Raw genomic sequence first — 144,179 nt, forward strand, 5'->3', positions numbered from 1 at the left:
GGCTCCTGTGTCTCTAAGAGCTTCCACCCTATGGCCATTTATGGTCACCCACTGCCTGTACTTCTTAGTGTTCTCAGGCAGCTGGGTTGGAGGGACCACCTCACGGTCTCCTAGCGAGACCAGGGACATCTCTGCGGGACCCCACCCACCTTGGACATCCCTCTCCTCCCCCAAGGCTACACTAGTCACCTGCCGGGGTGGAGCACCAGTGGGTGCTGGTTTACCATACATCGGACACTTCACATCAGAGGCAAAATGCCCCAAATTGTTACACCTGTAACATCTTACGGGCCCCTTCTGAACAGGAGGACCTGTCGGGGCCCCGGTCGGTTTCGGGGGTGGGGGAGGCTGAGAACCCTTCCCTTGGTTCCCTTGGGGATTATTTTGGGGCCCTTTCTGGAACTGCTTCTGTTTACCCCTGTCCCCCCCACTCTTCTGCTGGGGACCCTGCCCACCTTTGGCGGAATCTCCCACGGTACCCTTGTGGACCCTGGTACTGACCCAGCGGTCCGCCTCCTCAGCAAGCTTCCTCGGGTTAGTCAGCTTACTATCGATCAGGTGCTGGCGCAGCTCAGGAAAACAATTACTGGACAAGTGCTCCCATGCCATTAGATCAAGAAGCCCTTGATAATCATTCACCTTACTACCCTTCACCCAACCATCCAGCGCTCTGCAAAAGAACGTCACATACTCCACATACGTACTATTGGGAATCTTAGTGCAACCCCTGAACCTCTGTCTATATAACTCAGGGGTCAACCCATACCTAGTCATCAATGCTTCCTTCATATGGGGATAAGAATTACGAACATCAACAGGTAAGTCTAGCAGTGTGTCCCGCCCCTCACTCAGGAACCTTCCCCACAACCCCGCTCCCCAATCTTTCTCAGGGACCCGGTGGGAAGACATGGCTACCTCGTAGGCTCTGAACCACTGCCCGATGTCGTCATTCCTGAAGAACTCCTTCACTACATCCTTAGGAATATAAACTCTTGGTTCCGCCGATCCTGGCGGTGTGCTGCCACCAGAGGGATTAAGCTCCAAACTTTTGGCTTTCAGCTCCAGCTCCCTCAGCTTCATGTCATGCTCTAATTGTAGTTTCTTTTCTTCCATGGCTAATCTTTGTTTTTCCATATCCATCTGCCCATGAAGTTTCGCCATTTCCACCTCGTGTGCCCGGGTTGCTGCCCTGTCCGCCAACTCCTCTGGCGACAGGCATCTGCCGAACTCATGGACACTTTCTGGTGGAACCACTTCCACCTGATTCTCTGGTGCCTTTGACTCATACCAGGCCCTCAGCGCCTTTACGAGTTGCTCCTTCTTTTTCAATCCAGTTTGGGCAATCCTGAACTTGGAGCAAAGACCTTTCAAGTCTTCATTGGTACGATCATGAAGTGCGCCTTCCTCCCAATCTATGTCTTCAAATCCAGAGATTACGGAAGCCGCCCTTCCGGCGGAAAGTGAACCAGGCATGGCTCTAACAACGGAGATTCTTGTCAAAACAAAAACAATGCTAGCCTTGTGGCTGTGTTACTGGTCTGCTCTCACTACGTGGCGATCAGTGATTCACTATACGCAAACCACAAATGCAAATCCGTAAATCCTCACCGCTGCCACCAATGTTAGAAATGAGGGGGCTCTGGTTGACGCAGGTGTGAACCCACAACAAGCAGGGACCCTTTACTTCTTGTCAGGGCGAAGGATGACTCCTCAGAATAACCCCTGCTCACCCTCTAGGTGCGTGGCGCGAGCAGTCTAGGCTAAGTCTCAGGCGTACACGGTTAAGCAAATGCAGTTACACATACAGTAAACCCCTTGCATGCACCACAAATGGACACCAATCCGGTAGTATATAAAAATAAGCTTTTATGTAGTTTCAGCAGAGTTAAATACAAGGCCCAGTAACGTTGACCTGATGGGGCCACAATTCGTAGGAATACGGTATAGTTCTCTTTGTACGAAAAGTTCTTTAGGCGGGCACAAGGTGACTGTAGGCCTCAGCACCCTTCGGCTGAAGCGGCGACCGGGAAGCACACGGCAGATGACAGGGAAATCAGAACGTTGCGGACCCTGGATCCGATGTGAGTTCGTGGTCGGAGTTGTAAGTACAGTACCTTGTCTCTTGACGCAAAGGTGGGGGCGGGATTTCAGCGGCTCTTCGGCAGAAGAGCGAGGCGGCGTCCGGGGCTCCCACACTTTACGATGGGGGTCTGATCTTCAGGCTCACGACCAGAGCGGGTGTTGCAGGTGGCGGGTGAACAAAGCGGGGCAGCCGGGCACGCCGATGCGTCCGGGCCGTCCGAGGCTGGGAGATGCTCACAAACGCCGATTCCGGCGGGAGGGTGAAGGTGCACAGCGAGCCTCCAGCGAGCGAGGTGACAGGGCAGCCCAACACAGCGTAGGGGGAGCGGCTCCGATCGAGCGAGGCTCTTCCCAAGGCGGGGGCGGCTAAGCAGTCCTGGTCACGGCTCAGGGAGGGACTGCGGCACGAGGGTCACAGCTCCGGCGAGGGAAAGGACACCACGGTCTAGCAGCAGGCGAGTGAAGATCAGGTAGAGCCCAATGGTCCTGGGGCTCTGTTCAGGGGGCAAGCTCAGTTCCAAGCCCTTGGAGATCGTTTTGGAAAAGCACAAGTCTTGAAAATAAAAATAAAGCAAAGTCTTCAGCAACAGTTTCTCTTCTCCCCTTTGGCAGCAAGGTCACCACTGCAGGCCAATCCCCCAGGATAGGGACAGTCTTCCTCCTACAGCTTCCCCGGTGCCTTCTCCTCAGGCAGAGATTCTTCTTGGTCAAAAGCGGATCTAGTTTCTTAGGAGCAGGGCTCCTCCATTTATACCACAAATCTTTTGTTCTCCCAGGCCAGGGGGGCCCTTGCCTAGTTCAGTCCGGTTTCTGAGCACTTTGTTTACGTGATGCAGGCTTCTTCTTTCAGAGTGCAGGGCAGAGTCATCAGACGCTCCACAGGGGGTGGAGCCGGCATCGAGGTAGCGGAGCACTGTCCTATTCAGAGCCTAGGAGCACTCCTCCCACCCATCTACCTGTCGATCGTCCTATTCATACCAGGCTACCTAGCCCTGCCCATCTGGGTTCCCCCAGCCCTGTCACTCACACCAGCCAGACATCAGATACACATCACGCAGAGGCGGCTGAGATGGTTAGGCAAGCAAAGGCCAACTTTCTAAAAAGTGACATTTGCAAACCCGGAATATTAAAATAAACCTTGCGAAAAGATGTACCTTATCATTCCGAGTTCAGGCATACTAAACTCGATCTCCTACCATGTTCCCTGGGTCGGTTAGGATCATAGGGTGTAATAATCCAGGCCGCCCATACTGGCCTATGGGAACAGGGTAGCCTTACAGTAGTGAACAGCAAAATGGCGGCCGTTCACTACCAGGACAGGCCACGCATCTAGGCTTGTCCTACCTCAGGCTCACAATGCACCCTGCCCGTGGGCCTACCAGAGGGGTGACTAATATGCAGCCAAGGGAAGGTTTCGGGGACCGGCAAGTGTGGGCACTTGTCGGTCGGCGTGTCAGTACCAGACTGCACGCAGGTTCTGCGGTGGCAGACCTTAGACATCTTTTACCGGCCGCTTCTGTGGGTGGCACAACCCGTGCTGCAAGCCCACCAGCGGTGTTTGCATTTACATGCCCTGGCGCTCCTGGCGCACTTTACTGGGGTCTGATAGTAAATCAAACAATCCAATCATGGAATCCAACCAACACATACAATTTACAAAGGGAGCACTCGCACCGCGACACTGGTTGGCAGTGGCACAGCGCGCTGAGCGGCCAACACCATAAAATCACATGAGGCACAGCGACAAAAAGAGGGAGGGAGACTCACGCCAAGGTGCCAGGTCTAACACATGTATACATCTTCTGTCTCAAAAGAGACTCCTAAAAACACTATCATATTTTTCATGTAGAGATAAAATCAAGGATTGTGGGAACTTATGTTGTACATCTGAAGTGCATTCATTTACTGACCCCAGAAGCATGAAAGGCTGCGCTCAAGCAGATGGAATTTAATCCCTGGAGATCAGTCTACAGTGAGTACGTTAACCCACCGAGCTCTTTTAGCAGATTCTGAAACAAATCTTTATACGAACTTTTGGACATGGCCTTCTTAGGGGTAATTTACCCCTCAACTTTTCACTTTTTTCTCCTGGTCATTGCCGACTCTCTTCGCATGACCTTCAGAATCTCAGCACCTTCTCACTGTTCTGCAGATGGAAGGTGCGTGCCCACGCCTCACCCATATTAGCAGGGGGTGCATGCTCAATGGGTTTTGGTGCTGTTCCTCTGTGCGCTTTGTAAATAGGTACCCCACTTACCCAGGCTGGGTACGTCACTGGCTACTAGTGGACGTAGCACTGAGTGTGCCACCCACCGGATAGCCTGTCAACTCTGTACCAGGCATGTCATAGCAGGCCTGTAGGGCTCCATGGCACCCCTGCCTAAATTTGACAACAATTACGCCTCAGCCAACCTTGTGTGGGTTGTCCCATACCGAGAGGGCACCCCTCCTCAGGCAAGCCCTGACAGGTGCATGGGGGTGGTAAGCTGAAGGCCAGGTAGGGCTTCCCTACTTTGAAGTTCAGCTCTTCCCATGGGATACCCCTGGGGTGTTGCCGCTTCTCTTGTGTGGCCTCCACTGCCAAGGCAGGAGGAAAGTGCATGTGCGTTCCTACCCAGAGGAAACATCTATTACAACGCAGTCATTACAACGCACTACCTTTACAATGCAACTGTTACAACGCAACTGCCTTTACATCGCATGCCATTACAATGCATGTCACTAGAACACATGCCATTACAATACATGCCATTACAATGCATACCATTACAACGCATGCCATTACAACGCATTATAAGGTAAATAGTGCAGATTTTTTTTTGTTTTGGGGTGGGTATGGGTTTTGGGGTACATGGGAATAGTAATTTTTACCCTTAAACTATCCAACACTTTCCCCACTGTTGCCCTAAAAGTATTATGCGTTATAATGGTATGCATTGTAATGGAGTGTGTTGTAATGGTAGTTTCAAAAAAGGCATTGTAATGGCATGCGTTGTAAAATCATGCAATGTAATGGTAGTTGTGATGTAAAAAAAACTGTGTTTTAAAAGCATGCATTGTAATTGTTTGCATTAAACGTCATATATTCCTACCCAGGCTAGGAAGACGTGCTGACTCAGAAACATGGTCCGGTCTGCCAACTCCAAACAGGGAGTGCGCTCTTCTACCTGAGAGGTGTTAACTTCGCACCTGGGTGCACCCTGACCCGTATGCTGTTTAGAATACATGTCCAGTTTGTCGTGGCAGTCTAGAGGATTTGCCCTGACACCAATGGCATTGTGGATGGGTGCTCAATCTGCCAACATGGGCCATTGAGTGCATTCCTGCAACCCCAGTGCCCTAACACCTGGCTTAGATCTGTTGATGCAGGTCTGTGTCCGAACGCTTGATCGTATGGTATTAGGGGCAAGGTGCACCGAGCGACTGGCATGGGCAGGGTGGTGAGTGTGCTAGGGCCCGAGTAAGCCCATGTGTAAGCACTGGCATCTATTGTGAGTAAACTCATGAGCAGCTTGCCATTGTAGGCTGCTATATGTGCGTACACACACCCATGGTGCCTGTGAATGTGTGTGCCGCCTGCCATCGCAGTTCTTTGCATGCATACAGACACACATACAAGTGAAACCTGTGTCCAGTCTGCAGTGCAGACTCAGGCAGGCGCACTTGCACCCCTGGTACTGGGGAACTAAGTGTCCAATCTGCCACCGTAGTTCAGTGTGCGCAATAGTGCACGTGCACCCAGGTAGTGAGGCATACCTATGTGTGTTTTCACTACCTCTGAGGCCTGTGTTTTTTCCTTAGGTGAACAAGCGGAAGTGGCTAACGTTACTTCTAGCTGCAATAGTTGATTGCAGTGCAGCCTCATGATGTTTCATATGGATTTGCTGTGCCAAACCCTTTGCAGTGGTGAAGGTGGGGTTGGCATAACTCACTTAGGAATGCCATTTACAGAATATGGACATTTCTGTGCTGTAAGAGTCTCTTGTGCTGTGGTGCCTGGCTCTACCAGGAAGGGGGAGCACATCTGTGCATTTCACAAGTAGCAGCCATACATCATTGCCATCCTATGAGAATGCAAGACCTCTGCCATTTGAGGGCCGAATGCGATAGATTGGAGAGATGGAGACGTTGAACACTTAAACCTTATGGGCTGTATCACGGCCCCACTAAAGATTATGATCTGCGTACCATGGCTGCATGGCAGACAAGCCTACAATTTAGGGGAGACATCTGTTTTTCAAAGGAAAATCCCTAAAACCATCCCTAACTTCTAAGACTCACAATAGTATAATTGGGGGTGCCATCCATCAGCAAAGGGTGAGATATGCTTGTGGGAACCGGAGAATCCACACAGCATGGTGCACACTGCCAGGGAACTCTGTTTTGCACATGAAGGATTACGTTTAAATAGTGGCTGGCCTGGACTGAGAACCTACTGAAGTGTGGGACACTGAAGTGTGCTCTCCAAGGGGCCGCCTGCGGGTGTCTTGTGCTACCAGACATCTCAGGGACATCAAAGATTTTCCACATGGGACCTACACCATCTACCTGTGACATTTGGTGAGCGGTGCTCTCTCAAGTGCCCACATCAGCTACTGAATCCCAACTGGTAGCGTGGTGTGAGCATGAAACTAAGACTTGTGTGTGGAGACCGGATTGTCCAGTGCAGAGCCCCAGCAACGTTGCCCGCATCTAAAGCATGTGGTTCCTGTACTGAAGGGACCAAAACACTCATAAGCGTCTAGTTGGTGGTGAGTGGATTCACCGGTTGCTGGACCCTGTGTGGCCCATTTAGCCTATCTCTCTTGTGCAACATCCAGACTGCATGCTCATTTATTGTGGTGTCCGACTCACAAAGTGCGACCCCTGGAGGTGGGGGTGTGCACATTGAAGTGCCTCATTCTATCTCATGTAGCCCTGCTTAACTTGCGTCTGTTTGTGTGTGATCAGACTGGTCTGGTGCAACCTGCATCATCATGCATCGGACATTGTGCCTCATTTCAGCGAGGTACGGAATAGGAACTATTTGCTGTGTGTGTGACTGGAAGTGCCTGGTGCAACCCATCTCAACGTTAATGGTCATTGTGCCCCATTTTCATGGAGGATTAGCAAGTCATTGTGTTTGAAATCTGAAGTGACTGGTTCAACTCATACAAACGTGCATTAGACTCTGTGCCCGGATTGCCTGGGCACAATCTGGATCATCGTATGCTGATTGCGGTGCCTTCTCCTATCGACAGGCTCCCCGTTATTACTCTCCATTAGGCCTGGGAGGAGTTGGCAAAATGACCTCAAAACTCCACCATGCTATGTGGAGTTGAGCAAGTTGTGAAGTGACTTAGGTTGCACCTTTTGCATTGTTTTTTAGCACCCGGTGTTTGGCCCGCACTGCGAAATCAGCACGAACGGCACCATGTGCAGCGCAAAGGGCACTGCTTCTTTCTTTTGCTCGAGTCGGTGTTCTACTTGAGTGGCAGCTTCCTCAACATGAACTGAAGGTGTCTCAATGCAAACAGTAGTGGCGATCCATGACCGCTGCGTTTCGCAGTCTCGCTGGGAGTTGGCCTGGAGTAAGATTTTCCTCGCTCGCCAACTTAACATTGGAGAGTGAGGAAAAACTCCGCTCCCCTTTCAGAACCCCACACACTATGCAGAGCACAGAGTGGAAAAAACTCTGCAAACTCCGCAGGTAGAGTGGGATTTCACACTCATGCCTACTCCCTATTGATTGGTTGTTTAATTTTGACCCTGATCATGGAGGACCAACTGCCTGATCCATACCTGGCCTCTCCCGAAGACATGTTGGTGCCAGGTAGTAGTGAGAGAGAGATTGACTGGGTTGAAGGAACACTTCTGAGACAGTTTAGAGGCGGTTCAAGAGATTGCAGGACTGCTTTGTGTTTTGAGACCTGTGGGTGAACTACCCGAGTGGCTGCTAACCTTCCATTGCTTAAGTCTACTGCCTAATTACAATTGCTACATATTCCCACCTGCTTCCTGAGGACCCAGACTATGCGTGACTTCAGCCGCATGTGGCCCGGTGTCCGGAAAGTGGGTTGGTTATCTTTCATCCGGGAGTATAAGACGATTTGGGTAAACTAGGTAGGCTTGGGCCAAGAAGTCTGCAGAGGGTGAACCATTGACCTGTTGGGTACCAGTGACACCGCATTAGGATGCTAAGTCCGTATGTGTGTAAGAGTGTTCTGTACGGACTGCCTGATACCTACTGCACCGTGTAGTGCTGCAGGGGGAGTGTGTGTGAGAGAGAGTGATCATGCACGGACTGCCTGTGATTCAAGACACTGTCCGGCGGTGCATCTTCACACATTGAATGTATGCCAAAAGCACATTACATTTAAAATTCGGGTTACCCACATGGCTTCGACCCATGGTGCTGCTAAAAAGTGTTCTGCTTTCGTGTATGTACATATTGTTGATATCGTGCACCGCACAACGGTGTTGTATATAAAGTTTGGGGGAGTTAGATTAGGAATTGTCCACAGTGTGCATTCTATTGATATAAAAATACAAGTGGGCCTAGTACTGATAGTAATATTTCCAAATGTGTTTTATGTCCAAAAGATATATGATGTTCATGTTATAATGATTGAACATGTGTGGTGAATAATTTCTTTTTTACATGCATCCTATGTGAAGTCTGTTTTGTGATGCTCGGTGTATTTACTGCAAGTGACTACTGTGCCTTTGATTTACACATTTCCTCGGATATAAGCCTGAGTGGTCAGTGCCAAGCTACCGAAGGGTGAGCACAGGTTGTGCAGTGAGTGTAATCACCTGCCCTTAACGAGAGTGGGAGGTTCTGCCTGGCCGGGGGCATCTCTTCAGCTAACCAAAGACTACCGGTTCCAACAAGAACTCATCTAATCTAACCTGGTACCAAAAGTTTGATAGAGACTCCATAACATATATGTTCACACTATAATGACAACTTTCCTGTAACTAGGACTGGACCTTGTTTTCATTGGCAATAAGTTGTGTCTATACATCCACTTTCCAGTTGGCATTGAACAGTTTTCTAGCAAAACCTAATATCAATCATTCCCTGTCTTATATCGGCTCACCCATTTGGAGAACCCATCCAAATGGGTGAAATAGGCGGTCACTTAGGGTGCCAAGATAAGCGAGATTCCAAATTATAGGAAACTTATTACATTTAAAAAAAAAGAAAATTAAAGTGTCCCTGCCTCGCCTGCTATATCAACTGCAGAACCATCCATATCCGGTGCTCCCCTCGTGGTTTTGTCAGGTAAATGTGGCGCTGGGACAGTTTTGGTGGGCAGGAGTGGCATCCAGGGTGGCAGTCCGGACCTGCTTTCAGTCCACGTACTGTGGGGGGCTGGCCACCTCTGATTATTCAATTATATTATATGGCTTCACAGCTACTGGTACTGAATGACTGGTGGTATGGTAATCAAGAGGACCACTCTTATGCGGTGGAACGGATGCTGATGGGTGAGTCCATCGTGCATACTATTTTCTATTCTGCGTTGTTACGTAATTCTTTACCGTCGGCCACCCGAGTAGTGTTTCAAGTGTGGAAACAATCTCTTCTTAAGATGGGCTGGTGAAATAAATTAACTAGGGAAACTCTGCTGTGGCATAATGCGCGGCTACCGCAGCTGGCGGTGCTAGCGGGATTCAAAGGATGGAACAACATTGGCATCTCTACATTAGGAGATGTAATGTGTGGCGCAGTCCTCAAGTCTTTCCAAGAGCTCCAACGAGAGTACCACATGCCAAAAACTCAGGGGCATATTCACAAGAACGTGTGATAACTACCGCAAGAGTAGCGTAATGCAACTTTCAATATTGCAGCCCATCGCGGGTAAATAACACAGTGTCAATGTGGAATTCACAACACTGTGGTACCATGCGATAGTCCTCCGACACCGCGGACAATGTCCGCGATACAACCACCCCGACGGAGATAAAAACACAAACCACAACACCAGAAAACCTGCAATGAGCCCTTCCACGATGAGCAAAGCAGGGATAAGCAGCGCGACGGCAGCAATCTCACGCGCAATGCGAGAACAAGAACAGCATACGGAAAATGCCACTGAACAAAATACAGCTACAGCGGAGTGCCACGGATGCACCCTGGCCAACTACAGAGGACAACATGCATACTACAACATCCAAGCACCATGGAAGGACAGAACCGACAGGCACACCGTATAAAAGAGACCAGTGGCAGACAAATCAGAGCCGCAGGAGCGACACACCCACCGTGCAGCATACGCACACAAGCAGAAGTGCACCTCGACATTGGCAACATACCGGTAAAACAGCAACCCCTCCACAACTGAACACAGGACACAACTGGATCAGCAAATGTGCACAACTAGGCAAATCATATCTGTAACCCCAGGGATATGTAACATGACAATGAACAATTCCAACCTTTAACCTGCAAATATGTTTTATTCCCACATGCAGTGCAATTGGACATCTACTATTGTCCCATGATTGCCACGGACGGACACAATGTGACGTGCTCATGAGAAGTAGGTGTCAATGATGTAGTTCCTATGGGTTATTCCTGCTGCAGTGTCAGTGGGATGTGGGCCACCAGCCCCATCACCATCATCATCATCCGGTACCTCTGGAACTGGTATCCATGGGGCCCTGGTGTGAACACAGATGTTGTCCAACACACAACATGCAATGATCATCTTGCACACGACGTCCGGGCTGTACAGGAGCTTCCCAACTGTGCAGGCCAGGCACCTGAAAAGTGACTTCAACACACCCAATGTGCGTTCATCGATGCCCCTGGTCCATTAGTGGGCCGCATTGTACTGCCTCTGGGCGGGCGTGTTCGGGTCCCGCAGGGGTGTCATCATCCAAGGGCAGAGTGCATATCCTTGATCACCTGTGACAGTGCAGGTAGAAAAGAGTCAATACTTGGTTCGGCAGGATGTTATGGCAGGCCCACCAATACAGTGGCACCTGTGCTGGCTGTGTGTGTGGGGTGAGTGTAAGCCAGCCCTCAGGGAGTAGCTGTTGCTGGCAACAACTCCAACAGTCATCAGGTACTCAGACATGCAATGTCAGAACCACAAGGGGGGATGACTCGAGTCACACAGGGCCAGGGGCCCCGGATGCACAGCGCCCGACACAGGCCCACCGCCCCGGGATGCTGACCTGTGGGAGAATGGGGCAGGGCCATGAGGGCAGAGCAGTGCCTCACATGTGTCATGGCTGCATTCCGCATCTCCACACATCAAGCCGTTGTTTGGCTTTGGTGCCATGAAATGTCTTTTGGGTGCAGGGATAGCCCAGGATGACCATGGAGTGGTGTAGTCATGTCTGGTAGGTGGTCATGTAGCCTGACATGTCGAATGTGGCTTGGTCACGTGTGCATCCCCACAGATGTGCCCTGTGCATTGGTGGCTGTGGGATGTGTGGTGTGTTGATTTGGTACTTACCAATGAGCAGTCTCGTCCCATATGTGCCATCCTGGAAGCGCTGGTTGATGATGGACTGTTGGAAGATGAAGGAAACGTGCACACTGCCTGGGTAGTTGGCAACGACATTTGTTGAAGAGTCCCGGTGGTCCACTATTGCCTGCACATTGATGGAATGCGCGTGCTTTCTGTTGCGGTAGTGGTGTGCAGTTTCCACAGGGGGCACAAGTGGAACATGTGTGCAGTCAATTGCCCCAAACATGGCAAGGAATCCGGCTATGGCGTAGAAGCCTTGCTTTGTCTCCAGCTGTTCCTGCGCAGTCTCGGGGAAGTGAAGGTATTGAGGTATGAAGCTGAGGATGGCATCCAGGACAGGTGTGATGAACTTTGATAGGGCTGGCTGTGAGACTCCTCTGACTCTGGCAGTTGTTGGTTGGAATGTCCCAGAGGCCAACAGGTGCAGCAAAGCCAGCAGCTTTGTCTGAGCTGGGATGTTGGTTCTCCGCTGTGTTGGTACTGTCAGCCTGTGGGCGAAGTGTGTCATGATGCGGAGAATGGTTGTCCTTTTGAGCCTGTAGTGGGCAATGACTTCTGCGGGCGTTAGGTCTGTTCAGTAGGTTCGCTGTCTTACTCTACACTGCCTCTGTGGTTGTCCGGGAAGGGGTGGGGGGGTGGCGGTCCTGGGGTGGTGGCGGTGGGTGTTGTGGCCCTGTTGGGGCTCCAAGCTTCATGATGAGTAGCTCCATGGCATTGTTTGTTCTTTGGGTATAGCTGTGTGAGGGGCTCTGTTGCCTACTGCAGGTAGGTGTCTGTCTTTACACCTGCTTGAGGCAGGTGTAAATTACCTGCGGCCACCGCAGCTTATCGCCTGTTTTTGGTTCGCTTCACAGTTCTGTCAGTTCATTGTGAGTGGTGTTGTTATTTTTTCATGTGTTTTAGCATGAGAACGCCTACTCTGCATCTCATTAGAGTTGGTTGGTGGTGTCCGCCGTGGTGTTAGATTTTGGGGCAGTTATCGTGGGAATACCGGCGATGTCTGTAGTTTGCACCTGCTTGTGAATGGGGTGTTATTTCTATCTCCAATTTTGTTGCGTTAAGTTGGAGATAAATTGGAGATACGTCCTTGTGAATATGCCCCTCAGTTCTTTAAATACCTACAGTTTCGGTATGCTATCTCCCCGAGCATTTCAGGGCTAGAGTCGCTTGCTAAATTTATTCCAATAGAGGCCTACATTTTTAATGGGGGGTCTACAGGATTATACAATTTGAAAGATTTATCAATCCCTGGTGACTCATAGTTCCACTACACTAGATAATCTACGTCTCATCCAATTCAAATACCTTCACCGGGTCTATTACACAGGGCTCAGGCAGTGGAGGGCTGGTCTGGCAGCATCCCCGCTGTGCCTGAGATGTGGAGGAGAAGAGGGGTCCCTTATTCATACCATCAGGCACTGTACAGTACTTACAAAATGTTGGAGAGGGGTGTTGGCTTGCTTGGCGGAGGTACTGGGGTGGGAGCTCCCTTCCTCACCGAAACTGACAATTCTGAACATTATGGAGGATATAGGGGGCAACATATACAGAAGGCACTTATCGTTACTGGAATTGACTTTAGCCAAGAGAGATATAGCAAGACTATGGAAGGCGACTGTGGGTTGGCCTGGTATATGCTGTCCACTAATTATAGTGGGCACCTTGTACCAGTCCAAATAACCCCTTATGGTGAATAGGTTAAAGACAACCTTTATTGAAAGCTATCCTAGTGGTAGCTATGGAGAGCAGCCTTCAGGCTAAGTCTTGAAGGAATGTAAAGCAGCTTGTTTTACCAGTCTATAATCTCTTGAATGACCAAATGAAAGGACAACCACACCAGGTATATATTTAAAATATATGTATTTAAGATAAAACACACCCCTCTAGTCTCTTTATGAGACTGGACGTCGAAGTACTTAATTTACAAGTTAGCAATCAACAGTGATAGCACAAATACACGTTTGAGCGCTAGGGGCGTACCAAACCAAATACCAATAAAGTGGTATAAGAACCACAACTGAACTAGACACCAGGCATTGAGCCTGTAGAATCGCTGGGATCCCAGGGAACCACCCAAGATAGTGACACAGAGGACCCATGGGGCCGTGTGAATGAAGGAATGAATGAATGAATAAAAATACATTTGTAGAGCGCATGGCTACACTGGAGTGTCCCAGCGCTATAGACCAACATGGAAAGGGAACGGACCAGGGAAACAGCAGAGTCTTGAGTTGTTTGCGAAAAGTCTTATGATTGGAAATCAGGTGTAGATGGAGTGGGAGGGAGTTCCAGAGCTTGGAGGCATTGTAGGAAAAGAGCCGTCCGCCGCTTCTGGCTCTTCTTATTCAGGGTACTTCGGCAAGACGCAATTCATCTGACCGAAGTTTCCTATTAGCTTTATAGGGGAGGATCACGGCTGAGTTGATGGGGGGGCCTATCCCTGACAGTGTTTTATGAGCAATGCACAGAGATTTGAATTTGATGCGTTCTTGCACGCTGAGTCAGGGGAGGGAGCGAATTGATGGTTTAGCTGATTGCCTGTTGGATGTCCCTGTTAATAATGTGGCTGCGCTGTTTTGGGCTAGCTGAAATTTGGAGATTACTGATGAAGGGGAGCCCAGGTAAAGTGCGTTCCCGTAGTCCAGCCTGGAAAGTATGAGGGATTGTATCAATAACTTTTTTGCTGGTGGGGGAAGAAGAGGGAGGATTTTTCGGGTCATTCTTTAGCAGGCCAAAGCAGGTTGCTGCTGTCTTCCTGGCCTGTGTCCTGAAGTTCAGGCCCTGGTCCAGCCAGATGCCCAGGCTCTTGATCTTGGTCTTGGGGGTAGGAGGAGGGCCCATGCTGGATGTCCACATTTGGTGGGGCTGGAAGCTGCAGGGGTTACCCAACACCATAATCTCCGTTTTTCCACCATTTAGCTTGAGCTGGCATATATCCCTCCATTTTGAAATGTCTTCTAGGCAGGTGAGGAGACTGTTGGAGTTAGGGTCCGTCTGGTTGAGTGCAACCACCAGTTGCGTATCGTCTGCATAGGTCACGATGCGGATTCCTGAGGGGGCTACGAAAGCTGCTAGGGGGGACATATACACGTTAAAGAGGGTCGGGCTAAGCGAGGAGCCCTGCGGAACCCCACTAGTTAAGGTGGCAGGTTCGGATAAACCATTCTCCTCAAAAACCTGAAAGGTTCTTCCTCCTAAGAAGGAGCGCAGCCATTGAAGCACGGTGCCAGTGACTTTGATATTCCTCAGACGATGAATTAGGGTCATGTGGTTCACTGTGTCAATGCTGCGCTTAGGTCGAGGAGAATAATGGCTGTGGAACCTCCGGAGTCAAGAATTTTTCTGCTTTCGTCTATAACTGCTAGCAGGGCCGTTTCAGTACTCTGATGGGGACGAAAACCTGTTTGGGAGGAGTGAAGCAGATTATGTGTTTCGAGAAAATCTGAGAGGATCTGGTTAACAAACTTTTCAGTCACTTTACTTATTCCGGGTAAAAGGGATATTGGACGGTAATTTCCTAGTTCGGCTGGATCTAGGTTTGGTTTCTTAAGTAGAGCCTTGACCATGGCTTTTTTCCAGCTCGGGGGGACCGTTCCAGTGTCTAGCGATACATTGATCAGGTTCAGTAAGTTAGGAGCTAGGGTGGACACTACTTTTTTCAAAATATTTAGAGGCACTGGGTCCCTCTTGATGGAGGACAGCAAGGTTAGCAGAGTTTCCAGAGTCAGAGGGGGGAAGGTCTCAAGAGTGGGTTTGGTGTTATGTGGGTCTGAATCGGTCAGAGTATCCTGATCTTCATCCCTCTGTGGTAGAGATTCGATGATTGCTTGAAGCTTGTCATTAAAACAAATTGCTAATTTATTGCACCGTTGACCAGAGGGGTCTGGAGCTGTGCGGGGGGCGGGGAAATTTAATTAATTTATTTATTATGGTGAAGGTTTCCCTGGGAGAGTTCTCAGCTGATAGGATCTTATCTTCGTAGTAAGATGCCTGGGCTTTTTTTGTCTCTGCTTTGTACTTATGAATAGCAGATCTGTATTCAAGTTTTTTTGAGGGGAGGAATTCTTTCCTCCATTGCCTTTCCTTGATTTTACATTGCTGTTTGAGTGCACACAGATCAAGGGAGAACAAGGGGGCCATGTGGGACCCTTCTGACTTTTTTTATTTTAGTTTTAGGGAGGACTGAATCAAGTGATTGTTCCATCCAGTTTAGGAAATCTTCATTTGCTGTGATAGGGCAGGAGTTAGGCCTGGGTTTGGTTCTTTCTAGTACCTGAGTCCACTTCTCTAAGGGAAGCTTGGACCAGGGTCGATCGAGGGTCCAGGTGGGTTGAGAGGAAAGTTTAGTATATTGAGGGGACCAAGAGAGGTTGATCAGTGAGTGGTCTGTCCATGGGAGGGGGGTAGGATCAGACACTTGAAGGTCCTCTAAACTTGAGGAAACCTGGTCTAGGAGGTGACCTTTCACATGGGTTGCTTGTGTAATTTTTTGCGTCAGTTGAAGCACTGAGAGATCCCTAGTCAGCTCATTTGCATTAGCAGCTAATTTATCATCAAAGTGGAGATTAAAGTCTCCAAGTAGAGTAAAATTAGGTGCTGAGCTTGCTAAATTAGTTGCAGCCTCCAAAAGTGATTAGTAGAAGGATCGCATCGCTCCGGGGGGGCGATATATGAGGATGCCTGTGAATGATATGAGGGGTGAGAACTCTATGTTGAAGTGGGCATTTTCGCAGTCAGTGACTGGGTTCCCAAGCAAGCGGAAGGTGTATTGATCTTTATAAATAACAGCTATCCCGCCACCTCTGCATGTTGAGCGGTCTACTCTTCGCATTGCAAAGCCTTGGGGGAGCGTTTGAATGATGTCGGGTTCCGAACTGGTGTTAAGCCATGTTTCAGTCAAAAATAACACGCCTGGGTCTAAATCTTTGAGAAGCATCCAAATCTCTGTAGTGTGTTTAGGGAGGGATCTACGGTTTAATAGGAGGATTCTGAAATAATCAGAGAGAGTTGGGGATTCAGGGCTGATGGGAGTAAATTTGTACTGGCAGTGAGGGCAATGGTCAGGGACCTTTTCTGGTGAGATGGAGTGTGCAGTGTGTAAACAGAACCGCGGGTTCTCGTTAGCTTCTATGGGCAATGTCGCGGTTGGAAATTTAAAGATTAGGGGCTCTTAGAATCGAGTCAGGACCAAACCCTGTTGGACTTAGGAAGTTCTAGGGCTAGCACCCACGAGAGCACTGGAGTACTTGTGTTACCTCACCCAAGAAAGCCAGGTGCATAGGTGTCTTTTGGTGTCGGGTCGCGTTGTCGATTTCAATGGAAGCTGGCAAAGAAGTGCTGCTGCCGTGAAGAGGAGAAGTGTCCGAAGCAATCCAAGCCTTGATCTAGGATGGAAGGAACCTGAAAGCAGAGGGGACAGAGTCTGGGTCACTTGCCAGTGACCAGGGGCATGATGGACCAATGTCCACAGATTTTGGGTGCTTCAGGTGAGTTGATGGGTGTCTTGACTCTTCAGCCACGAGGTCCAGGAGGTGCCAATGATGACCAGGAACTGGATTCGAGCCGTCCCACAAAGTCTGTCGAGTTCTGCGGTGTCAGTGACCAGATTGGACCCAACAAGCCTTGGCAACGGCAAGTCACTTGGAATCAGAGAAAGGATGTCGATTCAGACCAGCAAGGTCTGGGGGACTCACCCAGCGAGAGTAAGTTGGGGCACGTCTGGAGCAACCAGGAAAGCCCAATCAGAAGAGGAGTTGCCTTCATGGGGACCTACTAGCCAACAGGCTAGCGATCACAAAGTAGCCTAGAGCAGTCGCACTTGAAACTGGCCCACGGGTCACTCGTGGAGTGGAGGCCAGTAATCTTCGGTGCAGGAGGTGCTCAAGGCTGGTGCTACTCGGAGCCCAAAGCACAACTTCGAGAGACCAGGAAGATGCTGTTGCTGTAAAAGTTCACGGTGTTCAGAGGTCATGGTTCCACATCACCCATGATAGTCACGGGCCTCAGCTTTGCTGTGGACTCAGGGTAGCCTCAGGAAGTCTGGAAATCCACCTCTGGTGATGCAAAGACTTCGGCGTCCGGCGGGAGCTTCAGTGATGCAGACCGGTCAGTTGCTTCTTCGGTGCCTGCCAAGCAGGGGAGTCACTCCTTGACCCCAAGGGAGATTTCTTCAGTCTTCTAAGCAAAGTAGAACATCGAAGGTCCAGGATATGTATTGCAGAGTTTCGTCCAGGGTAATCTAAAGTCGCAAGGATTGGGTTCCCATACTTATACTAAGTTTGGGGGTTGGACATACTCTAGGGACCCACCTTTGGGAGGGTTTGGAAAGAGGGGTGGTTACACCCATTTCCTTTGTCCAGTTTCGTGCCAGAGCAGGAGCAGGTAGTCCCTGCAACCGGTTTGAACTGGACTATGCACAGGAACACCAAGTGTGCCCCCTGTGCAGGACTTCAAAGCACCAGAGAGTGCTCCCGCCCAGCCCCAATACACATCCGCCTGTCTGGGGAGGTGGTTACACCTCCCTGGGACATTAAACCTATTGTCCAGGCCGCCCCTGCAAGAGTTTCGGTCAGCAGCAGGAGGTCAGACCTGTGTCTGTGGCAGAGGCATCCATTTTGTGATGCCAGGGCTGTAGAAAGTCCTACCGGGTTAGACCAGTGTGAACATGTCTCTACCTCTAGAAGGGTGGAATGCTACCCCCACCACCAGAACTGGCGGGGGTAGTATTCCAAAGCGTTTGACACCAAACACGACATGTTTCCGTGCAGCCATCCCACAGTTAGCATTTACCGCAAGGTTATAATGTACTTAAGAGTATATGGTCAGGCTGCACCACAAACAGCATCAGAGGAGGTACTCCGAACACTGCAGAGAGTCTCTGCTCATGCAGGGGCACCCTCTCACATAACAAGCATTGGCATAGCCAATAGGTCTCGCTTTTGGGACCTTATAAATATTTAATCATGCAGCACAATATCCTTCGTGCAACAACAACTGTTGCATGGCTAAAACACTTATAAGGTCACAAAGGCGAGACCTATTGGCTCTGCCAATGCTTGTTTCACTTTCAGCCATGCTGCACAGCAACCATGCAACTGGCTAAAAACACATTGACAAAGCTAATAGATCTTACATATGCGAGACCCGTTGGCTTTACCAATGCTTGTTGGCACATCTTGCTGTCAAAGACACAGTAGCCATGTCGAAAATCAGTCCTGGCTGAAGTCACAATATTTCACTCATTTTGGCACACAGCCAATGTCTGCAGAGTTTTCCAGTAATGGCATGTGAAAATGATGACTTGCATGGAGCGTGACTTGTTCACTTCCTGGTTAGCATTGCAATCAGGGGTTATTAAAGTCTGTCAGTCTGTCAGTGAACTTAAAGTACAAAATGATATAACCGACATGGGCTCAGGATTATATTGCACAGAATCATTTTTAAGATCTGAAGAAATGTTTTAACTTTATCCGTGCTCAGAGTTCTAGGAGCGCGCTTAGTTTGATTAAACTGCAGATAATATCGCTCACACTTATCAAAAACATGATAAAATGAATCAGGACCCTTGCGGCAGGAAGTAAAGAACATATTTTAACCCATGAATAATGCACAGAAGCACAATAACACATGTAGGATTTTAGAGACATTTTCAAGCATGAGATCTTCAGAAAGAAATACCTGACTTGTAAGCCGCTTTTGGTCTGAATTCAACAGCTCGTCGTGCAACTTATTCGAAAGCGCTTAGAGGTAAATTACTTACCAGTAAGCACTCTAATAATTAAATTCACTCAGTGGTTTAAACTGACATACAACCTTCTTCGATTGTGTTTTTTAACATTTACATGTAGGTATGAAGTCTTTTATTATGGCACGTCATTTTCTAATTCGTGACAACTTTTCAAAATAAAAGGTTTTTGAGTGAGCAAGACCAGGGTGTTTCCTGTTAACCCTCCCCTTTATGTTGTGCACTTTTTCTGAAGCAGCAGTGCAAAAAACACTGTCAGTTACATCACAGAACTGGGGGAAATAGTTGTAGATTATCTTCAGTTTTAACTAGAAAGCTTCTCTCCCACTCAATTGAAAGGCGCATTAAAAAATATTCTATAGTAAAGTAACGAAGAAAACAAACACTAGAGTCCCTGCAAATAGATGATGGACAGGTATCATTCCATGGTCGTGGCAGCTGTGAAAAAAGAAGACCGCGAGCTTTGCGTGCGCGCCACTGCGAACCATGTGCTTTCAATTATCACGCCCGTGTCTGGGCACGATAATTGAAACCACATGGCCTATTGTTGTCTATTACGCGAACCAAGCACGTAATAGACACCAATAGGCCATGGGCGGAGCAATGCGCCCGCCTTTGGCCTATTGCGTTTTCAAAAAAATACGCAGGCAAAGGCCAATAACGTGCCACAGAAGGAAAGGCACACACTCCTGCATGTGCCATTCCTAGGTCAGTCTGCTAAACCCCGTTTTTCCCTACTAAATGTCTCACGCTGCGCGAGCAGTGCTCCACACTGCAACGCTACGTGCGAGACCTAAAAACCAAGCACTCTGCCTTCAGGATTGTTAAGGCCTGCCATAGGAGTGACTTATAAGTTTTATATGTGTGTGCAATGATAGTGATATTGGTAGCCTATACCACTGTAAGGGGTGCAAGCACACCCTTACCCAGGCTGCAATAGCAGACCTGTGGTGCCTGGTAGGCCTCTGAGGTACTATGCCCTAGGTACATAGTATACCATATACTAGGGGCCTATAAGGCACTCCAGAATCCAATTAGATATGTACCTAATGAACATGGAAACCATTTTAGAGAGGAAGCAGCTAGGCTGGGGTCCTGATTAGCAGGGCCACAGGCAGACTAAGATCGAAAAACAGTGAAACACCAGCAAAAAGTGGGGGTACCCATGTGAAGCACATCCTACTCTCCTACACAACCCTCCCCCTCCCCCAAATGCAGGGACATGAAACTAACCTTGACCAGTTGAGTCTTCATGTTCTAAGTGGAAATACCTAGAGAGTCCATCTACAGTGGCATGGTTTCTTCCAGGTCTATGTTCCACTGTAAAGTCCATCCCCTGTAGGGAAATGGACCACCCAAGCAGTTTGGGGTTTTTCACCCTTCATTTATTTTAACCATAAGAGGGGGTTATGGTCTGTCTGAACAAGGAAGTGAGTACCAAACAAGTATGGCCTCAACTTCTTCAAAGCCCAAACCACAGCAAAGGCCTCCATCTCAATGGCTGACCAACGTTTCTCTCTAGGTTGCAGCCTTCTGCTTATGAAAGCTACTGGCTGATCCTGACCTTCATCATTCAATTGTGACAGTACAGCCCCTACCCCCAATTCAGATGCTTCTGTTTGGACAATGAACTTCTTGGAGTAGTCAGGACTCTGCAGAATGGGAACAGTGCACATGGCCTGCTTCAGGTCATCAAATGCCTTTTGACAGCTAGATGTCCACTGAACCTTTTTGGGCATCTTTTTAGAAGTTAAGTCATTCAGGGGTGTCACTATTGATTCATACCCCTTGACAAATCTCCTATAGTACACAGTCAGGCCTAAGAAGGCTCTCACCTGAGTCTGGGTAGTGGGAGCAACCCAGTCCATGATGGTCTGGATTTTGCTCTGTAGTGGTTGAACCTGGCCTCCACCTACAAGGTGGCCCAGGTAACCAACCTGACTCTGCCCTATCTGGCACTTAGTAGCCTTGATAGTTAGGCCTGCTTTTTGCCGGGCCTCCAAAACATTCCTCAGGTGGACCAGGTGATCCTCCCTGGTGGAGCTAAAGACAGCAATATCATCTATATATGCTGCACTGAAGTCTTCCAGGCCTGTAAGAACTTGATTCACCAACCTTTGGAAAGTGGCAGGTGCATTACCACAAACTGATAGTGCCCACTAGGGGTAAAAAAAGCTGTCTTTGGCTTTGCATTATCAGCTAGTCTGATCTGCCAGTAGCCAGCTGTCAGGTCAAATGTGCTTAGAAACTTGGCTGAGGCCAAAGTATCTATTAGCTCATCTGTCCTATGGATGGGATAGGCATCAGTCCTAGTGACTGCATTGAGACCCCTGTAGTCTACACAAAACCTCATTTCTCTCTTACCATCTGTGGTGTGAGGTTTAGGTACCAGGACTAATGGACTAGCCCAAGGGCTAACTGAGGGTTCAATCACATCCAAATCCAACATCTGTTGGACTTCTGTCCTTATACAGCCCCTTACATGGTCAGGTTGCCTGTAGATCTTATTATTCACAGGTAGACTGTCCCCAGTGTCCACTTCATGAGTGCACCAGGTGGTCTGACTTGGAGTCAGAGAAAACATATGTCTGAACTGGCTGAGAAGGTTTCTGCAGTCAGTTTGCTGCTGGGCAGTGAGGCTGCCTGCCAAGGCTACACCATCAACTGACCCATCATCAGGGTACTGAAGAAAGCAGGTCAGGGAGTGGGTTACTCTATTCCTCCTGTCCTTCATCAGTAGCCATGAGCAAGCCCATACCTGCCTTGTCAACATATGGTTTAAGTCTGTTGACATGAAGTACCCTATGGGGACTCCTAGGGGTTCCAAGGTCTACCAAGTAGGTAACCTCCCCTTTCTGCCCAACAATTGTATGGGGGCCACTCCACTTATCCTAGAGGGCTGCTGGGGCCACAGGCTCCAACACCCATACTTTCTGTCCTGGCTGGTAAACAGTCAGTGCAGCCTTTTGGTGATGCCAGGCTTTTTGCAGTAACTTGCTAGCCTCAAGGTTTTTGGTTGCCTTTTTCATATACTCAGCCATCCTGGAGCGGAGACCAAGTACATAGTCCACTATGTCTTGCTTTGGGGGCTTAAGAGGTAACTCCGATCCTTGCTTCACCAAACACAATGGACCTCTGACAGGGTGACCAAACAAAAGTTCAAAAGGGCTGTAACCAACCCCCTTTTGATTCACCTCCCTGTATGCAAATAAAAGGCAGGGCAAGAGTAGGTCCCATTTTTGCCTAAGCTTCTCTGGGAGTCCTTTAATCATGCCCTTTAAGGTTTTGTTGAACCTTTCAACTAAACCATTGCATTGGGGGTGATATGGTGTGGTGAACTTGTAGTTCACTCCACACTCCTTCCACATAGCAGTCGAGTAACTAGACATGAAGTTTGCATCTCTGTCAGATACTACCTCCTTAGGAAAGCCTACTCTTGAGAACACACTCAAGAGAGCTCTTGCCACCACAGGTGCTGTAGTGGTCCTTAGGGGAATTGCCTCTGGGTGCTTGGCGGCATGATCCACTACCACCAGTATAAATCTGTGTCCAGATGCTGTTTTGGGATCCATGGGACCTGTTGAAAACTAAAACAGCGATATGATTAAGCATTCACTAAAGACATTAACTCTCCTTTTTTAGAAAATGTCTGTTGTCTTATGTTGACTAATGTCTGGACTCCATTTTGTATTGTCTTGTCTCCACGTGCCGTGCACGAGAAGAGTCCTACCTTCTCGCTAGTTGCTCTTGTAATCTGCCTAGTAACAGTCTATAAATAGCTCCTTTGTCCGTCTGGCGCATGCCCAGACTTGACCACATCTGTTATCAGTTAGTCCTTGCTTGACCATGTTTTCGCGGGCTCAGGAAATTGGTTACTCCGCCCACATATTGGTTCTGTATCGAAAATGTCCATAAAAGGTAAAGAACTTCGCCTCATGATGTATCCACCCACTTATGAGCCCCTCTGCTGTGTATAAAAGGGGACCGTGTACGCAAGTTCTTTGTACTACTCTGTGCAATGCTGAAGAGTATTGTAGAGGTTCTAGGACCACCCTTAAGGGTTAATAAACTTTGTCTTTGTATTTGCAGCTTCCGTGCCAACTTCCTTCTAACCTTTGTTACAGGAGAGCGACCCCTTGTATTCTGCGGGCCTAGCTGAGGCTTGTATTCTTCAATTGGCGCCCGTCACGTGTGGCTCATCGGCGACTCGGATGCTCGAAGGATTGGTCGTGGTGAAGGTGAGGAATTTGACCGGGGATGTGATCACTGCCAGCGGCGTCTTTTAGCCCTGGCATCCCGAGGTTTTTCTTCCTCCCCTTCCGAACTGACCTTCTGGGTGGCGCCGGTCCTCGACTGAGACCTCTTCTGTCAGTTTGCTGTGATAGCCGTTTGGGCGAATTTTGGAACTTGGCAGTTGAAATCTGGACACTCTTGATTGGTAAGAACCGTTGTACGGTACTTGCTCCGAGTTTTGAAGCCTGAGTTGGCTATTTGAGTTTGATTTGTGATGACCGGTCATATTTTGTATTGATTACTGTGAGAATATATGCGTTGCAACACATATAGGCAGGTAATGTGGAGATATTTCTCCGGAATTGTGACAATTTGAGCGGCACACAGTTTAAGTGCCATTATTTTGATAATACTGCATATTCTGCATTATTTTTTAGCATGCCTGCTTTCAGTGCACTCCGTAAGTGGTGCTGCTGTTTTGGAAACCGGTTAAATCTCGAGGAATCTGCTCCAGCCCCCCCAGAGGGGACTCCTAATAGGGATATGTATGTGAAGCATGGTTTTTCCTCTATAATGTACAGCGCAGTGTGGAGGAAATATACCAAAAAGGATCCTGAGTTGCGATGGCCTTTGTATGGATCGTTTGATATGCGTAAGATTGAGTATGTGGAACAGTGTATGTGTAAACGGCGTGCTCGCCAAGACATGTTTGAATGTGTGCGGTTCTGGGTGAAGGAAGTGCGTGAGCGAGAGAAACGTGAGAAAGCTCTGTTTGATAAAGAGCAACGGAAAAATGATCATGTGAGAGCGCAGGAAGCGAAGCGCCGGGAGGAAAGAGAATTGGGGGAGAGACAAGAGAAAGAGCGTAGGTTGCAAGTCTCGGGTCAATATGCTGTCCGCCAGCCACTTTATCCTGTCCTTACTAATCTTGAAGATGATTTTTATTTATTAGATCGTTCTCCGCCCCCTTATGCTGGCGCGTCCGCCCCGAGATCGCAGGATTCTGGAGTGGTTTCGGATAAGGTAGACACGCGGTCTATGTTATCAGTTGATCGTATGGGTGAGCTTCGGAAAATTTCTCGTGCATTTAAGGGCAAGTTATCCCTTACTGAGTTATTGGATTCTTTGGAACAGTGGCAGGACAGGGAGAAGTTGTATTTTTTGAGCGCCTTTTCTGATGAAGTGATTTCTGCCTTTCGGAAATATTCAGAAGTTTTTGAGCCTGATGATGTAGTATTAGATGCTAAAGCATTGCGTAACGGTGTTTTTTCTCCCTCTAAGGCACCTGATGCGGTTCGACGGCTGTTTGCATTACGGGATGCGGCGAGTGACCTTAAAGAGAGAGCGCGCCTGCAGGCAGGGGAACAGGAGCAGTCGAATCCACGTATCGGCGACGACCAGTCATCTACCTCCCACTCAGATAAGAGTGAACTAGTGCATGCTAAACCGATGCGAGAGGCAGCGCCTTTGTATGTTCCTCCTAAAGGAGCGGGAACTAGTTTGGATATTACTTCCGCCGATGCTAAGGGATATTTTGTGTATAATTGGGTCTATACTCCCTGGCATAGGGCTGATGTTATGGCATTAAAGAATGCATTGCCTGACCCCCGCAAGAACCCAGCGGCCTTTTATGAAGAGGTCGAAGGGGCCTTGAATTCTTGTACTATGACTTTAGCAGATATAGATTTGTTCTTTGGACTCATATTACCACCTGATATGTGGAGATCTGTGCGGAAGGTGGATGATGTTCCCGCTTTTAAGGCTAGGTGGTCTGAGATTGAGGATGAGGATAGGGAAAGAAAACCCGTGCAAAAACCACCACGGATTATTTTAGATCTTCCTGATGCTATCTTGACTAAGTTGAAAACGATTATTCCCCCTAAAAAGATTGACTGGAATATGTTAGCGTCGTGTAAACGAAGGTGGATGAATCAGTCTCAGATTTCTTTACGCGCTTTGAGGAGAAGTTTCATGATTTCAGTGGTCAGTCACTTACCGATGATACGGGCCGCCATCTTTTTGTGGATAAATATGTGGCAAATTTATTACCGGGAATAGCAGCTCGTTTAAAAGCGAGTGAAAGTTCTTGGTCCACCTCGCCTCCGGCATCCCTCTTGACTATGGCTCAGTATTATGAGCGTCAGGAACACGAAGCGAAGGGGCAGGAGGAGAAGAAATCGAAAGATTTGAAAACAAAGGTGATGTTAGCACAAGTTAATGGTCCGCCTCATCGAGGTGTCGACAGAGGTAGAGGAGGATTTTATGGTCCCCCTTCGGGTCGGTCAGATGTTAATAGGAATCAATGTGCGTATTGTAAGCAGGCGGGCCATTGGGCCAGAGAATGTCCGGTATTATATGCATCTCGTCAGGGACGTGGCCAGGGACCACCGCGAGGTAGAGGGGGCTTTTCGAACTTCAGAGGGCATTCCAGGGATCGTGCTCGTTTTGAGCCTAGCGTGCAGCAACGAGATAGACCTAATGTATTTGATCGGCAAAATCAGTATCAGATGACTGGGAATGACCGCCCTGGGTACTATGATTCACAGCATGCATAGGATTGCGTTGGATGGGGGTTGGAATCAGTTGAAGTACCGGTTGATCAGCAGGGTCCTTATGTTTCAGCAAGTGTTTTGGGGTCTACTGATCGGTTCCAAGTTGATACCGGAGCTACTCGTAGTGCACTATCTAAACAATTGGTTCCGAGGGCTCCCCCATCTGGCTTAATGGTTACATCGGTAGGGTTTGATGGTACGCTCTCTCGAAGCCCTCTTTCTCGACCCCTTCCCTTCCATGTTGATCACTTTTCTGCACCCTGTCCGTTTTTGCTCGCCCCGAACACACCTGAAAACATTATGGGTCTCGATATGCTTAAGTACTTCAGAGCTACGATCCGCTGCTCCCCTACTGGAGTACGTGTGATCTTGAACGATAATCACCCCCTGACAGACCGGATGTGTGTGGTTGTAGAGGACACTGCATTAGCCTCTCTTCCCCCTTCTTTGTGGGCCGTTTCAGATACTGATGTGGGACGGATGGTGATCCCGCCTGTCCACGTCCGTGTCCAGGAGGGTGCGGTATTACCGCGCCTTCCTCAGTATCGTATTTCCCAAGAGGGGGAGGAGGCACTCATACAGATTGTGCAGGATTTGATTAAGGTGGGAGTAGTGGAGGAAGTTCCCTATAATGTCTGCAACAGTCCTATTTTGCCCATTTTGAAGAAAGATACTGACTCCAGGGTTTATCGTTTTATCATTGATTTAAGAGAGGTGAATAAGATAGTGATACCTCAGTATCCAGTGGTTTCTGATATCACGACGTTACTCACTTTGGTCCCGCCAACGGCGACTGTGTTTTCAGTCATTGATTTGAAAAATGCCTTCTTTTCGATCCCTATTCACCCTGATAGCCGATATCTCTTTGGTTTCACTTTGAATAATAGGTCTTATAGGTGTTGCAGAGTCCCCCAGGGCTACACAGAAAGCCCTAGCATTTACAGTCAAGCATTGAAAAGGCAATTGGATTCCTTTGTTCTGCCTGACGGTTTCGCCCTCATACAATATGTCGATGACATCTTGTTGGCGGCTGACACTTCTGAGCTGTGTGAGCAGACTACGTTATCCTTGCTTTCCTTTTTGGCATCTCACAATCACACAGTGTCGAGGAAGAAATTGCAATTCTGTAGACCAAAGGTGACTTATTTGGGTCACCTTTTGTCTAAGGAGGGGCGTGCACTTACACCAGATCGTATTCAAGCAATTTTGGACACACCAGCACCTTCCACACAGAAGGATGTGCGTGCCTTTTTGGGTTTGGCCTCTTTCTGTAGGCAATGGATATTGGGGTTCTCACACATAGCTAAGCCATTGTTAGCACTTTTGACAAAAGACACTCCGATTCCTCTTCCCTGGTCCAATGACTGTGAAATTGCCTTTCAGCAATTACGGCAAGCCCTTTGTTCAGCACCAGTGTTAGGTACCCCTGATTATACGAAGCCCTTTTCACTGTATGTGCATGAGAAAGATGGATGTGCATTATCAGTTCTAGTGCAGATGCACGGCGACAAGCAGCACCCGAGTGCATATTTTTCGGCTGTACTTGATCCTGTTGCCCGAGCATTACCAGGGTGTTTTCGCTCGGTTGCGGCGGCAGCTGTGTCAATACGCCAAAGCGAAGGAATTGTGTTATCTCACAAGCTGCTGGTATTAGTTCCCCATGCTGTGGATGCCCTGCTTAATCAGACAAAGACGCAGCATCTGACCAGTGCCCGTTTAACGGGATATGAGTTGACGCTTTTGGCTCCTCATATTACGTTAAAGAGGTGTGTAACGTTAAACCCAGCCACATTGTTGCCATTTCCGGAAACTCAGCCTCAAGCACGAGAAACACATGACTGTATTCTTGTGACTGAGGAACAGACAAAGGGTCGTATTGATCTCCAGGATACGCCCTTTACAGATGTAGATGGAGAACTGTGGGTGGACGGATCATGCCTGAAGCTACCAGATGGTACGACTTCAGCAGCGTATGCAATTACCACATTACAAACAATAGTGGAGACAGCACGCATACCGCAGAAATCAGCTCAAGCAGCGGAACTGATAGCATTAACACGAGCGTGTGAGCTCAGTGCAGGATTGCGTGTGAATGTTTATACAGATAGCCGCTATGCCTTCGGAGTAGCGCACGATTTAGGCTTACTCTGGAAGGAGAGAGGGTTTCTAACGTCACATGGAACCCAGATAATGTATGGGGAGTTAGTTCACAACCTCTTGACTGCACTAACATATCCAAAGAAGATTGCTATAGTTAAATGCAGTGCCCATAAGAAGGTGGTTGATAAAGTTGGAGAAGGGAATGCTTTAGCAGACCGGGTGGCGCGAGAGACTGCGATGCAGCCTGGTGCTACTGCAATGTATGTTGTGAAGTCACAGACAGAAAGATGGCACGATGCCAGGAGAGAAGTGCTGGAGATACAGAGGACCGCTTCCGATAAGGAACGGGAATAATGGTCCAATGATGGAGAATTAGATGATGAAGGGTGTTGGAGAAGTAAGCAGATGGATAAATGGAAGTTACCCACTGCTTTCGTACAACCTATGGTCCAGATGGCACATGGACTAGCGCATGTCGGAGCTTCCGCAATTGTCAAATTACTCACACGAGTTTGGGAGCATCCGGAGATCGCTAGTACGGCAAAAAGGGTAGTGCAGACCTGTATGATTTGCCTGAGGTATAACCCAGGAAAGGGTACACGAACTCCAGCAGGAGGGTTTGCAACACCCACTGCACCCTTTGAGGTTCTGCAGATGGATTACATTCAGCTTGAACGCTGTAACAATCTGAAGTATGTTCTAGTAGTGGTTTGTGCCTTCAGTAAATGGGTGGAGGCCTACCCTACGAAAGACAATACTGCAATGACTACAGCAAAGATGCTATTGAAAGAGTTTTTCCCTCGATATGGGGTTTGCAGATTGCTGTGGAGTGATAACGGGCCCCATTTTGTAGCAGATGTCATCAAGTATGTCCTGAAAGGACTAGGCATTACGCAGAAGTTCCATGCGGTGTTTCACCCGCAGTCTGCGGGACTGGTTGAGAAATATAACGGTACACTGAAGCTAAAAATTGCTAAGATTCAAGCTTCAACTTCTTTGACTTGGCCAGATGCTTTACGGCTGGCATTATTGTCAATCAGACCGATACCGCATTCTCGGACCGGTCTCACGCCCTATGAGACTGTGTTTGGGCGCCCAATGAATATTTGGGGCCCACCAAAACCACAGTCAATGTATGATGTACCTTGTGTAATGCTGAGTGATTACCTGGCACAGTTAACGGATAATTTGGTTTCTATTCATCAACAGGTTCGAGAGGCGCTCCCTGATCGGTCCACCGGTGAAGGCCATAACCTCCGACCCGGTGACTTGGTGATGGTGAAAGCTTTCCAAAGGACGAACAGTCTGGAGCCAAGATGGGTCAGCCCTGAGCAAGTTCTGCTCGCAACAAGGACAGCTGTGCGAGTTTCCAATCGGAAGAACTGGATCCACTCCTTGCACTGTCGTAAAGTGCCGTCTGGATTGGTGGATCCTGCTGTGTTGACCGACCATCGAGAAATTCTGACTGCGGAGAAAGGCCGTGCCGTGGAACCAAACGACACTGCGGAGCTCTTCCCGGACCAAGTGATCCCCGGAGGAGGGAGATATCATCTTCGACCGAGGAAGTGATTTTTCTTTTCTGTATCCAGATACGTTGTCAGAATGGCCCTTAGGTTAGTGAAACGGAGAGCCAATGAGGCAAGGGGGGGGGGGGGATCAGCCCTGCATTAGTGTAGCGACACCCGTCTTGGCCCGCTGGTGAAGAAATCAACCGCTGCCTAAGGGGAAGAGTTCTGACAACCTTTTAGTTTCAGGAAGATATTGACTTTTTACTCTAAGATGGAGAAGAAGAAGATTCTTTGCGCAACAGGCTTTATTATTACAGTAGCTATTGTTGGTATAGCTACATGGTTTGTTGAGGATGTGATTCCTGCCCGGGAGTTGCTTGTTTTGACTACTCCAGTGCCTGAGGAGCACTACTTTTATACACTTCCGTATCAAGAACTGAAGCATCGTCAGTCTTATTTGAATAACACTTTCATCCAGATGTTGCATCATACCCACATTGCCACGAATGCTACGAACTGTTGGATATGTGGTATGATGCCAGCTCATCAGAAGAAAGGAGGAACGCCATTCATACCTCTTCCTTTTTCTCATAATGGCTCCTGTAGAGCATGGTATACTTTGCTTTTTGCCACACGGAAACCTACAGTGGGACGACTACTTTTCAGACTTAATAGGGAATGTCATCAAGATAAGGATGGCTATCCACAAGCGAATGGGACAATATGGGAATGGGAAGAATATCGACCGGACAATGAATCGATTCCCTACATCTTCACGAACACCAGAGACACTACAGGACAAGAGCGCTTTGTGATTCAAGTGGCACAAACTCAAGCGGACCTGTGTGTCCAGAGTGTGGGTTATATTCCTGTTGGTGTTAGTGACTGTATCATCATCCTGAACATTGATGGATTGAATAACAGTACTTTCTTAGTCTCCCATAATACATACTTTGTATGTGGGAATAAGGGTTATTATCGCTTACCGGCCGGTTGGTCTGGAGTATGTTATGTAGCATTTTTATTACCTCCTGTATTCTTAGCACCTGCATCTTATCATAAAGATTTGAAGCTGATGAACAATGTAACTGTAAATAGGTATAAACGCACTCTATCTATTGATGATGTTGATCAAACTGATACGAGTTTGCAACAGTATATTGATTTTAACTTAGGATTGTTTTTCTTTGTTGGAGCTGCCCTAAATAGTAGGAAGGTTCGAAGATTGACAAGAGTCGTAGAGGCTGTGACGAATCAGACCGCTGCTGCTCTTGGGAATCTTACGGAAGAATTGCAAATTACTAGAATTGTCGCATTACAGAATCGCATGGTGTTAGATGTTATGTTAGCTGATAGAGGTGGAGCATGTAAAATTATCGGAAGTAGTTGTTGTGTGTTTATTCCTGATCATACGCCATCAGTTTATAGCGCTATTAACAAACTACATAAAATCGCGGCTGAGATCCATACAGAAAATGGCACTTGGTCCTTTTCCGGATGGTTTTGGGCATTGATCACTACATGGGGATGGAAGGTTTTAACTGGTCTCTGTATTATTGTAGCAGTTCTGTTTTCCTGTTGCATCTGTGTCCAATGTGGTCCTTTACTCTGTTCTTTATGTGTGTCATTTTGTATTCCTGATAAGAAAACTATCGCCAATGTCACCCATCAGAAACATTTAACCAAAGAGGTGGAAGAGATGATGAAAATTGACATATTTGATGATTATCCTAATAGGCCGAATGTCTTCAGTAAATGCTGAAAGGGTCGTCTGTTGAAAACTAAAACAGCGATATGATTAAGCATTCACTAAAGACATTAACTCTCCTTTTTTAGAAAATGTCTGTTGTCTTATGTTGACTAATGTCTGGACTCCATTTTGTATTGTCTTGTCTCCACGTGCCGTGCACGAGAAGAGTCCTACCTTCTCGCTAGTTGCTCTTGTAATCTGCCTAGTAACAGTCTATAAATAGCTCCTTTGTCTGTCTGGCGCATGCCCAGACTTGACCACATCTGTTATCAGTTAGTCCTTGCTTGACCATGTTTTCGCGGGCTCAGGAAATTGGTTACTCCGCCCACATATTGGTTCTGTATCGAAAATGTCCATAAAATGTAAAGAACTTCGCCTCATGATGTATCCACCCACTTATGAGCCCCTCTGTTGTGTATAAAAGGGGACCGTGTACGCAAGTTCTTTGTACTACTCTGTGCAATGCTGAAGAGTATTGTAGAGGTTGTAGGACCACCCTTAAGGGTTAATAAACGTTGTCTTTGTATTTGCAGCTTCCGTGCCAACTTCCTTCTAACCTTTGTCACAGGAGAGCGAACCCTTGTATTCTGCGGGCCTAGCTGAGGCTTGTATTCTTCAGACCAACCATGTCAATCCCTACTGTTAGACCTGGCACCTTGGTGTGAGTCTCCCTTCCACTTTTTGTCGCTGTGCCTCATGTGTTTTTATGGTGTTGGCCGCTCAGTGCACTGTGCACTGCCAACCAGTGCCACAGTGCAAGTGCTCCCTATTTAAAATGTATATGTGGGTTGGATTCCATGATTGGCTCCTTTGGTTTACTATCAGACCCCAGTAAAGTGCACCAGGGGTGCCAGGGTGTGTAAATACAAATACCGCTGGTGGGCTTGCACCACTGGTTGTGCCACCCACAGAAGCTGCCTGGTAAAATGTGTCTAGGGTCTGCCATTGCAGAACCCGCGTGCAGTCTGGTACTGACATGCTGACTGGCAAGTGCCCACACTTGCCAGTCCCTAAACCTTCACTTAACTTCATGTTAGTCACCCCTCTGGTAGGCCCAAGGGCAGGGTGCGTTGTAAGCATAGGGTAGGACAAGCCCTGATATGCGTGGCATGTCCTAATAGTGAATGACCACCATTTTCGTTGTTCACTATTGTAAGGCTACCCTGTTCTCATAGGCCAGAATGGGCGGTTAGGATTATTACATCCTATGATCCTAACCGGCCCAGGGAACATGGTAGAAGATTGAGTTTAGTATGCCTGAACTCGTAATAATAAGGTACATCTTTTCGTAAGGTTTATTTTAATATTCGGCGTTTGCAAATGCCACTTTTAGAAAGTTGGCCTTTGCTTGCCTCACCATTTCAGCCCGCCTCTGCGTGATCTGTATATGCTGTCTGGCTTGCGTGAGTGACAGGGCTGGGGGAACCCAGATGGGCAGGGCTAGGTAGCCTGGTGGTGAATAGGAAGATTGACAGGTAGATGGGTGGGAGGAGTACACCTGGACTCTGAATAGGACTGTGCTCTGCCACCACAATGCAGGCTCCGCCCCCTGTGGAGCTTCTGATCAATCTGCCCTGCACTCTGAAAGAAGAAGCCTGCATCGCATCAACAAAGTGCTCTAGAACCAGACTGAACTAGGCAAGGGCCCCCCTGGCCTGGGAGAACAAAAGAAATGCAATATAAAATCAGATCCGCTTTTGACCCAAGAAGATTCTCTGCTGGAAGAGGAGGCACCGGGAAAGCTGTAAGGGGGAAGACTGTCCCTATCCTGGGGGACTGGCCTGCAGTGGTGTCCTTGCTGCCAAAGGAGAGAAGAGGAACCCTTTGCTGAAGACTTTGCTTTGTTTGTACTTTCAAGACTTGTGCTTTTCAAAACGATCTCCAAGGGCTTGGAAGTGAGCTTGCCCCCTGAACTGAGCCCCAGGACCATTGGGCTCAACCTGACCTTCACTCACCCGCCGCTGGACTGTGGTGTTCCTTCCCTCGCCGGAGTCGTGACTCTTGTGCCCCCCAGACCCTCCTTGAGCCAGGACCTGACTGCTTAGCTGCCCCTGCCTTGGGAAGAGCCTCGCTCGATCTGAGCCGCTCCCCCGAAGCCGTGCTGGGCTGCCCCATCACCTCGCTCGCCGGAGGCTCGCTGTGCACCTTCACCCCTCCCGCCGGAATCGACGTTGTGAGCATTCTCAAGCCTCAGACGGCACGGACGTAGACTGCGTTGCTGGCTGCCCCTGCTTTGTTCACTTGCCACCTGTCAAGTCAAGTCAAGTCAAATGGTCTTTATTCGGATAAAATATCCATAAAAGTACAGTTCATCACCACCAAAAAGATATAAAATACAGCATAAAACAATGGTAAAAACAAGGTCATTTCCATAACATTAAATGCAGATATGGGCAAAAAGTGCAAGAGAAGCAAATAGAGTACGAATATATTCAATGTGGGTAACATATAACCATCAACAACTGTGTCATTTTGTGCAAGCAGCAATCGGAAGCGTAAGATGAAAATAATGATGCAAGTTATCACCTCAAGATTGAAATAGATAAAACTTGTCCAGACATATAGTCAAAGTCAGGGAAATTTGTGCAAACTGGCAGTTGAGTGTCAACAGTTTCAATAGATATATTATGCATATAACGGCCTGACGATGGCCATAAATAAACAAGGACAACAAACGGAAACAATCTATATAGTAACCATCGTATTCCGTGAGCGTATCGCAGACTGCAAAAATGAGCTTGCTCTGATAATCATCGCATCACTTCCTAGCCGTAATATTTCAATGTATGCCATTTTATGGTCAGTGATAGCATGTGACCTTAAGTAAGGGATAAAATACTGTTTTGTATATCTGATATAAAAATTGCAAAAAAGCAAGAAGTGTAAAGTTGTTTGTTTTAGACCATTTCCGCAAGGGCAGGGCAGATGTTCAAGGTTTTTATTAAAACCAAGTGGAAAGCAAAGAGAATATTTTATGCTCCCATCCCTAAGGCGAAAGAGAATGCTCCTGTTCCATCTTCCAATGTTCCTTTTCAGATATTCCTGTGGGGAGACTTTATTATAGCCCGGGCAGGACGAAATGGAAATATATCTGCTTATTGATGGTTTGGGAAACTCTGAGCGTTCTCTGTCCCTTCGGAATGAGTCATATAGTAGCTCTCTCACTGTCTTAATATTCATGCTCTCTGCGTTGTGATAATCGAAAAAGGTGTGTTCTAAATCTACACTAGATAAACTTTCTTTTACAGCATTCAGCCATGGTATAGAGCAGCCCCTGTCGCACTTAAGGCAATCGCTGATTATTTCCTGTGTTAAAATTGCTGCCGGGTTTTGCCATATCTTCAGCCAGAATAAAGCTGGCCGGGATTTAATGAAATCCTCAACATAGTACAAGTTTAACTCTTTATGGCATATGTAGGTGGGTGAAGATATTTGTGCCCCCAAAACCTTCCTACAAAATCTGTTTTCTTCTGTTTGGATGCCGCTACTTTTGGTGTACCCCCACACCTCAGCACCATAAGTTGCGGTAGGTAGGCATTGAGATTTATAAATTTGTATTAGGGGCAACATCACCTCAGCCCTCTTTGGCTGTTGTAAACTAATGATAGAGTTAACTGCCTTGGCAAGTTTGTTTCTGCCATGTGCTACATGTGCCGACCAAGAGCCCGTGTCTGAAAAAATCAGACCCAAATACGGGAAAGTGCTTGTGCTTTTTAAGGTGTTATCACCTGAAACTATGTGATTGATGCGGTATTTGCTAGGCCCGCAAGACATGATATATGACTTCTTAAAGTTGGTGCACAAATCCAGACCAGCCATAAAAGAGACAAAACCCGTAATTAAAGTGCGTAGTGCTTTGGGTGTACGGCCCATCAAAACCGCGTCGTCAGCGTATAAGAGTACTGGGAGTAAATTGCCATTAATATTCGGCACATCGCATAAAAGATTAGACAGGGATTTATTTAATTCATTTATATACAGAATAAAAAGTAGGGGGGCCAAGACACAACCTTGTCTGACCCCTCTGCCAATTAAAATATCCCCGGAGACCTCTCCCTCGTTATTTATCCTGACACGTGCTTTTAGGTCTCTATGCAAGTGTGCCAGAAAATGAATTAGTGTCTCATCTAGTCCATAGTTTAAAAGAATCTCCCAGAGTTTCGAGCGGTTTACAAAGTCAAACGCTGACGACAAGTCCATAAAACCCAAGTACAGGGGGACTTTTTTAGCAACGGTATACTTGCCTAAAATGAGATTTAAATTCAAACATTGTTCAACTGTTCCCACATTACTTCTAAATCCCAGCTGGCAGGGGTGGAGAATGTGATTTTCCTCTGTCCAGAGCCTGATTCTGTTAAAAATCACCCTGCCCAGAATCTTCAATGTATTGTCTATTAGAGATATAGGGCGGTAACAGCTGGGATTTGATCTGTCGTCCTTTTTAAAAATGGGTACGACAACACTACTTGACCAGGTATCTGGGGTTTTAGTGTTGGACAAATTGTTAAAAACATTACACAACAAAGGGGACCAAAAATCTGGTTCGGATTTAATTAAATCAATTGATAATCCGTCAGGGCCAGGGGCTTTATTCCCTGCGCTTTGATTAATAGCATCTTCCACTTCAGAGATGGAAATAACAACCTTGGTATCTGTACAAGGGGGATCTGTAGTTATTACTGGGGCTGTATATATTTTTGCAAAATGCTCCTCCCATAACTTAGTTGGTATGTTACAATTGATGGGGGTTAGGTTGGATCCCATGGACCTCAGAGCTTTTACTTCGCCCCAGAACCCAGTCACATCTTTAAGTACGGCAGTACGTGCAAGTAAATCCCACCTCTCCTTTACAATCTCATCAGTGCGTAATTTTGTTGCTTTTTTGTAGCTTCTTCTCAAGGCCTTAACCAATGTCGTATTCCGGCGTTTTTCGGCAAGTGCCTTAAGAAGGTCCCGGTTGGCCCGTGAGCAAACCCCATCAAACCGTATATTGCTCTTGTTATGTTGCCTAATGGGTTTGGAAATTTCCTGCTTAATGGCAATACATAGCCCGACAAAAGCCTCAACAATCTCTGTGTCTTGGCAATCACTGGACAAACATGTTTCCACAATTAGAGGATGAGATATTATAATTCACTCGAGTAAGATTTTATTATTGATGCCTTTCCAAATTACTCTGCGTTTATCAGTGGATGCGACCAAATCCCTTGCCCCAATTTCTTTCCTTTTAGTGAATTTATTAACAAATTTGATGGTTGTCAAAATTGGGTTGTGGTCACTATAACAAGTTGATAAGACCTCGGCCTTGACAAGACAATTCTCAAGGGCTGATGATATAAAAACATAATCGATGGTAGAAGAGCAGCCACGACCTATATAGGTGGGCAACTGATCAATATCGGGTGGTCCACCAGCTTTTGCCATAACATTGATTAGGTCCCTAGAGGATAAATAATTAAACAGTTCTTCCCCTCTTTTGCAAGGAATTATCGGGGGGGATGAGACTATGGTGTTCTGCATTCTATTATACAAATGTGCATTAAAGTCTCCCCCTAAACAGATACCATCCAGTTTCCCAAACGTATTACCCTCTAGCATATCATCAATAAAATCAAATAAAATGATGAAATTCTTGTTGGGCAGTGATTTAAAATCGTTATTATAAAAATTTATGAAACATAACGTAATCCCGTTTGAGTATATTGTGGCCTGAAGATGACTGTCGTTTGTCCCCAAGGGTTTAATGCTGCATCCTGCAGTAATCTTTATCCATGTGGATAAGCCCCCGCTAGGTCGACCAGCTTCAGGGCTAGGGGCGGTACTATTAAGGCAAACAAAACCCTCAAGTAACAGACTACTGGTACTCCAAGTCTCCTGAAACATTAGAACATCAAAACTGCTGACCATTTTAGTCCATTCTACTATGTTCATTTTTGATTTTAGGCCAGCGATGTTCCAACTTAATATTTTTAGGTGTTGGGCAGAGGACGTATGTTCACAGTTGGAAATACTTGAGGTAATACGCTCTACCAAACAGGCTGTTTGGGGATTCTCGGTAGGACTAGGTTTAGACATAACCTGATTAGCTATTGATGCCTCCCGAGGCTGTATTGCAGTATTTAAAAGTTTGCGCGGGAGTCAATCCTGGCCCTCCAAGTCGGTCAGAACATCAAACCGATTATGTACGGGATAAGTCGGAGAAATAAGGTGATGATTACTTTGAGGTGGTCTGTAGAAGAAGCCCAGTGGTAAGGCAGTTATGGCCGTTACAATATTAGGGTGGATAATATTACATTTTAAAATACTTTTTACCAGGGGAGGGTACCTGAAATTTATGACTATACAGTCGCCCACGATATTTTTTGTCAGGGAACCAACCCATCCCACCCGTCTCACCATCAAAATTGCATTAGCAGACTCCATGGCCATCCCCTTAAACTTACATAGCCAATCAGTGCACTTATTCTTGAGTTGGTCCCAAGACTCGCTTTGATTCTCTTTTAGAGGTGGTACTCCGGCTAAGATTAAAACATAAGGACATGCCTCTGGCGGCAGATTAAGTACCGCGTGGCATATTTTATAGGGCGGGTAGAAGTAATTGGCTCGTGATTGGTAAGTGTAGTAAGGTTGGGGGGTACTATCTCAGGGGGGGCTGCTATTGGGTGTAGAGGGAGACGGGAAGGATTGATGATCACAGACGCTGATGGCAAGAGTGGTGTGCTAACCAAATTGCTTATTACAGGATTACTAGGCAAGCGCGCCCCACTGCCATCACATTTAGCACATATATTGTCTACGGTAGTTAAAGTGCGTTTGTCACTTCCTTCTTGAATCACCCTGTTGGTAGCCTCCATGTCTTTCAATAGCCGTTCCCCCCTGCATTGATCGATAATAAAGGTTCCTTTCCTTTTTGCGTCTTCTTTCTTTACTAGACTCTCCATTCTGTCCAGACGTTTAAAAATAAGATTAAATTGTTTGTCCATTAAACTTTTCAATTGTTTAAAAGTAGAATCCACAATAGTGTCGATTAAGTTCTCAGTTGACCGTCCCAGCATACTATTTACAAGTGTTGGCTCAGTTTGTGTGCACAAGGAGTTAGTATCTGCTGTGATGGTCGTTAGGACGTCAGTGCTATTGGTTGGGCCCTGTGAGTGTAATCTTACATTGGCCAGTCCCGCATTTGCTGTAGATTTCCCGCGTGACCACAAACTCTGGGGGGTTGGTTGAGTTTTATTATTGCGTGGGGGTTGTTTCCTTTTGGCAATAGGTACTTTTGTATTGCCACTCTTCCTTTTTCCCTCAGTGGTCTTGGAAATTGGGGCTGGTTTAGCAATAATAGGGGCGGCTTCCATTTCCTGCTGTGAGTCAACTATTTCAATAATGGGAATAGCAGGCTTATTAGCCTGTATGACTCCAGATGAAATTTTGTGATGGGTGGGGTTAGCGACTATTATGTTAGGTGTTAGCGGCACAGGAGTCAAAGGATCAGCATTAACAACATCGCGGGACGTGGGTGGGGGCAGTGTAATTTGACCCAATGATAATCTCCGTTCAGTGTCCTCAATTTCCGACGTAACCAGCCAAAAAGCCTCTTCTAACATGCTTTCAAGGGTCGACGTGATAATGGGAGAGCTTCTGGGGCCCAAACCAGAAGAGTTTGCAGATAGTTTCCCCATGATGAATGAATGCGCACACTAACCTTTATTGAAGGCGAAGAACTTGCTTGTCCAGACTGTATTTACAGGGGTCACGTAGCCGTATGCCACACTCGTTGTACGGCACCCACGGAATTTTACAATAGTGGCCCGCAAAGGGGGGTGGCCCAGCCCTGCCTCTGTCTGCCCCTGACGGCCACAGACGGCCAGCCCTCTGCCCGGGCTCAGCCCGGCGCCGCCCGCGCGCGTCCCGCGACGCGGGGGGAGCGTCGGCTGTAGTAGCGCCTCCGGGCGCAGTTTCCGCCGGATGTGGGCGGTTCACAGAGTGGATCCTGGGGGCTGTAGTCCTCCTCAACAGCGGCCTCGGTTGAGCGGGAGGCGGCGAGGTAGACTGCCAGCGATAGTACAGGGAGGTAGGAGATGCTCTACCCCTGAACCCGCGTACCAGGTAGGAGCTGCTGCATAGCACTGGGTGGCTTCTAGGGCTGTGCTGCTGGATACTGCCCCCCCGCTCCACCGGGGGAGCGTCGGCTGTAGTAGCGCCTCCGGGTGCGGTTTCCGCCAGATGTGGGTGGTTCACAGAGTGGATCCTGGGGGCTGTAGTCCTCCTCAACAGCGGCCTCGGTTGAGCGGGAGGCGGCGAGGTAGACTGCCAGCGATAGTACAGGGAGGTAGGAGATGCTCTACCCCTGAACCCGCGTACCAGGTAGGAGCTGCTGCATAGCACTGGGTGGCTTCTAGGGCTGTGCTGCTGGATACTGCCCCCCCCCCCACTTGCCACCTGTAAACACCCCCGCTCTTGCCGTGAGCCTGAAAGATCAGACCCCCATCGTGGAGTGTGGGAGCCCCGGACGCCACCTCGCCCGTCTGGCGAAGAGCCGCTGAAATCCCGCACCCGCCTTCACGTCAAGAAACAAGGTACTGTACTTATGAACTCAAACGCGCGCTCGCATCGGATCCAGGGTCCGCAACGTTCTGATTTCCCTGTCGTCTGTCGCGTGCTTCCCGGTTGCCGCCTCAGCGCGAAGTGCGCTGAGGCCCACAGTCACCTTTGTGCCCGCCTAAGAACTTTCCGTAACAAAGAGAACTTTACCATATTTATAGAAATTGTGGCCCCACCGTTTCACCGTACTGGGCCTTGTACTGAATCTGCTGAAACTCTATAAAAATCTTATTTTCATATACAACCTGATTGGTGTCCGTTTGTGGTGCATGCAAGGGGTTTACTGTATGAAGAATTGCAATTGCTTAACCGTGTACACCTGAGGTTTGGCTTGACTGCTCGCGCCACGCACCTAGAGGGTGAGCAGGGGTTATTCTGAGGAGTCATCCTTCGCCCTGACTAGAAGTAAAGGGTCCCTGCTTGTCGCTGGTACTTACCTGTGCCAACCAGAGTTCCCTCATTTCTAACAACTACCCATTCAAAGGGCACCCCCACCACAGGTAGCGGTATCAGGGGGGCCTTTGTAGTGCCACCTGCTTTGCCACTGGCTTGGCCGATCACACAATAGCGACAAAACTCCTTAGTGTCTTCAGATATGTGGGGCCAGTGAAAGTGAGGGACAATTCTGGCCCAAGTCTTGTTCTGGCCCAAGTGTCCTGCTAGGGGAATATCATGGGCTTGTGTCAATAGGAAGCCCCTAAACTTCAGCGGTATAACCAACCTCCTGGATACACCAGGCTTGGGGTCTCTACTCTCTGAGTAAAGGAGTCCATCATCCCAAAAAACTTTATGGGTGCCACTAGCAGTCCCAGCAGCAACATGAGCAGCTTGTTTTCTGAGGGGTTCAAGAGGGGGGCAGGTTTTCTGCTCCTTGCTCAGATCAGACCTGGAAGGGCCCCCTGTCCCCAAGAACTCAACCTGGTCAGGTTCAAACTCCTCTGGACAGTTCCTTCTTCAGGCTCAAGATCATCTCCCTGAGGAGACTGATCAGCATTCTGAGTCAGGTGGGAAGGCTCTGCCTTAACCCTACTGCTCCTTCTCTTGTGAGGCACCTGGTCCATTTTTCCAGAATCCAGGGCCTGTCCAGCTTTAGACATTTTGGCCTGTGACCTAGTCACAGCAAAGACATGAGCAGGGATCCCTAGCATTTCTGCATGTGTTCTGGGCTCTACTTCAGCCCAAACTGAAGTATCTAGATCATTGCCAAGCAAGCACTGTACTGGTAGGTCTGCACTTACCACAACCTTCTTAAGGCCAGTCACCGCTCCCCAGGAGAAGTTTACAACTGAGAATGGCCTGTTCTGACATTGCTAGCATTGGTCACTTGGTGCATATAACCAAGTATAATCTGCCCAGGATCCACAAGATCTTATGTCACCATTGTGACACTTGCTCCTGTGTCCCTGAATGCCCAAGCCTCTACTCCATTTATTAAAGGCTGTTGTCTGTATTTGCCCAGATTACTGGGAATCACAAAGGGGGACATATACATGCCCCCATCACAGACAAGCACAGCCTGAGTTGGAACACTGACTAGGCCAGAGTCCATCTCAGAACCCAGGGACAACCCTACTACAACCTTATTCTAACCATTTCCACCACCTATTGTAATTGTACTAGGGGGAACAGTTGCCTTAGGAGCAATGGTGGCTGGAGTAGATTCTTTGGACTTAGTGCAGTCACTGGTCCATTGAGTTTTCTGTTTACAGATTTTGCACCAATGCTTCTTTTGGCCCTTTCCCTTGTTAGACTGTGACTCCCCATTAGAAGGAGATTTGTGGGGCCCTTGAGAAGACTTCTGGTCTTTACCCTTGTCCCCACCCTTGTCCGAGTTCTTAGAATCCTGCTTCTTTGGGTCACCACCTTGGTTCTGTACCTTCTGTCTCACCCTGGTTCTGACCCATTTGTCTGCCTCCTTTCCTAATTCTTGGGGAGAGGTCAGATCAGAGTCTACCAGGTACTGGTGCAACAGCTGATTTTGATAGTTATTAAGAATCTGCTCCCTCATTATCAGATTGTACAATCCTATGAAGTCACACACTTTACTGCCCAATAACTAACCTTCCAGAGCCTTAGCAGCACAGGCAACAAAGTCAACCCAGTCTTGATTTTGTGCTTTTTGGGTATCTCTGAACTTTAACCTTTATTGCTCAGTGGTTAGGCCAAACCCATCTATTAGAACACTTTTCAAGACTTTGTAGTCATCAGCATCCTCTTCTCTTACAGTGAGGAGCTTATCTCTACCTTTGTCTGCAAAGGAGAGCCATAAGACTGCTGCCCACTGACCTTGAGGGACCTTCTGTACTTTACAGGCCCTGTCCAAGGCAGTTATCCATTTGAGGATGTCATCCCCACTCTGGTAGGGAGGGACACGCTTACTTAGGTTTCTATGGTCATAAGACCTCTCCCTATCTCTAGGGAAATTGCTGCCACCAAGGGACTTTAGTCCCTCCTTTTTACTAGCTCTGTAGAGCTCTAGGGCTTCTCTATCTAGGGCCATCTGCTGCTTTCTGAGGTTGAACTTGTCTTGCTCATACTTCAGCAGTCTCTCTCTCCTCTCCTGGGAGGTTTCCCTCCCTCTATGAGAAGAAACAGAGGTCCCTACAGGTGAGTTAGACTGGACAGATCCCCTTGAGAGAGATCAATCCCCTCTAGCCCTACATTCAACTCTTCCTGGAGGAAAAAAGAGGGGAGCATTGTTGTCATCCTCCTCATCCTCATCAAGGGGAGCTGGGTTCACCAGATCCTGATCATTGTCATCCGTATGGTCAGCATTAGAGGTGGGGTCAGAGGAGTTTCCACCCCTAGGTCCACCCTAAGCTGCTGCCCCACCCACTCTGCCTACCCAACCAGAACCACTAGGTCCTGGGAGATCATCCAGTTTGAGTATCTTTATGAGATGCTGGGTGGTTGGGCTTTTGCCTGTCTTCAGCTTCCTAATGGAACATAAGGCCCTAAGCTGAGCAAAGGAGAGATCCTCATATCTGTAGGAGAGAAGCCCCCTGGCTTCTGGCAGGGACCCACTGGTTCCTGGCTGATTAGACATTACTAATGTGTTGTGGTGTATTGCACTACCTACACGAGTGTGGCCTTCTAAAATCTCTTGAGTTGTAGAAAGGGTGTGCTATTCCTTAACACACAACTCTAAGTTCAGTAGAACTTACTGTATACTAAACTTGATATTATATGTACCTAAGGTACCTTTAGTGGTTTTCAGTTGATAAATTCAATTGAGATTATCTGGTAAAAAAATAGCAAGCTGGAATCCCACACGCTGCACACGAATGTGAGAAGTTGGCCTGGTATATGCTGTCCACTAATTATAGTGGGCACCTTGTACCAGTCCAAACAACCCCTTATGGTGAATAGGTTAAAGAGAACCTTTATTGAAAGCTATCCTAGTGGTAGCTATAGAGAGCAGCCTTCAGGCTAAGTCTTGAAGGAATGTAAAGCAGCTTGTTTTACCAGTCTATAATCTCTTGAATGACCAAATGAAAGGACAACCACACCAGGTATATATTTAAAATATATGTATTTAAGATAAAACGCACCCCTCTAGTCTCTTTATGAGACTGGAGTTCGAAGTACTTAATTTACAAGTTAGCAATCAACAGTAATAGCACGAATACATGTTTGGGCCTTAGGGGCGTACCAAACCATATACCAATAAATTGGTATAAGAACCACGACTGAACTAGACACAAGGCCTAGAGCCTGTAGAATCGCTGGGACCCCAGGGAACCACCCAAGGTAGTGACACAGGGGACCCACGGGGGCTGTGTGCAGTGTGTAAACACAATCGCGGGTTCTCGTTAACTTCTATGGGCAATGTCATGGTTGACAATTTAAAGATTAGGGGCACTTAGAATCGAGTCAGGACCAAACCCTTTTGGACTTAGGAAGTTCTAGGGCTAGCACTCATGGGAGCACCAGAGTACTCGTGTTACCTCACCCAGGGAAGCCAGGTGCATAGGTGTCTTTTGGTGTCGGGTTGCGTCATCGAAAGCTGGCAAAGAAGTGCTGCTGCCGTGAAGAGGAGAAGTGTCCGAAGCAATCCAAGCCTGGATCTAGGATGGAAGGAACCTGAAAGCAGAGGGGACAGAGTCTGGGTCACTTGCCAGTGACCAGGGGCACGATGGACCAATGCCCACAGATGTCGGGTGCTTCAGGTGAGTTGATAGGTGTCTTGACTCTTCAGCCACGAGGTCCAGGAGGTGCAGATGATGACCAGGAGCTGGATTCTAGCTGTCTCACAACGTTCGTCGAGTGCTGCAGTGTCGCCGACCAGATTGGACCGAACAAGCCTTGGCAGCGGCAAGTCACTTGGAATCAGAGAAAGGACATCGATTCAGACCAGCAAGGTCTGGGGGACTCACCCAGCGAGGGTAAGTTGGGGCACTTCTAGAGCAACCAGGAAAGCCCAATCAGAAGAGGAGTTGCCTTCGTTGGGACCTACTAGCCAACGGGCTAGCGATCGTGAAGGAGCCTCAAGCGGTCACACTTGAAACAGGCCCACGGGTCACTCGTGGAGTGGAGGCCAGCAATCTTCAGTGCAGGAGGTGCTCAAGGCTGGGGATACTTGGAGCCCAAAGCAAAACTTCGAGGAAGACCAGGAAAATGCTGTTGCTGCAACAGTTCACGGTGTCCAGGGGTCACAGTTCCACGCCACCCATGATAGCCACGGGCCTCAGCTTTGCTGTGGACTCAGGGTAGCATCGGAGAAGTCTAGAACTCCACCTCTGGTGATGCAAAGACTTCGGCGTCTGGCAGGAGCTTCAGCGATGCAGGCTGGGCAGTTGCTTCTTTGGTGCCTGCCAAGCAGGGGAGTCCCTCCTTGACCCCATGGGAGATTTCTTCAGTCTTCTAAGCAAAGTAGAACATCGAAGGTCCAGGGTATATATTGCAGAGTTTCGTCGAGAGTGAAGTAAAGTCGCAAGGACTGTGTTCCCATACTTATACTAAGTGTGGGGGTTGGACATACTCTAGGGACCCACCTAACAGAGGGTTTGGAAAGAGGGGTGGTTACACCCATTTCCTTTGTCCAGTTTCACGCCAGAGCAGGGGCAGGTAGCCCCTGCAACCGGTTTGAACTGGACTATGCACAGGGACACCAATTATACCCCCAGTGCAGGACTTCAAAGCACCATAGAGTGCTCCCGCCCAGCCCCAATACACATCTACCTGTCTGGGGAGGTGGTTACACCTCCCTGGGACAGGAAACCTATGGTCCAGGCCTCCCCTTCTGGAGTTCGGTCAGCAGCAGGAGGCCAGATCAGTGTCTATGGCAGAGGCATCCATTTTGTGATTCCAGGGCTATAGAAAGTCCTACTGGGTTAGCCCAGTGTGAATATGTCTCTCCCTCTAGAAGGGTGGACTGCTACCCCCGCCGCCAGAACTGGCAGGGGTGTAGTATTCCAAAGCGTTTGACACCAAATACAACATGTTTCCGTGCAGCCATCCCAAAGTTAGCATTTACCGCGAGTTTATAATGCACTTAAGAGTATATGGTCAGGCTGCACCACAAACAGCATCAGAGGAGGTAGTCTGAACGCTGCAGAGGGGCTCTGCTCATGCAGGGGCACCCTCTCACATAAAAATCAAGCACTCTGCCTTCAGGATTGTTAAGGCCTGCCATACGAGTGACTTATAGGTTTTATATGTGTGTGCAATGATAGTGATATAGGTAGCCTATGCCACTGTAAGGGGTGCAAGCACACCCTTACCCGGGGTGCAAGCACACCCTTACCCAGGCTGCAGTAGCAGACCTGTGGTGCCATTTTGGAGAGCTTCCCAGGGGTGGCATAATACATGTTTCAGCCCCTGGTAGGCCTCTGAGGTACCTATGCCCTAGGTACATAGTATACCACATACTAGGGGCTTATAAGACACTCCAGAATCCAATTAGATATGTATCTAATGTACATGGAAACCATTTTAGAGAGGAAACAGCTAGTCTGGGGTCCTGATTAGCAGGGCCACAGCCAGACTAAGGTCGAAAAACAGTGAAACACCAGCAAAAAGTGGGGGTACCCATGTGAAGCAGATCCTACCCTCCTACAGCGACGACCCCACCTTCGCATTCAGCATGGATGAATGGGTTGGATTTTAGCATGAGGCTGGAGATCCCGATATTTAAGGCCAGGGGTTGCCCGCAAAAACACCTCAAAATTTGGAAAGGATGGGCAGACTGTCTGGGCCTGAAACTGGACCCAATACCCCTGGTGGATTCACCTATATCTGTCTTGATTCATGGTCACTAGAGTTGGGAACTGGACTGTTACGGCGTGGCGGTGTTTCTGGAGATGGGATTTGTGGTGATAACCGATGTGTGGCTATGTGCTGGTGCAATGGGGGAGCGGGGTTTATGATGTTTATGTTATATTGTATCTTTGATACTGTTGACAAAATTATGTAAATTAACAGTCAAAGGTAATGACTTGCAATGCTGGATATGGCAGAAGTTTCCTGGTTCAAGGAGCACTGTGCTGTATATGACTTTTGGCATAATAAAATGTGTTTCCCCAAAAAATTACACCTGACACAGTTGAGTTGCTGATTGCATGGTTTGCACCAATTGCTTCCAGCTTGCCAGAGCCCTCTCTTCCACTTATTTTGTCCCCAAAAACACCAGGCAGAATGGTATAATGTGGAGCAGGAGAAAGAATAAAGCTAGTTCATGAAGAAGAGGAAAGTGCAGGAACAGCCTATTAGAGCAAGGCTCCGAAGACAAGCGCCTTCTAGCAGAAGTAAAGTAAGACTAACACACACCTCACCCTTCAGGAACACTTCAGTGTCTAACTACCCACCAGAAGCAGACATCCCTTTCTACCCAACACCGAAACATGTCAACAAGGACCAGAACCTGAGGCCAGAGTCAGGGAACGTTATACTCTCAATCCCCTCCAGTCTGTCCCTAACCCATCTTGTACCTACAGTCAAAATTTAAACCATGCCGGGGAAATTTTGCGAATTTTGCGTTATGCTTGTTACATGAAATTCCTGATCTTATTATGCCAAATTGTGTAATTATGTGCCGTTTGTGGCATAATTGTATCACAAATGCAGAGGAACAACACTACCAACCAGAATACAAGTGGATAATGCTTGTACCACTTGTGTTTTTTGCACTATTTTTTAATGGTGGGTGAGTCTTCCTGTCAAAAACTGATGCGAGGACGCATTTCATGCTAATATATGGTGATAAATGATGTATTTGCATTTGGCATAAATACACATTTTGTCACATAATTGTATTTAAACTTTGTTTAATTATGTGAAAGAAAAGTACGCAAATTCTGCACACCCAAGCTTGTGTCTCCAAACTCACTCTGTGTCTTAACAACAGTTATACTAATGTTTATTGTACAACCAGGTGTGTCAAACTTTATTAGACTATAAGCTGGGAACTCTTGCTGAAAGCTTGGCGAGGTTACCTCCTATCATCTGAAGCATGATTTGATTTGATTTGATTTTTACATTTGTAGAGCGCACGAATGCCCAAAGGCGTCTTGGCGCTAAAGTTGGATAAACAGTAGAATCTGCGAGATGATTAGCAAGGAAATAGCCATGTCTTAACTGCCTTTCTGAAGGCGAAAAGTGTCGGGCTGTTTTTTATGTTGATGGGTAGGAGGTTCCATAACTTGGTTGTCCTCTGCAGAAAACTTCTTCCTCCTCATCTGTTCTGCCTAAATTTGGGTACTTGGACGAGTTTAGTGTTAGAAGATCTAAGACTTCTACCCGGGACATACCATTTGAATTGAGTTCTCAGGAAGTGTGATCCTGAGCCGTGAAGTGCCTTGTATGCCAAACACAAGGATTTAAATTGTATCCTTTTGTCCATGGGAAGCCAGTGTAAGTCCTTTAGCTTATTAGAGACTGATTCAAATCTAGGGATGTCCAACACCAGTCTTGCTGCCGCGTTCTGTAGGCGTTGCAGTTTGGTAAGGTATTGAGTTTGGATTCCTGTGTATAAGGCATTGCCATAGTCCAATCTAGACAAGGCAAGTGCTGTAACCACAGTTTTTCGTGAGTCCAAAGGAATAAATGGACATATTCTCCTGATAATTTTCAAAGTGTGCCAAATAGAGGATGACACCTTGTTAGTCTGGGCACTAAAAGTCAGTTTATCATCGAAAATAAATCCGAGATTTTTGACTTTCCCTACTGGGGAAGGGCAATTGCCAAGAGTATCAGGCCACCAGTCGGGGGACCAGAGATCGGCCATAGTGCCTAGCAGCATGATCTCAGTTTTTTCGCCGTTTAGCTTTAAGCAGTTGCATTGCATCCAATGATTGACTTGTATCATGCAGTTCCTAAAGCGATCTGCTGTTTCTTCTGTAGTTCCTGACACTGATACCACTATTTGAGTGTCATCAGCATATGAGACTGGAGTGAATCAAAAATTTCTAATAACAGAGGCTAATGGGGCAACGTAAATGTTAAAAAGAGTGGGGCTCAGTGCCGAGCCCTGGGGTACCCCACATGGTGTCCTGAAAAGGTTGGAAGCGTGTTCTCCCAAGGTGACTGTGAAGGATCTATCTCTCAAAAAGGACAACATCAGCTGGCGAGCAGAGTCTTGAATCCCTAATTCGTCCAGGCGGGTCAGGAGGATATCATGGTTCACAGTGTCGAAGGCCGCCGATAGATCTAGCAAGATCAAGGCGGCCTTCCCTCCTGCATCTAGAGAGTTCCTAAAACCTTCCGCTGCCATAACCAATGCTGTCTCGGTACCATGCTGTTCCCGGAACCCATACTGTGAGTTATCCAAGTAATCTCTGGATGCTATTAGATCCTTCAGTTGTTGGTTAATCAACTTCTCCAATACCTTAGCTGGGAAGGGTATTCTAGAGATTGGCCGATAGCTACTAGGGTCCTTAGGGTCCAGAGTGCTTTTTTTTAGTAATGGGTTGACTGATGCAATTTTCCAGGCATATGGGAAGACTCCTGAATGGATTATCTCCGAGAACAAGCCATGTAGCTGTTCACTTAGTATCTCTGGAAATAGGTGCATTATGTTTGGCGGGCAAGGATCCGTTGGGTTGCCGGATCGGATGGTTTTTACCACCTGATGTATTTGTTCTACTGTAGGGACCATAAAACGGAAGCCTATTTCGGGATTTGATGTATCTAGCTCTGGATTAGGACAAATAAATGAGGTCATGGTGGTGTGGTTCATTTTAAATGGTTCAAATACCTTGGCGACTTTGTCAACAAAGAACTTTCCTAAGTTGTTGCAAAGGTCAACACTGCCGTCCAGTTGATTCCTGACAGGGGGACCTGCTAATTTTTTGATTGTCGCGAAGAGTTCCTTACTCGAGTTCTTCGTCTCTTTGATTTTGCTTGTGAAATAATTGCACTTTTTCCCTGATAACGAGTTTTTTGTATTCAGATAGTGTTTGGGCATAGTCATTTTTTAAGTTTTGATCGTAGTTCGCTCTCCATTTTCTCTCGGCCCTCCTACATATTTGTTTCTGTGCCCTAAGATTTCCAGTGAATCAAGGTTCTGATGGCTTTTTCCGTTTTGGAATAAAGCATTTAGTAGGTACTACCATGTTTACCGCTGTCTTTATCCAAGAAGAGATCCTGTCGACTAGCTGATTGCTGTCTGATACCAATTCAGGTCTAGTCCTGAGTAGTGTTTCCTGTAACAACTGTGTGTTAGTTTTAGCCCAGTCTTGGTATATAACTGACTTCTGGCCTTTGGACAGACCAAGCTGTACCTGAGTGACGGTGATTGAAAATGTGATAGCTTTATGATCTGACCATGTGACGGGTAGTAGCTCTGTGATTTCAAGATAAGGGTTGGACGAGAAAATCCCAACCAGAGTGTGTCCTGCCACGTTAGTGCCTTGATTAACGATCTGGTCCAGGGAGAGTCCAGACATCGCATCGAGCAATTCAGCGGTGTTGATGTCAGTTAGTTTTTCAAGGTGATAATTGAAGTCCCCTAGGATTGAGAAGTCTGATCCTAGCAGACTTGATTCTAGGATTGGGCTTAAGATTGATAGCAGAGGCGCCCTCGCCCTGGGAGGTCTGTACAGTAGAAGGCCTCTAAATGTATAGTTCTTTGAGAGTGTTATTTGAAATAGAAGCATTTCACAATCCGAGGAGTTACCCACGATTGAGCTGTGGACATGCAGCTCCTCTCTACATAGGATTGCAAGTCCCCCCCCCCGTTTCCCTATTCTATCAGCTCTAGTGGCCGTGTATCCTGGTGGTAATGCTAGAGCAATATCTGGGTCCGAGGTTCCATCGGCCCATGTCTCCGTGATAAAGGCCACATCCAGATTATGTGTTTCCAGCAGTTCAGCAATCTCTGTATTGTGCTTTATCAAGGATCTTGCGTTTATTAATACTGCCCTAAAAACCGCAACCCTCGTTTTATTGATAGCGGTGTAAGTCTGTGGCTCCAGTTTGCCTATTCTAGTAAAATAAAAAGGCATTTTACAACAATCACATTGCTTAGCTTCGTCCATAGGATCCAGACGTTTGCAATGGTGGTTGCCTGCTAGCTTACCCAGCTCTTGTAGCTCATCGTATGTATATGTTATATTTCCAGTATTCCTATCATCGGTTCCAGGGGTTCTGGCCCTAGGCTCAGTACAGGCGTGGACGGGCTTACCTTTGGCGCGCTCTTGGCGCGCAGCCGGCGCGCCCGCTGTGCGTTCGCCTAGGCATGTTGTTAAATAGGCTGTCTGTGCCGGAGCACTAGCCCGTTCACCAGCCGGAAGCCCAAGTGAACCGGAAGTGAGGGAATTCTGAGTCCCAGTAATCACCCTCTGTGCAATCGGCACTTGCCGCGACGGACCGGGGTGCTGGGCGAGGCAGCAGGTAAATTGCAGTTAGTTTACGTTTCCCACCTCAGCTCTTTGTTTCCCTAATTTTAAAAACAATATTGCAACAAGAAAGACAATAGTGCAATGAAGACGTTACATAGTTTAAAATAGCGCGCAGCTTGCAGTGACTACCGCATCCAACTGTGCTGTGGCACCGGTCGTGGAATAAGTAGGCTGTCTGTGCCGGAGCACTAGCCCGCTTACCAGCCGGAAGCCCAAGTGAACCGGAAGTGAGGGAATTCTAAGTCCCAGTAATCACCCTCCGTGCAATCGGCACTTGCCGCGACGGACCGGGTGCTGGGCGAGGCAGCAGGTAAATTGCAGTTAGTTTACGTTTCCCACCTCAGCTCTTTGTTTCCCCAATTTTAAAAACAATATTGCAACAAGAAAGACAATGGTGCAATGAAGACGTTACGTGGTTTAAAATAGCGCGCAGCTTGCAGTGACTACCGCATCCAACTGTGCTGTGGCACCGGTCGTGGATTAAATAGGCTGTCTGTGCCGGAGCACTAGCCCGCTCACCAGCCGGAAGCCCAAGTGAACCGGAAGTGAGGGAATTCTGAGTCCCAGTAATCACCCTCCGTGCAATCGGCACTTGCCCCGACGGACCGGGGTGCTGGGCGAGGCAGCAGGTAAATTGCAGTTAGTTTACGTTTCCCACCCCAGCTCTTCGTTTCCCCAATTTTAAAAACAATATTGCAACAAGAAAGACAATGGTGCAATGAAGACGTTACGTTGTTTAAAATAGCGCGCAGCTTGCAGTGACTACCGCATCCCTAGATTTCAACCTGATGTCTATGTAGATGCTTTGTGCCTGTGTAGACATTTCAGAAGGTCGTTATCCCTGAGTTTCTCCTTTTTGCATAAGGTCTTACTTAGACGTGCATGTAAGAAAATTAAAAACTCAAGAAGATGCCACCTCCTTCTAGAAACATTTCAAGTTGGGTTTAAATGTGTCTGCCGTTCTCCTCTCTATCAATGCCAGGGAGACTTCTGTCTTTTTTTTCTGTGATCGCTGCTGTTCTTTAGGTCTTGCCTACAAAGCAGCTCTTGTGGGCTATACGAAAAACGTACAGTGGTCTTCAAGGCTGCTCACTGCTTACCATTGCCGGCTTTACTGCCACCTTCATTTGTTTGTTTCTTATTCAATGGCATGCCTTGCTCTTCATGCATTTAACCCTATGCTGGATCATACCATCTTTACCATCCTGTTGATTGGCTGACTTGTAATCTTCCACTGCTCATATTCACTGAACTACTTTTTTCTTCTTCATTAAGAACTCCATGCCAGTGCACGGGTTCCTTATTTTCCTCCATCATGTGCTGTTTTCCTCCTACACCTGCCCCACGCTCCCTGTTGCTCACTCATCCTCTCTTCAGCCCACCCATTACTTTCCCCCATCTACCTTTTTCAATATATTTTAAAAGTGCCTTTCCTGACAGTGATCCAGCCGCCCCATCTCTCTCATTCCCTTCCCATTGCCCCCCCCTCTTTCCATGGTGGCATTATTTACACAATACGTTTCTTTTAACCTTTCAAGTATGGCCCAACAGCTGTTTGCTGCTGCGCCTACTGTTGAGCACGTTTTATATTGTTTTTCAATTTACAGCTCCAAGATTGACTACCACCATCTTGGAAGGATAAATTTAACAAAGAAACAAAATAGTGCCTGTGTCTATGGTGACACATGTAGGCATATGTTGTCTTGCTATGCATGTGTCATGACATATACGTGTGCATGTTTTATCATTCATGTGTGCTCAATACAAAATGCTGTTCTTGTTTTATGATTTGATTTTGCCAATGCTGAACCGAATTAGCATATACTTTAGCAAAGCCGATGGGTTTAAAGGGGTGAACTGTTGGCTTTGCTAATGCTTGTTAATAAATGCACTTTGCAGACTGGTTTCCAAATGAAGAGTGCTGAATATTGTTTCGGCAACCCTTGCCCAATGTGTGCCCATAACATAGTCTGTTTCCCTTTTACTCTCTGCTCCCATCTATCTCGCATTCTCTCACCCTGCCTAATAATTGCACTTTGTACCTACTGTCTGCTGGGTAGTCCACTTGGGCCCTCAGCCATCCAGTGAATGCCATTCTTTCTGTCCCCACCTTCTCTGCTGCTCCTGACACAACATGTGTCATATCACCAACTATTCACCCCTCAACCACTCCTGCACCCCACAGTCACTCAGTGCCCTCCATCCACTCTCTGACCTCACCCTCTTGAGTATTGTACTCACCTTGTACCCACTCTCTGACCTCGCTCACTTAAACACCCACCTGTTCTGTGCACCTTCCCCAATTCTATGTCCCTACAAACTGTGTCCCTACACTAAGGTGAAAGAACCCCTATCACAAAGGTAAACAAAGACAAAAGTCTAACTTTACGACTTATTGTATTAACAAAGGACATGTACTACACTATTTAAGTGCATGCCCTCTGGCAGCGTACTAATTATTACATTTAAGTAAGTAATGGGTCATTGCCTGACCCTCTAAGAGGGGAAAATTCAAGAAGAAGCGACCACCTTTTGCTGGCACTCACCATGGCCTCCATAGCACACCAGTCCCTCTGAAGCTGATCTCCCAGTCGAGCATGCACATCACATGCAACGTTAGACACACTGACTGGCAAGGAAAGCCCATATTCATAGAGGACTCAGCGTCACTGACAGGAGAAAGTCTGTATCACTGACAGGTGGAGGTCGCATCACTGACAGGAAAAGGTCAGCATAACTGACAGGAGGAATCAACATCCCTGATAGGAGGAATCAACATCACTGATAGGAGGAATCAGCCTCACTGACAGGAGGTCAGCATCACCGACAAGAGAAGGTCAGCATCACTGACAGGAGGAATCAGCATCACTGACAGAAGCAGGTCTGCATCACTGACAGGAAGAGGTCAGTATCACTGACAGGAGGAGGTCAGCATCACTGACAGGAAGAGGTCAGTATCACTGACAAGAGGAGGTCAGTATTACTGACAGGAGTGGATCAGCATCACTGACAGGAGGAGGCCAGTATCACTGACAGGAAGAGGTCAGCATCACTGACAGGAGGAGGCCAGCATCACTGACAGGAAGAGGTCAGCATCACTCACAGGAGCATCACTGACAGGAAGAGGTCAGCATCACTGACAGGAAAAGGTCAGTATCACCGACAGGAGGAGGCCAGCATCACTGACAGGACGAGGTCAGCATCACTGACAGGACGAGGTCAGCATCACTGAGAGGAGGAGGTCAGTATCACTGACATGAGTGGATCAGCATCACTGACAGGAAGAGGTCAGCATCACTTACAAGAAGAGGTCAGCATCACTGACAGGACGAGGTCAGCATCACTGAGAGGAGGAGGTCAGTATCACTGACATGAGTGGATCAGCATCACTGACAGGAGGAGGCCAGCATCACAGACAGAAGCAGGTCAGCATCACTGACAGGAAGAGGTCAGCATCACTGACAGGAGAAGGCCAGCATCACTGACAGGAAGAGGTCAACATCACTGACAGGAGGAGGCCAGCATGACTGACAGGAAGAGGTCAGCATCACTCACAGGAGCATCACTGACAGGAAGAGGTCAGCATCACTGACAGGAAGAGGTCAGTATCACCGACAGGAGGAGGCCAGCATCACTGACAGGAAGAGGTCAGCATCACTGACACGACGAGGTCAGCATCACTGAGAGGAGAAGGTCAGTATCACTGACAGGAGTGGATCAGCATCACTGACAGGAGGAGGCCAGCATCACTGACAGGAAGAGGTCAGCATCACTCACAGGAGCATCACTGACAGGAAGAGGTCAGCATCACTGACAGGAAGAGGTCAGCATCACTGACAGGACAAGGTCAGCATCACTGAGAGGAGGAGGTCAGTATCACTGACAGGAGTGGATCAGCATCACTGACAGGAGGAGGCCAGCATCACTGACAGAAGCAGGTCAGCATCACTGACAGGAAGAGGTCAGCATCACTGACAGGAGGAGGCCAGCATCACTGACAGAAAGAGGTCAGCATCACTCACAGGAGCATCACTGACGGAAGAGGTCAGCAATGCAGCATCACTGACAGGAGGAGGCCAGCATCACTGGCAGGAGGACGTCAACATCACTGACTGGAGGAGGTCAGCATCACTGACAGGAGAAGGTCAGCATCACAGACAGGAGAAGGTCAGCATCACTGACAGAAGCAGCACTGACAGGAGTGGGTCAGCATCACCGACAGGAAGAGGCCAGCATCACTGACAGGAGGAGGCCAGCATCACTGACAAAAGGAGGCCAGCATCACTGACAAGAGGAGGCCAGCATCACTGACAGAAAGAGGTCAGCATCACTCACAGGAGCATCACTGACAGGAAGAGGTCAGATTCACTGACAGGAGGAGTCTAGCATCACTGACAGGAGGAGGTAAACATCACTGACAGGAGGAGGTCAACCTCACTGACAAGAGGAGGCCAGCATCACTGACCATAGGAGGTCAACATCACTGACAGAAAGAGGTCAGCATCACTGACAGGAGGAGGCCATCATCACTGACAAGAGGAGGTCAACATCACTGACAGGAGAAGGTCAGCATCACTGACAAGAGGAGGTCAACATCACTGACAGGAGAAGGTCAGCATCACTGACAGGAGGAGGTCAGCCTCACTGACAGGAGGAGGTCAGCAGCACTGACAGGAGGAGGCCAGCATCACTAACAGGAAGAGGCCCGCATCACTGACAGGAGGAGGTCAGCATCACTGACAGGAGGAGGTCATCATCACAGACAGGAGTGGATCAGCATCACTGACAGAAGCAGCACTGACAGGAGTGGGTCAGCATCACTGAGGGGAGGAGGTCAGCATCACTGACAGAAGCATCATTGACAGGAGGAGATCAGCATCACTGACGGGAGGAGGTCAGCATCACTGACGGGAGAAGGTCAGCATCACTGACAGAAGCAGGTCAGCAACACTCAGAGTCCACCTCCCACTCTTCACCTCACAACCAAAGCACACCATCTGCAGAGTACATCAAGGCTCATCCATCAGCCCTATCCCCTTCACTGTCTACATGACACCACTCGCTGACATCGTCAGATCACACTACATCAACATCATCTCATATGCCTATGACACTCAGCTTGTCCGCTTGCTCTCAGCGAAACCCTCCCTGACGAAGACCAACTTCCACAACTGTATGAAGAACATGGCAAAATGCATGAGAGACAACTGTCTTAAACTGAACACAGACAAAACGTAAGTCCTGATCTTCAGCAGACACACCACCCTTTACAATGACTCCTGGTGGCCCATGGAGCTCGGACCAACACCCACACCAAAAGACAATGCCCACAACCGCGGTATCATACTGGACAGCGAACTTTCTAACCCTGGGTGGGTAACTCTGCTCCGCCAGCAGCGTTTGCGGAAATTTGCCTTGTCCGCCTCTGTGGTGGAGCGGAGTTAGCCACTCCCTCCCCCTCCCAAATGCTTTATAATGATAAAAAGAAGGCACATACCTGTGTTTCTGCTGCCTCCCCTGCTTGGCTGCGCAACACGTATAACGTAGTGTTTTTTCCAATGAACAAGAACGCGAGGCGGTGAGGAGCAGGAATGAAAGCGGCCAGGCAGGGGAGGTGGTTGAAACACAGGTATGTGCAGTCTTTTGATCATTTTAAAGCATTTGGGAGGGGGAAGGGAGCGAAGCAATGTGTAGCTCCACTAAGTTTTTATCAAACTCCGTGGAGCCACGCGTAGAGGCACTACGCCAGCTACGCCCACCCGCAGAACTCTCCATGAAACGTCAGGTCAACACTGTCACCTCAGCCTGCTTCCACATGATCTACATCCTCTGCAAAATCTTCAGATGGCTCCTCATCAGCACCAGGCAAACTGTGATGCAGGCCCTCATCACCAGCTGGCTCGACTATGGCAATGCACTCTATGTTGGCACCACCTCCAAACTCATGCAAAGACTCTAGAAAATCCAGAATACAGCAGTCAGACTGATCCTCAACCTGCCCAAGAGGACACACATCCCCCGGCACCTAGTAGACCTCCACCGGTGCCCTGCCCAGAAGAGATGCCAGTTCAAGCTCCTGACTCATGCTTACAAAGCCCTCCTTGACCAAGGACCATACTACAGGAACCACCGCCTGATTTCCACTGGCCAAACAGAAACCTCCACTCCAAACACCTTACCCTCACTCAGACACCACACATCTGCTGCAGCTCTGCCAGAGGGCGCTCCTTCTTGCACCTCACAGCCAAAGCCTGGCACACCTTACCCCTTCACCTCTGCACATCATCCTAGCTGAAATACTTCAGGAAGGGACTCAAGACCTGGCTCTTCATTTGATACCTGCAGCAAAGCGCCTAGATACCCCCGGTGAAGAGTAGCACAATACAAACACAACTTAATTGATTGATTGACTGGCAGAAGAAGGTCAGCATCAGTGACAATAGCATCACTGACAGGAGGAATCAGCATCACTGACAGAATAAATCAGCATCACTGATAGAAGAAGGTCAGCATCACTGACAGAGGGAGGTCAGCATCACTGACAGAAGCAGGTCAGCATCACTGACAGGAGAAGGTCAGCATCACTGACAGGAGAAGGTCAGCATCACTTACAGGAAAAGGTCAGCATCACTGACAGGAGAAGGTCAGCATCACTGAAAGGAGGAGGTCAGCATAACTGACAGGATGAGGTCAGTATTACTGACAGAAGGAGGTCAGTATTACTGACAGGAGGAGGGCAGTATCACTGACAGGAGAAATATGCATAGCTAGCAGAAGAATGTCAGCATTACCGACAGGAGGTCAGCCTCACTGACAGAAGAAGGTTAACATCACTGACAGGAGAATTACTGATAGGAGGAGGTGAGCATTGACTTGGGCATCACTGACAGGCCCGTATATGGCAGGAGGAGGTCTGCATCACGGACAGGAGTGTCACTGATAGGAGGAATCAGCATTACTAACAGAGCCATCACTGGAAGGAGCATAAACGACAGGAGCACACAGCATCACGGACGGTTGTAAATCTTCACCTGGGGGAGGTGCACATATGACCTCCGTCCTCCGAGTGCCCTAAGGAGTGATCTCCTATCACGAGTCCCCATCACACTTGCCTTTTTCTGCTTCGATCACTCACAAACATATTGGAATAGACTGGGAGCCCAAACACTTTACAAATAGTCTGCTCCCTGTACTAGCTTGTAGGGCTGCGGAGAGTCAGTGGCACGTCTGGTGTAGGGTAATGTATTTATAATGTCTTTAAATGCTGCTGTCGTTGGTACCTTTTGTTACTTTTTTATTTTTTATTTATTCAATCGATCAAAAATATGATCATTCACAGCTTAACATACAGTACAAAATCAATATACCATTAAAAAATGCAGCAGTATAAAAACCATTAAAAGTGATTTATATAATACATAAAAACAATCTTCTACATTTTCCATAAAAAATTAGCCTGCGTCTGAACAGAATACCACTGAATCTGGTTGGAATGATATTAACAGTGCTACAACACAGGAACAAGTTTGCCCATTTTTGACCTTTTCCACCATGGAAACATTAAAAACCTCGAAACAGCAAATACCAACCAGCTTGTGGTATCTGACTTAAAAATACGCATGGCTTCCAAAGGACAATTAAAAGATAAAATGCGACATACAGGGGCCAGACAAGTTTTCCGAGGTTCAGCATAAAAGGAACAACAGAAGAAAAAGTGCTCAGTGGTTTCAGGTGAAATATGGCACAAAGGACACAATGAATTAACAGACAGGTTTCCCCATGAACTCTTCAATGCATTCAAAGGAAGGGTTCCGTATCTAAACTGGACATACAAAGCTCGAGGCTGAGGCGGTTCAATATCATCCAGAAACCCTTCAAACGCAAATACTCCTTTGGTATTTAAAAACCCAGCAGTCAAAGTGCCATGTGCAAACCGGTCAACCCTTTCTGAGACCATTAGATCCCAGAACCTTTTTTTGACTAAAGGGATCGTAAGTTTAGTCATAGACCCTGGGTTTTCCCAGAGCTGCACCATCCCAATTTTTGTAAACCAGACATTGATCTTACTAAACCACTTAATGCGGCCTGTTTGATTATGCAGAGCAATCAACTCTAACAAAGCCTCCCTCAGGGGCACCTGTGTTTCGCTTATCCACACCCTGATCCAGAACAGGATTGACCCCAAAATGGCATAATGGTAAGAAGGTTTTAAGCCAAGATCTAGTCTAAGTGGCAGGAGTTATACTATGGTTTGTCTCTATCCTCGGAGCAGAAGGGGACAGTGTGCATGCTTCTGTCCTTGATGCTGATGCAGTAGGTGACTGTGTGCATGCTGCTATTCATGGTGCTGATGCAAAAGGTCACAGTCTGCATGCTGCTCTCCTTGGTGCTGATGCAGAAGGTGACAGTGTGCATGCTGCTTCCTTGGTGCTGATGCAGAAGGCAACCGGGTGCATGCTGCTCTCCTTGATGCTGATGCAGTAGGTGACCGTGTGCATGCTGCTGTCCTTGGTGCTGGTGCAGACGGTGACAGTCCACATGCTGCTGTCCTTGGTACTGATACAGAAGGTGAAAGTCTGGATGCTGCTGCCCTTGTTACTGGTGCAGAAGGCGACAGCTGCTGTCCTTGGTGATGATGCAAAAGGTGACAGTGTACATGCTGCTGTCCTTGGTACTGATGCAGAAGGTGACAGTGTCCATGCTGCAGTCCTAGGTGCTGATGCAGAAGGTGACAGTGTCCATGCTGCAGTCCTAGGCGCTGATGTAGAAGGTGACAGTGTGCATGCTGTAGTCCTTGATGCTGATGCAGAAGGTGACAGTAGCATGCTGCTGTCCTTGGTGCTGATGCAGAAAGTGACAGTCTGCATGCTTCTGTCCTTGGTGCTGATGCAGAAGGTGACACTCTACATGCTGCTGTCCTTGGTGCTGATGCAGAAGGTGACCCTGTGCATTGTTCGATACTGATGCAGAAGGTGACTGTGTGCATGCTGCTGTACTTGGTGCTGATGCAGAAGGTGACAGTCCACCTGCTGCAGTCCTTGGGGCTGATGCAGATGGTGACAGTCTGCCTGCTGCTGTCCTTGGTGCTGAAGCAGAAGGTGACAGTTTGCATGCTGCTGTCCTTTGTGCTGATGCAGAAGGTGACCGTGTGCATGCTGCTGTCCTTGGTGCTGATGCAGAAGGTGACAGTCCACATGCTGCAGTCCTTGGTGCAGATGCACAAAGTGTCAGTCTGCCTGCTGCTGTCCTTGGTGCTGATGCAGACGGTGACAGTCCGCATGCTGCTGCCCTTGTTACTGACGCAGTAGGTGAAAGCTGCTGTCCTTGGTGCTGATGCAGAAGGTGACAGTATACAAGTTGCTGTCCTTGGTGCTGATGCAGAAGGTGACAGTGTGCATGCTGCAGTCCTTGGTGCTGATACTGAAGGTGACAGTGTGCATGCTGCAGTCCTTGGTGCTGATGCAGAAGGTGACAGTGTGCATGCTGCAGACCTTGGGGCTGATGCAGAAGCTGACAGTGTGCATGCTGCTGCCCTTGGTACTGATGCTGAAGGTGACTGTGTGCATACTGCTGTCCTTGGTGCTGATGCAGAACGTGCAGGTGCGTACGCTGCTGTCCTTGGTGCTGATGGAGAAGGTGACAGTCTGAATGCTGCTGTCCTTGGTGCTGATGTAGAAGGCGACAGCTGCTATCCTTGGTGCTCATGTAGAAGGTGCCAGTCAGCATGCTGCTGCCCTTGGTGCTGATGCAGAAGGTGACAGTGTGCATGCTGCAGTTCTTGGTGCTGATGCAGAAGGTGACAGGCTGCATTCTGCTGTCCTTGGTGCTGATGCAGAAGGTAACAGTCTACATGCTGCTGTCCTTGGTGCTGATGCAGAAGGTGACTTTTCCCATGCTGCTGTCTATGGTGCTGCTGCAGAAGGTGACCGTGTGCATGCTGCAGTCCTCGATGCTGATGCAGAAGGTGACTGTCTGCATGCTGCTGTCATTGGTGCTGATGCAGAAGGTGACAGTCCACATGCTGCTGTCCTTGGTGCTGGTGCAGTAGGTGATAGTCTGCATGCTGCTGTCCTTGGTGCTGATGCAGAAGGTGACAGTACGCATGCTGCTGCCCTTGTTACTGACGCAGAGGGCGACAGCTGTTGTCCTTGATGCTGATGCAGAAGGCGACAGTGTGCATGCTGCAGTCCTAGGTGCTGATGCAGAAGGTGACAGTGTGCATGCTGCAGTTCTTTGTGCTGATGCAGAAGGTTACAGTGTGCATGCTGCAGTTCTGGCTGTTGATGTAGAAGGTGACAGTCTACATGCTGCTGTCCTTGGTGCGGATGCAGAAGGTGACCGCGTGCATGCTGCAGTCCTCGATGCTGATGCAGTAGGTGACTGTGTGCATGCTGCTATTCATGGTGCTGATGCAAAAGGTGACAGTGTGCATGCTGCTTCCTTGGTGCTGATGCAGAAGGCAACCGGGTGCATGCTGCTCTCCTTGATGCTGATGCAGTAGGTGACCGTGTGCATGCTGCTGTCCTTGGTGCTGGTGCAGACGGTGACAGTCCACATGCTGCTGTCCTTGGTACTGATACAGAAGGTGAAAGTCTGGATGCTGCTGCCCTTGTTACTGGTGCAGAAGGCGACAGCTGCTGTCCTTGGTGATGATGCAAAAGGTGACAGTGTACATGCTGCTGTCCTTGGTACTGATGCAGAAGGTGACAGTGTCCATGCTGCAGTCCTAGGTGCTGATGCAGAAGGTGACAGTGTCCATGCTGCAGTCCTAGGCGCTGATGTAGAAGGTGACAGTGTGCATGCTGTAGTCCTTGATGCTGATGCAGAAGGTGACAGTCAGCATGCTGCTGTCCTTGGTGCTGATGCAGAAAGTGACAGTCTGCATGCTTCTGTCCTTGGTGCTGATCCAGAAAGTGACAGTCTGCATGCTGCTGTCCTTGGTGCTGATGCAGAAGGTGACACTCTACATGCTGCTGACCTTGGTGCGGATGCAGAAGGTGACCCTGTGCATTATTCGATACTGATGCAGAAGGTGACTGTGTGCATGCTGCTGTACTTGGTGCTGATGCAGAAGGTGACAGTCCACCTGCTGCAGTCCTTGGGGCTGATGCAGATGATGACAGTCTGCCTGCTGCTGTCCGTGGTGCTGAAGCAGAAGGTGACAGTTTGCATGCTGCTGTCCTTTGTGCTGATGCAGAAGGTGACCGTGTGCATGCTGCTGTCCTTGGTGCTGATGCAGAAGGTGACAGTCCACATGCTGCAGTCCTTGGTGCAGATGCACAAAGTGTCAGTCTGCCTGCTGCTGTCCTTGGTGCTGATGCAGACGGTGACAGTCCGCATGCTGCTGCCCTTGTTACTGACGCAGTAGGTGAAAGCTGCTGTCCTTGGTGCTGATGCAGAAGGTGACAGTATACAAGTTGCTGTCCTTGGTGCTGATGCAGAAGGTGACAGTGTGCATGCTGCAGTCCTTGGTGCTGATACTGAAGGTGACAGTGTGCATGCTGCAGTCCTTGGTGCTGATGCAGAAGGTGACAGTGTGCATGCTGCAGACCTTGGGGCTGATGCAGAAGCTGACAGTGTGCATGCTGCTGTCCTTGGTACTGATGCTGAAGGTGACTGTGTGCATACTGCTGTCCTTGGTGCTGATGCAGAACGTGCAGGTGCGTACGCTGCTGTCCTTGGTGCTGATGAAGAAGGTGACAGTCTGAATGCTGCTGTCCTTGGTGCTGATGTAGAAGGCGACAGCTGCTATCCTTGGTGCTCATGTAGAAGGTGCCAGTCAGCATGCTGCTGCCCTTGGTGCTGATGCAGAAGGTGACAGTGTGCATGCTGCAGTTCTTGGTGCTGATGCAGAAGGTGACAGGCTGCATGCTGCTGTCCTTGGTGCTGATGCAGAAGGAAACAGTCTACATGCTGCTGTCCTTGGTGCTGATGCAGAAGGTGACTTTTCCCATGCTGCTGTCCTTGGTGCTGCTGCAGAAGGTGACCGTGTGCATGCTGCAGTCCTCGATGCTGATGCAGAAGGTGACTGTCTGCATGCTGCTGTCATTGGTGCTGATGCAGAAGGTGACAGTCCACATGCTGCTGTCCTTGGTGCTGGTGCAGTAGGTGATAGTCTGCATGCTGCTGTCCTTGGTGCTGATGCAGAAGGTGACAGTACGCATGCTGCTGCCCTCTTTACTGACGCAGAGGGCGACAGCTGTTGTCCTTGGTGCTGATGCAGAAGGCGACAGTGTGCATGCTGCAGTCCTAGGTGCTGATGCAGAAGGTGACAGTGTGCATGCTGCAGTTCTTTGTGCTGATGCAGAAGGTTACAGTGTGCATGCTGCAGTTCTGGCTGTTGATGTAGAAGGTGACAGTCTACATGCTGCTGTCCTTGGTGCTGATGCAGAAGGTGACTTTTCCCATGCTGCTGTCCTTGGTGCTGCTGCAGAAGGTGACCGTGTGCATGCTGCAGTCCTCGATGCTGATGCAGAAGGTGACTGTCTGCATGCTGCTGTCATTGGTGCTGATGCAGAAGGTGACAGTCCACATGCTGCTGTCCTTGGTGCTGGTGCAGTAGGTGATAGTCTGCATGCTGCTGTCCTTGGTGCTGATGCAGAAGGTGACAGTACGCATGCTGCTGCCCTCTTTACTGACGCAGAGGGCGACAGCTGTTGTCCTTGGTGCTGATGCAGAAGGCGACAGTGTGCATGCTGCAGTCCTAGGTGCTGATGCTGAAGGTGACAGTGTGCATGCTGCAGTTCTTTGTGCTGATGCAGAAGGTTACAGTGTGCATGCTGCAGTTCTGGCTGTTGATGTAGAAGGTGACAGTGTACATGCTGCTGTCCTTGGTGCGGATGTAGAAGGTGACCGCGTGCATGCTGCAGTCCTCGATGCTGATGCATAAGGTGAACATGTGCATGCTGCTGTCCTTGGTGCTGATACAGAAGATGACAGTCCACATGCTGCAGTCCATGGTGCTGTTACAGAAGGTGACAGTCTGCATGCTGCTACCCTTGTTACTGACGCAGTAGGTGAAAGCTGCTGTCCTTGGTGCTGATGCAGAAGGTGACAGTATACAAGTTGCTGTCCTTGGTGCTGAGGCAGAAGGTGACAGTGTGCATGCTGCAGTCCTTGGTGCTGATACTGAAGGTGACAGTCTGCATGCTGCTGTCCATGGTGCTGATGCAGAAAGTGACAGTCTGCATGCTTCTGTCCTTGGTGCTGATGCAGAAAGTGACAGTCTGCATGCTACTGTCCTTGGTGCTGATGCAGAAGGTGACACTCTACATGCTGCTGTCCTTGGTGCTGATGCAGAAGGTGACCCTGTGCATTCTTCGATACTGATGCAGAAGGTGACTGTGTGCATGCTGCTGTACTTGGTGCTGATGCAGAAGGTGACAGTATACAAGTTGCTGTCCTTAGTGCTGATGCAGAAGGTGACAGTGTGCATGCTGCAGACCTTGGGGCTGATGCAGAAGGTGACAGTGTGCCTGCTGCTGTCCTTGGTACTGATGCTGAAGGTGACTGTGTGCATGATGCTGTCTTTGGTGCTGATGCAGAACGTGCAGGTGCGTACGCTGCTGTCCTTGGTGCTGATGGAGAAGGTGACAGTCTGCATGCTGCTGTCCTTGGTGCTGATGTAGAAGGCGACAGCTGCTATCCTTGGTGCTCATGTAAAAGGTGACAGTCAGCATGCTGCTGTCCTTGCTGCTGCTGCAGAAGGCGACAGTGTGCATGCTGCAGTTCTTGGTGCTGATGCAGAAGGTGACAGGCTGCATGAAGGTGACAGGCTGCATGCTGCTGTCCTTGGTGCTGATGCAGAAGGTAACAGTCTACATGCTGCTGTCCTTGGTGCTGATGCAGAAGGTGACTTTTCACATGCTGCTGTCCTTGGTGCTGCTGCAGAAGGTGACCGTGTGTATGCTGCAGTCCTCGATGCTGATGCAGAAGGTGACTGTCTGCATGCTGCTGTCATTGGTGCTGATGCAGAAGGTGACAGTCCACATGCTGCTGTCCTTGGTGCTGGTGCAGTAGGTGATAGTCTGCATGCTGCTGTCCTTGGTGCTGATGCAGAAGGTGACAGTACGCATGCTGCTGCCCTTGTTACTGACGCAGAGGGCGACAGCTGTTGTGTGCATGCTGCAGTTCTTTGTGCTGATGCAGAAGGTTACAGTGTGCATGCTGCAGTTCTTGCGGTTGATGTAGAAGGTGACAGTCTACATGCTGCTGTCCTTGGTGCGGATGCAGAAGGTGACTGTGTGTATGCTGCAGTCTTCGATGCTGATGCATAAGGTGAACATGTGCATGCTGCTGTCCTTGGTGCTGATGCAGAAGGTGACAGTCTACATGCTGCAGTCCACGGTGCTGTTACAGACGGTGACAGTCTGCATGCTGCTGTCCTTGGTGCTGATGCAGAACGTGCAGGTGCGTACTCTGCTGTCCTTGGTGCTGATGCAGAAAGTGACAGTCTGCATGCTGCTGTCCTTGGTGCTGATGTAGAAGGCGACAGCTGCTATCCTTGGTGCTCATGTAGAAGGTGACAGTCAGCATGCTGCTGTCATTGGTGGTGATGCAGAAGGTGACAGTTTGCATGCTGCTGTCCCCCTTGTTGATGGAGAAGGTGACAGTGTGCATGCTGCAGTCCTTGGTGCTGATGCAGAAGGTGACAGTGTGCATGCTGCAGACCTTGGTGCTGATGCATAAGGTGACAGTGTGCATGCTACTGTCCTTGTTACTGATGCTGAAGGTGACAGTGTGCATGCTGCAGTCCTTGGTGCTGATGCAGAAGGTGACAGTGTGCATGCTACTGTCCTTGTTACTGATGCTGAAGGTGACAGTGTGCATGCTGCAGTCCTTGGTGCTGATGCAGAAGGTGACAGTGTGCATGCTGCAGACCTTGGGGCTGATGCAGAAGGTGACAGTGTGCATGCTGCTGTCCTTGGTACTGATGCTGAAGGTGACAGTGTGCATTCTGCAGTCCTTGGTGCTGATGCCGAAGGTGACAGTGTGCATGCTGCAGTCCTTGATGCTGATGCAAAAGATGACAGTGTGCATGCTGCAGTCCTTGGTGCTGATGCAAAAGGTGACAGTCTGCATGCTGCTGTCCTTGGTGCGGATGCAGAAGGTGACAGTCTTCATGCTGCTGTCCTTGGTGCTGGTGCAGAAGGGGACCGTGTGCACGCTGCTGTCATTGGTGCTGTAGGAGAAAGTGACTGTCTACATACTGCTGTCCTTGGTGCTGATGCAGAAGGTGACAGTCCACATGCTGCTGTCCTTGGTGCTGATGCAGAAGGTGATTGTGTGCATGCTGCAGTCCTTGGTGCTGGTTCAGAAGGTGACTGTGCGCATACTGCTGTCCCTGGTGCTGATCCAGAAAGAGACAGTCTGCATGCTGCTGTCCTTGATGCTGATGCAGTAGGTGACTGTCTGCATGCTGCTGTCCTTGATGCTCATGCAGTAGGTGACTGTGTGCATGCTGCTGTTCTTGGTGCTGATACAGAAGGTGAACATCTGGATGCTGCTGTCCTTGGTGCTGATGCAGAAGGTGACAGTCCGCATGCTGCTGTCCCAGTTGTTGATAAAGAAGGTGACAGTGTGCATGCTGAAGTCCTTGGTGCTGATGCAGAAGGTGACAGTGTGCATGCTGCAGACCTTGGTGCTGATGCAGGAGGTGACAGTGTGCATGCTGCTGTCCTTAGTACTGATCCTGAAGGTGACAGTGTGCATGCTGCTGTCATTGGTGCTGATGCAGAAGGTGACCGTGTGCATGCTGCAGTCCTTGATGCTGATGCAGAAGGTGAACATGTGTATGCTGCTGTCCTTGGTGCTGATGCAGAAGGTGACAGTCTACATGCTGCAGTCCTTAGTGCTGTTACAGAATGTGACAGTCTAATGCTGCTGTCCTTGGTGCTGATGCAGAAGGTGACAATCCACATGCTGCTGTCCTTGGGGCTGATGCAGAAGGTGACCGTGTGCAAGCTGCTATCATTGGTGTTGATGGAGAAGGTGACAGTCTGCATGCTGCTGTCCTTGGTGCTGATGTAGTAGGTGACAGCTTCTCTCCTTGGTGCTCATGTAGAAGGTGACAGTCAGCATGCTGCTGTCATTGGTGGTGATGCAGAAGGTGACAGTTTGCATGCTGCTGTCCTAGTTGTTGATGGAGAAGGTGACAGTGTGCATGCTGCAGTCCTTGGTGCTGATGCAGAAAGTGACCGGGTGCATGCTGCTGTTCTTGGTGCTGATGCAAAAGGTGACAGTCTGCATGCTGCTATCCTTGGTGTGGATTCAGAAGGTGATAGTCTTCATGCTGCTGTCCTTGGTGCTGGAGCAGAAGGGGACCGTGTGCACGCTGCTGTCCTTGGTGCTGATGGAGAAGGTGATAGTCTTCATGCTGCTGTCCTTGGTGCTGGAGCAGAAAGGGACCGTGTGCATGCTGCTGTCCTAGTTGTTGATGGAGAAGATGACAGTGTGCATGGTGCAGTCCTTGGTGCTGATGCAGAAGGTGACAGTGTGCATGCTGCAGACCATGGTGCTGATGCTGAAGGTTACAGTGTGCATGCTGCAGTCCTTGGTGCTGACGCTGAAGGTGACAGTGTGCATTCTGCAGTCCTTGATGCTAATGCAGAAGGTGACAGTGTGCATGCTGCAGTCTTTGGTGCTGATGCAGAAAGTGACCGGGTGCATGCTGCTGTTCTTGGTGCTGATGCAAAAGGTGACAGTCTGCATGCTGCTGTCCTTGGTGCTGGTGCAGAAGGGGACTGTGTGCACGCTGATGTCCTTGGTGCTGATGGAGAAGGTGACAGTCTACATACTGCTGTCCTTGGTGCGGATGCAGAAGGTGACAGTCCACATGCTGGTGTCCTTGGTGCTGATGCAGAAGGTGATTGTGTGCATGCTGGTGTCCTTGGTGCTGGTGCAGAAGGTGACCGTGCGCATGCTGCTGTCCTTGGTGCTGATGCAGAAAGTGACAGTCTGCATGCTGCTGTCCTTGGTGCTGATGTAGAAGGCGACAGCTGCTATCCTTGGTGCTCATGTAGAAGGTGACAGTCAGCATGCTGCTATAATTGGTGGTGATGCAGAAGGTGACAGTTTGCATGCTGCTGTCCTAGTTGTTGATGGAAAGGGTGACAGTGTACATGCTGCGGTCCTTGGTGCTGATGCAGAATGCGACAGTGTGCATGCTGCCGTCCTTGGTGCTGATGCAGAAGGTGACTTTTCACATGCTGCTGTCCTTGGTGCTGCTGCAGAAGGTGACCGTGTGTATGCCGCAGTCCTCAATGCTGATGCAGAAGGTGACTGTCTGCATGCTGCTGTCATTGGTGCTGATGCAGAAGGTGACAGTCACATGCTGCTGTCCTTGGTGCTGGTGCAGTAGGTGATAGTCTGCATGCTGCTGTCCTTGGTGCTGATGCAAAAGGTGACCGATCGTGTGCATGCTGCTGTTCTTGGTGCTGATGCAGAAGGGGAAAGTCTGGATGCTGCTGTCCTTGGTGCTGATACAGAAGGTGACAGTACGCATGCTGCTGCCCTTGTTACTGACGCAGAGGGCGACAGCTGTTGTCCTTGGTGCTGGTGCAGAAGGGGACTGTGTGCACGCTGATGTCCTTGGTGCTGATGGAGAAGTTGACAGTCTACATACTGCTGTCCTTGGTGCGGATGCAGAAGGTGACAGTCCACATGCTGGTGTCCTTGGTGCTAATGCAGAAGGTGATTGTGTGCATGCTGGTGTCCTTGGTGCTGGTGCAGAAGGTGACCGTGCACATGCTGCTGTCCTTGGTGCTGATGCAGAAAGTGACAGTCTGCATGCTGCTGTCCTTGGTGCTGATGTAGAAGGCGACAGCTGCTATCCTTGGTGCTCATGTAGAAGGTGACAGTCAGCATGCTGCTGTAATTGGTGGTGATGCAGAATGCGACAGTGTGCATGCTGCAGACCTTGGTGCTGATGCAGAAGGTGACAGTGTGCATGCTACTGTCCTTGGTACTGATGCTGAAGGTGACATTGTGCATGCTGTAGTCCTTGGTGCTGATGCAGAAGGTGACAGTGTGCATGCTGCAGACCTTGGGGCTGATGCAGAAGTTGACAGTGTGCATGCTGCTGTCCTTGGTACTGATGCTGAAGGTGACAGTGTGCATGCTGCAGTCCTTGGTGCTGATGCCGAAGGTGACAGTGTGCATGCTGCAGTCCTTGATGCTGATGCAGAAGATGACAGTGTGCATGCTGCAGTCCTTGGTGCTGATGCAAAAGGTGACAGTCTGCATGCTGCTGTCCTTGGTGCGGATGCAGAAGGTGACAGTCTTCATGCTGCTGTCCTTGGTGCTGGTGCAGAAGGGGACCGTGTGCACGCTGCTGTCCTTGGTGCTGATGGAGAAGGTGACAATCTACATGCTGCTGTCCTTGGTGCTGATGCAGAAGGTGACAGTCCACATGCTGCTGTCCTTGGTGCTGATGCAGAAGCTGATTGTGTGCATGCTGCAGTCCTTGGTTGCTGGTTCAGAAGGTGACTGTGCGCATCCTGCTGTCCTTGGTGCTGATGCAGAAAGAGACAGTCTGCATGCTGCTATCCTTGGTGCTGATGCAGAAGGTGATTGTGTGTATGCTGCTGTCCTTGGTGCTGATGCAGAAGGCGACCGGGTGCATGCTGCTGGTCTTGGTGCTGATGCAAAAGGTGACAGTCTGCATGCTGCTGTCCTTGATGCTGATGCTGTAGGTGACTGTGTGCATGCTGCTGTTCTTGGTGCTGATACAGAAGGTGACACTCTACATGCTGCTGTCCTTGGTGCTGATGCAGAAGGTGACCCTGTGCCTTCTGCCATCTTCGATGCTGATGGAGAAGGTGACTGTGTGCATGCTGCTGTACTTGGTGCTGATGCAGAAGGTGACAGTCCACATGCTGCAGTTCTTGGTGCTGATGCAGATGGTAAGAGTCTGCCTGCTGCTGTCCTTGGTGCTGATGCAGAAGGGGACAGTCTGTATGCTGTTCTCCTTGCTGCTGGTGCAGAAGTTGATAGTCTGCATGCTGCTGTCCTTTGTGCTGATACAGGTGACCGTGTGCATGCTGCTGTCCTTGGTGCTGATGCAGAAGGTGACAGTCTGTATGCTGTTCTCCTTGCTGCTGGTACAGAAGTTGATAGTCTGCATGCTGCTGTCCTTTGTGCTGTTACAGAAGGTGACCGTGTGCATGCTGCTGTCCTTGGTGCTGATGCAGAAGGTGACAGTCCACATGCTGCAGTCCTTGGTGCTGATGCACAAAGTGACAGTCTGCCTGTTGCTGTCCTTAGTGCTGTTACAGAAGGTGACAGTCTGCATGCTGCTGTCCTTGGTGCTGATGCAGAAGGTGACAGTCCACATGCTGCTGTCCTTGGTGCTGATGCAGAAGGTGACCATGTGGACGCTGCTGTCCTTGGTGCTGATGGAGAAGGTGACAGTCTGCATGCTGCTGTCCTTGGTGCTGATGTAGAAGGCGACAGCTTCTATCCTTGGTGCTCATGTAGGAGGTGAAAGTCAGCATGCTGCTGTCATTGGTGGTGATGCAGAAGGTGACAGTTTGCATGCTGCTGTCCCAGTTGTTGATGGAGAAGGTGACAGTGTGCATGCTGAAGTCCTTGGTGCTGATGCAGAAGGTGACAGTGTGCATGCTGCAGACCTTGGTGCTGATGCAGAAGGTGACAGTGTGCATGCTGCTGTCCTTAGTACTGATGCTGAAGGTGACAGTGTGCATGCTGCTGTCATTGGTGCTGATGCAGAAGGTGACCGTGTGCATGCTGCAGTCCTCGATGCTGATGCAGAAGGTGAACATGTGCATGCTGCTGTCCTTGGTGCTGATGAAGAAGGTGATAGTTTACATGCTGCAGTCCTTAGTGCTGTTACAGAAGGCGACAGTCTTCATGCTGCTGTCCTTGGTGCCGATGTAGAAGGCGACAGCTGCTATCCTTGGTGCTCATGTAGAAGGTGACAATCAGCATGCTGCTGTCATTGGTGGTGATGCAGAAGGTGACAGTTTGCATGCTGCTGTCCTAGTTGTTGATGGAGAAGGTGACAGTGTGCATGCTGCAGTCCTTGGTGCTGATGCAGAAAGTGACCGGGTGCATGCTGCTGTTCTTAGTCCTGATGCAAAAGGTGACAGTCTGCATGCTGCTATCCTTGGTGTGGATTCAGAAGGTGATAGTCTTCATGCTGCTGTCCTTGGTGCTGGAGCAGAAGGGGACCGTGTGCACGCTGCTGTCCTTGGTGCTGATGGAGAAGGTGACAGTCTACATACTGCTGTCCTTGGTTCTGATGCAGAAAGTGACAGTCCACATGCTGGTGTCCTTGGTGCTGATGCAGAAGGTGATTGTGTGCCTGCTGCTGTCCTCGGTGCTAGTGCAGGAGGTGACCGTGCACAATCTGCTGTCCTGGGTGCTGATGCAGAAAGTAACAGTCTGCATGCTGCTGTCCTTGGTGCTGACGTAGAAGGCGACAGGTGCTATCCTTGGTGCTCATGTAGAAGGTGACAGTCTGCATGCTGCTGTCCTTGGTGCTGATGCAGAAGGTGCTTGTGTGTATGCTGCTGTCCTTGGTGCTGATGCAGAAGGCGACCGGGTGCATGCTGCTGTTCTTGGTGCTGATGCAAAAGGTGACAGTCTGCATGCTGCTGTCCTTGATGCTGATGCAGTAGGTGACTGTTTGCATGCTGCTGTTCTTGGTGCTGATACAGAAGGTGACACTCTACATGCTGCTGTCCTTGGTGCTGATGCAGAAGGTGACCCTGTGCCTTCTGCCATCTTCGATGCTGATGGAGAAGGTGACTGTGTGCATGCTGCTGTACTTGGTGCTGATGCAGAAGGTGACAGTCCACATGCTGCAGTTCTTGGTGCTGATGCAGATGGTAAGAGTCTGCCTGCTGCTGTCCTTGGTGCTGATGCAGAAGGGGACAGTCTGTATGCTGTTGTCCTTGCTGCTGGTGCATTGCCCGCAAAGAACTCACTTTCCAGCCTCTGGTCTCCCCCTCCATGGGAATCTCAGACTGCCTAGTGGTTCGCTCCCTTTCCTTCACCCCTCCGTTAACTTGTGTCCTGGTGTACAGACCCCCGTCCTCCCCTCAAACTTTCCTCCCCTGTTTTCAAGACTTAATGGCAACCCTGGTGGTTAACCACGCCTCCATCTTAGTCTTAGGAGATTTCAACTTCTGGCCTTCCGACCCTGCGGAATGCGCCACGTCCAAGGAGTTCTCAGACTCTCTTGGGTCGCTCAACTTCTCATCAGTTGTTAATGCTCCCACACACAGGTTGGGGCACATCCTGGACCAAATTTGGCAACGTGATTGCCCGGTCAACTCCCTCTCAATTTCCCCATGTTCATGGTCAGATCATTCACTAATCACCTTTTCCCTATCCCCTATTCCACCACCCAAACCTACCGCTGTGAAAAATGTCTGGGTGCGCTCATGGAACCGAGTTGACATCGTAGCCCTATCGTCTCTCCTTTCTTCCTCCAGCCCTGAACTGACTGCACTGCCTTCCTCTGGCCAGGCAGAAGCAATTACTAACTGGCTGCGGGCCGGGTGCGATGCCATCGCCCCGCTTAAACGCATCGCAACCAAACGCCCAAAAGACGCTAATCGCTAGTTTTCAGAGGATTTAAAAAAACAAAAAACTCACTCTCCGAACGAAAATGGAGACGGAATTACTGCCCAACTGCCAAAAATCGTTATACAGAACTTCTTACCCAGTACAAGACAGCTATACTTGACACGAAGAAAAATTATTTCTCCTCTAAAATCCAGCTTGCGGAAAATCGGCCTAGAGAAATCTTTTCTATCATCCAGGATCTTGCCTTTTCCGACAGAACATCGCTCAAACCACTACCCTCTCAAACATTATGTGACTCGCTCAATTTCTTTTTCTTGGACAAAATTAACAAAATCAAAAGCAAAATTCCCTCCCCATCCCAGACCTTCACTGACCCCCGCTGCCCTCCAGCCACCGCATATTTGGACTCAATTCCTCCTCTTTCGACCGACTCATTTCTCTCTATTCTCCCGTTGGTCAAGTCCGGCTCCCCGCTGGACCCCTGCCCCGCTTATATATTAAAGCAGATTTACACTCACTGTCCCTCACCACCCTTAGTGCTCTTAAACAGCTCGCTGGCTAAGGGCATTGTTATTCCTGCACTCAAATCGGCTGTGATTGTCCCGATCCTGAAGAAACCTGGTGTGGACCCCTCCGATCCAGTTAACTTCCGTCCAATTTCCCTCTTGCCTTACCTGGCGAAGGTATTGGAACGGCATGTGGTTAAAACCTTGAGCGAGTTCGTGGAAAGTCACGGCGTGTTAGCCCCTAGACAGGCCGGCTTCCGCCCAGCCCACTCAACTGAGTCCGTTATAACATCGGTTCTGGACAATCTCCGACAAGGAATGGATACCAACCAACATCAGGCCCTGATCCTCTTAGATCTCTCCGCCGCATTCGACACGGTGGACCACACCATCTTACTTTCCCGTGTCGAAGCGGCGGGAATCAGAGGAACAGCGCTACTATGGTTATCCTCCTTTCTGAACGGTCGGACTCAAGCGGTTCGTCTGGGAGAGTTCTCTGCAGATTTTCAACCAATTCAGTGTGGTGTTCCCCAGGGCTCCTCTCTGTCCCCTCTCTTGTTTAACCTCTACATTGCCCCCCTCATTTTTGCTTTACAGCGTCTGGAGGTCTCTGTGTACAATTACGCAGACGACCTCCAGCTCATTTTTTCCCTTTCCTCCACCCCTGAGTCTATGTCCAATGTCCAGTCCATTATGACCTTTATTCAGGACTGGATGAACTTCAACCACTTGAAGCTCAACCCCGATAAAACTGAGTTGGTGCTAACGGGTGGTTGCTCCAGTCCCTGGACATCTTCTTTTTGGCCCCCTTCACTTGGCCCCCCTCCCACCCCTGTACCCTCTGTCAAAACCCTTGGATTTAAAATTAATAATCAACTCTCCTTACACTCTCAAGTGTCAGCTGTGGTTTCCTCAGCCTTCCTTTCACTTAGGACCATCCGCAGAGTCTCTCGATTTTTCGCCCCAGAAGCGCTCAAACTAATTCTGTTAGCCATGGTAACATCTCGCCTAGATTATGGTAATATCCTTTACCATGGCATGCCCAACTACCTCTTGAGACGCCTTCAGCTTGTCCAAAACCAGGCTGCTCGGCTGGTCTTTAACCTCTCTAAGTCACATCATGTAACCCCTCTCCTCTCTACCCTGCACTGGCTCCCTGTCCGACAACGAATTTTATTCAAGCTTGGTTGCACCATCTTTAAACCCCGGACAGGATCTGCCCCCTCCTTCATCAACTCAACCATTCAATCCTACACGCCTTCACGAGACCTTCGATCCGCCTCTCACCACCTTCTCCTGGTTCCCCGTTTTAAACGGAAGAAGTGGGGTGGCTCTAAATTTTCTACCACGGGTCCAGTCTTCTGGAACTCTCTTCCATTGCACCTCAGAACCTGCACCCAGTACCCCCTCTTCCGTAGAGACTTGAAGACCTTCCTCTTCACCCAAGCCTTCCCATCTTAAACGCTCACCTTACCCTCTCTCCGACCTACCAAGTAGCAATTGTCAGTGAGCGCCAAGAAACCGCCAGGTGTATGAGCGCTATACAAATCCCTTCAAATTCAAATTCAAATTCAAGAAGTTGATAGTCTGCATGCTGCTGTCCTTTGTGCTGATACAGAAGGTGACCGTGTGCATGCTGCTCTCCTTGGTGCTGATGCAGAAGGTGACAGTCTGTATGCTGTTCTCCTTGCTGCTGGTGCAGAAGTTGATAGTCTGCATGCTGCTGTCCTTTGTGCTGTTACAGAAGGTGACCATGTGCATGCTGCTGTCCTTGGTGCTGATGCAGAAGGTGACGGTCCACATGCTGCAGTCCTTGGTGCTGATGCACAAAGTGACAGTCTGCCTGTTGCTGTCCTTAGTGCTGTTACAGAAGGTGACAGTCTGTATGCTGCTGTCCTTGGTGCTGATGCAGAAGGTGACAGTCCACATGCTGCTGTCCTTGGTGCTGATGCAGAAGGTGACCATGTGGACGCTGCTGTCCTTGGTGCTGATGGAGAAGGTGACAGTCTGCATGCTGCTGTCCTTGGTGCTGATGTAGAAGGCAACAGCTTCTATCCTTGGTGCTCATGTAGGAGGTGAAAGTCAGCATGCTGCTGTCATTGGTGGTGATGCAGAAGGTGACAGTTTGCATGCTGCTGTCCTAGTTGTTGCTGGAGAAGGTGACAGTGTGCATGCTGAAGTCCTTGGTGCTGATGCAGAAGGTGACAGTGTGCATGCTGCAGACCTTGGTGCTGATGCAGAAGGTGACAGTGTGCATGCTGCTGTCCTTAGTACTGATGCTGAAGGTGACAGTGTGCATGCTGCTGTCATTCCTGCTGATGCAGAAGGTGACCGTGTGCATGCTGCAGTCCTCGATGCTGATGCAGAAGGTGAACATGTGCATGCTGCTGTCCTTGGTGCTGATGAAGAAGGTGATAGTTTACATGCTGCAGTCCTTGGTGCCGATGTAGAAGGCGACAGCTGCTATCCTTGGTGCTCATGTAGAAGGTGACAATCAGCATGCTGCTGTCATTGGTGGTGATGCAGAAGGTGACAGTTTGCATGCTGCTGTCCTAGTTGTTGATGGAGAAGGTGACGGTCCACATGCTGCAGTCCTTGGTGCTGATGCACAAAGTGACAGTCTGACTGTTGCTGTCCTTAGTGCTGTTACAGAAGGTGACAGTCTGTATGCTGCTGTCCTTGGTGCTGATGCAGAAGGTGACAGTCCACATGCTGCTGTCCTTGGTGCTGATGCAGAAGGTGACCATGTGGACGCTGCTGTCCTTGGTGCTGATGGAGAAGGTGACAGTCTTCATGCTGCTGTCCTTGGTGCTGATGTAGAAGGCGACAGCTTCTATCCTTGGTGCTCATGTAGGAGGTGAAAGTCAGCATGCTGCTGTCATTGGTGGTGATGCAGAAGGTGACAGTTTGCATGCTGCTGTCCTAGTTGTTGCTGGAGAAGGTGACAGTGTGCATGCTGAAGTCCTTGGTGCTGATGCAGAAGGTGACAGTGTGCATGCTGCAGACCTTGGTGCTGATGCAGAAGGTGACAGTGTGCATGCTGCTGTCCTTAGTACTGATGCTGAAGGTGACAGTGTGCATGCTGCTGTCATTCGTGCTGATGCAGAAGGTGACCATGTGCATGCTGCAGTCCTCGATGCTGATGCAGAAGGTGAACATGTGCATGCTGCTGTCCTTGGTGCTGATGAAGAAGGTGATAGTTTACATGCTGCAGTCCTTAGTGCTGTTACAGAAGGCGACAGTCTTCATGCTGCTGTCCTTGGTGCTGATACAGAAGGTGACAGTCCACATGCTGCTGTCCTTGGTGCCGATGTAGAAGGCGACAGCTGCTATCCTTGGTGCTCATGTAGAAGGTGACAATCAGCATGCTGCTGTCATTGGTGGTGATGCAGAAGGTGACAGTTTGCATGCTGCTGTCCTAGTTGTTGATGGAGAAGGTGACAGTGTGCATGCTGCAGTCCTTGATGCTGATGCAGAAAGTGACCGGGTGCATGCTGCTGTTCTTAGTGCTGATGCAAAAGGTGACAGTCTGCATGCTGCTATCCTTGGTGTGGATTCAGAAGGTGATAGTCTTCATGCTGCTGTCCTTGGTGCTGGAGCAGAAGGGGACCGTGTGCACGCTGCTGTCCTTGGTGCTGATGGAGAAGGTGACAGTCTACATACTGCTGTCCTTGGTTCTGATGCAGAAAGTGACAGTCCACATGCTGGTGTCCTTGGTGCTGATGCAGAAGGTGATTGTGTGCCTGCTGCTGTCCTCGGTGCTAGTGCAGAAGGTGACCGTGCACAATCTGCTGTCCTGGGTGCTAATGCAGAAAGTAACAGTCTGCATGCTGCTGTCCTTGGTGCTGACGTAGAAGGCGACAGGTGCTATCCTTGGTGCTCATGTAGAAGGTGACAGTCAGCATGCTGTTGTCATTGGTGGTAATGCAGAAGGTGACAGTTTGCATGCTGCTGTCCTAGTTGTTGATGGAGAAGGTGACAGTGTGCATGCTGCAGTCCTTGGTGCTGATGCAGAAGGTGACAGTGTTCATGCTGCAGACCATGGTGCTGATGCTGAAGGTTACAGTGTACATGCTGCAGTCCTTGGTGCTGATGCCGAAGGTGACAGTGTGCATGCTGCAGTCCTTGATGCTGATGCAGAAGGTGACAGTGTGCATGCTGCAGTTTTTGGTGCTGATGCAGAAAGTGACCGGGTGCATGCTGCTGCTCTTGGTGCTGATGCAGAAGGGGACTGTGTGCACGCTGATGTCCTTGGTGCTGATGGAGAAGGTGACAGTCTACATACTGCTGTCCTTGGTGCGGATGCAGAAGGTGACAGTCAACATGCTTGTGTCCTTGGTGCTGATGTAGAAGGTGATTGTGTCCATGCTGCTGTCCTTGGTGCTGATGTTGAAGGCGACAGCTGCTATCCTTGGTGCTCATGTAGAAGGTGACAGTCAGCATGCTGCTGTAATTGGTGGTGATGCAGAAGGTGACAGTTTGCATGCTGCTGTCCTAGTTGTTGATGGAGAAGGTGTCAGTGTGCATGCTTCGGTCCTTGGTGCTGATGCAGAATGCGACAGTGTGCATGCTGCAGTCCTTGGTGCTGATGCAGAAGGTGACTTTTCACATTCTGCTGTCCTTGGTGCCGCTGCAGAAGGTGACTGTGTTTATGCTGCAGTCCTCGATGCTGATGCAGAAGGTGACTGTGCATGTTGCTGTCATTGGTGCTGATGCAGAAGGTGACAGTCCACATGCTGCTGTCCTTGGTGCTGGTGCAGTAGGTGATAGTCTGCATGCAGCTGTCCTTGGTGCTGATGCAAAAGCTGACCGATCATGTGCATGCTGCTGTTCTTGGTGCTGATGCAGAAGGTGAAAGTCTGGATGCTGCTGTCCTTGGTGCTGATACAGAAGGTGACAGTACGCATGCTGCTGCCCTTGTTACTGATGCAGAGGGCGACAGATGTTGTCCTTGGTGCTGATGCAGAAGGTGACAGTGTGCATGCTACAGTCCTAGGTGCTGATGCAGAAGGTGAACATGTGCATGCTGCTGTCCTTGGTGCTGATGCAGAAGGTGACAGTCCACATGCTGCAGTCCATGGTGCTGTTACAGAAGGTGACAGTCTGCATGCTGGTGTCCTTGGTGCCGATGCAGAATGTGCAGGTGCGTGCTGTCCTTGATGCTGATGGAGAAGGTGACAGTCTGCATGCTGCTGTCCTTGGTGCTGATGTAGAAGATGACAGCTGCTATCCTTGTTGCTCATGTAGAAGTTGACAGTCAGCATGCTGCTGTCATTGGTGGTGATGCACAAGGTGACAGTTTGCCTGCTGCTGTCCTAGTTGTTGATGGAGAAGGTGACAGTCCACATGCTGCTGTCCTTGGTGCTGATGCAGAAGGTGACCGTGTGCATGCTGCTGTCCTTGGTTCTGATGGAGAAGGTGACAGTCTGCATTCTGCAGTCCTTGGTGCTGATGTAGAAGGCGACAGCTGCTATCCTTGGTGCTCATGTAGGAGGTGAAAGTCAGCATGCTGCTGTCATTGGTGGTGATGCAGAAGGTGACAGTTTGCATGCTGCTGTCCCAGGTGTTGATGGAGAAGGTGGCAGTGTGCATGCTGCAGTCCTTGGTGCTGATGCAGAAGGTGACAGTGTGCATGCTGCAGACCTTAGTGCGGATGCAGAAGGTGACAGTGTGCATGCTGCTGTCCTTGGTACTGATGCTGAAGGTGACATGTGCATGCTGCAATCCTTGGTGCTGGTGCAGAAGGTGACAGTGTGCATGCTGCAATCCTTGGTGCTGATGCAGAAGGTGACAGTGTGCATGCTGCAGACCTTGGGGCTGATGCAGAAGGTGACAGTGTGCATGCTGCTGTCCTTGGTACTGATGCTGAAGGTGACAGTGTGCATGCTGAAGTCCTTGGTGCTGATGCTGAATGTGACAGTGTGCATGCTGCAGTCCTTGGTGCTGATGCAAAAGGTGACAGTCTGCATGCTGCTGTCCTTGGTGCTGATGCAGAAGGTGACAGTCCACATGCTGCTATCCTTGGTGCTGATCAGAAGGTGATTGTGTGCATACTGCAGTCCTTGGTGCTGGTTCAGAAGGTGACTGTGTGCATACTGCTGTCCTTGGTGCTGATGCAGAAAGAGACAGTCTGCATGCTGCTGTCCTTGGTGCTGATGCAGAAGGTGATTGTGTGCATGCTGCTGTCCTTGGTGCTGATGCAGAAGGCGATTGGGTGCATGCTGCTGTTCTTGGTGCTGATGCAAAAGGTGACAGTCTGCATGCTGCTGTCCTTGATGCTGATGCAGTAGGTGACCGTGTGCATGTTGCTGTTCTTGGTGCTGATGCAGAAGGTGACAGTGTGCATGCTGCTGTCCTTGGTGCTGATGCAGACGGTGACCGGCTGTGTGCATGCTGCTGTTCTTGGTGCTGATACAGAAGGTGATCGTCTGGATGCTGCTGTCCTTGGTGCTGATGCAGAAGGTGACAGTCCGCATGCTGCTGTCCTTGTTACTGAGGCAGAAGGTGACAGCTGCTGTCCTTGGTGATGATACAGAAGGTGACAGTCCACATGCTGCATTCCTTGGTGCTGATGCAGATGGTAGGAGTCTGCCTGCTGCTGTCCCTGGTGCTGATGCAGAAGGTGACAGTCTGCATGCTGTTCTCCTTGCTGCTGGTGCAGAAGTTGATAGTTTGCATGCTGCTGTCCTTTGTGCTGATACAGAAGGTGACCGTGTGCATGCTGCTGTCCTTGGTGCTGATGCAGAAGGTGACAGTCCACATGCTGCAGTCCTTGGTGCTGATGAACAAAGTGACAGTCTGTCTGTTGCTGTCCTTGGTGCAGTTACAGAAGGTGACAGTCTGCATGCTGCTGTCCTTGGTGCTGATGCAGAAGGTAACAGTCCACATGCTGCTGTCCTTGGTTCTGATGCAGAAGGTGACCGTGTGCACGCTGCTGTCCGTGGTGCTGATGTAGAAGGCGACAGCTTCTATCCTTGGTGCTCATGTAGGAGGTGACAGTCACCATGCTGCTGTCATTGTTGGTGATGCAGAAGGTGACAGTTTGCATGCTGGTGTCCCAGTTGTTGATGGAGAAGGTGACAGTGTGCATGCTGAAGTCCTTGGTGCTGATGCAGAAGGTGACAGTGTGCATGCTGCAGACCTTGGTGCTGATGCAGAAGGTGACAGTGTGCATGCTGCTGTCTTTAGTACTGATGCTGAAGGTGACAGTGTGCATGCTGCTGTCATTGGTGCTGATGCAGAAGGTGACTTTTCACATGCTGCTGTCCTTGGTGCTGGTGCAGAAGGTGACTGTGTGCATGCTGCAGTCCTCGATGCTGATGCAGAAGGTGAACATGTGCATGCTGCTGTCCTTGGTGCTGATGCAGAAGGTGACAGTCTACATGCTGCAGTCCTTAGTGCTGTTACAGAAGGTGACAGTCTGCATGCTGCTGTCCTTGGTGCTGATGCAGAAGGTGATAGTCCACATGCTGCTGTCCTCGGTGCTGATGCAGAAGGTGACTGTGTGCACGCTGCTATCATTGGTGCTGATGGAGAAGGTGACAGTCTGCATGCTGCTGTCCTTGGTGCTGATGTAGAAGGCGACAGCTGCTATCCTTGGTGCTCATGTAGAAGGTGACAGTCAGCATGCTGCTGTCATTGGTGGTGATGCAGAAGGTGACAGTGTGCATGCTGCAGTCCTTGGTGCTGATGCAGAAGGTGACAGTGTGCATGCTGTTCTCCTTGCTGCTGGTGCAGAAGTTGATAGTCTGCATGCTGCTGTCCTTTGTGCTGATACAGAAGGTGCCCATGTGCATGCTGCTATCCTTGGTGCTGATGCAGAAGGTGACAGTCTGCATGCTGCTGTCCTTGGTGCTGATGCAGAAGGTGACAGTCCACATGCTGCTGTCCTTGGTGCTGATGCAGAAGGTGACTGTGTGCACGCTGCTGTCCTTGGTGCTGATAGAGAAGGTGACAGTCTGCATGCTGCTGTCCTTGGTGCTGATGTAGAAGGCGACAGCTTCTATCCTTGGTGCTCATGTAGGAGGTGACAGTGTGCATGCTGCTGTCATTGGTGGTGATGCAGAAGGTGACAGTTTGCATGCTGCTGTCCCAGTTGTTGATGGAGAAGGTGACAGTGTGCATGCTGCAGTCCTTGGTGCTGATGCAGAAGGTGACAGTGTGCTTGCTGCAGACCATGGTGCTGATGCAGAAGGTGACAGTGTGCATGCTGCTGTCCTTGGTACTGATGCTGAAGGTGACAGTGTGCATGCTGCAGTCCTTGGTGCTGATGCTGAAGGTGACAGTGTGCATGCTGCAATCCTTGGTGCTGATGCAGAAGGTGACAGTGTGCATGCTGAAGACCTTGGGGCTGATGCAGAAGGTGACTGTGTGCATGCTGCTGTCCTTGAGTCCAGACATTAGTCAACATAAGACAACAGACATTTTCTAAGGCAGGAAAGTTAATGTCTTTAGTAAATGCTTAACCATCGCTGTTTTAGTTTTCAACACTGAAGGTGACAGTGTGCATGCTGAAGTCCTTGGTGCTGATGCCAAAGGTGACAGTGTGTATGCTGCAGTCCTTGATGCTGATGCAGAAGGTGACAGTGTGCATGCTGCAGTCCTTGGTGCTGATGCAGAAAGTTACCGGGTGCATGCTGCTGTTCTTGGTGCTTGTTAGAAATGGGGACACCTGGTTGGCGTTGGTAGTGCCAGCGACAAGCAGGGACCCGTCACCTCTAGTCAGGGCGTAGGATTACCCCTAAGAATAACCCCTGCCCACCCTTAAGGTTGCATGGCGCGAGCAGACAAGGCTAATCCCCAGGCGGTATACGGTTAAGCATTTGAGAGCGTCCACACAGCAAGCACATCAGTTGTACCACAGAGGGACACCAGTCGGGTTTTCATAAAAATATGTAGACTTTATGAAAATAGATATATTCTTATTCAGGCTTAAGTACAAGACCGTCAATAACATTTTTAGAGGCACACAATACTGGTTTGGATCAAGAGTTCTCTTTAAGAAATGCTTCGTGTCAGGTTCTGTGCAGAGCGGGTCTCTGTGTTACGGACCTTCTGATCCGCGGCACGCACTTTCCAGTGCGGGGGCACAAAATACCTGGCAGTGACTTGGGACGATGCGGGGCCACGAACGGGCGGTCGTCGGCAGCTCACAGGCAGGTCCGGCTCTCAGCAGCGCCGCGATGCGGGGCGTTGGGGCGGGACCTCCGGAGGAGCTGCGGCGGAGTCAGGCTGCGGCAAAGTCCAGCAAAGGGGGAGATTCCTTCAGGGTTGAGGCTACTTCACCCGGGGCGGCAAGGCGGCACTTAGCGGCCGGTACGGGTCGTACAGGGTGGCTCTTTAGGTGCGGCGCAGCCTTGGGGGATGAGACACAGTGCGGAGATATGCTTGTAGGTGCACACACAGGGTCGTCTTCTCGGACTTGCACTGTGAGGTCGTGGTGGCTCTCGGCAGTGGCGGTGCGGCTCAGACGTGAAGGGGCAGAGCGAGTCAGGTGCAGGGCGGCCTCAGCGGGACACGGTGCGAGCTACGGCTTACTCAGCAGAGGCCCGCAGGGTCGGGCGGCACCAGCACGGACTCGAGGCACTTCAGGACAAAACAACGGTTGCAAGGCACACTCAGAAACGGCAACAGCGGGGTACGAGCACCGGCAGTCCAGCAGCTCGTTTTTGAAGGGGGAGAGAGCCCAATGGTCCTGGGGCTCAGTTCAGGGGGCAAGTTCACAAGCAAGCCCTTGGAGACAGGATCTGATTTCTTAGGAGCAGGGCTCCTTCTTTTATAGCAAGTTTATTTTGTTCTTTGTCGCCAGGGGGCCTGTGCCTGGCTTAGTCCGGTTCTGGAGCACTTTGTTGTGGTGACTCTGCTCTTTCCTTTCAGCGCAGAGGGCAGAGACATCAGCCGCTCCACAGGGGGCGGAGCCAGCATTGTGATGGCAGAGCACAGGTCTATTCAGAGTCAAGGTGTACTCCTCCCACCCATCCTGGTGTAATCTCTCTACCCACCACCTGGCAGCCAGCCTGTCTCCTGGAATTCCCCAGCCCTGCCCCTCACTGAAACTAGGCAGCACACACACACACAGCAGAGGCGGACTGAAATGGCTAAGCAAGTAAATACTAACTTTCTAAAAGTAGTATGTACAAACAAAGGATATTAAAATAAACTTTACTAAAAGAAATATTTTATTATTCTGAGTTCAGGCATACTAAACTTGACTTCCTACCATGCTCTCTGAGTCCGCTGGGATTATAGCGTGTGATAATTCCAGCAGCCCATTCTGGCCTATGGAGAGCAGGTAGCCTTCAATAGTGAAAAACGAAAATGGCTGTAATTCACTATTAGGACATGCCACACACATCAGGGCATGTCCTACCTTATGCCTACAATGCACCCTGCCCTTGGGCCTACCAGAGGGGTGACTAATATGTAGTTAAAGGAAGGTTTAGGGACTGGCAAGTAGGTGCACTTGCACAATCAGTGCGACAGTACCAGACTGCACGCAGGTTCTGCAGTGGCAGACCTTAGACACATTTTGCTAGGCCGTTTCCGTGGGTGGCACAACTAGTGCTGCAAGCCCACCAGCAGCATTTGTATTTACAAGCCCTGGCACTCCTGGTGCACTTTACTAGGGGCTGAGAGTAAACCAAATAAGCCAAACATTGACACCAACCAATGTATACACTTTTCAAAGGGAGCACTTGCACTGTGGCACTGTTTAGCAGTTGCAAAGAGGGGGAGCAGCGCACTCCTGTTAACTTCCTTATCAATTATTTTCAGGTAAATGATATAGGTGCTGCAGTGTTATGCTCGCTGTCTATCAAGCATATAAAAGACTAAGGAAAAAGGACAACCAACTGATGGTTGACACTGCGCACAGTGCTAGGGGTATAAAAGACCCAAATAGTTAGACACAATTGACAAAACAATCATGGAATGCAGTATGTTATGTTCAAAGAAACATATATTAATTCATATATGCAATGAAACAATATCACATTTAGTCAACATGTTATGTGGAAAATAACACTTAATGGTGGTCATCCACCTAAATCAATTCTAATATGAGATCCAGTACATAATACATTTGAATGGTCACATGGTGGTATATCGGTGAGCCAATGCATTTCGGGACTATATTGTCCCTTCGTCAGGGAGTTTAGCAGTGGCACAGTGCCCTGAGCAGCTAACACCAACAAAACACATGAGGCACATCAGCAAAAAGTGGAAGGGAAACTCACGCCAAGGTGCCAGGTCTAACAGTGCTGATGCAAAAGGTGACAGTCTGCATGCTGCTGTACTTGGTGCGGATGCAGAAGGTGACAGTCTTCATGCTGCTGTCCTTGGTGCTGGTGCAGAAGGGGACCGTGTGCACACTGCTGTCCTTGGTGCTGATGGAGAATGTGACAGTCTACATACTGCTGTCCTTGGTGCTGATGCAGAAGGTGACAGCCCACATGCTGCTGTCCTTGGTGCTGATGCAGAAGGTGATTGTGTGCATGCTGCAGTCCTTGGTGCTGGTTCAGAACGTGACTGTGCACATACTGCTGTCCTTGGTGCTGATGCAGAAAGAGACAGTCTGCATGCTGATGTCCTTGGTGCTGATGCACAAGGTGATTGTGTGCATGCTGCTGTCCTTGGTGCTGATGCGGAAGGTGACCAGGTGCATGCTGCTGTTCTTGGTGCTGATGCAAAAGGTGACAGTCTGCATGCTGCTGTCCTTGATGCTGATGCAGTAGGTGACCGTGTGCATGCTGCTGTTCTTGGTGCTGATGCAAAAAGTAACAGTGTGCACGCAGCTCTCCTTGGTGCTCATGCAGAAGGTGACAGTGTGCATGCTGCTGTCCTTGGTGCTGATACAGAAGGTGAACGTCTGGATGCTGCTGTCCTTGGTGCTGATGCAGAAGGTGACAGTCCGCATGCTGCTGCCCTTGTTACTGAGGCAGAAGGTGACAGCTGCTGTCCTTGGTGATGATGCAGAAGGTGACAGTGTACATGCTGCTGTGCTGATGCAGAAGTTGGCAGTGTACATGCTGCAGACCTAGGTGCTGATGCAGAAGGTGACAGTGTGCATGCTGCTGTCCTTGGTGCTGATGCAGAAGGTGACACTCTACATGCTGCTGTCCTTGGTGCTGATGCAGAAGGTGACCCTGTGCATTCTGCCGTCTTCGATGCTGATGCAGAAGGTGACTGTGTGCATGCTGCTGTACTTGGTGCTGATGCAGAAGGTGACAGTCCACATGCTGCAGTCCTTGGTGCTGATGCAGATGGTAAGAGTCTGCCTGCTGCTATCCTTGGTGCTGATGCAGAAGGTGACAGCCTGCATGCTGTTCTCCTTGCTGCTGGTGCAGAAATTGATAGTCTGCATGCTGCTGTCATTTTTGCTGATACAGAAGGTGACCGTGTGCATGCTGCTGTCCTTGGTGCTGATGCAGAAGGTGACAGTCCACATGCTGCAGTCCTTGATGCTGATGCACAAAGTGACAGTCTGTCTGTTGCTGTCCTTGGTGCTGTTACAGAAGGTGACAGTCTGCACGCTGCTGTCCTTGGTGCTGATGCAGAAGGTAACAGTCCACATGCTGCTGTCCTTGGTGCTGATGCATAAGGTGACCGTGTGCACGCTGCTGTCCTTGGTGCTGATGGAGAAGGTGACAGTCTGCATGCTGCTGTCCTTGGTGCTGATGTAGAAGGCGACAACTTCTATCCTTGGTGCTCATGTAGGAGGTGACAGTCAGCATGCTGCTGTCATAGGTAGTGATGCAGAAGGTGACAGTTTGCATGCTGCTGTCCTAGTTGTTGATGGAGAAGGTGACAGTCCACATGCTGCTGTCCTCGGTGCTGATGCAGAAGGTGACCGTGTGCAGGCTGCTGTCCTTGGTGCTGTTGTAAATTAAGGCAGAATGTGATTAAGCATTTACTGAAAACATTAGTGTTTCCCTTTTATCGTGTTTTCCCCATTATGTTGGCCGAAGTCCGGACTCCATTTTGTATTGACATGCTGCCATGTGTTCACCACGAGGAGAGTCCGACCTCTGTGTTAGTTGCTCTTGTAATCTGCCTAGCAACAGGTTATAAATAGCTCTCCCTTGTCCGTCTGGCGCATGCCCAGACTTGACCACATCTGTTATAATTAGCTTTGCTTGACCATGTGTTTTCGCGGGCCCAAGGAGTGTGTTAGCTCCGCCCATGTATTGATTCGGTATCGAGAATGACCCTAAATGGTAATGTTCTTCAACTCTGTGGTATCCACCCACTCATGAGCCCCTTTGCTGTGTATAAAAGGGGACTGTGTATGCAAGTTCTTTGTGCTACTCCTTGCAATACTGAAGAGTGTTGTGTGGATTGTAGGACCACCCTTAAGGGTTAATAAACGTTGTTTTTGTACTTTGCAGTTTCCGTGCCAACTTCCTTATAGATTTCGTTACAGAAGAGCGAACCCTTGTCTCTTGCGGGCCTAGCTGGGGCTTGTATTCATCAATTGGCGCCCGTCACGTGGGGCTCATCGGCGACTCGGATGCTCGAAGGACTGGTCGCGACGAAGGTGAGGAGTTTGGCCAGGGACGTGATCACTGCCAGCGGCGTCTTAGCCTTGGCACCCCGAGGTTTTTCTTCCTTCCCTTCCGAGCTGACCATCTGGGTGGCGCCGGTCATCGACTGAGACCTCTTCTGTCGGTCCTGCCGTGAGAGCCGTTTGGGCGATTGTGGAGCTTGGCAGTTGGAACCTGGACTCTTGATTGGTAAGAACCGTTGTACGGTACTTGCTCCGAGTTTTGAAGCCTGGTCTGGCTATTTGAGTTTGATTGATGGTGACTAGTCATATTTTGAATTTGTCTTTGTGAAAATATATGCGTTGCAACACATATAGGCAGGTAATGTGGAGAAATTTCTCCGGAGCTGTGTAAACTTTGAACGGCGCAACGATTAAGTGCCATTTTTCTTGATAATACTGCATATTTTGCATTATTCCTAGCATGCCTGCTTTTAGCGCACTTCGTAAGTGGTGCTGCTGTCTTGGGAACCGGTTGAACCTCGAGGAATCTGCTCCAGCTCCCCCAGAGGGGACTCCTAATAGGGATATGTACGTGAAGCATGGTCTTTCTTCCATAATGTACAGCACGTTATGGAGGAAATATACTAGGAAGGATCCTGAGTTGCGATGGCCTTTGTATGGATCGTTTGATATACGTAAGATTGAGTATGTGGAACAGTGTATGTGTAAGCGACGTGCTCGTCAGGATATGTTTGAGTGTGTGCGATTATGGGTGAAGGAAGTGCGTGAGCGAGAGAAACGTGAGAAAGCGCTGTTTGATAAGGAGCAGCGAAAGAATGATCATATGCGAGCGCAGGAAGCGAAGCGTCGGGAGGACAAAGAGCAAACGGACAGACAAGAGAAAGAGCGTAGGCTACAAGTTTCGGGTCAATATGTTGTTCGTCAGCCGCTTTATCCTGTCCTTAATAATCCTGATGACGATTTTTATTTACTAGATCGCTCTCCGCCCCCTTATGTTGGCGCATCTGCTCCACGGCCGCAAGATTCTGGCCCGGCTCCGGGTAAGGTCGACACACGGTCCATGTTATCGGCCGAGCATATGGCTGAGCTTCGGAAACTTTCCCTCCGTGCACTTAAGGGCAAGATGTCTATGGATGAGTTGTTCCATGCTTGGGGGTCGTGGCAAGATAGAGAGAGGGTGTATTTTCTGTCTCATTTTTCAGAAGAAGTAATTGCAGCTTTCCGAAAATATTCTAGTGTCCTTGAGCCTGACGACGTGTCTTCGGATGCCGGAGCATTACGTAATGGTGTTTTTTCTCCCCCTAAGGCTTCTGAGGCGGCTCGGCGGCTGTTCGCTTTGCGGGACGAGGTGCTGGCCCTTAGAGAGAAAGCACGTCAACAAACGGAGGAGGAGAAGCAGTCGGATTCGTCTGCAGCAGGGGGCCACCCATCCGCCTCCCAGTCAGATAAGGATGACATAGTGCATGCTAAACCAATGCGAGAGGCGGCGCCTTTGTATGTTCCTCCTAAGGGAGCGGGGACTAGCTCGGATGTTAACTCCGCCGATGCAAGGGGATATTTTGTATATAACTGGGTTTATACTCCATGGCATAGGGCCGATGTTATGGCATTAAAGAATGCGCTGCCTGACCCCCGCAAGAATCCAGCGGCCTTCTATGAAGAAGTCGAGGGGGCCTTGAATTCTTGCATTATGACCTTGGCGGATATAGACCTGTTCTTTGGCCTTATCCTACCGCCGGATACGTGGCGCTCTGTCCGGAAGGTAGATGATGCGGTTGCCTTCAAGGCCCGGTGGTCTGACCTTGAGGATGAGGATAGGGAACGGAAGCCCGCACAGAAACCACCCCAGAATATTTTAGATCTCCCTGCGGCTATTGTGGCTAAGCTGAAGACGATTATCCCCCCTAAAAAGATTGACTGGAATATGTTAGCAGCATGTAAACAGAAAGTTGACGAGTCAGTCGCGGACTTCTTTACGCGTTTTGAGGAAACGTTCCATGATTTTAGTGGCCAGTCGCTTACTGACGACACGGGCCGCCACCTTTTCGCGGACAAATATGTGGCTAATCTGCTGCCAGCAGTTGCGGCCCGGTTAAAAGCGAGTGAGAGTTCTCGGTCCTCCGCGACACCGACGGCCCTTTTGACCATTGCCCAGTATTATGAGCGTCAGGAAATACGAGGCGAAGGGCCAGGAGGATAAGAAATCGAAAGATCTTAAAACCAAAGTGATGTTAGCACAAGTATATGGCCCGCCCCGCCGGGGTAATAATAATAGGGGAAGGGGCGGATCTTATGGTCCCCCTTCGGGCCGACCTGATTTGAATAGGAACCAGTGTGCGTATTGCAAGCAGTTGGGCCATTGGGCCAGGGATTGCCCAGCGTTGCGTGCTTCGCGTCAGGGGCACACTCCGGGTGGACCGAGGGGTAGAGGGGGCTTCTCGAACTTTAGAGGGAATTCCAACGATAATGTCCGTTTCGATACTGCTGGACAGCACCGAGATAGCTCAAATGTTTTCGATCGCCAGCACCAGTATCATGTATCGGACAGCGATCGATTGGGATATCACGATTCTCAGCATGCATAGGAATGCGTTGGATGGGGGTCCGAATCAGTTGAGGTGCCGGTCGATCAGACGGGTCCTTATGTATCGGCTGAGGTTTTAGGTTCTACTGATCAGTTCCTAGTGGATACAGGAGCGACACGTAGTGCGTTGTCTAGGTACTTGGTTCCGGGGGCTCCCCCATCCGGCTCAATAGTTACATCGGTAGGGTTTGACGGTACACTTTCCCGAAGCCCTCTTTCACAGCCCCTTGCATTTAAAGTTGACTGTTTTTCTGCGCCTTGTCCGTTTCTGCTTGCTCCGTACACACCGGATAACATTATGGGCCTTGATATGTTAAAGTACTTTAGGGCTACAATCCGCTGCTCCCCTGAGGGTGTGAGGGTGATTTTAAATGACAACTACCCCCGATCTGGACGGATGTGTACGATCTCAGAGGATGCGTTGTTGGCTACCCTCCCCCGAACTTTATGGGCTACATCGGACACAGATGTCGGACAAATGGTGATTCCCCCGGTCCACATTAGTGTCCAGGAGGGGGCGGTACTACCGCGCCTCCCACAATATCGTATTTCCCAGGAGGGCGAGGAGGCTCTCATACAGATTGTGCAAGACCTGATCGCAGTAGGAGTAGTGGAAGAAGTTCCCTATAATATCTGTAACAGTCCGATTCTTCCTATTCTGAAAAAGGACACGGAGGCAAAGGTCTATCGGTTCATAATTGATTTGAGGGAGGTGAACAAGATCGTGATACCTCAGTATCCGGTGGTTTCCGATATCACGACGTTGCTTACCTTGGTCCCGCCTACGGCGACCGTGTTCTCAGTGATTGATTTGAAAAATGCCTTCTTTTCTATTCCCATTCACCCTGATAGCCGATTTCTTTTTGGGTTCACATTAAACAATAGATCTTATCGTTTTTGTAGAATTCCCCAGGGCTATACAGAAAGCCCTAGTATTTATAGTCAGGCTTTGAAGCGACAGTTGGATTCCTTTGCCTTACTCGAGGGGGTCGCCCTCATTCAATATGTCGATGACATCCTGTTGGCGGCTGACACCCTGGAGTTGTGTGAGAAAAGTACGATAGCCTTACTTTCCTTTTTAGCATCCCACAATCACAAGGTCTCTAGGAAGAAATTGCAATTCTGTAGACCAAAGGTGACTTATTTGGGTCACCTTTTGTCTAAGGAGGGGCGTGCACTCACACCAGATCGTATACAAGTAATTTTGGACACACCAAGGCCATCCACGCAGAAGGATGTGCGTGCATTTTTGGGTCTTGTTTCTTTTTGTAGACAGTGGATATTGGGGTTTTCACACATAGCTAAGCCATTACTAGCGCTCTTGACAAAAGACACGCCCATCCCGATCCCCTGGTCAGATGAATGTGACGCTGCTTTTCAGCAATTGAGACAGGCCCTTTGTTCAGCACCAGTGTTAGGGACCCCTGATTATGCAAAACCCTTTTCGTTGTATGTGCATGAGAAAGATGGATGTGCATTATCAGTCTTAGTGCAGATGCACGGCGATAAGCAGCGCCCTTGTGCATACTTTTCGGCTGTGCTTGATCCTGTCGCCCGAGCATTGCCAGGGTGTTTTCGCTCGGTTGCGGCGACAGCTGTGTCAATACGCCAAAGTGAAGGAATTGTATTGTCCCATAAACTGTTGGTGTTAGTTCCCCACGCTGTTGATGCCCTGCTTAATCAAACAAAGACGCAGCATTTGACCAGTGCCCGTTTAACGGGATATGAGTTGACGCTTTTAGCTCCTCATATTACGATAAAAAGGTGCGTGACATTAAACCCGGCCACATTGTTGCCATACCCCGAGACCCAGCCTGAGGCACAGAAAGCGCATGATTGTATTCTTGTGACTGAGGAACAAACAAAGGGTCGTATTGATCTCCAGGATACGCCCTTTTCAGATGTAGATGGAGAGTTGTGGGTGGATGGATCATGCCTGAAGCTACCAGATGGTACGACTTCAGCAGCGTATGCAATTACCACGTTACAGACGATAGTGGAGACAGCACGCATACCACAGAAATCAGCTCAAGCAGCGGAACTGATAGCGTTAACACGAGCGTGTGAGCTCAGTACAGGATTGTGTGTGAATGTTTACACAGACAGCCGCTATGCCTTCGGAGTAGCGCACGATTTCGGCCTACTCTGGAAGGAGAGAGGGTTTCTAACGTCACATGGGGTACAGATAATGCATGGGGAGTTAGTTCACAACCTTTTAACTGCATTGACATACCCGAAGAAAATTGCCATTGTTAAGTGTAGTGCCCATAGGAAAGTGGTTGATAAGGTTGGAGAAGGAAATGCGTTAGCGGATCGAGTAGCACGGGAGACTGCGATGCAGCCCGATACTACTGCCATGTATGTAGTGAAGTCACAGGTGGAGAGATGGCATGATGCGAAGGAGCAAGTGCGAGAAATACAAAAGACCGCTTCTGACAAAGAGCGGGAACAATGGGTTAGCGAAGGAGAACTGGATGACGAGGGTTGCTGGAGAAATAAGCAGATGGATAGATGGAAGTTACCCACGGCTTTCGTACAACCTATGGTTCAGATGGCACATGGGCTAGCACATGTTGGAGCTTCCGCAATTGTGAAATTGCTTACCCAAGTCTGGGAGCATCCAGAGATTGCTAGCACAGCAAAGAGGGTGGTGCAGACCTGTATGATCTGTCTGAAGTATAACCCAGGGAAAGGCACGCGAACTCCAGCAGGAGGATTTGCGACGCCCACTGCACCCTTTGAGGTTCTGCAGATGGATTACATCCAGCTTGAGCGCTGTAACAATTTGAAGTATGTTCTAGTAGTGGTTTGCGCCTTCAGTAAATGGGTTGAGGCGTACCCTGCGAAAGACAATACTGCAATGACTACAGCGAAGCTATTGCTGAAAGAGTTTTTCCCCCGATACGGCGTCTGTAGACTTCTGTGGAGTGATAACGGCCCTCACTTTGTAGCAGATGTTATAAAGTATGTCTTGAAGGGCCTAGGCATCACCCAGAAGTTCCACGCCGTGTTCCATCCTCAGTCTGCAGGACTAGTCGAGAAGTATAATGGTACACTGAAGCTTAAGATCGCCAAAATTCAAGCTTCAACATCTTTGACTTGGCCAGACGCCTTGCCACTGGCGTTATTGTCAATTAGGTCGGTGCCACACTCTCGAACCGGCCTTACACCTTATGAGATTGTATTTGGACGCCCAATGAATATTTGGGGTCCACCAAGGCCTAAGGCTGTGTATGATGTACCTTGTGTGATGATGAGTGATTATCTGGCACAGTTAACGGATAACTTGGTTTCCATTCATCAACAGGTCCGAGAGGCGCTCCCTGATCGGTCTACCGGTGAAGGACATGGTCTCCGGCCTGGGGATCATGTCATGCTGAAGGTCTTCGACAGGACGAACAGTTTGGAGCCGAGATGGGTCGGACCTGAGCAAGTCCTTCTTGCAACGAGGACGGCAGTGCGAGTCTCGAACAGGAAGAATTGGATCCATTCCTTGCACTGTCGAAAGGTACCGCCCGGATTGGTGGAGTCTGCCGTGCTGACCGATCAACGAGACATCCTAGCAGCAGAGACAGGCCGTGCTGCAGAGCCAAACGACACTGAGGAGCTTTTTCCGGACCATACGACTTCGGGAGGAAGGCGATATCATCTGCGACCAAGGAAGTGAGGTTTCCAGTACCGGGACATACTGTCAGAACGGCCCTTGGGTTAGTGAAACGGAGAGCCGATGAGGCAAGGGGGGGGGGATCAGCCCTGCATTAGTGTAGCGACACCCGTCTTGGCCCGCTGGTGAAGAAATCAACCGCTGCCCAAGGGGAAGAGTTCTGACAGACTTTTTAGTTTCAGGAAGATATCAGGGTATTGTTTCCTTTGACATGGAGAAGAAGAAAATTCTTTGTGCGTTGGGGTTCATGCTAACAGTAGCTATCGTTGGTATAGCCACATGGTTTGTGGAGGAGGCAACTCCTGCCCGGGAGACACTTGTATTGACGACTCCAGTGCCTGCGGAGCACTACTTTTACACATTGCCATATCAAGAGTTGAAGCATCGACAGTCTTATTTGAATAACACTTTCATTCAGATGCTGCATCACACCCACGTTGCTACAAATGCTACGAACTGTTGGATATGTGGGATGATGCCAGCCCATCAGAAGAAAGGAGGTACGCCATTCATACCACTTCCTTTCTCTCACAATGGCTCCTGTAGAGCATGGTACACTCTGTTGTTTGCCACTCGAAAACCGACAGTGGGACGATTGCTTTTCAGACTTAATAAAGAATGCCATCAGGACAAGAATGGATATCCACAAGCGAATGGGACAATTTGGGAATGGGAAGAATACCGACCGGACAATGAATCCATCCCCTATATCTTCACGAACACCAGAGACACTGTGGGGAAGGATAAATTTGTAATTCAAGTAGCACAAGCCCAAGCGGACCTGTGTGTCCAGAGTGTGGGTTTTATCCCTGTTGGTGTCAGTGATTGTATAACTGTGTTAAACATTGATGGGGTAAATAACAGCACCTTCCTAGCATCCCATAATACCTACTTTGTATGTGGAAATAAAGGTTATTACCGTTTGCCGGCTGGGTGGTCTGGGGTATGCTATGTATCATTCCTATTACCTCCTGTATTTTTAGCACCCGCGTCATATCATAAGGATTTAAAACTGTTGAATAATGTGACTGTAAACAGATATAAACGTACTCTATCAATTGACGAGGTGGATCAGACAGATACCAGTTTGCAACAGTATATTGATTTTAATTTAGGATTGTTCTTCTTTGTTGGAGCCGCTTTGAATAGTAGGAAGATCCGAAGATTAACAAGAGTGGTAGAAGCTGTGACTAATCAGACTGCTGCTGCTCTTGGGAATCTTACGGAAGAATTACAGATTACCAGAATTGTTGCATTGCAGAACCGTATGGTATTGGATGTAATGCTAGCTGATCGAGGAGGAGCCTGTAAAATTATTGGAAGTAGCTGCTGTGTGTTCATTCCTGATCATACGCCATCCGTTTATAACGCCATTAATAAGCTGCATAAAATAGCAGCTGAAATCCACACAGAAAACGGCACTTGGTCCTTTTCTGGATGGTTTTGGGCGTTGGTTACTGCCTGGGGATGGAAGGTCTTAACTGGTTTCTGCATTATTATAGCAATTCTGTTCTTTCTCTGTATGTGTATTCAATGTGGACCATTGTGCTGTTCCGTATGCATTTCATTCTGCATTCCAGATAAGAAAGCTATTGCCGATGTTGCCCGCCAGAAGGGTTTAGCTAAAGAGGTTAAAGGAATGATGATAATTGACATATACGATGATTATTCTTGGAAGCCAGATGTCTTCAGTAAATGCTGAAAGGGTCGTCTGTTGTAAATTAAGGCAGAATGTGATTAAGCATTTACTGAAAACATTAGTGTTTCCCTTTTATCGTGTTTTCCCCATTATGTTGGCCGAAGTCCGGACTCCATTTTGTATTGACATGCTGCCATGTGTTCACCACGAGGAGAGTCCGACCTCTGTGTTAGTTGCTCTTGTAATCTGCCTAGCAACAGGTTATAAATAGCTCTCCCTTGTCCGTCTGGCGCATGCCCAGACTTGACCACATCTGTTATAATTAGCTTTGCTTGACCATGTGTTTTCGCGGGCCCAAGGAGTGTGTTAGCTCCGCCCATGTATTGATTCGGTATCGAGAATGACCCTAAATGGTAATGTTCTTCAACTCTGTGGTATCCACCCACTCATGAGCCCCTTTGCTGTGTATAAAAGGGGACTGTGTATGCAAGTTCTTTGTGCTACTCCTTGCAATACTGAAGAGTGTTGTGTGGATTGTAGGACCACCCTTAAGGGTTAATAAACGTTGTTTTTGTACTTTGCAGTTTCCGTGCCAACTTCCTTATAGATTTCGTTACAGAAGAGCGAACCCTTGTCTTTTGCGGGCCTAGCTGGGGCTTGTATTCATCAGTGCTGATGGAGAAGGTGACAGTCTGCATGCTGCTGTCCTTGGTGCTGATCTAGAAGGCGACAGCTGCTATCCTTGGTGCTCATGTTGGAGGTGACAGTCAGCATGCTGCTGTCATTGGTGGTGATGCAGAAGGTGAGAGTTTGCATGCTGCTGTCCCAGTTGTTGATGGAGAAGGTGACAGTGTGCATGCTGCAGTCCTTATTGCTGATGCACAAGGTGACAGTGTGCATACTGCAGACCTTGGTGCTGATGCACAAGGTGACAGTGTGCATGCTGCTGTCCTTGGTACTAATGCTGAAGGTGACAGTGTGCATGCTGCAGTCCTTGGTGCTGATGCAGAAGATGACAGTGTGCATGCTGCAGACCTTGGGGCTGCTGCAGAAGGTGACAGTGTGCATGCTGCAGTCCTTGGTGCTGATGCAGAAAGTGACCGGGTGCATGCTGCTGTTCTTGGTGCTGATGCAAAAGATGACAGTCTGCATGCTGCTCTCCTTGGTGCGGATGCAGAAGGTGACAGGCCTCATGCTGCTGTCCTTAGTGCTGGTGCAGAAGGGGACCATGTGTACGCTGCTGTCCTTGGTGCTGATGGAGAAGGTGACAGTCTACATACTGCTGTCCTTGGTGCGGATGCAGAAGGTGATTGTCCACATGCTGCTGTCCTTGGTGCTGAGGCAGAAGGTGATTGTGTGCATGCTGCAGTGCTTGGTGCTGGGTCAGAAGGTGACCGTGCGCCTGCTGCTGTCCTTGGTGTTGATGCAGAAAGAGACAGTATACATGCTGCTGTCCGTGGTACTGATGCAGAAGGTAATTGTGTGCATGCTGCTGTCCTTGGTGCTGATGCAGAAGGCGGCCGGGTGCATGCTGCTGTTCTTGGTGCTGATGCAAAAGGTGACAGTCTGCATGCTGCTGTCCTTGATGCTGATGCAGTAGTTGACCGTGTGCATGCTGCTGTTCTTGGTGCTGATGCAAAAGGTCACAGTCTGCCTGCTGCTTTCCTTGGTGCTGATGCAGTAAGTGACAGTGTGCATGCTGCTGTCCTTGGTGCTGATGCAGAAGGTGACCGACTGTGTGCATGCTTCTGTCCTTGGTGCTGATGCAGAAGGTGAGAGTCCGCATGCTGCTGCCCTTGTTACTGATGCAGAAGGTGACAGCTGCTGACCTTGGTGATGATGCAGAAGGTGACAGTGTACATGCTGCAGTCCTAGGCGCTGATGCAGAAGGTGACAGTGTGCATGCTGCTATCCTTGGTGCTAATGCAGAAGGTGACATTCTACATGCTGCTGTCCTTGGTGCTGATGCAGAAGGTGATCCTGTGCATTCTGCCATCTTCGATGCTGATGCAGAAGGTGACTGTGTGCATGCTGCTGTACTTGGTGCTGATGCAGAAGGTGACAGTCCACATGCTGCAGTCCTTGGTGCTGATGCAGATGGTGAGAGTCTGCCTGCTGCTGTCCTTGGTGCTGAAGCAGACAGTGACAGTCTGCATGCTGTTCTCCTTGCTGCTGGTGCAGAAGTTGATAGTCTGCATGCTGCTGTCCTTTGTGCTGATGCAGAAGGTGACAGTCCACATGCTGCAGTCCTTCGTGCTGATGCACAAAGTGACAGTCTGCCTGTTGCTGTTCTCGGTGCTGTTACAGAAGGTGACAGTCTGCATGCTGCTGTCCATGGTGCTGATGCAGAAGGTGACCGTGTGCACGCTGCTGTCCTTGCTGCTGATGGAGAAGGTGACAGTGTGCATGCTGCTGTCCTTGGTGCTGATGTAGAAGGCAACAGCTTCTATCCTTGGTGCTCATGTAGGAGGTGACAGTCAGCATGCTGCTGTCCTTGGTGCTGATGCAGAAGGTGACAGTGTGCATGCTGCTGTCCTTGGTGCTGATGCAGAAGGTGACACTCTACATGCTGCTGTCCTTGGTGCTGATGCAGAAAGTGACAGTTTGCATGCTGCTGTCCCAGTTGTTGATGGAGAAGGTGACAGTGTGCATGCTGAAGTCCTTGGTGCTGATGCAGAAGGTGACATTGTGCATGCTGCAGACCTTGGTGCTGATGCAGAAGGTGACAGTGTGCATGCTGCTGTCCTTGGAACTGATGCTGAAGGTGACAGTGTGCATGCTGCAGTCCTAGATGCTGATGCAGAAGGTGACAGTGTTCATGCTGCAGTTCTTGTTGCTGATGCAGAAGGGACAGTCCGCATGCTGCTGTCCTTGGTACTGATGCAGAAGGTGACAGCTGCTGTCCTTGGTGATGATGCAGAAGGTGACAGTGTACATGCTGCTGTGCTTGGTGCTGATGCAGAAGTTAGCAGTGTACATGCTGCAGTCCTAGGTGCTGATACAGAAGGTGACCATGTGCATGCTGCTGTCCTTGGTGCTGATGCAGAAGGTGACTCTGTGCATTGTGCCATCTTCGATGCTGATGCAGAAGGTGACTGTGTGCATGCTGCTGTACTTGGTGCTGATGCAGAAGGTGACAGTCCACATGCTGCAGTCCTCGGTACTGATGCAGATGGTGAGAGTCTGCCTGCTGTTGTCCTTGGTGCTGATGCAGAAGGTGACAGTCTGCATGCTGTTCCCCTTGCTGCTGGTGCAGAAGTTGATAGTCTGCATGCTGCTGTCCTTTGTGCTGATGCAGAAGGTGACAGTCCACATGCTGCCGTTCTTGGTGCTGATGCACAAAGTGACAGTCTGCCTGTTGCTGTCCTTGGTACTGATGCAGAAGGTAACAGTCCACATGCTGCTGTCCTTGGTGCTGATGGAGAAGGTGACCGTGTGCACGCTGCTGTCCTTGGTGCTGATGGAGAAGGTGACAGTCTGCATGCTGCTGTCCTTGGTGCTGATGTAGAAGGCGACAGCTTCTATCCTTGGTGCTCATGTAGGAGGTGACAGTCAGCATGCTGCTGTTATTGGTGGTGATGCCGAAGGTGACAGTTTGCATGCTGCTGTCCCAGTTGTTGATGGAGAAAGTGACAGTGTGCATGCTGAAGTCCTTGGTGCTGATGCAAAAGGTGACATTGTGCATGCTGCAGACCTTGGTGCTGATGCAGAAGGTGACAGTTTGCATGCTGCTTTCCTTGGAACTGATGCTGAAGGTGACAGTGTGCATGCTGCAGTCAAAGATGCTGATGCAGAAGGTGACAGTGTTCATGCTGCAGGTCTTGTTGCTGATGCAGAAGGTGACAGTCCGCATGCTGCTGCCCTTGTTACTGATGCAGTAGGCGACAGTCCACATACTGTTGTCCTTGGTGCTGATGCAGAAGGTGACAGTGTTCATGCTTCATTTTTTTGTTGCTGATGCAGAAGGTGACAATCCGCATGCTGCTCTTCTTGGTGCTGATGCAGAAGGTGACAGTGTGCATGCTGCAGTTTTTGGTGCTGATGCAGAAGGTGACAGGCTTGCTGCTGCTGTCCTTGGTGCTGATGCAGAAGGTAACAGTCTACATGCTGCTGTCCTTGGTGCTGATGAAGAAGGTGACTTTTCACATGCTGCTGTCCTTGGTCCTGCTACAGAAGGTGACCGTGTGTATGCTGCAGTCTTCAATGCTGTTGCAGAAGGTGACTGTCTGCATGCTGCTGTCATTGGTGCTGATGCAGAAGGTGACTTTTCACATGCTGCTGCCCTTGGTAATGATGCAGAAGGTGACAGTCCACATGCTGCAGTCCTTGGTGCTGATGCAGAAGGTGACAGTCCGCATGCTGCTGCTCTTGTTACTGATGCAGTAGGCGACAGTCCACATACTGTTGTCCTTGGTGCTGATGCAGAAGGTGACAGTATACATGTTGCTGTCCTTGGTGCTGATGCAGAAGGTGACAGTGTTCATGCTGCATTTTTTTGTTGCTGATGCAGAAGGTGACAATCCGCATGCTGCTGTTCTTGGTGCTGATGCAGAAGGTGACAGTGTGCATGCTGCAGTTTTTGGTGCTGATGCAGAAGGTGACAGGCTTGCTGCTGCTGTCCTTGGTGCTGATGCAGAAGGTAACAGTCTACATGCTGCTGTCCTTGGTGCTGATGAAGAAGGTGACTTTTCACATGCTGCTGTCCTTGGTCCTGCTACAGAAGGTGACCGTGTGTATGCTGCAGTCCTCAATGCTGTTGCAGAAGGTGACTGTCTGCATGCTGCTGTCATTGGTGCTGATGCAGAAGGTGACTTTTCACATGCTGCTGTCCTTGGTGCTGATGCAGAAGGTGACAGTGTGCATGCTGCTGTCCTTGAAACTGATGCTGAAGGCGACAGTGTGCATGCTGCAGTCCTAGATGCTGATGCAGAAGGTTACAGTGTTCATGCTGCAGTTCTTGTTGCTGATGCAGAAGGTGACAGTCCGCATGCTGCTGTCCTTGGTACTGATGCAGAAGGTGACAGTCCACATGCTGCAGTCCTTGGTGCTGATGCAGAAGGTTATAGTCCGCATGCTGCTGCCCTTGTTACTGACGCAGTAGGTGACAGCTGCTGTCCTTGGTGATGATGCTGAATGTGACAGTGTACATGCTGCTGTGCTTGGTGCTGATGCAGAAGGTGGCAGTGTTAGACCTGGCACCTTGGCGTGAGTTTCCCTTCCACTTTTTTTGATGGTGTGCCTCGATGTTTTGCTGGTGTTGTCCGCTCAGGGCACTGCGCCACGGCCAATCTGTGCCGCAGTGCAAGTGCTCCCTAGGTAAAGTGTACCTGTAATTGATGCTCCTGATTGGTTTATTGGATTTACTGTCAGTCCCCAGTAAAGTGCACCAGGGGTGCCAGGGCTCGTGAATGCCAATTCTGCTGGTGGGCTTGCAGCGCTGGTTGCGCCACCCACAGAAAGCAGCCTTGTAAAATGTGTCTAGGGTCTGCCACCGCAGACCCTGCGTGCAGTCTAGGACTGTCGTGCTGACTGCGCAAGTGCCCCCACTTGCCAGTCCCTAAACCTTCCCTTACCTACATATTAGTCACCCCTCTGGTAGGCCCAAGGGCAGGGTGCATTGTAGGCATAAGGTAGGACATGCCCTGATGTGTGTGGCATGTCTTAGTAGTGAATTACAGCCATTTTCGTTTTTCACTATTGAAGGCTACCTGCTCTCCATAGGCCAGAATGGGCTGCTGGAGTCACTACACGCTGTGACCCCAGTGGACTCAGAGAGCATGGTAGAATGTCAAGTTTAGTATGCCTGAACTCAGAATAATAAAATACTTCTTGTAGCCAAGTTTATTTTAATATCCTGGGTTTGTAAATACTACTTTTAGAAAGTTAGTATTTACTGACCTGGCCATTTCAGTCCGCCTCTGCTGTGTGTGTGTGTTCTGCCTAGCAACAGTAAGGAGCAGGGTTGGGGAATCCCCAGAGACAGGCTGGCTGCCAGGTGGTGGGTAGAGAGATTACACCAGGATGGGTGGGAGGAGTACACCTTGACTCTTGAATAGACCTGTGCTCTGCCACCACAAAGCCGGCTCCGCCCCCTGTGGAGCGGCTGATGTCTCTGCCCTGCTGCTGAAAGGAAAGAGCAGAGTCACCATAACAAAGTGCTCCAGAACTGGACTGGGCCAGGCCCAGGCCCCCTGGTGCTAAAGAACAAAAGAATCACTGTATAAAAGTAGGAGCCTGGCTCCTAAGAAATCAGAATCCTGTTTTACCACAAAGAACCTCTGCCCGACTAGAAGGAGAAGAAGACGCTGGAGGAGCTGGCCTGCTGCTTGCCTTGCTGAGAAAGGAGAGGAAGAGACTTACTGAAAAGACTTTGCTGCTTTGTGCTTTAAACATTCTCCAAGGGCTTGATCTGAGCTTGCCCCCTGAACAGAACCCCAGGACCAATGGGTTCTTTGTGCCTTTGCTCATCCTGAAACTCGAGCCGTGTGTGTATCCCGCTTGAGGAAGACTGCGACCCTCATCGCCCCTCCTAGGGCTGTGACACTCGGGAGCCTGCCTGCCTTTGCCCCCCTTGAGAGCCTCGCTCCGACCGGAGTCGCTTTCTACCCCGGGCTAGGCCGCCGGCACCTCTGCCACCGCCTGCTATTGGAGCGTGCTGAAGTGCTATCACCCCTCCCGCCGGAATTTTTGTCCGACGATCGTGATCCCCGCCGGGTCCCCAGCTGCACGGACCGTGCCCTGTGACCCCGCTTCGCGATCTCGACCTGAGATCGGGCTGCGCCGCCCCTGCTGAGGAGAACCCCGCACTGCCGTGCTGAGGGTCGTGGGCCGCGCCTGCCTGACCACACGCACCTTCTCAAGAGGATCCAAAGGTGCCCCCATCCTTGCTGAGTCGCACCCTCCCGTGCCGACTCCCAAAAGCAACTACACGTTCTTAAGCATTCCAGTATCGGGCTCGGGGCCCGCAACGCCTTATTTCCCCGTTCGCAGGAGCCGATTTCTGTAAGTACTGGAACCACAAGTAACATTTGCGAGAGACTACAACGTATCTAATTTGAAACTGCAAACAATGAACATTTGCCTGCTTTACAATCTGGTGGCATAGCGACAACGTTATTGGTCTTGTGATAAGTCTGCTGAGATATATATACCTATTTTTACCTAAAGAAGCGTATTTTTCTACATATCCAAGTCTGGTGTCCGTTTCTGGGGGGATTGATGTATTTACTGTGCGTGTGATTGTAAGTGCTTAACCAACAACGCCTGAGGAATCGCCTTGGCTGCTCACGCCACGCACCTAGAGGGTGAGCAAGGGTCATTCAAAAGGGGTTATCCTGCGCCCTGACATAGAGGAGAGGGTTCCTGCTTGACTCAAGGACAACCTTGCGCCAACCAGAGACCCCCGAGTCTAACAGGCAGTGTACATGCTGCAGTCCTAGGTGCTGATGCAGAAGGTGACAGTGTGCATGCTGCTGTCCTTGGTGCTGATGCAGAAGGTGACACTCTACATGCTGCTGTCCTTGGTGCTGATGCAGAAGGTAACCCTTTGCATTGTGCCATCTTCGATGCTGATGCAGAAGGTGACTGTGTGCATGCTGCTGTACTTGGTGCTGATGCAGAAGGTGACAGTCCACATGCTGCAGTCCTTGGTGCTGATGCAGATGGCGAGAGTCTGCCTGCTGCTGTCCTTGGTGCTGATGCAGAAGGTGACTGTCTGCATGCTGTTCTCCTTGCTGCTGGTGCAGAAGTTGATAGTCTACATACTGCTGTCCTTTGTGCTGATGCAGAAGGTGACAGTCCACATGCTGCCGTTCTTGGTGCTGATGCACAAAGTGACAGTCTGCCTGTTGCTGTCCTTGGCGCTGATGCAGAAGGTGACCGTGTGCACGCTGCTGTCCTTGGTGCTGATGGAGAAGGTGACAGTCTGCATGCTGCTGTCCTTGGTGCTGATGTAGAAGTCGACAGTTTCTATCCTTGGTGCTCATGTAGGAGGTGACATTCAGCATGCTGCTGTCATTGGTGGTGATGCAGAAGGTGACAGTTTGCATGTTGCTGTCCCAGTTGTTGATGGAGAAGGTGACAGTGTGCATGCTGAAGTCCTTGGTGCTGATACAGTAGGTGACATTGTGCATGCTGCAGACCTTGGTGCTGATGCAGAAGGTGACAGTGTGCATGCTGCTGTCCTTGGAACTGATGCTGAAGGTGACAGTGTGCATACTGCAGTCCAAGATGCTGATGCAGACGGTGACAGTGTTCATGCTGCAGTTCTTGTTGCTGATGCAGAAGGTGACAGTCCGCATGCTGCTGCCCTTGGTAATGATGCAGAAGGTGACAGTCCACATGCTGCAGTCCTTGGTGCTGATGCAGAAGGTGACAGTCCGCATGCTGCTGCCCTTGTTACTGATGCAGTAGGCGACAGTCCACATGCTGCTGTCCTTGGTGCTGATGCAGAAGGTGACAGTATACATGTTGCTGTCCTTGGTGCTGATGCAGAAGGTGACAGTGTTCATGCTGCAATTTTTTGTTGCTGATGCAGAAGGTGACAATCCACATGCTGCTGTTCTTGGTGCTGATGCAGAAGGGGACAGTGTGCATGCTGCAGTTTTTGGTGCTGATGCAGAAGGTGACAGGCTTGCTGCTGCTGTCCTTGGTGCTGATGCAGAAGGTAACAGTCTACATGCTGCTGTCATTGGTGCTGATGCAGAAGGTGACTTTTCACATGCTGCTGTCCTTGGTGCTGATGCAGAAGGTGACCGTGTGCATGCTGCAGTCCTCGATGCTGATGCAGAAGGTGAACATGTGCATGCTGCTGTCCTTGGTGCTGATGCAGAAGGTGACAGTCTACATGCTGCAGTCCTTAGTGCTGTTACAGAAGGTGACAGTCTGCATGCTGCTGTCCTTGGTGCTGATGCAGAAGGTGACAGTCCACATGCTGCTGTCCTTGGTGCTGATGTAGAAGGCGACAGCTGCTATCCTTGGTACTCATGTAGAAGGTGACAGTCAGCATGTTGCTGCCATTGGTGGTGATGCAGAAGGTGACAGTTTGCATGCTGCTGTCCTAGTTGTTGATGGAGAAGGTGACAGTGTGCATGCTGCAGTCCTTGGTGCTGATGCAGGAGGTGACAGTGTGCATGCTGCTGTCCTTAGTACTGATGCTGAAGGTGACAGTGTGCATGCTGCTGTCATTGGTGCTGATGCAGAAGGTGACTTTTCAGATGCTGCTGTCCTTGGTGCTGATGCAGAAGGTGACTGTTAGCAATGAGGGGGCTCTGGTTGACGCAGGTATGTACCCACAACAAGCAGGGACCCTTTACTTCTTGTCAGGGCGAAGGATGACTCCCCAGAATAACCCCTGCTCACCCACTAGGTGCGTGGCGCGAGCAGTCAAGGCTAAGTCTCAGGCGTACACGGTTAAGCAAATGCAATTACACATACAGTAAACCCCTTGCATGCACCACAAACGGACACCAATCAGGAAGTATATAAAAATAAGCTTTTATGTAGATTCAGCAGATTCAAATACAAGGCCCAGTAACGATGAACTGATGGGGCCACAACTCTTGGAAATACGGTAAAGTCTCTTTGTTACGGAAAGTTCTTTAGGCGGGCACAAGGTAGCTGTGGGCCTCAGCGCACTTCGTGCTGAGGTGGCGTCCGGGAAGCACGCGGCAGATGACAGGGAAATCAGAACGTTGCGGACCCTGGATCCGATGCGAGCTCGCGGTCGAGGTCGTAAGTACAGTACCTTGTTTCTTGACGCAAAGGCGGGTGCGGGATTTCAGCGGCTCTTCGACAGAAGGGCGAGGCGGCGTCCGGGGCTCCCACACTTCACGATGGGTGTCTGATCTTCAGGCTCACGACAAGAGCGGGGTGTTGCAGGTGGCGGGTGAACAAAGCGGGGCAGCCGGGCACGCAGATTACGTCCGGGCCGTCTGAGGCTTGGAGATGCTCACAACGCCGATTCCGGCGGGAGGGTGAAGGTGCACAGCGAGCCTCCAACGAGCGAGGTGACAGGGGCAGCCCAGCACAGCATAGGGGGAGCGGCTCCGATCGAGCGAGGCTCTTCCCAAGGCGGGGGCGGCTAAGCAGTCCTGGTCACGGCTCAAGGAGGGACTGGGGCACGAGGGTCACAGCTCCGGCGAGGGAAAGGACACCACAGTCTAGCAGCAGGCGAGTGAAGATCAGGTAGAGCCCAATGGTCCTGGGGCTCTGTTCAGGGGGCAAGCTCAGTTCCAAGCCCTTGGAGATCGTTTTGGAAAGAGCACAAGTCTTGAAAGTAAAAATAAAGCAAAGTCTTCAGCAACAGTTTCTCTTCTCCCCTTTGGCAGTAAGGTCACCACTGTAGGCCAATCCCCCAGGATAGGGACAGTCTTCCTCCTACAGCTTTCCCGGTGCCTCCTCCTGAGGCAGAGATTCTTCTTGGTCAAAAGCGGATCTAGTTTCTTAGGAGCAGGGCTCCTACATTTATACAGCAAATCTTTTGTTCTCCCAGGCCAGGGGGGTCCTTGCCTAGTCCAGTCCGGTTTCTGAGCACTTTGTTTACGCGATGCAGGCTTCTCCTTTCAGAGTGCAGGGCAGAGTCATCAGACGCTCCACAGGGGGCGGAGCCGGCATTGAGGTGGCAGAGCACTGTCCTATTCAGAGCCTAGGAGCACTCCTCCCACCCATCTACCTGTCGATCGTCCTATTCACCACCAGGCTACCTAGCCCTGCCCATCTGGGTTCCCCCAGCCCTGTCACTCACACCAGCCAGACATCAGATACACACCACGCAGAGGCGGGCTGAAATGTTTAGGCAAGCAAAGGCCAGCTTTCTAAAAGCGGCATTTGCAAACCCGTAATATTAAAATAAACCTTGGGAAAAGATGTACCTTATTATTCCGAGTTCAGGCATACTAAACTCGATCTTCTACCATGTTCCCTGGGTCGGTTATTATCATAGGGTGTAATAATCCAGGCCGCCCATACTGGCCTATGAGAACAGGGTAGCCTTGCAGTAGTGAACAACAAGATGGCGGTAATTCACTACTAGGACATGCCACGCATCTAGGCTTGTCCTACCTTAGGCTCACAACGCACCCTGCCCGTGGGCCTACCAGAGGGGTGACTAACATGTAGCTAAGGGAAGGCTTTAGGGACCGGCAAATGTGGGCACTTGCCAGTCAGCATGTCAGTACCAGACTGCACGCAGGTTCTGCGATGGCAGACCTTAGACGTATTTTACCGGCCGCTTCTGTGGGTGGCACAACTCGTGCTGCAAGCCCACCAGCGGTGTTTGTCTTTACATGCCCTGGCGCTCCTGGCGCACTTTACTGGGGTCTGATAGTAAATCAAACAATCCAATCATGGAATCCAACCAACATATACAATTTACAAAGGGAGCACTCGCACCGCGACACTGGTTGGCAGTGGCACAGCGCGCTGAGCGGCCAACACCATAAAAACACATGAGGCACAGCGACAAAAAGAGGAAGGGAGACTCACGCCAATGTGCCAGGACTAACACGTGTCCCCTCCAGCTGAAAAGTGGGGAGAACTACCCTACTCCAGGGAGTTCCTCATCACTAAGGCGGAAAAATCTGGACAGACCGTCAGCATTGGCGTGATCTGTACCAGGGCGATGTTCCACCGTGAAATCCATACCCTGTAGGGAAATGGACCACCTCAACAGCTTTGGATTCTCACCCCTCATATGCATCAACCATCTGAGGGGCCTGTGGTCCGTCTGAACCCGGAAGTGAGACCCAAACAGGTAGGGTCTTAGCTTCTTCAGCGCCCAGACCACAGCAAATGCCTCACGCTCAATAGCACTCCACCTCTGTTCCCGTGGAAGTAACCTCCTGCTAAGAAAGGCTACGGGTTGATCTAGGCCCTCCTCATTAATCTGTGAAAGAAAAGCCCCCACACCATGCTCTGAAGCGTCTGTCTGAACGATAAACTCTTTGGAGAAGTTGGGAGCCAAGAGCACGGGCGCCGTGCACATAGCAGTTTTCAAGGCCTCAAAAGCTTTCTGACAGGTGTCAGTCCAAATCACTTTCCTGGGCTGCTTCTTCGAAGTCAGCGCTGTCAAGGGGGCAACCATGTTGCCATACCCCTTGACAAACCTCCTGTAGTACCCAGTGAGACCTAGGAAGGCTCTCACCTCTGTCTGGGTTTTGGGCGCCTCCCAATTCAGGATGGTTTCTATCTTGGGCTGAAGGGGTGCCACCTGGCCACTCCCAACTTGGTGTCCCAAGTACACCACGGAACCCTGCCCGATCTGGCACTTACTCGCCTTGATCATGAGGCCTGCATCCCAAAGGGCATAACCCGGAACTGGTAGTGCCCATCTGGGGTGGAAAATGCTGACCTCTCTTTGGCCCCCTCGGTCAAGGCGATCTGCCAATACCCAGACGTTAAATCAAACGTGCTGAGGTAGTTGGCAGCCCCTAGCCGATCGATGAGCTCATCAGCTCTGGGGATGGGGTGTGCGTCAGTCCTAGTGACTGAATTGAGTCCTCTGTAGTCCACACAGAACCGGAGTTCGGGTGTGGCTCCCGGCGCTGCAGCCTTTGGGACCAAGACCACGGGGCTGGCCCAAGGACTGCTAGAAGACTCAATTACCCCGAGTGCAAACATCTTGGATACCTCCTCCTTGATGCATGTCCTCACCCTGTCAGTCACCCTGTAGGCCTTGTGCCGCACAGGTGTACTATCCCCAGTGTCCACATCATGGACGCACCAATCAGTGACACCAGGGACCAGGGAAAACAGATCAGAAAATTGTCCCAGCAACTGGCGACAATCATCCTGTTGCTCAGAGGTCAGGGTGGAAGAGAAGATGACACCATCCACTGACCCATCTTGCTCCTTGGCTGACAGGAGGTCAGGAAGAGGTTCTGTCTCCTCTTCCATTCCAGCATCTGTTGCCAAGAGCATGCCCACTTGGGACCTCTCCAAGTGGGGCTTGAGGCGGTTGACATGTAGGACCCTTAGGGGGTTCCTAGGAGACTTCAGGTCCACCACGTAGGTAACAGGACTCTTGCGCTCCACCACCTCAAAGGGACCGGTCCACTTATCCTGGAGCGCACACAGCTCCACGGGGGCCAAGACCCATACTTTCTGTCCAGGCTGAAGCTCTACCAGAGTGGCATTCTGGTCGTACCACCGCTTCATCTCCTCCTGGCTGGCTTCCAGATTTGCCTCAGCAAGTTGCCTGAATCGCCTAGTCTGATTCCTGAAGGCCAGCATGTAACTATATACATTCTGGGGAGGTTTCCTGGGAGATTGCTCCCAGCCTTCCTTGACCAGACTTAGAGGTCCTCTGACTGGGTGACCATACAGAAGCTCAAAGGGACTGAACCCCAGAGACTTCTGTGGCACCTCACGGTAAGCGAAGAGAAGACATGGTAAGAGGACGTCCCACTTACGCCTCATGGGTCCTTCTAGGTCCATTATCATGCCTTTGAGGGTTCGGTTGAATCTCTCAACCAACCCGTTTCCTTGGGGGTGGTAAGGTGTGGTGAACTTGTAGGTTACACCACACTCTTGCCAAAGAGATTTCATGTACTTGGACATGAAATTGGTACCTCGGTCAGACACCACCTCTAGAGGGAATCCCACTCGGGAGAAAATTCCCATCAGTGCACGTCCCACCATGGGGGCCGTCACTGTCCTCAGAGGAATGGCTTCCGGGTACCGGGTGGCATGGTCCACCAGGACCAGGATGAACCTATTGCCCATCGCTGTCCTGGGGTCCAGTGGCCCTACAATGTCAATCCCCACTCGCTGGAATGGGGTACCGACCACAGGGAATGGCTGGAGTGGAGCCTTCTGCTTCCTTCCACTCTTTCCACTTGCCTGGCAAGTCTGGCATGTCCTGCAGTGAGTATCTGAACTCCTGCGCATTTGAGGCCAATAAAAGTGGGTGACAAGCCTTTCAAAGGTCTTGTCCTGCCCCAAATGCCCTGCCAATGGCACATCGTGAGCCAGCCCCAGTAGGAAGGCTCTGAAGTCCTGGGGTACCACCAGCGCACGGGCTGACCCAGGCTCAGCAACCTTAGGCTCTGTATATAGGAGGTCGTTCTCCCAGTAAACGAAATGTGATCCTGACTGATCACCTGCGGACTGGTCTGCAGCCTGCTGCCGCATACCCACGAGAGAAGGGCAGTCCTTCTGTGCCTTGCAAAAGTCCTCCCTGGTGGGACCCCCTTTCTGCTGCCAATGGGTCAGCTCCGGCAGGTCTCCCAGTTCAGCTATCTGCTCCCCTGTAGGCTCCAGGGCATCCCCCTCAAGGTCTGCTTCCACCTGGACCGTGGGAACTTCAGGGGCCGGCTTCCCGCACCCCTTGCTCCTTCTCTCTGAGGCCGGTTCCTGGGCCTCCCTCGCAGGCTCCAGGACCTCTTGAGTCCCTCTACTGGCTGCCATGGACCGTGTGGTGACACACGCCCAATCCGGCATACCCAACATCTCCAGGTGAGCACTCCGCTCCACCTTAGCCCAAGGTGAGCTCTCCAAATTGTTCCCTAACAAACAGTCTACAGGCATGGCGGGCCTCACAGCTACCTGAAGAGTACCAGAGACCCCCCCCCCACTCGAAGGGAACGTGAGCCACCTTGCAGTGCCTCTCTGTGTTTTCAGCGGCAACAACGGGATAGAATGCATTGGGGACCACCTGCTCCTGAGACACCAGGTGACACCTGACAGCTGTCACACTGGCTCCTGTATCTCTAAGAGCTTCCACTCTATGGCCATTTATGGTCACCCACTGCCTGTGTTCTTAGTGTTCTCAGGCAGCTGGGTTGGAGGGACTACTTCACGGTCTCCTAGCGAGACCAGGGACATCTCTGCGGGACCCCACCCACCTTGGACATCCCTCTCCTCCCCCAAGGCTACACTAGTCACCTGCCGGGGTGGAGCACCAGTGGGTGCTGGTTTACCAAACAATGGACACTTTACATCAGAGGCAAAATGCCCCAAATTGTTACACCTGTAACATCTGACGGGCCCCTTCTGAACAGGAGGACCTGTGAAGGACTGGGTTTTCTTAAGACCCAGCGGTGCCAGGGGACAACACCTGAAACCTTCGTGGGTTACCTGTTCTGGCGTACAAGACACAGAGACACGGGACACTTCCAGTGACGTCAGAGATCAGCGTTTATTTACTGCAGGGATACAGAAGTCACAAGAAGTACACAGCGTGTAGGTTCTCGGAGACTGCTTCAAATTCATAGAAGTGGGTCGCTCCTTTTATACACGTTTTTGCCATAGCGCAGTATGGCGAACAAAGGTTACAACTCAGTTCCCACAATAAACTTCAAGAAGGGTCGCGTTCATGTTTCAGGAGGCCGGAACATAATTACAACAGTCTTGCCGGTTCCCAACTGTAAAAACATATCCCCTCCGCAATAAACACATTAAGAGGAAGGACGGAAAACAGGATGCGAGGAAAGGATGAGGATGCACAACAGGTTAGAAAAGAATGCTAGAGGCAATAAAGGAAACTCGAGAGAGGGATCAAAGACCTCGTGTCTAATGTATGCGTGATTGAAACAATAGACCGGAGCGGCAAGATGAGCCTCGAGCGGGGCCATCTGCCTTACTCGTGTCATTCCCCTCGTCATAAAAGTCACCTCAAAGAAACACGTGTCCTTCATACTATCTTGAAAGTCCCAGGGTCACGAAACGGACAAAAGCCCGTTCGCTGGCTACTTGAGGGCAAGAAACAAAATGGACGCTGTATCTAAAATGGAACCCGAGGGTTCGAATGAACGAACACAAAAATGAGACGAACCGTACAAGGCGGCATAGCGAAACTTCGCACACCCACTGTACTCGTCATTTGCAGTTCATAGATACCACACTCGTCCATATTCGTCACCACTCAAAAAGTGCCGTCCCGTCTCACACGGAACCTCAGACGCTCCTTTTGCCCTCATGTAGGCAAGCACTAGTCTAGATCAGAATCTATATCGATATTCATCAGATCGTTCAGATGCTGCTGAAACATCATTCTATCCATCAATGTCTCCTTGGTAACAGATGGCCGCCTTATACACGTCGCAGCACATAGGCCACATAAGGCAGGACCACACTGAACACAAAGACAACACGTGAACAGAAACGCTACAACAGCCCCTACAATCATCAGAATACTCCAACCCCAAGTTGACATCAGGCCCCAAAACCATCCTAGAAGCGTCCAATTACCTTCGTCCACGTGTATGGACTCGGAAATCTTATGCAACTACGAGATGGCTTGATACACAGTCGGAGCATTGTCAGGGATGAAAATGCAACAACTCGAATGGATAATTTTACACACACCCCCTCGATCTGCAAGAACAACGTCTAGAACCATACGGTTCTGCAACGTCATGAGTCTATCCGCCTGTAGTTCCGCTGTTAGATTACCAAGGGCGTTTGCAGTAATATTAGCGGTCGATTCCACCACACGGGTCAACTGTCTTAGGTTCCTACTATTAACCATAGGTCCCCAAAACGGCAGGAAACCCTTAAAGAAGTCTCCTGCTTCTTGACCAGCAGTATCCTCTTTGCTGATTACGCCTCTCACGACTCTGGTTTTGTGATAGTCAGAAGCAACTGTGAAGGTCGGAGGTAAGAGATTCGCAATATAACAGGTACCCGAGAAGTCGCGGGGTAACCATGTATATGCGCGCTCATAACACACAAAATAGGTGCCCTTGGCGGTCAGAAAAACAGGGGAAGAGAGCATCGGTAGGACATACGTTTCAGTGCAAGCACTGTTCCCAAGTTGTGCTCTCGGATTTCGACCCAAACCTTGCAAACAGAAATTACCAAGGTGCGGTACAATCCATATAGGGGACGAGCTCTTCAACTGTCTATCCCCCACTGACGTACCATACTCAGCCTCACTCAGATCCTTATAAGCCTGTACTTCTTCGTCTGGAATGAGTGATGCATCGAAAACATCTCTGTCCAGATCTGCTATGGCTATCGCCAGAGGCTTGTGGTACGGACCAGGACCGGACTTGACAGATCGTGGCTCTCGACTGGGGTAAGAGTCTAGTGCACTGCGAAACATGGTTTGGAATGCTCGAGCTGAACCCTGGGAACTGTATGGAAGGACCAAGTACGGAATACCCCTATCCATGGTGTGTGGCATTAAACCACATACCCAACAATTGGTAGTATTCACCACTAACTGATGCTGATGTAAGAGTTGGACAAAAGAATTATTCCTGAATTCCGCACGTCTAACCTGTTCGTGTTGAGGCAAAGGATGAAAAGAATGTGGGGAAACAGTAGTGCGGGAACTTAGGTTAGGAGAAGAGGTAGGCGAAACAGAAGGCAAGAATTTCGATACCCCAAAATACACTCCGCCCACCAATAACATAGATACAGTTAGGAATAACAAAAACACCTGAAACAGAAAACATTTTGTTCGCACGACCCTCCATAACTCTGATTTCTGTGCCAACACCCTTTCTTCTTCCACCAGCTTAAAGAATGCCATCCTCTACAAACCGTCCGTGACGTTCTTGACGCACTTTGTTCTGAGCAGCGATTATCAATCCCCAGGAGTTCCCAGGAATCGACAAAAGTAACCAACCTAGCGTCAGAAACCTGCTAAACAGAAAGAAGTACCCGCACGGCCTTACGGTAACCCGGATGGAGAGGTTCAAATTTATTACAAGTCTCTTAGCAGTGGAAAGCACGAAAAACTTAAAAAGAAAGGATGTAATTGTTCATAACATTCGTAACGTCAAAACCACTATACTATCAATGTTTATTAGTCCTTGAAGTCCTTGAACGAAGAAAGTATCGACTTCTTCCAGGTCGAGTTTGTTCTACGAACAATTGTTCAGATGGCGCAGCAGTGTTCAATGAAGCAGATGACGAGTCGGACCTTGGGTTTTCTGCTACTGATGACTCCACTTGTGGATCTGGCAATGACGAATTCTCCACAAGTTGAGCGTCGCTGAAGGGCACAAAACGCGAAGGGGTCTCAGTCTCTTCGGCCGAAATCCCAGTTCTCACCCAACCGTCAGTTGGTAAGGGGATCGGTACCTTCTTTGTGTGACTGGCGTGGACCCAATGTTTCCGGCCCTCCAGTCGTACCGCTGTCCTCGTCGTCAATAGGACTAAGTGGGGTCCAACAAATCTTGGCTCCAGATTACGCTTCCGACCGAAATTTCGGGTGACTACCCAGTCACCTGGCCGGAGCTGATGTCCAGGACCCTCTGTCTGCGCCGGTAGAGCTTCAAAGACCTGTTGATGAATTAATCGTAGTTTAGTGGTCAAATCATACAAATAATCAATCAACATTGGATATTCAAGACTATCAAAAGCCCTAGGTCTCGGGACTCCCCAAATATTCGCAGGGCGACCGAACACAATCTCATATGGGCTGAGCCCTACTCGAGAGTGTACCGTTGCTCTGGTCGATAGGAGAGCCAGAGGCAAGGCATCAGGCCATGACAGACCAGTCGAAGCCTGGATCTTAGCAAGTTTCAGCTTCAGGGTACCATTGTACCCTTCAACCAAACCCGCTGCCTGAGGATGGTTGGCACTGTGGAATTTCTGCTTTATTCCAAGGCCCTTACACACACTCTGCATTACACTTCCCACAAACTCACTTCCATTATCCGACCACACAATCCGCGGCATTCCATACCTAGGGAAGTATTCCTTCAACAAGATTTTCGCTGTGGACAGGGCAGTATTATCCTTAAGAGGATAAGCCTCGATCCATCTGGAGAACGCGCAAACCACAACCAAAACATACTTCAGGTTATTGCATCTCTCCATATGGATGAAGTCTAACTGGATAACCTCAAAGGGACAGGTAGGAGGAGCGAAATGACCAGGGGGAGTGGGAGTGCCTTTTCCTGGATTGTGCATCAAACACACCATACAATTCTTAACCACTCGTTCGGCACACTTAGCAATACCATCATTCCTCCACACAGGGGACAAGAACTTGCATATTCCTTTCGCACTGATATGTGACAACCCATGAGCCATCGTCACAACAGCTAACACGTATGCATCTGGAAGCATCCATCTCTGACATTCCGTCAGATCAACCCAACATCCATGCATATCCAATTTCCCTGTACTTTCTTTCCACTTGGTCTTTTCAGCTTCAGTAGCTCCATTCTGCATTTCTTTCACACTCTCGACAGTATTTTCACACATACCAGTCTCTTCCGGCCATCTCACTGAACTCGTAACATACATTCGAGTCGCAAGATTCTTAGCCGTTTCTTTAGCAATCTCATCCGCAAATGCATTACCACGACCAACATCATCCGTCACTTTCCGGTGCGCACTACATTTGACGATCGCCACTTGTTTAGGCAATGTAAGTGCATCCAAAAGATCATTCACTAGTTGCCCGTGTTGAATCTTCGTACCATGCGATGTCATAAATCCTCTCTCTCTCCACAATCTTCCAAAGTTGTGCGCAACACCAAACGCGTACTGGCTGTCGGTAAACACATTCACACGCTTTCCTTTCGACAGAACACACGCTCTCGTTAATGCAATTAATTCTGCCGCTTGTGCTGAATTCTGGTTCAATCTCGCAGTTTCCACAACCGTGCTCAATGTCACCACAGCATACGCAGTCGTCACATCGCCATTCGGCAACTTGAAACAAGAGCCATCCACATACAAAGTACCATCGGGATCCGACAAGGGAGTGTTTTTCAGGTCCACACGACCTTTTGTTTCTTCCTCAGTTCGTAAATAACAATCATGGGGCGGCACATTATCTGATTCTATATTAATCGGCAACAATGTCGCCGGATTCAGTACGTTACAGCGCTTAATCTGAATATGACTTGCCAAAAGGGTAAGCTCATACCCAGACAACCGTGCACTCGTTAGATGTTGAGTCTTTGTCCGATTCAAGAGCGTATCGACTGCATGCGGAACCATTACTATGAGCATATTGTCCATGACCAAACCTGCGGACTGCCGAATAGACGCCGCAGCTGCCGCCGTCGCCCTCAAGCAACTTGGCAACGCTCTAGCTACCGGGTCTAAGGTCGAGGAAAAATATGCACACGGACGCTGCTTATCACCAAATTGTTGCGTTAGGACACTCAACGCACAACCATCCCTCTCATGGACGTATAATGTGAAAGGCTTACTATAATCAGGAGTACCTAACACAGGAGCCGAACACAGTGCATCACGTAGTTCAGAAAAACTTTTCTGACATTCCTCCGTCCAAGGCAAAGGAATCGAAACGTCCTTGCACGTGAGAGCTACCAATGGTTTCGCTAACAGTGAAAAATTCGGGATCCACTGTCTGCAGTACGACGTGATACCTAAAAAGGCACGCACATCTCTCTGAGTTGTCGGCACAGTCATTCGAGCAATTGCTGCAATTCTTTCAGGGGTCAACCTTCTTCCCGCCTTTGACAATAAGTGACCGAGGTAGGTTACTTCTTGACAACAATATTGTAATTTAGAAGGTGACACTTTATGATGCAAGTCGCAAAGGTGCTGTAACAAAGACACTGTAGCGACTTTACAGAGCTGTTCAGTGTCAGCAGCAATTAACAGATCATCAACGTACTGAATCAAGGCTGCACCAGCCGGTAACACAAACGCATCAAGTTGACTTTTAAGAGCTTGGCTGTATATTGATGGACTCTCACAGTAGCCCTGTGGAGCGCGTTTGAATCTGAAACTACGCCCACCTAATGAGAAACCAAACAAATCTCTGCTTTCTACAGCAATCGGAATACTGAAGAACGCATTCTTCAGATCGATGACCGAGAACCATGATGCAGTGGCTGGAATCAAAGTCAGTAAAGCTGTAATGTCTGGTACCACAGGAAACTGTGGAACAACAACTTTGTTTACCTCTCGCAAATCGATAACTAAACGATACACGGGAGGCTTGGAGGGATCCGTTCGTTTCAGAATAGGCAACACGGGACTATTGCACACATTACCTCGTGTCTCCTCAATAACATCTTTGCCGATCAGATCGTAAATGATCGCTAACAGTGCCCGTTCGCCATCAAGGGAGATACGATACTGAGGTATACGTGGCAAACGCGCACCCACTTTTAGTTGGACAACATAAGGTGGTATATCCAACAGGCCCACATCATTGGGACCTGTTGCCCACAAGGAATCTGGAAGAGACCTCAATTCCGGGGGGAGTCTGTCGATCGACAAATACATAGGGGAAATCACGCTCTTACCCAACGTAAGCTCCACACCCGTAGGAGAACAGTACAGAGTCGCATGTAGCCTCTTCAACAGATCTAAGCCCAAAAGATTCTCACCACAACCAGTAGTCAAAATCAAAGGAGCTTCCAGCTCATGAGACCCAATTGTAAGGGGCAAAGGGCTGGAGACCGGATTGCTAACAGGGGCGCCAGAAAATCCAACGGAAACATTCGTTAAGCCAGACAAAGGCGCGCCAGGGAGTTTAGAATGCATGATGGAACTTTTCGCTGCACCAGTGTCCAACAGAAAAGGCTCAACAACGCCCAAAGTGGCTACTGCAACATAGGGCCCTCTCTGATCAACCGGAACTGATACTTCTCCCTTCCTTTGTCTACGGCTGTCCTAGTAGATACCATCCGCATCAACATCACACTCAACATAATGATCGTCCACATGATACTGTGCAGACCGATCAGACGATGATTCGCGTCGATCGAAACAATTCTGCGAATCCGAAAACGTCGAAAAACGTTCGGTCTGGTTCTGGGTAGGCCTGGGCGGTAAATTCCGTTCCGTTCACGGAATTTGCGGAATTTGCGTAATTTCACGCTCCGCGGAGAACGCGAAATTACCCTAAAATCTGCGTTCCGCGAGTTGGCGAAATTTTTTGCTTGTTCGCGTTCTCAATGTGCGTGTTCGCGAGATATTTCACCCCGAGCACGCAAACAGCGATCGCGAACAGGAAAAAAGTATCGCGAACAAGCAATTCCGCGTGTTCGCGGAATTTCCGCGTGTTCGCGGAGATTTTTTACCGTTTCGCGGAGATTTGCGTAACGCGATTACGCAAATTCCGCCCACCCCTAGTTCTGGGTAACTCCGCGACCTCTACCACGAGAAGTCTGTTGAGGACCACCACGTCCTCCCCGAGCCGACACACCATTAGCCCTATCACGTAAAACCGGACAATCGAACTTAAAATGACCTTCCCCACGACAATATGCGCACTGATTATATCTCAGCACAGTGCGGGGCGCAGGCGAAGCATTGCGCTGCTGTGGTTTAGAAAACTGTGGCTGCGATCTGTTGGGCTGCTGCGCATCACTAAAATTCGAACGCGGAGGATAAGCTTGCTGCAACAAGACCTTAGTTTTGAGATCCTTAGTTTTCTTTTCTGCACGCTCACTTTCCTCTTTTTCTCTATTCTCGTAATATTGGGCCGTAGCCAATATTTGGGCAGTGGTAGAAACAGCCCACGCACTCTCAGAATTCTTCAACTTGTTGCTCAAGTCGGGCAACAAATTCGATACAAATTTGTCAACGAACAACCGTTGACCACCCTCAGAACCCATATCCTGACCACTATGATCAAGGAACGCCTCTTCGAACCTAGTAAAGAAGTCGGACACACTTTCATCCTTCTTTTGCCTGCATGCTGATAGTTTGTCCCAATTGACGCGCATCGCTGGCATAAGCGTCTTCATGAGGGTAATAATCCTCTGGGGCAAAGCCGCAATAACCTGTTCAGGTTTAGCCCCACCGACCTGCCGGGCATCTGCCGCTGTAAGGGCAGCCCAGTCACCGCCTAACTCGGCTACATGATTCTCATGACGGATTTTCGCCCAAACCGGCTGAGGCACCACATTACCGAACAACATATCAATATCGGCTAGGTTCATAACTGTAGCATCCACCAATTGGGACAGCTCCTTATAATAACCCGCAGGGTTCTTACGAGGATCTGGTAGTGATTGCTTCACTTGCAAAACTTCCGACCGCTTCCAAGGGAGGTGTATCCACACTCTCTGGAAATGCGGTTGGACAGGAGGGTTAGCAGCAGCATCACCTGGCATCCACACTGGGGGAACTTCTCGCATTGGATACTGACCAGGTTGTGCCATCCATTCCGTGGTCGCGTCCTTAAACAGTGCGCGTGGTTGCACTGTACATCGAAAGGACAACAAACGTTCTAAAGCCTCTCGGACTTTATCGCCTACAATGACACCCGTGGCAAACCGGAGCTGTAGCTCAGAAACCTCAGGTGGCATATCATCAGCCATATCATCATCCCACTCCTCTTTTAATGACTTACACAATTCTTCGAACACAAATCGTTGCGTGGGCGTATTGAACTGAGAAAATGTTTCGAACACTACACGTGGGGTGTATCTAACGGGGTTGCGAATCCATCTGCGCGCCGTTTTTACCAATGATTCACGTTCCCTATCATCAGGAAGCTGACTACGTCTTTGAGCAACATCCGAAAGAGTCGAGCCAAGGATCGGCCCAAAGAACGGAGAATAAAGAGAAGCAACAGCAGTCAAGAGACGGCTACGAACAGAAGGGGAGGAGGAAGAAGACGAAGGTGTAGCAGCCATAGGGGCAGAAACAGTCGAGGTAGATGCAACAGCAGGAGTAGCGGGAACAACAGACTGAGGAGGGACTGGGAAAGGCGCAATAGGGAGAGAAGCCGAACCAAGGGGATGTACGATCTGTGGCCCAAGGGGATTCGGGAGTACAGGAGGAACGGCGGGCTGACCAGCAGCCGCCAAAACAGCAGGTTGAGGAAGAGGGGGATTAACAAGACCCATAACATCAGGAGCATAAGGAGGTGGCGATTTCATCAAATAAGACAAAAGCGAATCTTCTACCGATTCTTCTCCTGTCTTATCGATCGTAGAAGGTAGCGATGGATAACATTTGTCCACTAACATATGGTGAAGCCGAGCACTAACTTCTTGCTCCTTCTCATTCTTATCTAACTGATACTGTTCTGCATTACGTATCACCGTAATGGCACCTTCTCGTTTATTTTTCTTGTTCTGTTTGATTTCTTTCTGCTTGGCCTCTTTCCGCCATAACCGGAAGGAATCAAACATGGCCGGCCTAGCTTTCTTTTTAAACAATTTCGCTTCCAAGTTATCTAAAATGGCAGTCTCAAAACTGCCATGAGGTGGCCAACTAAGGACACCATCCTTTTTAGTATAGCGAACCCAATATTCATTAAATACGATAGGACCCACGCCATGGCGACTATAGAGCTCATAAAGCGGAGTTCCAACCGGAGGTATCGGGCAGGAATCCTCCAGCCGGGAATCCATGCTGCAACATTTGAGAAACCCAAACAAAGTACTACGGCCAGGCATCGTGCACACTAACCGAGTATACAAACTTCAAGGGCTATCGAATTACGATGTCCTCGCAAAAAAGCAAGACCCTCGGTTTTTGGCAATTGCAATCGTCAAATAAAACCCAACAACTAAGAACCAACAACTAAGAACCACAAATGCAATGGAACCATGCAACCAACAAAGCAACACTGGGAGCGACCCACAAATACTTAACTGAGAGAGAGCAGTGGCGTCACCAGGAAGGCCCGTCTATCGTCTCGCCGTACAAAGGACTACGCCAGGCACCAAACAGGTCGACAGTCAGGGCATCGGTCCGTCGCAGCCGTCAGGAGGCGGGGATCTTCGCGGAAAGGACGTCGGGCCACTTATTTAGACAACTGGATCGATGAAGCGGGGTGCACCTTCCCTCGGAGATTTCACACGAAGTTCCTCACGATCGTCGGGCTTTGGACCGGTACCGTTGATGTCGCCCCACGTTGGGCGCCAACTGAAGGACTGGGTTTTCTTAAGACCCAGCGGTGCCAGGGGACAACACCTGAAACCTTCGTGGGTTACCTGTTCTGGCATACAAGACACAGAGACACGGGACACTTCCAGTGACGTCAGAGATCAGCGTTTATTTACTGCAGGGATACAGAAGTCACAAGAAGTACACAGCGTGTAGGTTCTCGGAGACTGCTTCAAATTCATAGAAGTGGGTCGCTCCTTTTATACACGTTTTTGCCATAGCGCAGTATGGCGAACAAAGGTTACAACTCAGTTCCCACAATAAACTTCAAGAAGGGTCGCGTTCATGTTTCAGGAGGCCGGAACATAATTACAACAGTCTTGCCGGTTCCCAACTGTAAAAACATATCCCCTCCGCAATAAACACATTAAGAGGAAGGACGGAAAACAGGATGCGAGGAAAGGATGAGGATGCACAACAGGTTAGAAAAGAATGCTAGAGGCAATAAAGGAAACTCGAGAGAGGGATCAAAGACCTCGTGTCTAATGTATGCGTGATTGAAACAATAGACCGGAGCGGCAAGATGAGCCTCGAGCGGGGCCATCTGCCTTACTCGTGTCATTCCCCTCGTCATAAAAGTCACCTCAAAGAAACACGTGTCCTTCATACTATCTTGAAAGTCCCAGGGTCACGAAACGGACAAAAGCCCGTTCGCTGGCTACTTGAGGGCAAGAAACAAAATGGACGCTGTATCTAAAATGGAACCCGAGGGTTCGAATGAACGAACACAAAAATGAGACGAACCGTACAAGGCGGCATAGCGAAACTTCGCACACCCACTGTACTCGTCATTTGCGGTTCATAGATACCACACTCGTCCATATTCGTCACCACTCAAAAAGTGCCGTCCCGTCTCACACGGAACCTCACCTGTCGGGGCCCCGGTCGGTTTCTGGGGTGGGGGAGGCTGAGAACCCTTCCCTTGGTTCCCTTGGGGACTATTTTGGGGCCCTTTTTGGAACTGCTTCTGTTTACCCCTGTCCCCCCCACTCTTCTGCTGGGGACCCTGCCCACCTTTGGCGGAATCTCCCACGGTACCCTTGTGGACCCTGGTACTGACCCAGCGGTCCGCCTCCTCAGCAAGCTTCCTAGGGTTAGTCAGCCTACTATCTATCAGGTGCTGGAGTAGCTCAGGAAAACAATTACTGGACAAGTGCTCCCATGCCATTAAATCAAGAAGCCCTTGATAATCATTTACCTTACTACCCTTTACCCAACCATCCAGTGCTCTGCAAAAGAAAGTCACATACTCCACATACGTACTATTGGGAATCTTAGTGCAACCCCTGAACCTCTGTCTATATAACTCAGGGGTCAACCCATACCTAGTCATCAATGCTTCCTTCATATGGGCGTAAGAATTATGAACATCAGCAGGTAAATCTAACAGTGTGTCCCGCCCTTCACTCAGGAACCGTCCCCACAACCCCGCTCCCCAATCTCTCTCAGGGACCCGGTGGGAAGACATGGCTACCTCGTAGGCTCTGAACCACTGCCCGATGTCGTCATTCTTGAAGAACTCCTTCACTACATCCTTGGGAATATAAACTCTTGGTTCCGCCGGTACTGGCGGTGTGCTGCCACCAGAGGGATTAAGCTCCAAACTTTTTGCTTTCAGCTCCAGCTCCCTCAGCTTCATGTCATGCTCTAATTGTAGTTTATTTTCTTCCATGGCTAGTCTTTGTTTTTCCATATCCATTTGCCCATGAAGTTTTGCCATCTCCACTTCGTGTGCCCGGGTTGCTGCCCTGTCTGCCAACTCTTCTGGCGACAGGCCTCTGCCAAACTCATGGACACTTTCTGGTGGAACCATTTCCACCTGATTCTCTGGTGCCTTTGACTCATACCAGGCCGTCAGCGCCTTCACGAGTTGGGTCTTGTTTTTCAATCCAGTTTGGGCAATTCTGAACTTGGAGCAAAAACCTTTCAATTCTTCATTGGTATGATTCTGAAGTGCACTTTCTTCCCAATCTATGTCCTCAAATCCAGAGATTATAGAAACTGCCTTTCCGGCGGGAAGTGAACCAGGCATGGCTCTAACAACGGAGATTCTTGGCAAAACAAAAACAAATTCTAGTCTTGTGGCTGTGTTACTGGTCTGCTCTCACTACGTGGTGATCAGTGGTTCACTATACGCAAACCACAAATGCAAATCTGTAAATCCCACCGCTGCCACCAATGTTAGAAATGAGGGGCCTCTGGTTGACGCAGGTATGTACCCACAACAAGCAGGGACCCTTTACTTCTTGTCAGGGCGAAGGATGACTCCCCAGAATAACCCCTGCTCACCCTCTATGTGCGTGGCGCGAGCAGTCTAGGCTAAGTCTCAGGCGTACACGGTTAAGCAAATGCAATTACACATACAGTAAACCCCTTGCATGCACCACAAACGGACACCAATCAGGAAGTATATAAAAATAAGCTTTTATGTAGATTCAGCAGATTCAAATACAAGGCCCAGTAACGATGAACTGATGGGGCCACAACTCTTGGAAATACGGTAAAGTCTCTTTGTTACGGAAAGTTCTTTAGGCGGGCACAAGGTAGCTGTGGGCCTCAGCGCACTTCGTGCTGAGGCGGCGTCTGGGAAGCACGCGGCAGATGACAGGGAAATCAGAACGTTGCGGACCCTGGATCCGATGCGAGGTCGCGGTCGAGGTCGTAAGTACAGTACCTTGTTTCTTGACGCAAAGGCGGGTGCGGGATTTCAGCAGCTCTTCGACAGAAGGGCGAGGCGGCGTCCGGGGCTCCCACACTTCACGATGGGTGTCTGATCTTCAGGCTCACGACAAGAGCGGGGTGTTGCAGGTGGCGGGTGAACAAAGCGGGGCAGCCAGGCACGCAGATTACGTCCGGGCCGTCCGAGGCTTGGAGATGCTCACAATGCCGATTCCGGCGGGAGGGTGAAGGTGCACAGCGAGCCTCCAACGAGCGAGGTGACAGGGGCAGCCCAGCACAGCGTAGGGGGAGCGGCTCCGATCGAGCGAGGCTCTTCCCAAGGCGGGGGCGGCTAAGCAGTCCTGGTCACGGCTCAAGGAGGGACTGGGGCACGAGGGTCACAGCTCCGGCGAGGGAAAGGTCACCACAGTCCAGCAGCAGGCGAGTGAAGATCAGGTAGAGCCCAATGGTCCTGGGGCTCAGTTCAGGGGGCAAGCTCAGTTCCAAGCCCTTGGAGATCGTTTTGGAAAGCACAAGTCTGGAAATTAAAATAAAGCAAAGTCTTCAGCAACAGTTTCTCTTCTCCCCTTTGGTAGCAAGTTCACCACTGCAGGCCAATCCCCCAGGACAGGGACAGTCTTCCTCCTACAGCAATCCCGGTGCCTCCTCCTCAGGCAGAGATTCTTCTTGGTCAAAAGCGGATCTAGTTTATCAGGAGCAGGGCTCCTACATTTATACAGCAAATCTTTTGTTCTCCCAGGCCAGGGGGGACCTTGCCTAGTCCAGTCCGGTTTCTGAGCACTTTGTTTACGCGATGCAGGCTTCTCCTTTCAGAGTGCAGGGCAGAGTCATCAGACGCTCCACAGGGGGCGGAGCCGGCATTGAGGTGGCAGAGCACTGTCCTATTCAGAGCCTAGGAGCACTCCTCCCACCCATCTACCTGTCGATCGTCCTATTCACCACCAGGCTACCTAGCCCTGCCCATCTGGGTTCCCCCAGCCCTGTCACTCACATCAGCCAGACATCAGATACACACCATGCAGAGGCGGGCTGAAATGTTTAGGCAAGCAAAGGCCAGCTTTCTAAAAGCGGCATTTTCAAACCCGGAATATTAAAATAAACCTTGGGAAAAGATGTACCTTATTATTCCGAGTTCAGGCATACTAAACTCGATCTTCTACCATGTTCCCTGGGTCGGTTAGGATCATAGGGTGTAATAATCCAGGCCGCCCATACTGGCCTATGAGAACAGGGTAGCCTTGCAGTAGTGAACAACAAGATGGCGGTAATTCACTACTAGGACATGCCACGCATCTAGGCTTGTCCTACCTTAGGCTCACAACGCACCCTGCCCGTGGGCCTACCAGAGGGGTGACTAACATGTAGCTAAGGGAAGGTTTCAGGGACCGGCAAGTGTGGGCACTTGCCAGTCAGCATGTCAGTACCAGACTGCACGCAGGTTCTGCGATGGCAGACCTTAGACGTATTTTACCGGCCGCTTCTGTGGGTGGCACAACTCGTGCTGCAAGCCCACCAGCGGTGTTTGTCTTTACATGCCCTGGCGCTCCTGGCGCACTTTACTGAGGTCTGATAGTAAATCAAACAATCCAATCATGGAATCCAACCAACATATACAATTTACAAAGGGAGCATTTGCACCGCGACACTGGTTGGCAGTGGCACAGCGCGCTGAGCGGCCAACACCATAAAAACACATGAGGCACAGCGACAAAAAGAGGAAGGGAGACTCACGCCAAGGTGCCAGGTCTAACAGTGACCGTGTGCATGCTGCAGTCCTCGATGCTGATGCAGAAGGTGAACATGTGCATGCTGCTGTCCTTGGTGCTGATACAGAAGGTGACAGTCTACATGCTGCAGTCCTTAGTGCTGTTACAGAAGGTGACAGTCTGCATGCTACTGTCCTTGGTACTGATGCAGAAGGTAAAAGTCCACATGCTGCTGTCCTTGCTGCTGATGCAGAAGGTGACCGTGTGCATGCTGCTGTCATTGGTGCTGAAGGAGAAGGTGACAGTCTGCATGCGGCTGTCCTGGTTGCTGATGTAGAATGCGACAGCTGCTATCCTTGGTGCTCATGTAGAAGGTGACAGTCAGCATGCTGCTGTCATTGGTGGTGATGCAGAAGGTGACAGTTTGCATGCTGCTGTCCTAGTTGTCGATGGAGAAGATGAGAGTGTGCATGCTGCAGTCCTTGGTGCTGATGCAGAAGGTGACAGTGTGCATGCTGCAGACCATGGTGCTGATGCAGAAGGTGACAGTGTGCATGCTGCTGTCCTTGGTACTGATGCTGAAGGTTACAGTGTGCATGCTGCAGTCCTTGGTGCTGATGCCGAAGGTGATGGTGTGCATGCTGCAGTCCTTGATGCTGATGCAGAAGGTGACAGTGTGCATGCTGCAGTCTTTGGTGCTGATGCAGAAAGTGACCGGGTGCATGCTGCTGTTCTTGGTGCTGATGCAAAAGGTGACAGTCTGCATGCTGCTGTCCTTGGTGCTGGTGCAGAAGGGGACCGTGTGCACGCTGCTGTCCTTGGTGCTGATGGAGAAGGTGACAGTCCACATACTGCTGTCCTTGGTGCGGTTGCAGAAGGTGACCGTACACATGCTGGTGTCCTTGGTGCTGATGCAGAAGGTGATCGTGTGCATGCTGGTGTCCTTGGTGCTGATGCAGAAGGTGACAGTCTGCATGCTGCAGTCCTTGGTGCTGATGCAGAAGTTGACAGTCCACATGCTGCTGTCCTTGGTGCTGATGTAGAAGGCGACAGCTGCTATCCTTGGTGCTCATGTTGTAAATTGAAACAACGATGTGATTAAGCATTTACTAAAGACATTAATTCCCCCTTTTATAGATCGTGTTTTCTCTGTTATGTTGACCGAAGCTTGGACTCCATTTTGTATTGTCATGCTTCCACGTGTCCCCCACGAGAAGAGTCCAACCTCTGTGTTAGTTGCTCTTGCAATCTGCCTAGTAACAGTCTATAAATAGCTCCTTTGTCCATCTGGCACATGCCCAGACCTGACCACATCTGTTATCAGTTAGCCTTGCTTGACCATGTTTTCGCGGGCTCAAGGAGTGCGTTAGCTCCGCCCACATATTGATTCAGTATCGAAAATGACCATAAATGGTAATGTTCTTCGGCCTCATGTTGTATCCACCCACTTATGAGCCCCTCTACTGTGTATAAAAGGGGACCATGTACGTAAGTTCTTTGTGCTACTCTATGCAATACTGAAGAGTGTTGTGTGGATTGTAGGACCACCCTTAAGGGTTAATAAATGCTGTCTTTGTACTTTGCAGTTTCTGTGCCAACTTCCTTATAGATTCCATTACAGGAGAGCGAACCCTTGTGTCCTGCGGGCCTAGCTGGGGCCTGTATTCATCAATTGGCGCCCGTCACGTGGGGCTCATCGGCGACTCGGATGCTCGAAGGACTGGTCGCGACGAAGGTGAGGAATTTGGCCGGGGACGTGATCACTGCCAGCGGCGTCTTAGCCCTGGCATCCCGAGGTTTTTTTCTTCCTTCCCTTCCGAGCTGACCGTCTGGGTGGCGCCGGTCCTCGACTGAGACCTCTTCTGTCGGTCTTGCCGTGAAAGCCGTTTGGGCGATTGTGGAACTTGGCAGTTGGAATCTGGACTCTTGATTGGTAAGAACCGGTGTACGGTACTTGCTCCGAGTTTTTGAAGCCTGATCTGGCTATTTGAGTTTGATTTGTGATGACTAGTCATATTTTGAATTTGTCTTTGTGAATATATGCGTTGCAACACATATAGGCAGGTAATGTGGAGAGATTTCTCCAGAGCTGTGTAACTTTGAACGGCGCAACGATTAAGTGCCATTTTTCTATAATATTGCATATTTTGCATTATTTCTGAGCATGCCTGCTTTCAGCGCACTCCGTAAGTGGTGTTGCTGTTTCGGAAACCGGTTGAACCTCGAGGAATCTGCTCCAGCTCCCCCAGAGGGGACTCCTAATAGGGATATGTATGTGAAACATGGTCTTTCTTCCATAATGTACAGCACAGTATGGAGGAAATCTACAAAAAAAGATCCTGAGTTGCGATGGCCTTTGTTTGGATCGTTTGATATACGTAAGATTGAGTATGTGGAACAGTCTATGTGTAAGCGGCGTGCTCGTCAGGATATGTTTGAGTGTGTACGGCTGTGGGTGAAGGAGGTGTGTGAGCGAGAGAAGCGTGAGAAAGCGCTGTTTGATAAGGAACAACGGAAGAATGATCATGTGCGAGCACAAGAAGCGAAGCGACGGGAGGACAGAGAGCAGACGGACAGGCAAGAGAAGGAGCGTAGGCTACAAGTTTCGGGTCAATACGTTGTTCGGCAGCCACTTTATCCTGTCCTTAATAATCCTGATGATGATTTTTATTTACTAGATCGCTCTCCGCCCCCTTATGTCGGCGCATCTGCTCCGAGGCCGCAAGATTCTGTCCCGGGTCCGGGTAAGGTAGATACGCGGTCCATGTTATCAGCCGAACAAATGGCTGAGCTTCGGCAAATTTCCTTCCGTGCACTTAACGGCAAGATATCCATAGAGGAATTATTTCATACTTGGGGGGCGTGGCAGGAGAGAGATAAATTGTATTTTCTGGGTCATTTCGCGGAGGAAGTGATTGATGCTTTCCGGAAACGTTCTGGTGTTTTTGAGCCCGACGAAGTATCATCGGATGCTAAAGCATTGCGTAATGGTGTTTTCTCTTTTTCTAAGGCTCCAGATACGGCTCGGCGGCTGTTCGCCTTGCGGGATGAGGTGCTGGTCTTTAAAGAGAAAGCGCGCCAGCGAGCAGGGGAGGAGAAGCAGTCGGATTCATGCACAACAGAGGGCTACTCATCCACCTCCCAGTCAGATAAGGATGACATAGTGCATGTTAAACCAATGCGAGAGGCGGCGCCTTTCTATGTTCCTCCTAAAGGAGCAGGGACTAGCTCGGACATCACCTCCGCCGATGCTAAGGGATATTTTGTGTATAATTGGGTTTACACTCCGTGGCATAGGGCTGATGTTATGGCATTGAAGAATGCGCTGCCCGACCCCCGCAAGAATCCAGCGGCCTTCTATGAAGAAGGTGAGGGGGCCTTGAATTCTTGCGTTATGACTTTAGCAGATATAGATTTGTTCTTTGGGCTTATTCTACCACCAGATATGTGGCGATCTGTGCGAAAGGTAGATGATGTTGCCACTTTTAAGGCTCGATGGTCTGAATTGGAGGATGAGGATAGGGAGAGGAAGCCTGCACAGAAACCGCCTCAGAATATTTTAGATCTCCCTGCTGCTATTGTGGCTAAGTTGAAGACAATTATCCCCCCTAAAAAGATTGACTGGAATATGTTAGCTGCATGTAAACAGAAAGTTGATGAGTCAGTTGCGGACTTTTTTACGCGCTTTGAGGAGACGTTTCATGATTTTAGTGGACAGTCGCTTACCGACGATACGGGACGCCACCTTTTTGCGGATAAATATGTGGCTAATCTGCTGCCGGCAGTTGCGGCCCGTCTAAAAGCGAGTGAAAGTTCTTGGTCCTCCGCTACACCGACGGCCCTCCTGACTATCGCCCAGTATTATGAGCGTCAGGAGCAAGAAGCAAAGGGCCAGGAGGAAAAGAAATCAAAAGATTTGAAAACAAAGGTGATGTTGGCGCAAGTCTATGGCCCGCCTCGACGGGGTAGTAGTAGAGGTAGGGGAGGATCTTATGGTCCTCCCTCGGGCCGGTCTGATTTGAATAGGAATCAATGTGCGTATTGTAAGCAATCGGGTCATTGGGCTAGGGACTGCCCGGTGTTGCATGCATCGCGCCAGGGGCATACCCACGGTGGCCCGCGAGGTAGAGGGGGTTTCTCAAACTTTCGAGGGAATTCTAACGAACAGGCTCGTTTTGATTCTGCTGGGCAGCACCGAGATAGATCAAATGTTTTCGATCGCCAGCATCAGTATCAAGCGTCAGGGATTGACCGGTCGGGGTACCATGACTCTCAGCATGCATAGGATTGCGTTGGATGGGGGTTAGAATCAGTTGAGGTGCCGGTCGATCAGAAGGGCCCTTATGTATCGGCTGAGGTTTTGGGCTCTACTGATCAGTTCCTAGTGGATACAGGAGCGACACGTAGTGCGCTATCTAAGCAATTGGTTCCGGGGGCTCCCCCATCCGGCTTAATGGTCACATCGGTAGGGTTTGATGGTACACTCTCCCGAAGCCCTCTTTCACAGCCCCTCATGTTTAAGGTTGATTCTTTTTCTGCACCCTGTCCGTTTCTGCTTGCCCCGTACACACCGGACAATATTATGGGTCTTGATATGTTAAAGCACTTTAGGGCTACTATCCGCTGCTCCCCTGCTGGTGTGCGGGTAATATTGAATGACAATTACCCCCGATCTGAACGGATGTGTACGATGTCAGAGGATGCGCTGTTAGCTACCCTCCCTCATGCTTTGTGGGCAACTTCGGATACTGATGTGGGACAAAGGGTGATTCCGCCGGTCCACATTAGCGTCCAGGAGGGGGCGGTGTTACCACGCCTCCCACAGTACCGTATTTCCCAGGAGGGTGAGGAGGCTCTCATACAGATAGTGCAGGATTTGATAACGGTTGGGGTAGTCGAGGAAGTCCCCTACAACATTTGTAACAGTCCGATTCTTCCCATACTGAAAAAGGATACGGATGCCAGAGTTTATCGGTTTATAATTGATTTGAGAGAAGTGAACAAGATCGTGATACCTCAATACCCAGTGGTTTCCGATATCACGACGTTGCTTACCTTGGTCCCGCCTACGGCGACCATGTTCTCAGTGATTGATTTGAAAAATGCCTTCTTTTCCATTCCCATTCACCCTGATAGCCGATATCTTTTTGGGTTTACATTAAATAATAGATCTTATCGTTTTTGTAGGATTCCCCAGGGCTACACAGAAAGCCCTAGCATTTACAGTCAGGCTTTGAAAAGACAATTGGATTCCTTTGTTCTGCTCGAGGGGGTCGCCCTCATTCAATATGTTGATGACATCTTGCTGGCGGCTGACACCCTGGAGTTGTGTGAAAAAAGTACGTTATCCTTACTTTCCTTTCTAGCGTCCCACAATCATAAGGTATCTAGGAAGAAATTGCAATTCTGTAGACCAAAGGTGACTTATTTGGGTCACCTTTTGCCTAAGGAGGGACATGCACTCACACCGGATCGTATCCAAGTAATTTTGGATACACCGAGACCGTCCACACAGAAGGATGTGCGTGCATTTTTGGGCCTTGTTTCTTTTTGTAGACAGTGGATATTGGGGTTTTCGCACATAGCTAAGCCATTGTTAGCCCTCTTGACAAAGGACACGCCTATCCCAATCCCTTGGTCGGATGAGTGTGATACTGCTTTTCAGCAACTCCGGCAGGCCCTTTGTTCAGCACCAGTGTTAGGGACCCCTGATTATGTAAAACCCTTTTCGTTGTATGTGCCTGAGAAAGATGGATGTGCATTGTCAGTTTTAGTACAGATGCATGGCGATAAGCAGCGCCCATGTGCATATTTTTCGGCTGTACTTGATCCTGTCGCCCGAGCATTACCAGGGTGTTTTCGCTCGGTTGCGGCGACAGCTGTGTCAATACGCCAAAGCGAGGGAATTGTGTTATCTCATAAGCTGTTGGTATTAGTCCCCCATGCTGTCGATGCCCTGCTTAATCAAACAAAGACACAGCATTTGACCAGTGCCCGTTTAACGGGATATGAATTGACGCTTTTGGCTCCTCATATTACGTTGAAAAGGTGCGTAACGTTAAACCCGGCAACATTGTTGCCATACCCCGAAACCCAGCCTGAGGCGCGGAAAGCGCATGATTGTTTTCTCGTGACTGAGGAACAAACAAAGGGTCGTATTGATCTCCAGGATACGCCCTTTCCAGATGTAGATGGAGAACTGTGGGTGGATGGATCCTGTCTGAAGCTACCAGATGGTACGACTTCAGCAGCGTATGCAATTACCACATTACAAACGATAGTGGAGACAGCACGCATACCACAGAAATCAGCTCAAGCAGCGGAACTGATAGCATTAACACGAGCATGTGAGCTCAGTACAGGATTATGTGTGAATGTTTATACAGATAGCCGCTATGCCTTCGGAGTAGCGCATGACTTCGGCCTACTCTGGAAGGAGAGAGGGTTTTTAACGTCACATGGAGTACAGATAATGCATGGAGAGTTAGTTCATAATCTTTTAACTGCATTGACATACCCAAAGAAAATTGCCATCGTTAAGTGTAGCGCCCATAGGAAAGTGGTTGATAAAGTTGGAGAAGGGAATGCGTTAGCGGATCGAGTAGCACGGGAGACTGCGATGCAGCCCGGTACTACTGCCATGTATGTAGTGAAGTCACAGGTGGAGAGATGGCATGATGCGAAGGAGGAAGTGCGAGAAATGCAAAGGACCGCTTCTGACAAAGAGCGGGAACAATGGGCTAGCGAGGGAGAACTGGATGACGAGGGTTGCTGGAGAAATAAGCAGATGGATAGATGGAAATTACCCACGGCCTTTGAACAACCTATGGTTCAGATGGCACATGGGCTAGCACATGTTGGAGCTTCCGCAATTGTGAAATTGCTTACCCAAGTCTGGGAGCATCCAGAGATTGCTAGCACAGCAAAGAGGGTGGTGCAGACCTGTATGATCTGCCTGAGGTATAACCCAGGAAAAGGTACTCGAACTCCAGCAGGAGGATTTGTGACACCCACTGCACCCTTTGAGGTTCTGCAGATGGATTATATCCAACTGGAGCGCTGTAATAATCTGAAGTATGTTCTAGTAGTGGTCTGCGCTTTCAGCAAATGGGTTGAAGCGTACCCTACGAAAGACAATACTGCAATGACTACTGCGAAGCTGCTGCTGAAAGAGTTCTTCCCTCGATATGGCGTCTGTAGACTTCTGTGGAGTGATAACGGCCCTCACTTTGTAGCGGATGTTATAAAGTATGTCTTAAAGGGCCTAGGCATCACTCAGAAGTTCCACGCCATGTTTCACCCTCAGTCTGCAGGCCTAGTTGAGAAGTATAATGGTACACTGAAGCTTAAGATCGCCAAAATTCAAGCTTCGACGTCTTTGACTTGGCCAGACGCTCTGCCACTGGCGTTATTGTCAATTAGATCAGTACCGCACTCTCGAACTGGCCTTACGCCATATGAGATCGTTTTTGGATGCCCAATGAATATTTGGGGTCCACCAAGACCTAAGGCTGTGTATGATGTACCTTGTGTAATGATGAGCGATTATCTGGCACAGTTAACGGATAACTTGGTTTCTATCCATCAACAGGTCCGAGAGGCGCTCCCTGATCGGTCTACCGGCGAAGGACATGGTCTCCGGCCTGGTGACCATGTCATGGTGAAAGTCTTCGACAGAACGAACAGCCGTCCTCCTCGCAACGAGGACGGCTGTGCGAGTCTCCAACCGAAAGAATTGGATCCACTCTCTGCACTGTAGGAAGGTGCCGCCCGGATTGGTGGAACCTGCCGTGCTGACCGATCAACGAGACATTTTGGCTGCAGAGACAGGTCGTGCTGTGGAGCCAAACGCCACTGAGGAGCTCTTTCCGGACCACGCGACTTCTGGAGGAAGGCGATATCATCTCCGACCAAGGAAGTGAGTTTTCCGGTACCGGGACATACTGTCAGAACGGCCCTTGGGTTAGTGAAACGGAGAGCCGATGAGGCAAGGGGGGGGGGATCAGCCCTGCATTAGTGTAGCGACACCCGTCTTGGCCCGCTGGTGAAGAAATCAACCGCTGCCCAAGGGGAAGAGTTCTGACAGACTTAGTTTCAGGAAGATATTGGGTTTTTATTTTTGCTTTGATATGGAGAAAAAGAAAATCCTTTGTGCATTAGGGTTCATGTTGACAGTAGCCATTGTTGGGATAACCACATGGTTCGTGGAGGATGTAACTCCCGCTCGGAGGATTTTTGTGTTGACAACTCCGGTGCCTGAGGAGCACTACTTTTATACATTACCGTATCAAGAGTTGAAGCATCGACAGTCTTACTTGAACAACACTTTCATCCAGATGCTGCATCATACCCACGTTGCTACGAATGCTACGAACTGTTGGATATGTGGGATGATGCCAGCTCATCAGAAGAAAGGAGGAACGCCATTTATACCACTTCCTTTCTCTCATAATGGCTCTTGTAGAGCATGGTATACTTTGCTTTTTGCCACTCGGAAACCGACAGTGGGACGATTGCTCTTCAGACTCAATAAAGAATGTCATCAAGACAAAAATGGGTATCCACAAGCGAATGGGACAATTTGGGAGTGGGAAGAGTACCGACCAGACAATGAATCCATTCCCTACATCTTTACGAACACAAGAGACACTGTGGGAAAAGACAAATTTGTGATTCAAGTAGCACAAGCTCAAGCGGACCTGTGTGTCCAGAGTGTGGGTTTCATCCCTGTTGGTGTCAGTGATTGCATTACTGTTTTGAATATTGATGGGTTGAACAATAGTACCTTCTTAGCCTCCCATAATACGTACTTTGTGTGTGGAAATAAAGGTTATTACCGTCTGCCGGCTGGGTGGTCTGGGGTATGCTATGTATCATTTCTATTACCTCCTGTATTCCTAGCTCCCGCATCTTATCATAAGGATCTGAAATTATTGAATAATGTGACTGTAAATAGGTATAAACGTACTTTATCAATTGACGATGTAGATCAGACTGACACCAGTCTGCAACAGTATATTGATTTTAACTTAGGCCTGTTTTTCTTTGTTGGAGCCGCCCTGAACAGTAGGAAGATCCGAAGATTAACAAGAGTGGTAGAAGCTGTGACAAATCAGACTGCTGCTGCTCTTGGGAATCTTACGGAGGAATTGCAGATTACTAGAATTGTTGCATTGCAGAATCGTATGGTATTAGACGTTATGCTAGCTGACAGAGGAGGAGCATGTAAAATTATTGGAAGTAGCTGTTGTGTGTTTATCCCTGATCATACGCCATCAGTTTATAATGCCATCAATAAACTGCATAAAATTGCAGCTGAGATCCATACAGAAAACGGCACTTGGTCCTTTTCTGGATGGTTTTGGGCGTTAATTACCGCCTGGGGATGGAAGGTTCTAACTGGTCTCTGCATTATTGTGGCGGTTCTGTTTTCGTGCTGTATCTGCGTTCAGTGTGGTCCCTTGCTCTGCTCATTATGTGTATCATTCTGTATCCCTGATAAGAAAGCTATTGCCGATGTTGCTCACCAAAAACGTTTAGCTAAAGAAGTTGAAGAAATGATGACAATTGACATATATGATGATTATCCTAACAAACCGTATGTCTTCAGTAAATGCTGAAAGGGTCGTCTGTTGTAAATTGAAACAACGATGTGATTAAGCATTTACTAAAGACATTAATTCCCCCTTTTATAGATCGTGTTTTCTCTGTTATGTTGACCGAAGCTTGGACTCCATTTTGTATTGTCATGCTTCCACGTGTCCCCCACGAGAAGAGTCCAACCTCTGTGTTAGTTGCTCTTGCAATCTGCCTAGTAACAGTCTATAAATAGCTCCTTTGTCCATCTGGCACATGCCCAGACCTGACCACATCTGTTATCAGTTAGCCTTGCTTGACCATGTTTTCGCGGGCTCAAGGAGTGCGTTAGCTCCGCCCACATATTGATTCAGTATCGAAAATGACCATAAATGGTAATGTTCTTCGGCCTCATGTTGTATCCACCCATTTATGAGCCCCTCTACTGTGTATAAAAGGGGACCATGTACGTAAGTTCTTTGTGCTACTCTATGCAATACTGAAGAGTGTTGTGTGGATTGTAGGACCACCCTTAAAGGTTAATAAATGCTGTCTTTGTACTTTGCAGTTTCCGTGCCAACTTCCTTATAGATTCCATTACAGGAGAGCGAACCCTTGTGTCCTGCGGGCCTAGCTGGGGCCTGTATTCATCACTCATGTAGAAGGTGACAGTCAGCATGCTGCTGCCATTGGTGGTGATGCAGAAGGTGACAGTTTGCATGCTGCTGTCCTAGTTGTTGATGGAGAAGGTGACAGTATGCATGCTGCAGTCCTTGGTGCTGATGCAGAAGGTGACAGTGTGCATGCTGCTGTCCTTAGTACTGATGCTGAAGGTGACAGTGTGCATGCTGCTGTCATTGGTGCTGATGCAGAAGGTAACTTTTCACATGCTGCTGTCCTTTATGCTGATGCAGAAGGTGACCGTGTGCATGCTGCAGTCCTCGATGCTGATGCAGAAGGTGAACATGTGCATGCTGCTGTCCTTGGTACTGATGCAGAAGGTGAAAGTCCACATGCTGCTGTCCTTGCTGCTGATGCAGAAGGTGACCGTGTGCATGCTGCTGTCATTGGTGCTGATGGAGAAGGTGACAGTCTGCATGCTGCTGTCCTGGTTGCTGATGTAGAAGGCGACAGCTGCTATCCTTGGTGCTCATGTAGAAGGTGACAGTCAGCATGCTGCTGTCATTGGTGGTGATGCAGAAGATGACAGTTTGCATGCTGCTGTCCTAGTTGTCGATGGAGAAGGTGACAGTGTGCATGCTGCAGTCCTTGGTGCTGATGCAGAAGGTGACAGTGTGCATGCTGCAGACAATGGTGCTGATGCAGATGGTGACAGTGTGCATGCTGCTGTCCTTGGTACTGATGCTGAAGGTGACTGTGTGCATGCTGCAGTCCTTGGTGCTGATGCCGAAGGTGACAGTGTGCATGCTGCAGTCTTTGATGCTGATGCAGAAGGTGACAGTGTGCATGCTGCAGTCCTTGGTGCTGATGCAGAAAGTTACCGGGTACATGCTGCTGTTCTTGGTGCTGATGCAAAAGGTGACAGTCTGCATGCTGCTATCCTTGGTGTGGATTCAGAAGGTGATAGTCTTCATGCTGCTGTCCTTGGTGCTGGAGCAGAAGGGGACCGTGTGCACGCTGCTGTCCTTGGTGCTGATGGAGAAGGTGACAGTCTACATACTGATGTCCTTGGTTCTAATGCAGAAGGTGACAGTCCACATGCTGGTGTCCTTGGTGCTGATGCAGAAGGTGACAGTCCACATGCTGCAGTCCTCGGTGCTAGTGCAGAAGGTGACCGTGCGCATGCTGCTGTCCTTGGTGCTGATGCAGAAAGTGACAGTCTGCATGCTGCTGTCCTTGGTGCTGATGTAGAAGGCGACAGCTGCTATCCTTAGTGCTCATGTTGAAGGTGACAGTCAGAATGCTGCTGTCATTGGTGGTAATGCAGAAGGTGACAGTTTGCATGCTGCTGTCCTAGTTGTTGATGGAGAAGGTGACAGTGTGCATGCTGCAGTCCTTGGTGCTGATGCAGAAGGTGACAGTGTGCATGCTGCAGACCATGGTGCTGATGCAGAAGGTGACAGTGTGCATGCTGCTGTCCTTGGTACTGATGCTGAAGGTTACAGTGTGCATGCTGCAGTCCTTGGTGCTGATGCCGAAGGTGATGGTGTGCATGCTGCAGTCCTTGATGCTGATGCAGAAGGTGACAGTGTGCATGCTGCAGTCTTTGGTGCAGATGCAGAAAGTGACCGGGTGCATGCTGCTGTTCTTTGTGCTGATGCAAAAGGTGACAGTCTGCATGCTGCTGTCCTTGGTGCTGGTGCAGAACGGGACCGTGTGCACGCTGCTGTCCTTGGTGCTGATGGAGAAGGTGACAGTCCACATACTGCTGTCCTTAGTGCTGTTGCAGAAGGTGACTGTCCACATGCTGGTGTCCTTGGTGCTGATGCAGAAGTTGATCGTGTGCATGCTGGTGTCCTTGGTGCTGATGCAGAAGGTGGCAGTCTGCATGCTGCAGTCCTTAGTGCTGTTACAGAAGGTGACAGTCTGCATGCTGCTGTCCTTGGTGCTGATGCAGAAGGTGACAGTCCACATGCTGCTGTCCTTGGTGCTGATGTAGAAGGCGACAGCTGCTATCCTTGGTGCTCATGTAGAAGGTGACAGTCAGCATGCTGCTGTCATTGGTGGTGATGCAGAAAGTGACAGTTTGCATGCTGCTGTCCTAGTTGTTGATGGAGAAGGTGACAGTGTGCATGCTGCAGTCCTTGGTGCTGATGCAGAAGGTGACAGTGTGCATGCTGCTGTCCTTAGTACTGATGCTGAAGGTGACAGTGTGCATGCTGCTGTCATTGGTGCTGATGCAGAAGGTGACTTTTCACATGCTGCTGTCCTTGGTGCTGATGCAGAAGGTGACCGTGTGCATGCTGCAGTCCTCGATGCTGATGCAGAAGGTGAACATGTGCATGCTGCTGTCCTTGGTACTGATGCAGAAGGTGAAAGTCCACATGCTGCTGTCCTTGCTGCTGATGCAGAAGGTGACCGTGTGCATGCTGCTGTCATTGGTGCTGATGGAGAAGGTGACAGTCTGCATGCTGCTGTCCAGGTTGCTGATGTAGAAGGCGACAGCTGCTATCCTTGGTGCTCATGTAGAAGGTGACAGTCAGCATGCTGCTGTCATTGGTGGTGATGCAGAAGATGACAGTTTGCATGCTGCTGTCGTAGTTGTCGATGGAGAAGGTGACAGTGTGCATGCTGCAGTTCTTGGTGCTGATGCAGAAGGTGACAGTGTGCATGCTGCAGACCATGGTGCTGATGCAGAAGGTGACAGTGTGCATGCTGCTGTCCTTGGTACTGATGCTGAAGGTGACAGTGTGCATGCTGCAGTCCTTGGTGCTGATGCCGAAGGTGACAGTGTGCATGCTGCAGTCTTTGATGCTGATGCAGAAGGTGACAGTGTGCATGCTGCAGTCCTTGGTGCTGATGCAGAAAGTTACCGGGTACATGCTGCTGTTCTTGGTGCTGATGCAAAAGGTGACAGTCTGCATGCTGCTATCCTTGGTGTGGATTCAGAAGGTGATAGTCTTCATGCTGCTGTCCTTGGTGCTGGAGCAGAAGGGGACCGTGTGCACGCTGCTGTCCTTGGTGCTGATGGAGAAGGTGACAGTCTACATACTGCTGTCCTTGGTTCTAATGCAGAAGGTGACAGTCCACATGCTGGTGTCCTTGGTGCTGATGCAGAAGGTGACAGTCCACATGCTGCAGTCCTCGGTGCTAGTGCATAAGGTGACCGTGCACATGCTGCTGTCCTTGGTGCTGATGCAGAAAGTGACAGTCTGCATGCTGCTGTCCTTGGTGCTGATGTAGAAGGCGACAGCTGCTATCCTTGGTGCTCATGTTGAAGGTGACAGTCAGCATGCTGCTGTCATTGGTGGTAATGCAGAAGGTGACAGTTTGCATGCTGCTGTCCTAGTTGTTGATGGAGAAGGTGACAGTGTGCATGCTGCAGTCCTTGGTGCTGATGCAGAAGGTGACAGTGTGCATGCTGCAGACCATGGTGCTGATGCAGAAGGTGACAGTGTGCATGCTGCTGACCTTGGTACTGATGCTGAAGGTTACAGTGTGCATGCTGCAGTCCTTGGTGCTGATGCCGAAGGTGATGGTGTGCATGCTGCAGTCCTTGATGCTGATGCAGAAGGTGACAGTGTGCATGCTGCAATCTTTGGTGCTGATGCAGAAAGTGACCGGGTGCATGCTGCTGTTCTTGGTGCTGATGCAAAAGGTGACAGTCTGCATGCTGCTGTCCTTGGTGCTGGTGCAGAAGGGGACCGTGTGCACGCTGCTGTCCTTGGTGCTGATGGAGAAGGTGACAGTCCACATACTGCTGTCCTTGGTGCGGTTGCAGAAGTTGACCGTCCACATGCTGGTGTCCTTGGTGCTGATTCAGAAGGCGATCGTGTGCATGCTGGTGTCCTTGGTGCTGGTGCAGAAGGTGACCTTGGCATGCTGCTGTCCTTGGTACTGATGCAGAAAGTGACAGTCTGCATGCTGCTGTCCTTGGTGCTGATGTATAAGGCGACAGCTGCTATCCTTGGTGCTCATGTAGAAGGTGACAGTCAGCATGCTGCTGTCATAGTTGTTGATGGGGAAGGTGACAGTGTGCTTGCTGCGGTCCTTGGTGCTGATTGCGAATGCGACAGTGTGCATGCTGCAGTCCTTGGTGCTGATGCAGAAGGTGACTTTTCACATGCTGCTGTCCTTGGTGCTGCTGCAGAAAGTGACCGTGTGTATGCTGCAGTCCTCGATGCTGATGCAGAAGGTGACTGTCTGCATGCTGCTGTCATTGGTTATGATGCAGAAGGTGACAGTCACATGCTGCTGTCCTTGGTGCTGGTGCAGATGGTGTTAGTCTGCATGCTGCTGTCCTTGGTGCTGATCCAGAAGGTGACCGATCGTGTGCATGCTGCTGATGCAGAAGGTGAAGGTCTGGTTGCTGCTGTCCTTGGTGCTGGTGCAGTAGGTGTTAGTCTGCATGCTGCTGTCCTTGGTGCTGATGCAGAAGGTGACCAATCGTGTGCATGCTGCTGTCCTTGGTGCTGATGCAGAAGGTGACAGTACGCATGCTGCTGCCCTTGTTACTGAAGCAGAGGGCAACAGCTGTTGTCCTTGGTGCTGATGCAGAAGGTGACAGTGTGCATGCTGCAGTCCTAGGTGCTGATGTAGAAGGTGACAGGCCTCATGCTGCTGTCCTTGGTGCTGGTGCAGAAGGGGACCATGTGTACACTGCTGTCCTTGGTGCTGATGGAGAAGGTGACAGTCTACATACTGCTGTCCTTGGTGCGGATATAGAAGGTTACAGTCCACATGCTGCCGTCCTTGGTGCTGAGGCAGAAGGTGATTGTGTGCATGCTGCAGTGCTTGGTGCTGGTTCAGAAGGTGACCGTGCGCCTGCTGCTGTCCTTGTTGTTGATGCAGAAAGAGACAGTATACATGCTGCTGTCCGTGGTACTGATGCAGAAGTTGATTGTGTGCATGCTGCTGTCCTTGGTGCTGATGCAGAAGGCGACCGGGTGCATGCTGCTGTTCTTGGTGCTGATGCAAAAGGTCACAGTCTGCATGCTGCTTTCCTTGGTGCTGATGCAGTAGGTGACAGTGTGCATGCTGCTGCCCTTTTTACTGATGCAGAAGGTGACAGCTGCTGACCTTGGTGATGATGCAGAAGGTGACAGTGTACATGCTGCTGTGCTTGGTGCTGATGCAGAAGGTGGCAATGTACATGCTGCAGTCCTAGGTGCTGATGCAGAAGGTGACAGTGTGCATGCTGCTGTCCTTGGTGCTGATGCAGAAGGTGACCCTGTGCATTCTGCCATCTTCGATGCTGATGCAGAAGGTGACTGTGTGCATGCTGCTGTACTTGGTGCTGATGCAGAAGGTGACAGTCTGCATGCTGCCGTCCTTAGTACTGTTACAGAAGGTGACAGTCTGCATGCTGCTGTCCTTGGTGCTGAGGCAGAAGGTGACAGTCCACATGCTGCTGTCCTTGGTGCTGATGTAGAAGGCGACAGCTGCTATCCTTGGTGCTCATGTAGAAGGTGACAGTCAGCATGCTGCTGTCATTCATGGTGATGCAGAAGGTGACAGTTTGCATGCTGCTGTCCTAGTTGTTGATGGAGAAGGTGACAGTGTGCATGCTGCAGTCCTTGGTGCTGATGCAGAAGGTGACAGCGTGCATGCTGCTGTCCTTAGTGCTGATGCTGAAGGTGACAGTGTGCATGCTGCTGTCATTGGTGCTGATGCAGAAGGTGACTTTTCAAATGCTGCTGTCCTTGGTGCTGATACAGAAGGTGACCGTGTGCATGCTGCAGTCCTCGATGCTGATGCAGAAGGTGAACATGTGAATGCTGCTGTCCTTTGGTACTGATGCAGAAGGTGAAAGTCCACATGCTGCTGTCCTTGCTGCTGATGCAGAAGGTGACCGTGTGCATGCTGCTGTCATTGGTGCTGATGGAGAAGGTGACAGTCTGCATGCTGCTGTCCTGGTTGCTGATGTAGAAGGCGACAGCTGCTATCCTTGGTGCTCATGTAGAAGGTGACAGTCAGCATGCTGCTGTCATTGGTGGTGATGCAGAAGGTGACAGTTTGCATGCTGCTGTCCTAGTTGTCGATGGAGAAGGTGACAGTGTGCATGCTGCAGTCCTTGGTGCTGATGCAGAAGGTGACAGTGTGCATGCTGCAGACCATGGTGCTGATGCAGAAGGTGACAGTGTGCATCCTACTGTCCTTGGTACTGATGCTGAAGGTGACAGTGTGCATGCTGAAGTCCTTGGTGCTGATGCCAAAGGTGACAGTGTGCATGCTGCAGTCTTTGATGCTGATGCAGAAGGTGACAATCTGCATGCTGCTATCCTTGGTGTGGATTCAGAAGGTGATAGTCTTCATGCTGCTGTCCTTGGTGCTGGAGCAGAAGGGGACCGTGTGCACGCTGCTGTCCTTGGTGCTGATGGAGAAGGTGACAGTCTACATACTGCTGTCCTTGGTTCTGATGCAGAAGGTGACAGTCCACATGCTGGTGTCCTTGGTGCTGATGCAGAAGGTGACAGTCTGCATGCTGCTGTCCTTGGTGCTGATGTAGAAGGCGACAGTTTCTATCCTTGGTGCTCATGTAGGAGGTGACAGTCAGCATGCTGCTGTCATTGGTGGTGATGCAGAAGGTGACAGTTTGCATGCTGCTGTGCCAGTTGTTGATGGAGAAGGTGACAGTGTGCATGCTGAAGTCCTTGGTGCTGATACAGAAGGTGACATTGTGCATGCTGCAGACCTTGGTGCTGATGCAGAAGGTGACAGTGTGCATGCTGCTGTACTTGGAACTGATGCTGAAGGTGACAGTGTGCATGCTGCAGTCCAAGATGCTGATGCAGAAGGTGACAGTGTTCATGCTGCAGTTCTTGTTGCTGATGCAGAAGGTGACAGTCCGCATGCTGCTGCCCTTGGTAATGATGCAGAAGGTGACAGTCCACATGCTGCAGTCCTTGGTGCTGATGCAGAAGGTGACAGTCCGCATGCTGCTGCCCTTGTTACTGATGCAGTAGGCGAAAGTCCACATGCTGCTTTCCTTGGTGCTGATGCAGAAGGTGACAGTATACATGCTGCTGTCCTTGGTGCTGATGCAGAAGGTGACAGTGTTCATGCTGCAGTTTTTTGTTGCTGATGCAGAAGGTGACAATCCGCATGCTGCTGTTCTTGGTGCTGATGCAGAAGGGGACAGTGTGCATGCTGCAGTTTTTGGTGCTGATGCAGAAGGTGACAGGCTTGCTGCTGCTGTCCTTGGTGCTGATGCAGAAGGTAACAGTCTACATGCTGCTGTCATTGGTGCTGATGCAGAAGGTGACTTTTCACATGCTGCTGTCCTTGGTGCTGATGCAGAAGTTGACCGTGTGCATGCTGCAGTCCTCGATGCTGATGCAGAAGGTGAACATGTGCATGCTGCTGTCCTTGGTGCTGATGCAGAAGGTGACAGTCTACATGCTGCAGTCCTTAGTGCTGCTACAGAAGGTGACAGTCTGCATGCTGCTGTCCTTGGTGCTGATGCAGACGGTGACAGTCCACATGCTGCTGTCCTTGGTGCTGATGTAGAAGGCGACAGCTGCTATCCTTGGTGCTCATGTAGAAGGTGACAGTCAGCATGTTGCTGTCATTGGTGGTGATGCAGAAGGTAACAGTTTGCATGCTGCTGTCCTAGTTGTTGATGGAGAAGGTGACAGTGTGCATGCTGCAGTCCTTGGTGCTGATGCAGAAGGTGACAGTGTGCATGCTGCTGTCCTTAGTACTGATGCTGAAGGTGACAGTGTGCATGCTGCTGTCATTGGTGCTGATGCAGAAGGTGACTTTTCACATGCTGCTGTCCTTGGTGCTGATGCAGAAGGTGACCGTGTGCATGCTGCAGTCCTGGATGCTGATGCAGAAGGTGAACATGTGTATGCTGCTGTCCTTGGTGCTGATACAGAAGGTGACAGTCTACATGCTGCAGTCCTTAGTGCTGTTACAGAAGGCGACAGTCTGCATGCTGCTGTCCTTGGTACTGATGCAGAAGGTGAAAGTCCACATGCTGCTGTCCTTGCTGCTGATGCAGAAGGTGACCGTGTGCATGCTGCTGTCATTGGTGCTGATGGAGAAGGTGACAGTCTGCATGCTGCTGTCCTGGTTGCTGATGTAGAAGGCGACAGCTGCTATCCTTGGTGCTCATGTAGAAGGTGACAGTCAGCATGCTGCTGTCTTAGTTGTCGATGGAGAAGGTGACAGTGTGCATGCTGCAGTCCTTGGTGCTGATTCAGAAGGTGACAGTGTGCATGCTGCAGACCATGGTGCTGATGCAGAAGGTGACAGTGTGCATGCTGCTGTCCTTGGTACTGATGCTGAAGGTGACAGTGTGCATGCTGCAGTCCTTGGTGCTGATGCCGAAGGTGAGAGTGTGCATGCTGCAGTTTTTGGTGCTGATGCAGAAGGTGACAGGCTTGCTGCTGCTGTCCTTGTTGCTGATGCAGAAGGTAACAGTCTACATGCTGCTGTCATTGGTGCTGATGCAGAAGGTGACTTTTCACATGCTGCTGTCCTTGGTGCTGATGCAGAAGGTGACCGTGTGCATGCAACAGTCCTCGATGCTGATGCAGAAGGTGAACATATGCATGCTGCTGTCCTTGGTGCTGATGCAGAAGGTGACAGTCTACATGCTGCAGTCCTTAGTGCTGTTACAGAAGGTGACAGTCTGCATGCTGCTGTCCTTGGTGCTGATGCAGAAGGTGACAGTCCACATGCTGCTGTCCTTGGTGCTGATGTAGAAGGCGACAGCTGCTATCCTTGGTGCTCATGTAGAAGGTGACAGTCAGCATGCTGCTGTCATTGGTGGTGATGCAGAAGGTGACAGTTTGCATGCTGCTGTCCTAGTTGTTGATGGAGAAGGTGACAGTGTGCATGCTGCAGTCCTTGGTGCTGATGCAGAAGGTGACAGTGTGCATGCTGCTGTCATTGGTGCTGATGCAGAAGGTGACTTTTCACATGCTGCAGTCCTCGATGCTGATGCAGAAGGTGAACATGTGCATGCTGCTGTCCTTGGTGCTGATGCAGAAGGTGACAGTCTGCATGCTGCAGTCCTTAGTGCTGTTACAGAAGGTGACAGTCTGCATGCTGCTGTCTTTGGTACTGATGCAGAAGGTTAAAGTCCACATGCTGCTGTCCTTGCTGCTGATGCAGAAGGTGACCGTGTGCATGCTGCTGTCCTGGTTGCTGATGTAGAAGGCGACAGCTGCTATCCTTGGTGCTCATGTAGAAGGTGACAGTCAGCATGCTGCTGTCATTGGTGGTGATGCAGAAGGTGACAGTTTGCATGCTGCTGTCCTAGTTGTTTATGGAGAAGGTGACAGTGTGCATGCTGCAGTCCTTGATGCTGATGCAGAAGGTGACAGTGTGCATGCTGCTGTCATTGGTGCTGATGCAGAAGGTGACTTTTCACATGCTGCAGTCCTCGATGCTGATGCAGAAGGTGAACATGTGCATGCTGCTGTCCTTGGTGCTGATGCAGAAGGTGACAGTCTGCATGCTGCAGTCCTTAGTGCTGTTACAGAAGGTGACAGTCTGCATGCTGCTGTCCTTGGTACTGATGCAGAAGGTTACAGTCCACATGCTGCTGTCCTTGCTGCTGATGCAGAAGGTGACCGTGTGCATGCTGCTGTCATTGGTGCTGATGGAGAAGGTGACAGTCTGCATGCTGCTGTCCTGGTTGCTGATGTAGAAGGCGACAGCTGCTATCTTTGGTGCTCATGTAGAAGGTGACAGTCAGCATGCTGCTGTCATTGGTGGTGATGCAGAAGGTGACAGTTTGCATGCTGCTGTCCTAGTTGTCGATGGAGAAGGTGACAGTGTGCATGCTGCAGTCCTTGGTGCTGATGCAGAAGGTGACAGTGTGCATGCTGCAGACCATGGTGCTGATGCAGAAGGTGACAGTGTGCATGCTGCTGTCCTTGGTACTGATGCTGAAGGTGACAGTGTGCATGCTGCAGTCCTTGGTGCTGATGCCGAAGGTGACAGTGTGCATGCTGCAGTCTTTGATGCTGATGCAGAAGGTGACAGTGTGCATGCTGCAGTCCTTGGTGCTGATGCAGAAAGTTAACGGGTACATGCTGCTGTTCTTGGTGCTGATGCAAAAGGTGACAGTCTGCATGCTGCTATCCTTGGTGTGGATTCAGAAGGTGATAGTCTTCATGCTGCTGTCCTTGGTGCTGGAGCAGAAGGGGACCATGTGCACGCTGCTGTCCTTGGTGCTGATGGAGAAGGTGACAGTCTACATACTGCTGTCCGTGGTTCTGATGCAGAAGGTGACAGTCCACATGCTGGTGTCCTTGGTGCTGATGCAGAAGGTGACAGTCCACATGCTGCAGTCCTCGGTGCTAGTGCAGAAGGTGACCGTGCGCATGCTGCTGTCCTTGGTGCTGATGCAGAAAGTGACAGTCTGCATGCTGCTGTCCTTGGTGCTGATGTAGAAGGCGACAGCTGCTATCCTTGGTGCTCATGTTGAAGGTGACAGTCAGCATGCTGCTGTTATTGGTGGTAATGCA

Source organism: Triturus cristatus, chromosome 3_1 (assembly GCF_964204655.1).
Source record: "Triturus cristatus chromosome 3_1, aTriCri1.1, whole genome shotgun sequence".
Lineage (NCBI taxonomy): Eukaryota > Metazoa > Chordata > Amphibia > Caudata > Salamandridae > Triturus > Triturus cristatus.